A 144,179-nucleotide genomic window follows, 5' to 3' on the forward strand; every position below is an offset into this window, starting at 1 on the left:
TCAGCTATGCTCCAGTTCCTCCATATTGTGGCCAATCACATGCGAGGATATAGGATAATATCATTATGTGAAAAACAGAGAGGGTGAGATACGCGACAGTCAAGTGGAGCGTGCGTCTGTCCTCTCAGTAAGTGAGTGAGACAGTAGACAGGGGTGAGAAGGGCTGTGCAGGTGCATCGCAAAAACACATAAATATGCCTGACACCCATAAACGAAGCAGCATCTGGCTGCAGTATAAAGACTTTTTTTTTTGTCTCGGTCTCTGTCTTGTCTCGACTTTATCTTTGTCTTGACTCGGTCTGTCTTGGTCTTGTCTTGGTCTCGATGCCCTCTGGTCTTGGTATTGCCCTGGTCTTGGTTTAGGCGGTCTTGACTATAAGTCTAACAAACACACACAAAGAACAAAACAAAAACTCAGTCACAATTAAAAGCTAGTGATTAAAAATGTGTTTTCAGACGGATCAGATCCTAATTTGAAGAGACACTATTACAAAGTTTGGGAGCAGAAATTGCAAAGGCCTGGTCTCCACTGTTTTTTTAGCCTGCTTCAAGGGACAACTAGAAGCAACTTATCAGCTGACCTATTTGGAATAGTTTTAGTTAAAAGAGCAGAGAGGTCTGATGGAGCTAATCCATTTAGAGACTTAAAAACAAACAGTAAAATCTTAAAATCATTTCTACTGTACTGTAAAGTACTGGAAGCCACTGTAAATGAGCCAAGACTGGGGAAATATGGTCATGTTTACGAGTGCCTGTCAAGTGTCGGGCTGTAGCATTCTGAACAAGCTGAAGACGAGAGAGCAGAGCCTGGCTGATACCAAAATAAAGACTTTTACAGGAGTCAAGCCTGGATGAAATGAATGCATGAATTACTTTCTCGAAGTGGGCAGATGACAAAATGTTCTTAATTTTTGCAAAGGCCCTGAGCTGGAAGAAGCTGGCTTTTACAACAGAATTTATTTGTTTCTCAAATCAAAAATTGCTATTAAAGAACACTACCAGATTTTTTGCAATGGGAGTTCTAGACTTTTCCAGAGGCCCAAGGTCACCCTTATATGGTGGCCCTGAGAACCCAAAACATGGGAGGTGTGTTTTATCATGATTCATATAAAACTGATGACGGATTTTTAGGCTAATAGTTAGGCTAACAAACTTACCTCTCACCTTTTCTTTCCTCACAAAACTGATAGATCCTCCACTTCTTTTAAGAGTCTCCCAGCGCAATTCTTAGCATATTTTGGTTCCTGCAACTGGTCCGACGGGTTGTCTCCACAGAAACACTTTCCTTGTGCTTTTGGAAATATGTTTTTTCCTATTTCTGTTTTCGTTTTTCCTAGTTCCGTAGTCATTTTTCCTATTTCTGTTTAGTTTTTTCCTTTTTCCGTTGTCGTTTTTCCTATTTCTGTTGCATTTTGTGTGCTTTTGCAGCGTTTTTCTTATTGCTGGTGTTTTCTTAAATTGCAGTTCGTTTGGTCTTTCAGGGCCACCGTACCCTTAAAAGAAAAATAAGGGTTAGAAGGTCCAAATAGTACAATCTCAGTTTTTTGATCGTTTATATTCAAAAAATTGAAAGCAAACCATGAATTAATGTCATCAAAGAAGTCTAGCAAAACTTTTAGAGAGTCTGTAGAATTCTTTTAAGAGGAAAGTAGATTTGAGGATTATCGGCAGTGAAATAAGATTCCATCTTTCCTGAAAATAGAGCCCAATGGGAGCATGTAAAGAGAAAAGAGGACTAGGCCAAGGATAGATCCTTGAGGGACCCCACATGTAAGGGGTGTAGATGTGGATGAAAAGCCACCGAACCTGACAGAAAAACGTCTATCAGTTATATATATATATAATCACCAGCATTTTGTCAGGTACACAACTGCAACAAGATGTTGAACCTTGAATCAAATTGAGTACAGTAGCAGAAGACTGCACCAGGTCACACTCCTGACATCTCGGAACACGAAACTGAAGCTGCAGATCATGCAGGCTCACCAAAGTTGGGAAATAGAGGATGTGAACAATGTGGTTTGGTCTGATGATTTAGTTTCTGCTGTGACATTCAGACAGTAGCTTCAGAATTTGGTGTAAATGACATTAAAGCATGGATCCATGCTGCCGTGTATGAACGCTCTAGGCTGCTGGCGGTGGTGATGCAATGTGAGTGATATTTTCTTGGCACACTTTGTACTAGTGGTGGGCGGTTCGATCCAAATATCGATTGTATCGATACCAAGTCGGCATCGATATCGGATCAATACTAGCCTGGTGAGATTGATTCTTTACTTTAAGTTCCGCTCTTGTTTGCAGTGCTGTGGTTTGGGAAAAGACGAAACAGCCAGGTCGCCGGACTCGCCGCTCCTGTGTCAGCACAGAGCAGGCACACTTTACTCCCCCTCCTCCTCTTGTGTTTAGATGTTGCGCCATCATGTGTAGGAAGTGATGTAACAATTTTCCGTGGAAACCAAAATCATTGGCCCTTTGGCCAGATTTTTTTGTGATTAATATTCTATTGTATTTTTAGAACACTACGGTCCACTGTAGATACAGATTACGTCACATGAAAAAAGCATCAGCAGAACAGTAGAGAATACAAACCCAAAATGAAGGGGGACAAACAAAACAAGAGATAAACAAACAAGCAAAAAAACAAACAAAAACACAGCCATCCTTTGACTACGTGGGTCTTGCTGCATGCCACACTCTGTCATCCCTGAGAGTGCTTCGTCAGAATCCCAATGTCTGTGCCACTCTAAGTTCTAGTCTGATCCTTTTACTCTGAACAGATATGGATCCCACTTCAGGTGGAAGCTTTCCACTTTATTCAGAAGCCTGTATGAGAGTTGTTCTAGTGCAGCAAGTCTCCCTAGTTGAACATGCCATACAGAGACAGGTGGGGTGGAAGGGGCCTTCCACTGGGAGATAATGAGTTTACGCCCCAGCATCAATGCAGTCTGTACCCACTCAGCAGCCTTAGGCAGAGCATGTTTAAGGAGTGATGGGTCCCCCAAAACGAGTAGTCTTGGTGAAAAAGGAATATCCCATCGTATGGTTGATTTGATAAAGTCATGTATCTCAGTCCAAAAGATTTGGGTTTTAGGTCAGCTTCAAATCATATGGGTCAATGTGCCCACCCCAGTCTGACATCCCCAGCATTCAGGGGACTGTATGAGGTTTGCCCTGTACAGTCTGTGTGGCGACCAGTAAATCTGGTGTAGTAATTTGAATTGGATTAGTCTCGTTCTAAGTTCCCTGGACACCTTTTTACTATTCTGCAAAATTGTAGTCCATTCCTGATCTGTAAAAACCACACCAAGGTCAGCTTCCCAAGCTAATCGGAGGGCAGGTAGCCCTTTACTCGTGCCCTTAACAAGCATTGAGTAATATTTAGAGACTTCATGACTTCCCCCAAAGATTTTTTTGATGTAGCTGAGATATTCAATAATTGGAGGTGGTGAGGAGGAAGAACAAAAGGTTTTGAGCAATAAGTGCCGGAGCTGCAAGTATCTCCAAAACTGACTCTGTGGCACCTGAAACTGTGCTTTAAGGTCGTTGAAGGACTTGAGAATTCTCCCCTGATACAGGTCTCCAAGAACAAGTATCCCTCTCTGGACCCACAGTCTCCAGAAGAACGGAGACTTATTAATGCAGAGTTTGGGATTGAGCCATATGGAGGCCTTAGTATGAAGGTAGGAGTTAAAATTTAATAGCAAGGCCACCTTCTTCCAGACTGTCTACAGGAACGAAAGAATGGGGTGGGTTTGTATATCTGGTGAGAGCTTGGTGGTTAAAATGTGCATCGGAGGGAGTGGTGACCACAAAGTACTCTCAAGACTAAACCATGGGATTTTTAGCGGGAGTGTTTGTAGTAGGTAATTAAATTTTGGAGCACAATTCATTTTGATGATGTTAACTTTGCCCCAAAGGGTGAGAAACAAAGGGGACCATCTAATTATGTTGGTTCTGAACGTGTTCAATAGAGGTTCAAAATTAACCTGAACTATGTTAGATAACAAAGGGGGGAACGTAATGCCCAAGTATTTAATACCAGCTGAAATCCCCTGGCTGGAACAGGGTTTTGGGGCAGAAGGCTGTCACAGGGGGCGCTTCAGACTTTGACCAATTTACTCTATATCCTGATATATTAGAGAACCGGTTAATAATTCTTTAGAGAGCAGGTAGAGAGTGTTCTGGCTACAATATCAGGACCAGAGCATTGTCAGCATAGAGCATCAATTTGTGATTATTATTGTGGACCTGGATACCTGGAAAATTAGGGTCTCTACGTATTGTCGCTGCCAGAGGCTCTAAAGCTAGAACAAAAAGCAGAGGACTCTGTGGGCAGCCCTGTCTTGTACCTCTGTGGAGGTCGAAGGACTGTGATATAATACGGTTCATTAGTAGTAATGCTCTTAGATTGTTGTAGAGAAGTTTGATCCACCTTGTGAATTTTGAGCCATTACACAAAATAGGAAACACCACTCTACCCTGTCAAATGCTTTCTCTGCATCTAGGGAGAGGGCTATAGCTGGAGAAGAGTCCCCCGTAGGGGATTTATTCTGGGTTGCCCACATAATATCAATTAGGCATCTAATGTTATCGGCAGAGCTGCGAGTCCAAATAAAACCGACTTGGTCGGGGTGTATTAGGTAAGTCTTGACCTTATCTAATCTGGTTGCTAGTACCTTGGCCAGAATTTTGCAATCGCAATTGATCAAGCTGATGATCAAGCTGATTGATCAAGAAATCAAACCACGAAGCCCTATAATATTGAAACTAAACAGTTTGTACAAAGTATATCGTGTATAGTGTGTTAATTAACACTAGGGCAAAAAAAAAAGGTTGTGTTTAAATCCAAGCCCATGACTGTAAATAACTCCCTTAAGGTAAAGACAGAATGTAGTCCTGGGCTTTTTTTGGGTTGGTAAACTCACGTCTGCCCGCCGTCATTTTCAGCACCAGCACTGCTGGGAAAAGTGGGGAGAACTTCATTTTCCTTTCGTGCAGCAACCGTTTACAGGGATTAAATGCTGCTCGTTTGTCCATGACAAGTTTGGAGTAGTCGGGGAAGATCATGATGTGGTGGTTGTTCCAGCTCAGCTGCCCCAGCCTCGGCGCAGCTTCCACGATCCGTTCCCTGTCCTGGAACCGTAGAAATCAGGCGATGATGATCTTTGGGGGATGACTGTCAGTTTTGCGTCTCACTAGGCTGCGGTGTGCGCAGTCAATCTCCAGCCCGCCCAGGAAGTTGTAAGGAGTTGTGGAATTGTGTTGTGCACGAGTGTCAGAGCGTCCGAACCCTCACAGCCCTCGGGAAAGCCAGGAAAGTGCAGCATTTTTCTCTATCCTCTGTTTTCAAGATCATCTAATTTCTGTCGTAGAGCGTTTACCTCGTCACTAGTAGCAGGAGGATTTTCCTTTAGCACTCTGCTAGCATCCTCAAGGAAATCCAGGTGAGACTCGGCGTTGCTTATTCGAGTAGCCATATCCTCTAGCTTAGCCTCCACTGCCCTCGTAGCAATTTGGATAGAATTGAGTTTGCTCTCTTGTGTCTCGGTTGCAATGGACTTGCAATGTCCTTGGCCATTTGTTCAGTTGTAGCAGCCTGGATAGTATCCGACATTGAAGGTGAGGGCGGGCGCACATCATTAGCTTTCGCCGAGGTTTCCTTGCTAGCGCCTTCTTGCCGTTGAAGCGTAAGTTTTTGTTAGTGACTCTGCATTATGAGCTTTCACAAAGAGTCTTCAAGCTTCCCACAGCCCTGGGGTGATATTTTGTAAGTGTTGTGTAGCGCAATGTTCTAAGTCTAACGCAAATTAGCTGCCACTGCGACGGAGCTTCCCCATTCAAGCTGCCATCTTGACAGCCTACGTCACCGGACTCCCCCCTTTGGCCAGATTTAAAATCACACCTCAAATCAAAGTTAAGATTGTTTGAGTCTTCCCCCATTTTTCTCAGCAGTATCACTTTGCGTGGATCACAGTCTGTAATGAAGTTTCTTTTGAAAGTACCTTTTTTTTTTTCATCTTTTCTGTAATGCAACCAAGTCTATTGGTTATTCTGAGAAAAATAGTTTCGTTTCTGCTCATTGACCACAAACTAATCATGGATCTTATCGCCAAGGAGCTGCAGACTGTTTTTTGGTTTTTTGTAACTGGCAAATGTGATGAAGGCGTAGACAGAGCAGGTATAAATAACCTGCTCTCAGCCAGCACTTCACAACAACTTCAAGGACTTCTGCTTTTCAGCCAACGAACAACAAGTATGGAGATGATGATGTTTGTGCTGATGTCTGCTGTGGCCATGCTGATCAATCCATATGCTGCAAATCCTGTCAGTAACGACAACCTAAACCGTATCATTGACCTGACTAAGAAATACAACAGAGATCTGAATGAGGTAAGGGTTCATCGCATAAGCACAATTGTTTGAGTGACACTTAGCTTGAAATTTTTGTAACATTTTTTTGGTGCCCTAACTTGTTAAAACCTTTAAAAGGTGTTTGCAATGTTCAGTTACAAATACTTTTTTTCTATTAAATTCTATTAAATTTTTTGGTACCTTATCTAGACAAACGATTCAATATGTTAAAAGTGTTAGCTGACAAAGTAATTTTTTCTTGGCTCTTACAGAGGTTCTGTGTGGAGGATGTGTCTGACCTGGCTGACAGTGGATGTGGAGTGAGGAGACATTTTTTCATGTCTTTGAAACAATGTTCCTTTTAATTCATTCAGTTTTCTTGAATTGTTCTGCTGATTGGCAGTTTGAGTTGGTTATTTATTTATTTTGACAAACTGCAGAAAAAACATTAGCCAACTTGTATAATTGTAAATGCATGTGTTTTTAAAAGCTTATAAATCCGTCCTTGTGTTCCATACAGAATAACTTCTTCTGCAAAGTGAATGACATCCTACAAAAGCATGCCAAAAATGACAACGAGAAAGAAATTGTGAGAAACCTGGAAATATTCATTAAGAAATCAGATGTAAGTTATCTATTTTGACACATCTCTAACTTAAGAACAACAAATCTGTGTAGTCTGTGAAGGTTCTCAGTCATCCAGGTCATCATAGTCTAAGGAGCTTGGAAAGAAAAGCGTCAGTCTGTGTTGTAAATATTTAGAGACAATGTGCTATTCTCACTTTAGGTAGACAAATGCATCTGCAAAACTGAGCATATATACTGAACACAGATTCCTGTCTTTCAGATAAACTGCAAAGAAGTACTCAAGAAAGTACGGCCATCAGACAAAGAACAGCTACTACCTGATTTGCTGGGAAACCTCACCAAATGTATTCAGAGAAGAAATGTCATGGGAAACGTAACACAAGCTGCCTGAATACCTTCAAGATCATTGAACTGGCTAACGTGATAACTCTTTTAAGTGTATTTCAAAAGTCATGGGTTTTCATAATTTAAGATTTTTTTCATATTCTAGTTGTCAGACAAAGAACAGCTACTACCTGATTTGCTGGAAAACCTCACCAAATGTATTCTAAGGAGGTCTAATCCATTTGAAATGGATTCCACAGACAAGTCTTTTTCAGACTCATTTATTCATGACGGAAACTTGGATTCGTCCCGGTGAGTCTTTCCCTTTCTCAGAGCTCCTTCCTGTGAATTGTGCCTTTTTTAGCTCACCGAGACCTTCGGGCAGGGGTGGAGGACTGGCAGTGGTCTTTAGGAATAAATTCCGAGTACAGCACCTGCCTTCCCCTATGTTCCCTAGCTTTGAAGCTCAGCTGCTGGAACTTGCTGGTCCCCCCTTGACTCTCTGTGTTGTGATTTACCGTCCCCCAAAATATAATAAGACTTTCATTAACGACTTCGGTGACTTTTTAGCATCTCTTTATCTAAATTATGATCATGTTCTTATCACTGGTGATTTTAACATTCACATTTGTTGTAAAGATGATGTGTTTGCCAAGGATTTTCTAAACTTAGTTGACTCTTTTAATCTTATCCAGTGGGTTAATGCACCTACCCACCTTAAAGGACATACCCTTGATTTGATTTTTTCTTATGGACTGGACATTTGTATCAGGGACATCAGCAACATTGGAATCTCCGATCATTTCCCAGTCATCTTTGATGCTGAGTTATGCAAATTGGACCAGAACGTTGAGGGTCCTCGACGTCTTGTGCGCATAATATATCCTGGGACTGTGGCTGAATTTTCGGCTGCTTTCTCTAAATCTGTTGTCCCTGACTTTGATCATTCTACACCCTCTTCAGTTGATGATTTTGCTAACTCCTTTCTCTCTACCTGCTCCTCTTTACTGGACGTTGTGGCCCCTATGAAAGTAAAATGGCCTAGAAGCTGCTCTCAGCCGTGGCTAAATGACTCTTTATGCGCTTTACAACGCGTTTGCCGCCAAGCTGAGAGACGGTGGAAAAAAGATAGGCTCCAGGTGTCTTTTGATATCCTTCGCAGGACCTGCCTGGAATTTCAGAAATCTGCTAAGTTGGCTAAAGCGGCTTTTCTGTCGGGTGCCATTGCGGATAATAGTCACAACCCACGTATTTTATTTAAGACTTTTAACTCATTGATCAATCCTTGTCCTGAAATGCCTAGATTGGCTTCCTTAGCCCTTTGTTAAATTTTTTTAACTCATTTTACAGGCAGAATCTTATCTCTAAGAGTCTCAGACCCCCCTGTGATGAGTCAGGCCCCAGCATTACGATTCTCTATTAACCTCAATCAGTTTGATCCAATTTCGCTCCCTACTCTTAAGGGTATAAGATCACCTAAAAAACTCAAACGCTGCTCATGACATCCTACCATCTCGCATTATTAAAGATTGGTTTAACATTATTGGGCCCTGTATTTTATCATTAATTAACCTGTCACTGTTATCGGGTTGTGTTCCGGCTGCTATTAAACACGCTGTAGTGCAACCTATACTTAAAAAGAGCTCCCTTGATCAGAATGACCTCGCTAACTTTAGACCCATTTCCAAACTCCCGTTTCTGTCTAAAATCTTGGAGAAGATTGTTCATTCCCAACTTCAAACTTATTTGGATGCAAATAATATTGGGGAAAAATTTCAGTCGGGGTTTAAGCCACGCCATAGCACGGAAACTGCATTACTGAGAGTCTTTAATGATCTTCTCTCAATTGCTGACTCTGGGCGCCCTGTGGTGTTAATTTTGCTTGATTTGTCCTCTGCTTTTGACTTGGTGGACCATAATGTCCTTTTAATGAGGCTTGAGGATCTGGTGGGCATCACGGGCAGTGCCCTTAGCTGGTTTAAATCCTATCTCTCAGAAAGGTCCTTTTCTGTCACCACAGGTACCTACGCTTCCTCCATTGCCCCTGTTACCTCTGGTGTCCCCCAGGGGTCTGTGCTGGGTCCCATGCTGTTCTCTTTATACTTGTTACCCTTGGGCCGAATCTTTGATAAATACAATATTTCTTTCCACTTCTATGTGGATGACATTCAAATCTATTTTGAACTAGCTGAGGATGTCACGTCGTCATTGCAACACTTCTCCGATTGTATGAATGAAGTACTGAGCAATTCCCTCATTCTAAATGATAAGAAGACTGAAATTGTAATCTTTGATACTCCCTCCTCTCGGGCTGAACTTATTGGTATTTTTGGGCCCTTTGCTGACTCCCTTTCTGACACTGTGGGGAACCTGGGTGTTGTCTTGGACAGTTCCTTCAAGCTGGACAAACATGTGTCCTCTGTAGTTAAATCTGATTTCTATCAATTACGTCTAGTCTCTAAGGCCAAGCCCTACTTATAACGTAAGGACCTTGAGAAACTTATCCATGCATTTGTTACATCAAGATTAGATTACTGTAATTCCCTTTACACTGGTCTACATTCTGCCCTTGTTCACAAAGTGCAGCTCGTTCAAAATGCGGCTGCGCGTCTTTTAACTGGAACTGGCAGGTTTGAGTCTATTGCTCCAGTTCTTTCCGACCTCCACTGGCTCCCTATTAAATTTCGTATTGATTTTAAAATCTTATTGCTCACTTTTAAAATCATAAATAACACCGCGCCCAGCTATCTTACAGATCTCCTCAGCTTTTATACCCCCGGGAGAGCGCTTAGATCAGCAGGCCAAATGCTCCTGGTGCGACCTAGATCTCGGCTCAAGACCAGAGGTGACCGCACATTCGCCGCTGTCGCACCCTACCTCTGGAATAACCTCCCTCTAGCTATTCGGGCGTCTGATTCAATTCAATCTTTTAAATCTCGATTAAAAACGTATTTGTTTAGCCTTGCTTTCCCCGGCTCCTAGAGCCCGCATTTTTGGTGTACTGTAAGTTGTCTTTTTTGCTTTATTAATATTTATAATGTTTTAACCTTCAGCCTTTCGGGTTGTGCCTACTATGCCTGGTGTATTATTGGTTAGCTATGTCACCTGCCTGTTAGTATATTTTATTTGTATTTTGTGTTTTGTATTTGTATTTATTATTGCTCTAATTGTGAAGCACTTTGGCATACCTCTAGTTTTTTAAATGTGGTATATAAATAAAATTGTATTGTATTGTATTGTATTTGAAATGGATTCCACAGACAAGTCTTTTTCAGACTTTTACTTTTGTTTCAAGAAAATACCATGTTAGAGAGATATTTGAACTGTCTGATATGTGATCACTTGAATGTTTTTCATAATTCATAAAGTGTACGGGTTAGCCCATTTGTTTGCCAAGCATAAGTTTCCGATTCAATTCTGGCCAGAAATACAAATTCCTTTTTGGAATACAACAAAAAAGAACAAAGGTTGTGAAACTGGATATTTGTTTTAGCTTATAGTATAGTTTAGTAAGCTATTAGTATTTTCTTTTCTTTTTTATGCCTTTATCATCCTTTTAGACAAGTGACCTGTCCAAGATGTACCCTGCCTCTTGCCCTATGGCAGCTGGGATAGGCTCCAGCCACCCATGACCCTTAAGCTAAAGAGATGAATGGATATATTGTCATTAAAACGTTGAGCAGTTCAATCATATATTCAAATTGTTTATTACCCACATACTTAGGTCAATTCTAATACCTATTAAAGTGAAACTTATTTAGAGATCTAATAATGGGTAACTTTGACAGTTTTGTGTTCTATTTTGACAGGTTTGTGACATATGGTGGGTAGAAAATTGGTTATTTTTGAAGTATGGGTCGCTTTGATAGCACAAACAGTCCAAAGTTGTAGAATTCCATAATTGGTGAAATTTATAGCCTATATTTGCCAGTACAAACTGGTTTACAGTTATAGACAGTGTTGGGAAGGTTACTTTTAAAATGTATTCCATTACAGAATACAGAATACATGCCCCAAAATGTATTCTGTAACGTATTCCGTTACGTTACTCAATGACAGTAACGTATTCTGAATACTTTGGATTACTTAATATATTATCATGCTTTTTACAACAACGTGAATGTACTATTGCTGTGTGATTTATTACTATTACTGAAGGTCCGCGACTCCGAACTGTAGTAAAGGGACCTCTGACTAATACGGCGGGGTCCCTGTCGGCTCGTAGCCGAAAAATAGCTTTACTTTGTTGTGTGGGTCAACTTTTCTTGCGAGAGACAGAGAGAGGCGTTGAAAGACTGCTCCAACGGAACTTATTGTTTTCGGAGGAAAACACGAACACGGTGTACAGTCGAGTCTTAATAGCTTACTTACAACTGGGCTCGTCAGGCACTCTTCTTGGCTGAAGTGGTTATTATTATATTTACATGCTTCCAGCTCCCGTTTTTCCTCGATGACAACTCGTACTTTTCCACTCCCCTTTTTCTCCCTCCTCGCTCACAGACCCATAACGTGTATGGCAGTCCATTCTCCCTGCAACACGGACTACACTGCCCATGATGCTACATTCTTTAGAGCTGTGCTTGTAGCATTCTGCCTGTTAGCTTAGCACAACAACAACAACAACAACGAAAAGGCGCTCTCTCACCCAGGGAACTACACAGTCGCAGAGAGAGAGAGCGTCGCCCTGTAACCATGGCAACCGTAATGCTGCCGCCTGGAACAACAGAACGTAGCTGTCAAACAAAACCCAAACAGTCCTGACCCGCGACAAAATGAAACAGGAAAGTACTGCAGTGTAATCCATTTATTTCAACAAAGTAACTGTATTCTGAATACCACCTTTTTAAACGGTAACTTTAACGGAATACAGTTACTCATATTTTGTATTTTAAATACGTAACGGCGGTACATGTATTCCGTTACTCCCCAACACTGGTTATAGAAATGCTAACCTGAGCCATATACCTCTCAAACTAACTGTAAAAATGTCTGGGAAGAATTGCCCAGAAGGTAATGCAATACAAGTTTTGAATATCATAGAGAGGTCACAATTGTGTAAACTGACACATTGATTCAAGTAAGACATGAATAAATTAGGGTTGTCAATGTTAACGCATATCAATCCATCATCACAATTAACACGATTAAAGCAATTAACCCATCTGGAGCACAGAATGACTCAAGTAAAGCTCAAGTAATCTCAAAGTGGTTTATTCAACATGATAATGAGGGGGGGAAATGTAATGCAAACAAACATATACGTTCATTTTAGAGAAACAGTTCCTTTTCTGCTTATTGACCGCAACTTCATCATAAGCCTTATCTCACAGTCACCTCAGATTGCATTTGTAACCGACAAACATGCCAAAGACGTAGGCAAAGCAAGTATAAGTAATCTGATCTGAACCAACATCTCACAACAACCTGCCAACTGAGCAAAACAACCACTTTAAGGGCTTCTGCTTGAAAACATGTTTACTACTTTGTGGATTCTGTTATCAACTTTCTTCTGAAAGTACCACTTTTTTTCTCTACTGTCTATAGGTTGTTCTTTGGAGAAACATTGATTCTATTCATTGATCACAAATTAATTACACATTTCATCTTACTGTCTGCATTTGGATTTTTTTGTAACTGGTGAATGTGATGAAGGTATGGGCAAAGCAAATACAAATAATCTGCTCTCAGCCAAGACATCACAACAGCTTACAAGCTGAGCAACACAACAGAAACAAGGTCTTCAAGGCCAGTTTCTTGAAATTGTTTATGAGATGATGATGTTTATGCTGGTGTCTGCTGTGGTCGTGGCAATCCATCCTTGTACTGGAAATCCTGTCTATCATGACATTCTAAACATATCTTTGAACAATACAATGAAACTCTCACTAAAGTAAGGGCTCATCTTATAAGCACAAATGTTTTCTTGACTGTTAACTATTAACATTCATACACACAGTTTTTGGGGGGGTTGTTTTATATACTTTGTTCAAGCCTTCATTTTCAGTTCATATCTGTACTCCCTTTAAGCCAACATTCTTCTGATTGGCTGCCCATCCCTAAAAGAAGGTTTGAACTGCAGGTGGGTGGAAGTGCAATACTGGCAGTCAGAGCTGTGTACTTGAGATAACCATGACATCACACAGCAGCAAAAGTAAACATAAATAAATAAATAAAAATGGCAAACTGAGCATAATTTATATGTGATTTTTGCTGATAGTAAATGATGCTTAATACTTACCAGAATATAATCAAATATTTTAAAAAATAAGTACATTTAAGTTTAACCAATATAACAAATATGGAAGAAATGCAATGACGTGAGTTTGCAATTTAAGCTTAAATCCTATATTAAATCATGTATGTGGAAAGGTCAGATGGATAGAGAGAGGATGTTGAGGTGTGGCTGGATATTTGGTGATTAGATATTAATAATGTGATTGGATGTCTCTATGGGTGAGAAGAGATATAATTTCAGAAGATGTGTGAAAAGAGAGTATGTTGAGAAGATCTAGTTGCCATTTAAGCACGCTGTGATTATACTGCCTTTAAGCAGAGATTCAAGTAATGGTTAAGAGGACAGCAAGCATATCAGTGAGTTGAAGGACAGGCTGAAAGCGTGATAGTGTCACTGTTTTTTTTCTTTCCTCTTGTCATTTTTTTTCTTCCCTGGTTGATTTTACATTAAAGGCCGTATTTTAAACAGCATTCTGTTCTTTTACTGGGTTTGTCTTTATGTCAACTGGGACAGGTGCAATATTATAGTCTGGCAATGTGCAGTCCCCAAGGCTTAAAATAGGTGACAGGAAGGGAGTTCAGACAAGAAGTTCACTTAAATATAAACTAATTTATTAAACATGATCTAACCAAGACATTATCAGTGGAGGCAGTGAAGACGTCTAGCCTTTGAGGTAGTTACAGCTGGGCATGCCCCCTCACTTCTCAGGCTTCATCAGCTTTGCACTGCCTACTGGGTAAGATCAATAGGATCAGATGTTAACAATTTTTTTTAGCAGAAGGCCAATCCAGGCTTCCTGTGTTGGGGTGCTGTTCCCTGACGATCGACAAGCAGCAGACCACACCAGGTCGCACTGCTGGCACCTAAGGAAAGGAAACTGAGGCTACAAGTCACACAGTGCCACCAAAGTTAGAGACTGGAAAGTTTCAAAAATGTTGTGTGGTCTGATGACTTTATTTCTGCTACAACATTCACACAGGCAGGTTCGGAATTTGACATAAATAACATAAAAGCATGGACCCATCCTACATTGTATCAGCAGTCTAAGCTAGTGGTGGTGGTGGTGATGGCACAATGATAATTGACATCTTCTTGACACACTTTGGGTTCCTTTGTACCTACTGAGCATCATTAAACTGTAAAAGCCTTAGTACTGTTGCTGATCATGTCTATCCTTCTGATGACCACAGTGTACCCATTTTCTGATGGCTTCTGGTTGTATTTTCATAATGCTGAACTTTTGGCATGCCATCGTTTCTCATTCTGTCCTTTTAAGGGAACATATTAATTTCATTTTCAGCAGTTCTTGGTTATGGTCTAATTCTTGTTCTTTATCAGAGTAACTTTGCAGGATTCCCTCACACCAGAACATGGTGCAGACCCTGAGGTCATCCACTGTCTGAAATGGCTCCCTTTAAGCAGACTTTCTTCTGATTGGCTGCCCCTCCCAAAGCAGCTGGTTGAAGCTGCCGAACTCACAGTCACAGCAGTGTACCTAAAAAGTCTAGAGGTGTTAATTCAAAATAAGACCAAGACAACTTTCAACTGCACTTTAAAATGTGAAACTACATTTTTTAATTATTTACTTTTTTAATAGGAGGAACTATAATGAGTCTACATGTCATTTATTTGTGTGCACTAGCCGTGATGGGTCTTGAAGAAGCGTTGCAGAAGCGTTTAGAAGTTCAAATGATTGCTCAAATATTAATGATTCTGTAAATCATTCAGCCCACAGAACTTCTAAAGAACCCTCTTTTTTTAGTAGAATGCACTCAACTAATCGGGGCACCCCAGAAATACATTTGTGCAAATGCTGGTACCCTCTCTGAAAGAAACACGTTTCACCACTCTTTTCCCTCTTGCCTTACACAATTACCCATCACTCAGTGACTTGATGCAATGTGAGAGCTATGGGGAGGCTTGCCGTTGGTGGTGGTTGGGTCTCTTTGTGGCTTTCAGCTGTGTGTATGTGCGCTACTGAACCATGGCTCCCTCATTACTTAATTATAAAGAGACTCTTCTTTTCCAGTTCTTTTTATAGAACTGTTGAAATATTCCCAAAACTATGTGTAACCCATTTTTTCTTGAAGGACAGATCAGCTCTAATATTCATTTAACATTGTGTAAAGAGAATAAACAGAGGCAATACACTGCGTGATAACTTTCTTATAAGATATAAACTAACCCAACTAACCTTTAGTGGAATAAATACCATTTTTGATTAAGTACAAGACGCATAAGCACAAGTCCAGCAATCGCAGTGTTACATAAATAACAAAAAATGTTTGACAAAGTGCTGTGAGAAACCAGTTAAATTACTGCTTTCCATTATAAAGCAAAAAACAAGAAAAAAAACATTATGGGTGTATTTTAGTATTTTACTAGAAACAGAAAATGCTGCCAAGAATGCAATCCTTTCTACAGTATTTTACCATTTTAATGCGACACAGTATGTTGGGGTCAGAAGTTGACTTTTTTTTTATCTCTTACTATTATATACTTAAAATTACTAAATTTTGAAAGCATTATATTATTTAAATATTATTTCATGTTTTTGCAGGTCAAGAGGAGCCCAGTTTAAGTATTTATGTAAAGTAAGAAAAGGCTAAATTCACTCCACTGCATTCTGGACAATTCTGTTGGTGATTTATTCTCTTTTATGTTAAATGTTTTTGTAAAGTAGTGGATTTTTTTATATGGAGACTGCCCCTGGACCAAAAGGTAAAGTTTCAAATCCATGTGAGATGCAGAACTTGAGTAGGAAATTAGTATATTTTATCCACTGTAAACAACAGATCCACATTCAAGAGGTGTTGATTCGTAAGTATTAAATAACCAGGATTTGCTTTATGAGGTATATAATTGTCTTTAAAAATCCATGTATACATTGTTTAATATTAGGGCTATTTTTTGTAAACATGTGTGTATATATGTTAGAGCAAGCTTTAAAAATATTTTTGAATGTGTTTGATTTCATTTGCATTAATTCCCTTCAACAATCATTGTGTAATGTGTTCTATATTTTATGTTAGATTTGGATACTACAAACAAACTAACCAAATAAACTTAAAACATATGTAGCCACAGAGCTGAGGCTTGTATGTGGCCATTAGTTGTATGGTTTGTTTTTTAAGTTTATTTTTTATTTCATATTATCTCATGAAAAATGCCTTAAATTGGAAAAATGAATTAAATGTCTAGATATTTCTCTCTTTTTTTCCAATATATTGCCTTTTTCTAACCAACTCTGGTTATTAGTCTTAAGACTATTCATCTTTATTAATGGCTTATCTATTTACTTACTCTCTCTCCAGATTTATCATGTTTCTGTAGAAGCTTTACATAAATCTTTATTACAATATTTCATACTGTAAAAAAATCACAATAAAAAAGGTTCGGAAATATTGGAAAATCCATATTTTTAAGCAATCTGTGATACTGCTATTATATCGTCATCAAAGAATAAAATACGATTTTTAAGCCTATTGACTATTATTAGTTTGGGTTAAAGAAAACATTATCAGGACTACAAATTAAAAACTCCATGTGGGAATCATTGCAGGCATGCAAATAAGCTTGATTTAGCCTAAGGCAACATAACCTGTTATTCTGCTACGATACAAACCGGCTTTTTTCCTGGCAGATCTGATGGGATGTAGGAGATACCGTGCTGTCATTCAAAGAATCCTCTCTGCTTCATAGCGAACAATAGGACTTCTTTGTTCATTGACCAGGCTCGTGTAAACATAAAACTCTTTAAGTGTGCGACAACCATGCTGATTCTGGATCATTACTTGTCTTTAGAGGGGCTTGATGGATGTCGTTTTATGTTCTTCCCCTTCATCTGTACACACACAGACATACATGCTCAGCACTGCCTGCCTCTGCTGCTTCTTTATTGTGTTCCTGGTCGATTAGCCTCGGGGCTGTCTTCAGGGCCTGGGGCCGGTGGGAGCAGACAGGGGGAGGGCGGGTGGCTGCATCTGCTAGGGGACCTCCTTCAGGGGCCCCGCAGTGGCCTGGCTCAGTTTTCATGTCTGTCTTCAAAGGCACAGCCCTGTGGTGAGAAACAGAGAGAAGACAGTACATCGGCAGTGGCACTGCCATTGTTAGTTTCCCATGTGCCCTCTGTTAATACACAATATGTGGATGATGGAGCATGTCAACTCTGAGCTGCTTTTCACTTCTCTATCTATCTATGGCATGTATACTTTAATTGTGGCATGATTATCATTCATACACTGCAAATGATTCATTTTGGTTTCACAGTTATCAACTTTAAAATACACTTTTGCAGCATTTGAGAGGTTGTACATCTGAGGAATATTAATTAGCTGCATCATTAATCAAATAAATAGATAATGTAGTGCATGCTTCTACTCATTTCTTCTTTTTTATAGCTCTAGGTCAGTCACATACTATAGCTTCCCCCTAGCTTTATTTTTGCATTTACAGTACTCTGCTGGCTGGTATACGCTCCTCATGCCCCGCCTCCCGTCCTCCTGTTCATAGTGGACCCTCTTGGTGCTCCTGCTGTCACAGGTGTTTAGTGTCAAACTGTCCGTGGCCAGCAGGGACGCGCTTACCTTGACGTGATCAACCTTGAAATGAAAAGAACTAAATCCAGACAGTCAGGGTAACAGACATGTCAGCCATTAGGGATTTTTTCCTTCCTTCTCTCATATTTTTGCTCGTTCCTGACTTTTCACTCTTGCTCTTCCTCACTTTCGCTTTACATTATTTCTCTTTACATTCCTTTTTCATTTGCACATTGCCAACCTTCCTTTACTCTCTCTGCTGATTCCATTTTTTTCTTTTTACCTTATTTTCCTCTTACCGTTCATTTTATCCTAATTTCATTTTCTCTGAGTATGTTCTGTCTTTTGTTCCTCCATCTTCTCTTTCCTTAGTCTGTTTCTTAACTTATGCCTCCCACAAGTCCTTTTCTCCCGTTTCCTTTCCTTTGTCTTGCCACACTACAGCCACATGTGAGTGGAGTTATGGAGTTTGATTATGTTCAGAAGACCTTATTGTGATTATGCGTTCTTACACTCTAATCTGGGTTTGTGTGTAGCTCATCTTCTGACCAGCTAAGTGCTTTGTAGAGGAAAAAAAAATCACGCCACAGTGAATTATTTCTGGCTGGGTTAGTTTTATTTCTCTGGGCACTTTGATAATGGAGAGGATTTGAATAATGAATGGGGTATATAATACTGTTCTTCAGACCCGCTGAATGAATTTAGCAAGTGCATATAAGTGAGTTTCTGTGAGTGCCTCTAATATACACCCCTACATTTCTATTTCTATTTTTGGAGCTGGAACATGAATGTGCTCTTCTGTGAAAGAAATGAAATTGCTAGAAATGTTTTTTAATTTTTGCTATTTCTTTTTTTTTTTTTAATTGCTTCTCATCTGTCATCAGGCAGGAAGGATCTCTCGCCTGCAGCCTCCAGTGTTGCCATTTCTACACAGACTATTCAGACATGTTTCCACAACTGAATCGTATCTGCATACGATTGGCCTCAAGCACAGGGTGTTAGAGTCTAAATTTCTTTCTATCCTACATTTCTAATTTTCTCTGTGGAAGCAATGACAGTTTGCTGGTGCTTCAGAATATTTGTATTTTAAAGTCAAATTACTGATTTGAGTTCCTTTGGAACAAGAGACTACTATAATTACAGGAAGTGCTATAAGCAAGTTCATTTTAGTTTCAGCCTACCCTCTATAACTTTGTCTCCATTAATATTATTATTCCGTTATTTTGGAAACCTGTCAGCCATTCTCACAAACTGCCTGACCAGCAGTACAAAACATTCTCAAAAAAGAGAAAATAAAGGCAGCACTCTCACATCAGGCAGTGGAATTAAAAGATTATCCCCATTATTAATGATGTATTTTCTGTTTATTTATCTATTACTTTTATATGAAGTACAGTAAACACACACACACAACATGACTGCCATGTGTCTGTGGATTTACATCACTTCAGTGTCTTGTCTCTTTATGTGATTTCAGACTGACTCCATAATGTTGAGATAAGGTCTCTGTGGAGGACATTACATCTGTTGCAGGACTCTTATTGTTGTTGCTAAAAATACTGCAATGATACATGACTGTCAGTTGTGTCCCTAATGGAATGAATAAGAATCTAAATCTGAAGTGCCAAAAAACCTTTGCACAGTACTGCAGAAATGCAAATACTTTAATTTGCTTTATAACAAAAAATGGACTTTAGTATATTATACTATAAAATCTGTAGATTTTTCTTACCCTGTAAATAAACAATTAATTACAAAAGGACTTCAGAACTGCACTAATGCAATGAGTTATTTGAAAGAATGTAGCATTAGCGAAACAGAAAGAATGTGGATCCAACCATGGAAAAAGCGACAGAAACTGCAGAGAGCATCACCTGCTGTACCTTTAAAAGACATTCATCCATCATCTTGGCTTCCAGTTTCTAGAGAGTAACACAATCTCATTGTGTGCCTGTGAGCATGTGTATCCAGGTCTGTGCTGCACACAGGTGTGTGTATATTTCTGTGTGTGTGTGTGTGTGTGTGTAGCAGCGGTTTGGCTTCTGATGATAATAGAAGGTGACTAATAGAGTGCCCAGAGGTAGCTGTCTTCCCTCGCTCTGGTCACATTCTCATTTGTTGCTACTGGCATGGGATGAATTATTGAGTTTGGGGTGTCTTGGCTTTACCCTCCCTTCACATTCCCTTAGTGTGCTCCCACGGATGACAGCCACCCTGTGAGAGTGCGTATTTTAAAGCAAACTGAGAGACAAAGAGAGAGGGGGTACATATATGTGCACCTATTCTTGAGCAATTAAACAGAGCTTTCATCTTCATTCTGTCAAAAATAGTCAGACAGTTTGTACTTAAGTAGAAGTACATATACTAATGTTAGAAAAGTACTCAGGTAAAAGTTGAAGTTTCTACCACCTGTTTTTGTGCAAAGCTAACTGAACCTATTTATATTATATTAATGTAATAATTAATTTATATTAGTAGATGGAATTACAAACTTTATATGAGTCTAAATTTGGATTCTCGTAAATATATTCACTTAAACAATACAAACAAACAATCCATCCATCCTCATCCGCTTTATCCGAGGCCGGGTCGCCAGGGCAGCAGCCTAGGCTTAGGCAAACAAACAATAAAAACAATTATATATATATATATATATATATATATATATATATATATATATATATATATTCAACCAGATGTCATACAGATGTTTCATGAATTGCCCTGGCTGAGTTCCATCCTCTACACTGACAGTAAACTGTACTATATGCTGTCTTTATATTAGACAGTATACAGTTGGTATGAAGGTGGAATTCAGTCAATGAATCTAATCATCAACTTCAAACTCATCTCTGAGGCACTTAGAGTAACGTTTCTCTGAGCATTAACCCACAGCAGCTGTGCACCAGCCTCACGCTGTTCTTTACTTTAAATTCATCACAGTACAGCAAACTAACCTGTTTACCCTGCACTAACCTGCAGCGGATTTCCATCCAGTCTGCCTCAATTTGTTTTACAGCACGTTTCACAATATGAAAAAACATAACATAAAAACATACATCGGATTTAAAATCATGAGGACTTAATGCAGCCTTACCTTTGAACCTAACCTCTCTTCCTCTCCTGTCCTGTCTTTCTTATCTTTCTCCATCTCTGAGTGAAGTTAGCTCTTTTTCTTTTCCCTCCCTGTAAAATACAGCAGCTGGACTTTTAGCTAGCAACACACTGTGAGACAAACTACTAATGTTTGTTAAGCTGATGGAAACGTTGGATTTGAAATGACCTGCCGCTTAAAAAATGTTTGTATGTTTATGCTGGCTCCTCTTCCTAGGGCTGAAGTGCTGAAGATGCTGAAGTATCACGATAATGCAACTTATGTACACTTGCAGTTCTTCCGGTGCCAAAAAACAAAACGAAAACAACCTTTAACCCCTTTAACTATGGCACACGCACACGGCCTTGCACCTTTCATTCCGTGGTAACTAACACACAAACGGGACTGCCTGTCATGTGTTACTGTTTAGACTCAGATCAGTTTGATGTTTGAAGACCCACAGTGACGTGAACTAATAACTCCACTCAAATGTGTTAAACCAAAGTAACGAGCCTGTTTTGAATATGTAAGCAGTAGAAAGGACATATATTTGTTTAGAAATGTAGTGAGTAAAAGTAAAGAGCTGTCACAAAAATAAATACACAGGTAAAGTACAAAAACCTGAAAATTTTACTTAAGTACAGCCACCTCTGAAAATAGTCATCCCAGCATGAAAACATCTTCACTATATCTTCACAGAGCTCTGCTCCCTTTATCGCAGTGTTAGCCCTGTTTCTTTTTACCACTGTTATCATCATCATCATCATCATCATTATTATTACTAGTCTCAAGTCCTTCACCCGTCACTATTTTAGCTGTGAGTTTACACACACACACACACACACACACACACACACACACACACACACACACACACACACACACACATATATAGCCTTGCAGATGACGCATGAATTTGCCCCTGATCACGTCTCTGTTATTGCAAGAGAAAACGCAATATACCTTTCAGCTGCTGCTGAATAATTGAGGTGCCCTCAGTCGCCACATGTCGCTAACGCACAAGCCTTCAGCTCAACTTACCGCATAGGGACGACGTTATGATATCAATGCAGGTATTCCAAAAATGAATTATTCACACCGCCAAGCTCTTGTTTTATCTTCATTTTTATGCCACAGACGTGCCGGCCGTTAGAGAGAAATTTGGCTCTGGTCTTGAAAAGAGTTTCACGCTAATGGAGTATTTTTAATAACAATTAAAGTGAAATGTTTTCTTACAGGCCAATAAAATAACACTTAATTAAATGAAATTAACGTTTACAGGTCAAAAATCAACTGGGCGAGAATTTGCATTTTATTTTACCGTCTTCTCTCAAGTTCTTTTTGTTCCCCGTAAATTACACTGTGAGTATTCACTTCTCATCAACAAACCCCAAAACGTTTCCGTGTATTTGTAAATTGATCCGAAACTATTAACAAATGTATTTTATTTTAATTTAATTTAATAATACTATTGTTAAAACTAAAACAAACTGGTTGGGCCTATTTTTAAAAGCACTGGGATATTTTCCATATAGAAATATGACAACAACAACAACAACAACAACAACAACAACAACAACAATAATAATAATAATAATAATAATAATAATAATAATAATAATAATCGCTGGGTGCGATAGGCTATTCCGCGCTTCCCCCAAATAATTATATCAAAATATTAAAATATTTGTTTTAAACTACACAAAATATGTAAATAGCAAAAAATAAAATTAAATACTTACTTAGATAAACAGAAAAGAAAATCATAAAAACCATTCCCATCTTTCCTGCGTTAAACTGTGGTACAGCCAATGTCTCCCTAGAGTTCCCAGAGTTCCCAGTCAGGCTTCTACTTCCAACTCTTCCACATTACTTCGTTTTATACCAATATATAATTAATATTGCATCGTCATTACTTAATAATTTCAAAGCCCATGCACGGTGACATGAGGGCATCCATAATTAAAACCGTGCTAATTAGAGAAAGGGGCCATAAGTAGCGTGTAGAGGGCGCACACAGTCAGCGCTCTGCGGTGTGAACATCGCTGTAGAAACGGAGGCCCGTCTCTTTCTTTGGTCCTTGTCGGCTATCATATACAACGATACATATTTAATTCCAGCAGAGGTCTGGGGATTTATAAATAAAACAGTCTGGCGAGGTCCCATAAAAACAAACTGTTTACAATGAAGTTATGGCCCATTGGTTCGGCCTGCGATTTGTTCGTCACGGTAACGGCTCTGGCGCTGTAACTTCAAGAGTAAATGAATGCAGCTTCATAAGTCACAGAAATAAAGTCGCCCCAGTGGGATTTTAAAAAATAACTGATAATTTATTAAGTTTAAAATTCACACATGTTTTTTCCAAATGAAATCAAGAGTGAGAAAAAATAAATAGTTAGATCAGGTGATGGAGGCCTGTATACTGGATATATCTCACCAATATGATAAATATACAGCTCACCTGTAATGGTCCAAAACACGTTCACATCAAAATATTAAAATATAGCAGCAGCCAAAGCCACACGTCTGTGCCTCATATATATATAAGACGGTGTCATTTTCATTTCTAAATAATTAAAGATAGCCAGACTCACAGTGTCATATACCTTGTGAAAGAGTCACTGTTGCTTGTGCGTAAATTACCTTCACACAGTTCACGAAGAGAGCTGATTAGTTCGCAAAAAAGAAAAATACCGAGAAAAAATAGTGATTTAAAAAGGTGAACACACTGAGGACACATTCCACTGAAGTTTTCAAAAAGAAAAGAGGTGAAAAAGAAAGCGGTGAAAACGACATATAGTTCAGTGTATATGAGCCAGTGATGTGGAGGACAAACTCAGGTCTCAACCAATTATCTTACAAAATCGTATTTTTTCTTTTCTTCTCGAATTCCTGAAGACTCTGTCTGTCTCTTCAGATAACATCAGTTTAACATTTAAACAGCCCATAAATTCAGCCTCCATGAACTCCAAGTAATGGTTTATAAAAAGTGAGTTAATAATCCCTGAATGTGACAAATTGTCAGGGTGAATTTCCTAAAAATCCACATTTAGAGTGTGCAAGATACAAGACAAACAACATCAAAGTCATCCTCCTTACAGATCTATAACACATTTATCAGTCCCGTATTAATAACAAAATCGAAAAAGTGCAACAATGAAGAGTGCGTGACACGAAATGGGGATGAAGTAAAAGTCTTTCTGGGAGCAATCCAAAATGAGACACGTTGCAAAATCCCTGTTAGTTAGGTTACTTAGGCTATTATTAATCACTCGATCAAAAATGTAGTAGGCTATTTTATTCATGATCTGTGTAACTCAGTGCACCGCAGAGTATTTCATTCGTTTCTGTTTTTGCCGCTGGTTGCAAAACCACACTCGAACCACGTTCTTTTTCAGGTCCAGTTTTTCGGCGATCGCCGCAATTTTTTCCGAGGAGGGTCGGGGCTGAATGGCAAAGTACGCTTCCAAAGAGCGCTTCTCCGGCGCGGCGATGGACGTGCGCTTTCTTTTCCTCTCGTTCCCGTTGAAAAGGTCCGGCTTGCTGCTTTTCTCCCGGTAGGCAGCCTCGGCTTCCTCCAGCCAGGCCTGGAGAACCGGCTTGAGCGCGATCATGTTGTTGTGGGACAAGGTGAGGGACTCGAACCTGCAGATGGTGCTCTGGCTCAAAGACCCCACTCCTGGGATCTTGAGGTTGGCCAGAGCTGACCCGACGTCCGCCTGGGTCACCCCGAGTTTGATCCTCCTCTGTTTGAACCGCTCGGCGAAGGCTTCCAGCTCCCTGGGATCCGACTCTACGTCGTTGACACAAGCCATACCGCCGTGAACGGACAGGGAGTGAGGGTGGGCCATAGTGGCCATCGCCTGGTGCAGCTGCCCCATAGTCTGCAGGTGGTGATGAGGGTGCTGGTGGTGGTGCGCCGGCGTGGTCATCCCTGGAGGCTCTGGGGCACCCATCCCGGTCACAGCCAGGCTGGTGGAGAGGTGGTCCAGGAGGTCTCCGGCCTCCAGGGTCTGTCCGAGGTGGTGGTGGTGATGAGAGGCGATGGTGGAAGGAACGTGGGAGATGGGCACGGTAGTAGAGGAAGAAGATGAAGCTGAGGTGCAGGGGACACTGTTCATGGTATGGTAAGTCACGTCTGGTTTGAACGGGTGACTTTTGCCGTGAGAGACAATGCTGTCAGCAGCCGCCAGAGCCTCTGCCCGTGCCAGCAGGCTCTCATCAAAGCCTCCGAATATATTGCCCTGCAGCTGCAAGCAAGAGTGCGCATACTGGAGTCAGTGGGGAATTCTGTCAGGCAGCTCTCAGGATCTAAAAAACATTTTCCAAAGGCAAGCAGCGCCGAGGAGAGAAGAGAACCCTCCTCAAAGCGCAGGTCATAAAAATTAATATGAAAGCAAGAGCATTGCTTGAATAGACATGTGGATGAGATGGGGAGGATGGGGTTGGGAGGGGGAGGGGGGTACAGACAGAAGAGAGAGGGAGAGATAGCGGATAGAACAAAGTCCTGTCAAATCAACTTTACAGACATTTCCAGTGTGATATTTTCCCCTTTCTCTCACCCAGTATACTCCAGTCATTCTCCCCTGACCTGAACGTACCTGTGGGGCGGGCAGACAGACTCTGCGCATGCCCTCCGAGCCTGAGTGCAGGCCGGGATACTTGGGCTCGTGCAGAGCCGGGTGCATGGAGAAGTGCTGCTTGCCGTTCATGGTCATCATCATCCTCCCTGCAAGCACCTCGCTAGCAGTGTGGCCCCTGACATAAAAGTTGGGGCACGGACAGCTACACGGCTCCTTTGCTCTCCTTCACCAGACTGAACAGTTAACATCAGCAGCGCCTCCCGGCATTCCCCTCTCCCGCTTCCTCCCTCTCCCCTCCTCCTCTTTCAGTCTCCCTCCTCCCACCCACCCTCTCTTCTGCTCAACTTACAGGTTGCAGAATCGTGGACTCTGTGCGCAAGCGTCTAAGAATAAGCAAAACCAAAAAGCCCCACAATTCTTTAATTAAAAGGCTATTTATCGACGGCATCCTTGATATTTGGAGTCGTGTAATTTCCTTTCCCCTGAGATATAGATGTGTATTATCACACCGACATTTACAGCCTATGTTATTTCTATAAATCCAGTGTTAAGTTCATGCAGGATACCTCCGAGCTCCCCACCATTGCCAACGATGAGGTCATAGGTGACAAGCAGAGTGAAAGGCTTACAGCAGGCTGCAATGTAGCAATTATTATGCAGCACAAAGACCGTTTCAATCATTTCAGCACCGAGGACAGCGCAGCATTTTGAGTAGTAGTACTGAGTGTGTATTAAACCGTGGATGGATATGTTTGGATGACTTTATGGATGGATTTGGTCCTGCGTGCTCCAAACTGTATCTAAGGCCTGCTGGTTGACCGGTCGACCCAACGGCCTTGGCTTTGTCCCATCCACTGTGAACGCCAGTCCTCGGGCTGTTTCACGGTCTTCTCATGTGGCTGCCTGGATAAAACTCACGAAGCCGGCCTGGACGGTCCGAAAGAGGAGCCAGGTTGGCAGAGGCTCCCGATGACACAGCCTAGTCTATCCGATCCTGCTGCCTCTCTGGTTCCCCAGACTGTGAATAATTTAGCACCACCGTGGCAGGCATCCATTACCACACTGGCAGGTTCTTATACATTACACAGATTAAAACAGCCAAGGACTTCTCGACCCGGGCAAACTTTGACTTTCAGACTTGGTTGCGAAGAGCATGTGGCCTTAACTCATATTTGCGAGTGTTGCGTTCAAATAACTCAACACAGACTCATAGAAATACCTTTAATGATCTTCTCCTGGCGTAATTCAAACGCAGATATACGTCCTTTGAACGATAATTTGTTGTATATTCTAAAATATTAAACTAAATATTTTTTAGTTTCGAAAATTTAACTATAATCTTCTGCATCATTGACAGACTATCCGCACTGTATGTGAATACAGGCTTTCCACATAGCCTCTGGCTGAAGCGTGATGTCACAAAGCACGCCTCTCAGACTTTGAGAAACTTTTCACTTTCAGCAGAAGGAAACGCCCTCAAAGTTTCTTCCTTTTAAATGCATTAAAGAGATTGACCCCTGATTGGCTTTTTTGAGTCTGATCGCTCGTGCGATACTTTTAGTTACCCAACGTGTTATTTAAACTGAGTTGTGAACACGTGAGATCTCACCAGAAGATATCATTTTTCATCAGCGTGAGAATAAAAATCAGATACAAGAACCTGAATCTCCGCATTAGTCTGTAGAAAGCATGAAACCCCTGCTTGCTGTTACACTGCTGGGGTTATTCATAATTTAGTGGTCATTGTACTATGTCATCTTTGCACTCTTCATAGTTTGAAGATGCCCTGGCGTGTTTTATAAAGAGCTTTGTCATATTTGCAGCACCACCTCTCCAACGTGTCCCCACACCACGCCATCAGCACCGCCCATCCATCTGGCCAGGCTACATCTGGAGCTCAGTTCCACCAGACGATCTAAATACTGTCACAGCCTTCATTACACACCGTGATGAATAATTTCAGGAAAGAAACAATAAATAAATAAGCGCGCTACCAATCAGCAGCTTACTTTTGATGATATAATTAAATACACAAGCACAGTCAATTCTCCCAGTGCTTGTTCCTTCACCTCCCAGTAACCAGGTCAGAATGAAATCTGGAATGTTGAACTGTCAAGCCCTTCAAGTCCTTTCCCCTGGGACGAGCTGGAAGTTCTTGCATTAAGCTAAACAGATTCTGAGTGTTTTCACTTGACTTCCTAAAGTAAGAAATGGTCATGCATTATTCAGTGATATTTTAATATGTCGCAGCTGCTCTGTGGTGTCTTCACTCAGATGCGTTGGGATTTGCTTGGGAACGTATCAAAGTGGACGCCCATGACCATAACGGCTTGTCTTATTGGCTAATTATTAAGCCATAAATCAGCTTTGACCCTACTTTTATGTAACTCGATCTCCTTTACAAATGTTCTTTTTAATATTATCCTTCATTGTGTAATATTACAAAAATAAAAATGCAAAAGTTGTTTTCATGTGTTCTGGAAATTTATGAAAAAAAATCCCATTTACTTATTCACATTATCATTATCACATAGCGACGCTGGGGCGCTGACCCATCTTACTTTAATTAATGTTCTTTAGGATGCTTCTCAAACTTGACTGTTCCTTAAATGAATCACTTTACTCTGAGGTCGCACAGTTAATTATCTGTTAGAATCAAACTACTTTTGCAATTAATAACTTGAAGTAATCGTTTTCCGTATGATTTCAGTTTTTCATGTTATTTTGGAGGAATTTTTTGGCCCGCTCGATTTTACAGTGCTGCTTCAGTTCATTGAGGGTTGTCGTTTGTTTATGCATGACTGTACAGTTGAGCTGACATCTGGACTTTGACTGGGCCGTTGCAGAATCTCACTTCTTTTTTTCCTCAGCTGTTGTGCAAAGCTTTATCTGTTGGGCAGATGGCTTCACATTTTACTCTAGAATACTTTGGGATACAGAGAAGTGACTGCAAAGTGCACAGACAGTTGGTATGCTGTTAATATGTTGTGCTTAATTTTTTGCATTATGGGCACACACTCCACTTTTGTTTCCCCTGGTCAGAGGACTTTTTCCCCCCAGAAATCTTGTGGTTTGTTCAGATCCAATTTCTTGCAAACCTAAGCCATGCTGCCATCTTCTTTTCAGAGAGAAGAGGCTTTCCCCTGGCAACCCTTCCAAACAAGCCACACTTGTTCAGTATTATTATTTAACATGCTGACTGAGGCCAGTAGAGTCGGAGATGTAGCTCGTGTTTTTTGCAGCTTCTCTGTGTATTTCAGTCTGACCTTGGGATAAACTTGCTGGGACCTCCACTCCTGAGATTAGCAGCTATCTTGAATATTTTCCACTTGTGAATAATCATGTTGATGGCATGATGGACTTCAAAATACTTGGAAATAACCCCATAACACTTCCCAGACTAGCATGGTGGCACGCACTGTTGCATTACAGGAAGAAGGTCGGGAGTTCGACCCCACAATCTGCCTGGGGCATCCCTGTTTGTTTGGGTTCTCTTCTGGCTTCCTCCCACAGTCCAAAGACATGCAGTGGAGATAGGTTAACTGATGATTCTAAATAGCTCATCGGTGTGAATTATTGTCCATGTTTCTGTTAGCCCTGTGTCAGGCTGATGACCTGTCCAGGTTGCAGCCTGCCTCTCACCCTATGATAGCCGGGATAGGCTCGAGCTCTCCCACCCCCAATAAAAAGAGCTAAAATTTTGACCCAATAACACTTGGATAAATGTGAATACACACGTAGAGTAGAATTTCAAAGTAGGTTCTACCATAAGTAAATTCAGTGTTATAAGGGGTTTAAGTGTCATTTGTGATATGCTTTTCTGACACTTGTACGTCATCAGTGCCTTCACCCCGAACTTTAAGCATAAATTGCAAAAAATGCCAGATGTAGCAAAACAAAATTGTCAGGTTTGATAAACACACCATTTAAAAAAAGGTTAATGCACTCATGCATCAAAGTACTTAAAGTATAAGGAAAAAAATCTAATGGCTTTCAGTAATTCCACTGTTTAGTCATAACATTTGATGTGTTTTAAGCACAGGTATAATCTTTAATGCTATAGCCTAATTGTAAGTACTAATACTGCAGTGTGAATTATTTAATTACCGAGCACATGCAAGAAGAATGAGACCACACAAGAGAATAGGTTCATATTTTCTGGAATGCTTTTGCCTGGAAATCCCCCCCTTGCCAATGCTGACATGTTTTCATTTTCTTTACCTTTTCTTTTCCCTCCCAGATCCAATTTATATTTATGTATGTTTTCTGTTTTTTTCCCCCCCCTCTTTTTTTTTTTTTTTATGGCCTTATAAGCACCCAATTCCTCCATCTTTATTGGCAAAAGCAAACATGCTAGTAAATTAGAAATCCATTTTTACAAACAAAATACATGAAGAAAATACATCCACATCCTGCAAATATAAACAGTAACAAATCCAAAACTATTATCCAATAAACACTTTACATTTTTTACACCATTGTGTGATAGTACAAAAAGTGGGAGACCTTCTCTGAATCCTCACTCACACAAAGCAAGAACCTCGCCAGTATAGGTTTATCCCTTCAACCTGCCAGTGACCTCATTAAATTTAAAAAACAAAACAAAAACATCACATGAGAAAATCATAATGAAGTACAAAGGGAAAAGCAACAGCCTCTCCTCTCACACACACATCATTCTGACGCTAATGCCGGAAGTAAAAACATCAGCTTTGGGACAATGAGGTCGCTGGCAGGAGGCGTCTGAGTATCAGTCAACAGTCAGATATGCAATCCACACAAGAGCACTACCAACATTGTAGGTGGGAGGAAGATCTGCACCCTTTTAGATGTGGTGCCAGCGTGCATTAGGGAGCAAAGAAAACCAATTGTAATCACTGACTGAATGAATATATATATATATATATGTATGTATGTATGTATGTATATATATATATATATATATATATATATATATATATATATATATATATATATATATATATATATATATATATATATATATATATATATATATGCGCACATTTCTACACGCATGTCTTGTGTAAAGTCTGCACAGTAATAAGTTAAAGTCTTTCTTCTCCTATGGTGCTTCATTCAAACTGGATATGATCAGTTTAGCTGAGTTACAAATAGCATAAATCAAACAAAACGTCATTAAGCTGCATGTAAATGCATCTGGTGGAAGGGACAGGACTAATTCTTTAACCAAATACATTTGTATGTGAGTTTTAATGGTTTTTGATTCCTCCCACCTTGAGGATTCTAAAATACAGTATATGGGGGGGGAAAAAAAAGGCAAAACAGAAAATAAAAATATTTATCATGAACTCACACACTGTGGTTTTACTCACAGAGTGGCTTCGGAGCACAGTTTGACAATATTCAGATAGAGGCAAAGCTGCACTTAAGCTAAATCAATGTTGTTACGGGCATGACTCAGTGTCTTTCAGAGTGTTTTCCACAGCTCGGAGCAGCTCTTATATTTCGTAAACAGACAAACAAACAAAAACCTACTTAAATGACAAGTTTAGTCAAATAACAATATGAACTGGTTGAAAACTGAAAATACAAAATTCTTGCGACTAAAGCAGAGATACTAAGCTCTCCTGCTCAACATTTTCTACCTGACACAACCTCATCAGTCGTTAACCCCCCCCCCCAAAAAAGGGGGAAAAAACAAAACAAAAAAATATTAAACTTAGAAAGAAAAAAAAAAAAAGATCAGTAATTTCTCTTTCAAGCATTTACAAAATTTACAAAAGTAAATCACGTCCTGTAAAAACTCAGCAATCCGCTGACTGTGTAAGGCAAAGAAATTATTTATATATTCTTTTTTTTTTTTCCTTTTTAAGCATTACATTCAAACACCTGTCTATGGATCTCACATTTTTGAAATGGGTGATCTGATCTTTGTCCCGTCAGGGCCTCTGAATGACCAAGTGACAGAAGAAAACAAGTGAAAATGTTACGCACTCTTAGCAGATGAACATTACAACATGTGTTTGGGTGTGTATTTACACAGAGTGGCACTGGACAACTGAGTGAGCAACAAAATACAAGTGTGTGGGGGCGATTTTTTCCCGAACATGACTACATGACTGTATATGAAGTGCATGGAAGTTTGTAAACATTGATTGTGTTTTTTTTATTGCACTGGTATCCTATTGTACCTGCACTGGCTGTATGGCCACGGTGCAGCATCTCTATGGGTCTGTCTGTTTATTAGGAACACCAACATGCATGTGCACTGGCAAATATTCATACCAGCACACATTTAGGGAAAAAGAAAGATGCAATCCTTTAACACGTTGGGCTTTACCACATCAAAACTATGAGCGAAGTGAAAGCTGTACCATACTTTGCCAATATCGGTACGGCACAGTGCATTTATGCAGTGTGGAAAAAGAATAAATAAATTTCTCTGTGGTAGCGGCAGAGAACGTTCTGTTGGTGATGGAATGGCTGTCCCTGAACGGAGGACAAGATTCTACAAAAACTGGTGAGAAAAAGAGCTTAAATACAGTATGTATAAAAATACCTATTCACAGTCGACACAAATGTTGTGCATTACTGATATTGTCCATCTGGTAAGCACACAGAAACTTACATAAGTTTTTCTAGCTATAAGAACAACTAAACATGTATCTTTCTCAGCAAAAGTGAGATGTTTTAAACAACTGTTTAGTTGAGGGATACAAAAAACTGTTGACCATCTACACTTCTTTTCATGTACAATAAAGTAAAGACGTTTTTTTCTTTTACTTTGATTAGAGTCTAAAATTACTTTGAAAATACTGGAAAGGGAAAAAAAAAAATGCGAGTTCCTTTACATCAATTTTAATCTGCGTGGGAGTGGGAGTAGGGGACCACTGATTCTGACGGAGAGCAGTTAATGATAATGACGAATGTCATTATCGCCTCCAAGATCGACTCTCGTACTCATCGTCTTCATCGTCATCCTCTTCCTCCTCCTCTTCTTCCTCGTCCTCCCCAGGTAAATACGAGCTAGCTTCCTTCTGTAGAAATAAATACCATGTTAGCATTTATATTTATGCTTTTTCTGGAAACTTTAAGTCAGCTTTCCTCCTGGCAACATGCATGTTTAGAACACAGCAAACAGAAAGTGATTCAAAGTGTAGCAGAGGGAAATTATTTAGTCTGATATTAGCTATTTTTAATAATATTGTAACAAATAAAAAATGTTAGGTAACTGTTTAAAGAAAAAAAAAAAAAACAATCCAAAAATATACTGGAATATCAGATTTTAAAATCACCAAATATTGGTACTGATCTTAAAAATCCTATAGTGGTCAGACTGCCTGCTTCTGATATTTCTTATGCTTTAGATTTAGACATCCTCCATTCTATTGGTTAGCCATCGGTGAATCCACTATGACAGGTGACCTGCTGATCAGTCTCAGGAAATTAATCCTAATCTCTGCCAGTCAAACTAGTCTGTAGACCTGTCCAGAAATCTGTCTGTTTCAGCTCCTGTGATAAAACGTGATGAGCATGAAGTGGCTATAAGTAGATCTGCAGTCAGAGGAAATCTGACCACAAATCTCTACCTGTGCACAGACACATTTTCAGAATGGCAACCGTACCTTTAAAAACAAAAGTTACATATAAGAAATGGCACAACCTCAAAGGAGGAAACAAACCCCTTAAATAAATACAGCATAAGGATTTCACCTGACAGTAATGCAGTTTTACTCATGGGGCTAAGATGCTCTTAGTACTGAGAGGCTAGCACTCCTTTTCCTTTGGGAGCTGCTGTTAAAAATTAACAAGCAGCAGAAAGAAATAACCAAGTAAAATTTTGTGAATGTAACTAAAACTTCAAAAGTTTCCCCAACTCAGATTTTCAAGTTGTGTCGTACACAACGCCCTTTCCTTAATTTGTTTTAGTTACTGGGAAAACATGAAGCTGTGTGTGTATTTGTCATACCGCACTGTCCTCATCTTTAGCCTCCTCTTCCTCGGGCTCCGTTGTAACAGAGGGCGTCTTGGGCTTGTACCAGGAAATCTGCAGAACACGACCTTTGAACTTAGCTCCCTGGTTTGCTGCCTAGAACACCAAAGAGAGGTACAGCTCTTTTAGATGCTATACTGGAGTATTTTAATTATTTTAATGTATTAATTTATTCTATTATTATTAGAAGAGGATTAGAGGAAAAGCAGCAAGATTAAGAGAACATGTAGCCCATACACATTTGGAGCCATGTGACTTACATTCTCTGCTTCACTCCGTGTCTTAAAGGTCATGACGACACTGTTGGCGTCTTGGTCACGGAGATCCTCGATTTCACCAAATTTCTAGGTTTAAAAATATCAGTTGGCCAATCAGGATATACTTATACACATCAAAACATTTATGACTTATCACAGGGAAAATGATTCACTTAACATATCTAAAAGATATAAGAGGGAATAAAGTGGTATTTATTACTACAGTTTTTATTACTTAGCAATAACATCGTGCTGTATTACTGGAGGGAGAGATCCTGCCATATTCTTACCACAAAGTGCGGCATTAGCTCTTCTTTTTCCTCCTGAGTGACCCCTAAAATAGCCAGGGCTCTGGGTCTGTGATCAACCACCATACGGTTCACAGCCCCGCCGCGCGCCATCATTTCCCGGTTTCGACTCCGGCCACGGCCCACGTGCATCGCACCAGGATCTGGGCCCAGCTTTCCTCGGCCGCGACCTCGACCTGCTGGAGGCCAGATCAAACCCAAACGTGTTGCCTAAAGGAGGACAGAAAGGGCGGTTGACTGGACGCTGTTTGATTTCAGTACACAATTACACACCACTGTGTGTCTAATTTATATATTGAATAACTTTAAAAAAAAAAAAAAAGTTTATGGAAAAATACAAAAACAACAACAAAAAGGAGCAGGCCATCACAACCCTTCAGAGCTGAAACATTTTCTACAAACCCTTACTCTCTCACTTTCTGCCCTTTACCACTAGTTGTCACTCCTCCATTTTTAAAAACATCTCCTTCCTTCTCAGACACTCCACAAGCTCACAACCACTCTCCCTTTAATTGTCATCCTGCGATTTTCTTACAAGGACCAGTGTCTCAAACTTTAATGAGGCGCAGCTCCATCAGTGTAGGACGTGTGTCTTATTTGGCTTCGTTAGCAGATGTTCCTCTGGGCTTGCTTAAGTGGCTGCAGTTTAATGTGCAGAAGGCGGGCCGAGTTTAGATGGATGGGGGATGCATATCCATTTTTAAACAACTAGCCAATTTAAGACCCTGGGGTTAAAGGAAAAAAAAATGCAAAGCAGGTTGTTGCTAACAAAAGCTATGTTGTTGTTAGCCTGATCTTAAGCCACAGCCGTCTGCGTGCACAGCAAATTTAGAGGATAAAGAAGAAGAAAACACTGTGTGTAACACCAAAAAATACAAATAAATAACTGTATGGGCTGCATGACCTAACCTGAAACCTAATTAATGACTTTTGGCAGAATCACTGGGAAGATGTGTTATTTATGTGTCATTGCTCACTTAACCAGGAAACCACGCTAACTTACAAGAGACCTGATCCAGAATGAATGCAACAAAGATGAGGTTAAATGCAAGTTATAGAACATGAAATATAATGTACAAATACTCCAAACAAAACTGCAATACTAATTACCTCAAGAAAAGCCACCAATTCAGTAGATAAGTGTGTGTAAGTCTACCTCCTTACACTTTGATGGAGTGTAGTAATAAAATGCTGTTTAATCTGATGTGTCAAAACCCCGAGGGGACTACAAAGCAAGCATCTGGAGGAGTGCGTCTGGCAACTACTGGAGCCGACTAAGATAACAGTACAGAGATAAACTGAAAATTTACCATAAAACTCTTTTTTTTTTTTTTTTTATTACTGAATACAATTCAAGTTTATTTATATAAGGCCAGTTCACAAAAACAGTCGCCTCAAGGCAATTATGCTGCAAGGTAAAGACCTTGTGACGATAGTGTGCAAACCACAACAGTCGGTCCCCTATGAGTAGCGATTGGGGTAAGCGGGAAAGAGAAACTCCCTTTTAACAGGAAGGAAGCAATAGGTCATTTACATCTTGTGTAGGTGTCTTGTGGTATCACCAAGACGTTCGCATCAGATTCATTAGGACTCTTACGAAGCTTTGAGCTGAGCGAATAACACTAAACACAGCGGATCTGGAGCTTGTGCAGAAACTGCAGGATCAGGTTCCAGTTATCACAGTCAAATAAAACAAACAGAACATAGATGGTTTAAAAAAAAAAAAAAAAAAAAAAACCTTTCTGCCTGACACGTCTGACAGAACACAAATAAACTAATGAATTTAATATATTATTTGATTTATTTTAATCGGTGGACAGATACCATCTCTTTCCACCCCTTGCAGAACAGGCTGCGACTATAATCTCATCTGCACACTTCCTCTAAGGCATTTCTTGGTATCACATCCTCTAATTCAGTTCTCAACCAAAGTGTTGATGATGCAAGATGCTGTCAATGATTAACTTTGTGTCTGTTTCTATCCATGTGTATTTTCTGTGCGTGTGTGTGAGAATGTGTGTGTGTGTGTGTGTGTGTGTGTGTGTGTGTGAGAGAGAGAATGTGTGTGTGTGTGTGTGAGAATGTGTGTGTGTGAGTGTGAGTGAGAATGTGTGTGTGTGAGTGAGAGAGAGAGTGAGAGTGAGAGAGAGAGAGAGAGAGAGAGAGAGAGAGAGAGACACAGACAGACAGACAGACAGAGTATTACCTCCACCTGTAGCTGCCCCAGTTTTCTTTTGAGGTCTGTTGTATCCTCTCCAGAGCTCATCTTCTTGTGAAAGTCCAGCTCAGCATCTAGCAGCTCCTTGTGGGCCTGATCACATGTCATAGAAAAGAAATTTGTTTACTTAATCCAGAGAAGCAATTAAATACACAAATATCAACTTGTGTTTACAAATAAAGGAGGGGGGGGGTGGAGCGTGCTTGTTGGTCTAACAAGGTCAATCAAGACAAAACTGTGTGAATCGAAATTGTGATTAAAAACCAAACCCCCCCCCCCCCAAAAAAAAAACCCAATATTCAAACAGATCCTCTACTTCGGTCCTGTACAGAACCAACATTGACTTTTTGATCTTTTTTTCAATTTTTGCAAACCTAAGATTAGTGTAAGAACCGTTTCTTTCAATATGGATTAAAAGATAAGCATTCCTTGGAATTTCCAGGAAAAATAACAACCCCCCCCCCCCAAAAGAACCATTTTTTTCATTGCATTCAGACTAAAAAGGACCCAATCCCAGGTATAGGAACTCATGCAGCTGAAATTTGAAAAGGGCCTAGGACTAGGACACAACTACATGCAAAGAGGAGAAAACGAATGTGAAAACAGCAAAGATTTGTTGAGGCTGAGCGGTTATTGGTTATTCACTTGGTATATAGGACAGCCTGTGTGCACATATCCTGTATATACGTAAATGTCTATACCTTGTGGCCAAGTAGTTTTAGAGCCTATAGAGAATGTTTTTTGACACATTTTGGTTTAACATCAGTGGAATCCTACGCACTCTCACCCCCCCCCCCTTGATGCGGTCAGCACACTCGAGGCAAGCTGTCTAACCCTAAAAAGAAGAAAGAAATGTACTCCCCCTCTCCTTTACCAGTGGCTCAGAGATATTATATAGTTCTTAAACTTAGAAAACACACAGCAAATATTTTTAAGATATTATAAATTGAGATCTGGAGGGTCTTTCTTTCTACTGCTTAATAAAGACCCCATAAATACATTAATCCACCAGCATCTAAGGTTTAGAGTACACAAAATGTATATAAAAAAATTTAAACTCATAAACATCTACCTACTCAATGTATGCAGTTTTATTCTTCATATAAAAATGTTTTTTTATGTGAAGAAACGCCTTTTTAAAAAGGACCTGTGAAGTGTGAAAAAAAGGCAAATAAACAACTCTACCAATGTGTGATATAATTTTCGGCCTAAATTTCCCGCCCCTACTCTCAGTTACGTACAAAGACAAAAAGGAAGCCAAACTTACATCAGTCTTGGTTTTGGGCTGGCTGTGGTTAGTTTTGGCGCTTGAGACCTGGGAGGCAAGGTTCATTTCATTCTGGAGCTGGGTGATCTTTTCCGTTAGTTCTTTCAGCGTTTTCATGATGTTGGCCCTCTCTTCAGGTTTCATGCCTCGGTTTTTCTCCAGCCGACTTATCAGCGCCTGGAAGGGCAGGAAAAATGGTATCAGAAAGAACGTTGACAGTACACTGGAGAAAAAGAGGAAGGATTACAGATAAGAATAGTTTCAATGTTAAATGTCTTACTTTCTGACACTCAATCTGTTTCTCTAACATCTCCTGTTTCTTCTTTCTCATGTCTTGCTGGAGTTTTAGTGCCTCCTAAAGGAGGGGAAAAAGAAAAAGGGAATCAAAAACATTCAAAACCCCCCAAACAGTTTTCTCTCTCAGTGGTAGTAGCCTTCTTAGCTGTGGCTCCTGAGAGAAGGAAATGGCTTAGCTCTGCTATTCTTTTAATGGTCAAAATGCGTAACCAAGTTAAGCAACGTGCCTGCTTTTTCTTGAGAGCTTCATGTGCTTCCAGTGCTTTTCCCGTTTTCCCAAGGCTCTTTGAGGAAGACTTGGCGGCTGTGGAAGTGTAGTGTCCCTTCAGGGTGTTCGTAGTAGCAGGCACCACCTAAGGAGAAAGGTGGAGGGGCAAAAAAAGGAAAATTAATATATAATTAATTTCTTTACAAATACAATTTTAGCTAACAAACACACATAAATCACTGTGAAAATGTTGTAACACACGTGCCATCATAATATTATACTTTTGTATATTATATAATATCCACTTTGCCTGATATTGTCTGCAAGATAAACTTAAAACATACAGCAGCCGTGTCCGTGTTTGGATTCAGGTTGTCCGACTTGGCATTTGTCGTGGCCCCAGCTGTTGCAGACAGATGATGCTTGGGTACAGTCTTGTTCAACACATAAGCAGCTGGATTGTGCTGCTTGATCCCCTGCAGATAAAACGAGTGAGGGTAAATCAATGGATATTTTAAAAATATATATAAAATTGTCATCAAAGGATTCTCAATGTCTCCGCTGTTAATACCAACTTTATGCATGTTGCTGTGCTGCAGCCCCTGGTTGGGCACTGACCCGGCAACCTGGCTCCCTGAGCTCTGCTCCTGCTGCTGAAGGCCTGTGGCATTAGCACCAAGCTCGCGGTGCCAGTACACGCGGATAAAGCGGTTGTTAAGGACCGCTTCTGTGCTGGATATGGCTCGTCTGGCTTCTTCATTCTTTGTGTACTGGATCAATGCTGCCTCTGGGTCTCCGCCAAACACAACCTGGATTGAGAGTGCACGTGCAAGTCCGTAAATGTTTTGAATTCATTCTCCTGCAGGCCTAATGTCTATGAACTTTGTGGGGAGCACTCATTAAAAAAAGCAAAACAACAACAACAACCAAAACTGGATGCATTTTACCTGTATATTGACGATGGTTCCAAACTTGCTGAAGTGCTCGTTGAGTTTGGTGATGTTGTTGAGCTCGCGCGGGATCCTGCGCACCTCCAACTTTGTGTTCACATAAAAAGTCCTCTTGGGAAAAGCACCCTTATGCTGGTTGTTGAAGCTTGGCCTAAAAAGAACATTTCAGTGCTAACATCACTAATTTGGTAGTTTTGTTTTCATAAAAAAAAAAAATAAATGAAGGAAAAAAGCAGATGAGTTAATCAAAATTTAGCGATGATTGATGATCTGGGATTCAAGTTTTGGCCATATTATGGTTTTATTTAAAGAAGACTACTTCCAACCTACAACCTGTATGACAGTTTAAATGTACTCCAAGTAGAGGTAATGCAAAGAAATCCTCATGACTGGGATGCTTGTATCTACCTGCTTACAACTGAGACAACACTTGCTGCTGACCTCCTGAGCAGTAATAAGTAATGGGGTGAGGCACCAACTTGATTACATTTCAGCTGGCTACCGTACTCCAATTTCTTCACATAAAACAAAACACTGTGCAGAATAAATGACATCCTAAATCAAATATGTAGATTTTTTTTCTTTAATCTCTTACTTTTCCATCCAGGGTTTTTTAGGTGCTGGCCCTTCAGCTGTACTGGGTCCCATGGTCCTCTTCCTGCTGTCCTGCTCTGTGTTGAAACGGGACACGTTACTTCCAGGAGTGCTGGGTGCAGTAGCTGGCTCTGTCTGGATCACTATGTTGGCAGCTAGAAGATACGCAAGAAGTCAAATCAGTCTGAGAAGGTCAATTTCCCAGGATCAGGTTGAATTTAAAAAAAAAAAAAAAAAAAAACCCTGTAAATGAGGTTGTTACCTCTGGAGCCTTGACCTTCACTGGAGGTGAGGCCAATGAGGTTGGAGCGTTGAGTCTGCACCCGGGGAATAAACTGACGATATGGGTTACGTCCTGCTACAGTCAGGCCTGGAGATTCTGGGTTGTAGCCTTCTGCATCGTAGTTGTCTAATGTGTAAAAGTGAACAGACGCACATACCGTTAGGGGGGAATATGAAAACATTTAAAAATATGAAAAAGTGAATACAAGCAAACATATTAATAAAAAAAGAATCTTTGACTTTAAATGTAACCACTGAATAGGTAGCAACCTGTGACATGAGTTTAACATGTAGTCCAGGATAAAATTTATAAACAAAACCTACAAAATGCGAGAAATAAAAATTACAGTTATTGTAAGTGCGCAAAATAACCCAGCAAGAAACAAACAAAGATAAAAATTAACAACCAAGATGATGCTTTTCATTCTTATCTACATTTGTGACACACAAGTGCAAAATTATCAGAAAGAGGCCCTTCACGGCAGTTGTGGTAACAGATCACAAACCCAAAGTTTGCAAATACCAAATAGACCAATTTCTTTTTAGTTCTTTAAAGTCTTTTAAAGAGTCTGTAACTGAAACCCTCATGTGCATAATCATAGCAGGAAGCACTCAACTAAATGAGTCATGACAAAATTTCCCAGAGATGCTTGGTTTTTTTGTTTTTAGGTTAATACACAGCGCTACCTTCTGGTCCACAACTGTTACTGCAGGCTCAAGAAACACATGCCAATTGTGCACATAAACACACACGGCATACAACAACTACTTTACAGTGACAGGAAACAGAAACAGAACCAAAAAGTGTTTTGTTTTAAATAACCCTTACCATCTTAGTTATTTTAGATATTTAGTAAACTAACCTTTATCATACTGTAACTATTAAAGCACACAGAAATGAGAAGTAAAAAATAACAACTCAACAACATAAACACACTAAAAGGAACACCCAAATAAAAAGCAACACAGCAAAATCTCTTCCAAATGCACAGTCCCAATCTGAAAAGCAAAAGCAGCCCTGCTTACATTCAGACTGGACATATTGGGGACGAAGAGACACAGATGAGGTCGAGGAAGGAGGTGGAGGAGGAGGAGGAAGTGTAGGAGGTCGGCCCACACCAGGCGGTCCGACGGGAGGAGAAGAAGTGATTGCAGATTGGTGGTTGGGGGTATCAATCCCACTGGTTGCTATCAGTGGGGGTCCTGAGGGAGACACAAGCCCAAGCTGATGTCTCAGGTACAAAAGGTCATTATAGTTAACTACAACTAAAAGCTAAAACTAGATGTGAAAGAAAATAAATTAGTCAATTAAATGAAAACTAAAAACTAGATTAAACAAAACAGAAAGTTAAAACCAACTAAAATTATTTTGTGAACTGGGAAAATTAAAATGAAATAAAATGGAGTCAATATTACAACAAAAACTAAATGTGACGATAAAACTAATAAATGAGAAAAATCAACTCTGGAAACTAAATGAAACTCAACTGAAATCAAAACCAAAAAAATCAAAATGAAATAAAAATTACCAAAAAAAAAAAAAAAAAAAAAAAAAGGAAATGACAAAATGCAAATTTGCAATGACTCTATAGTATATTACATGTATAGTATTAAAGAAGTATTTCAGTGAAAATCTGACTGCTTTAATATAAAAGCAGATGCACCAGGAAACTGCGGCGTCTTCTCGATAGATTTGCTTAAACTTTATGACACACTATCCATTTATCAAGTGGAAGATAGAAATCTCATAACTTTAACAGCCTTAAAAAGTAGCTGAAACAATAAAAGCCTATCAGGTCAAATGTTTCAGTCATCACCCCCCATGTTTGAAATATATATTTAAAAAAAAAAAAAAAAAAAAGGCAAAATATTTTTTTTTTTTTATGTACTGTTTATGATCAATGGGCAGCTATCTACTGTGTAGCACGTCTACTCTAAACGTATGTAGATACATAAGATTTTTGCGCTTTGGATTTAAATACATCTTTTTAAATCATCATGATGATTTGCAAAAACAAAACACAGCCAGTGTGAAACTGATCGGCAATAGTGCAACTCAAAGGCAGGAAGATTGCACAGGTTGATTTCTTCCCTTGAGAAATTCAACAAAAACTCTTTACAACTGAGCACGTTGTCAAGTCGGGCAAGTGTTTTCACTCACTCACACATATACATACATATAATATTGAAGACAGCTGCTTTTCTACACACCAGAGTGGTGACATCTCATTCCAATTAGGGCTGGGCCATATTATACCGTTCACGGTAATACCGGTATAATGTTAGGCAACGATATGAAAATGAAATATCGCGATAGAATATGAGTAAAACGCGCATGCGCAGTGCCTTTGTTTTCATACGCACATGGCCGATTGTTGAGTGAAACAGATGAACCAGAATTGGTTTGTAAAAATGGTGCAACTTCAGTGATGTGGAACTGGTTTGGTGTTTGTCCGTCAGATACACGACAAAGCACATTTTTTTGCAGAACATGCAAGCGGTTGTCGGACTAAGATGCCCTTAAATCTGGGAGTAATCTGGGTCCTAAACTCCGTATACTTCAGGTCAAACGAACACTGCAGCATCACTAAGAGTTAAAAACTGTCTAAATTCTTTCATCTTTAATAAAACGATCAGCATTGCTGCTTTACCAGGTGTAACTATGAAGTTTAACTTCCAGGCATCCATGAAAACAAAATGCATTACATTTAACGGAGTTAGAAGCTAGCAGGAAGCTAGCGGAAGTTAGCTCGCTAGTTTCGCTAGTTACCTAAGCATGATATTGCATGTTCTGACTGAGAGATTTCTGAAAAAAATCAAACGTACAGCTCTGCTATCACTTCCAACATAAATGAAGACAGGAAACTAAACAGCAGTGACGTTTGTAGGGTTACTGAAGTTGGGCTAGCTGGTATATAATTATGTGCTACGTGATCGCTAGCGACACAGCTATGTTAGCATAACATAAACAGTGAAGCTGGAGGACGAACATTAACACTTTTCCACTTATAAAAGTTAACGTGAAGGTTCTTCATGGTTAGAGACAAATGCAATCGCATGGCAGTATGCTGTAAAAGGACCAATCTTCAGTCAGGAGAACAACTGAGATAATCCATCCACAATACGAGGTTAGTCATTAATATACTGCAACAACATGGGAATAGAGCCGCTGCCAGAGAATTCAACATTAATGAATCAATGGTACAGAAGTGGAGGAAGCAAGAAGAATGAGTTTAATAAAGTTTGATTTATCTGACTGCTTTGTTTCGCTTAATGTGCCTTATAATCCCGTGCACCTTATGGTCCGAAAAATGCATACTGCACACTGCAGTTTAATGTTGCAAAGCACCTCTTTTTAACTTCAGTGAATATTATACATGGTTATGCTCAGGATATGTCAGCCCATTTCTACTGGAAATGCCTTTTGGTTAAACTTTCAGCAAGGAATTTGCATTTGCACTGTTACATTTTTATAAAGCTTTAATGTACATAAAAACCAGCTTCTTGTTTAAGTGAAAATAAATGATAGGTTGTCTTTTTGCGCTAGTAATGTTGTGGAGTTGTATTTTGTCTCGCATCAATTATATCGTCGGTTATATCGTTATCGCAAATTTTCAAATATATATCGTGATAAATATTTTTGGCCATATCGCCCTGCTCTAATTCCAATATACCGTTCATTTGAATCTTTACATATTTAAAACCTCTGGTGTCGTCAAATCAGCCATCAGAGTAAGGAGTACAGTGTCACATTACTGAGGCCACGATGTCTTACATGTGACCTGCTACACTTTCAACACATCGCCATCGTGTGTGAATGGGTGGATGACTGGATATGTAAAGCGCTTTGGGGTCCTTAGGGACTAGTAAAGCGCTATATAAATACAGGCCATTTACCATTTATTTACCATATTAGTTAGCTGGATTTTGTTGTGAGTGGGGACAAAATTGTTTCTAAATGAAAACGATTTATGATTTAATCCTACTTCTATTATATTAAAGAGATGTTTGTTAGCTCTCAAACATTGGGGAAACTCATGCAAAAATATCTTCATAAATCAATGATACTACAGGCCAAAGGAAAGGTATGTATATTGTGACCAGACTGAAAAAGGCCAGTGGAAGAACAACGCGTCTCACACAAAACCAAATGTTTGAGAGAGGAACACGGTTCTTCTGGCTTCACTATTTTGTAGATGCAAATTGTAAAACTTCGCAATATGATGAAGCACAAACTTATGGATTAGAGGAGCATTAATACTCACCTGTCATAGGGAAAACACCTGGTGGTGGTGGCTGGCCATAGGGTGGCATAGAAGGCATCCTGAGGTTGGGAGGTGGTTCAGTGATGGGGGGCATGGGCAGCCCGGCGGGTGGCAGAATCGGTGGGGGTGGGAATGGAATAATATTTGGTAGATTGACATCGTCGACTATGAGGGGGTCACTGCCGTGATCATAGAGACAATGGTCACCACGGACACAAAATCCTTTTTCTGTGTGAGGGAGAGAAGCGATTATTCATAAATATCGTACACAACATGGAGTTTATATAAACTGCTGCTTTACAGTCACAAAACACACATGCACACACACACATTAATAAAGCCAAACAAACAAAAAGACACCACACACAATAACATAAAAAATTCATGGGAATTAAACAAAATGAATAAACATCTAAGTTTAAAGCAGCCAAGTCACACAGTTCATGTATTTACACCAAAGCCTCATTAAGGAACTGGGTCCCAAGTGGCTGTGTTTGAGCACGGTGACAGAAAGCAATGTACTTCAGGGACAGTGGGTAAGTTTAAACTCTCCTGAGCCTCAGTGTAGAGGGGAGTGAGAGGGAACCAGCTTGCTTTTCTACCTTTCACTGGGGACAAGAGGATGAGTGCTAAGCAGTGGTCATTAGTGAAGAGACCAAACAAGGCACAGAAGCCTCAGGGGAAGAAAAAGGTAGTGTTTAAACTAGAGACTTGAGCAAACTGTACAACAGCCGTCATAAACTTAACATTTCCTTTAAATCTCATCAAAAAGCTCCAGTGTTATTCTGATCCCCTTTGAAATGCACAGAAAACATCTCCCTAATGCTACTGGGCTGTAGCAGATAAAAGGCTCTCAGATGGAAAAATAAAAAATAAAATAAAAGACACGCAGACACACGAAATGACAGAAAGAAGGAATCAAAGGAATTGAGAACAGGATGATTAACTCTGCTCCTACCATCGTAATCCCTGCAGCGCTGTTTGAGTGAAGCAGCCTTGCTGAAAGGTTTGCAAACACCATCTTGCCTCGTTCCGTAGTAGCTAGACCAGCTGTCTGTAGTGCTGTCGGGCAAGTGAGCCAGTGTTGCTACCGGTACACCCCCAGCTCCTGAAGACGAGGAAGAAGAGGAAAAGGGATGCAGAGGTGTGTGTAAGGGCAGGAGAGGTGGCGGGTGCTGCTGCTGCTGCTGCTGCTGAGAGCCAGATGTGGTGGAAGAGTTGTATCCGTCAGTGTCCTTCCTTTCTGCCTCAAACTTTGACTTGAAGTCTGTTGAAAACAAGTAAATCACATAAATCATTGTGTACTGTATCATAGCTGACTTTTAAAAGCACTACATTAAATGATAGATTACAAAAAGAGGGAAACTTGTAATGACAAAGATGAGCAGATTAACCTTGGTGGTAAGAAGACCAATCCCAACCCATGTTGTTGAACCCCCAGTGATAGGACTGCAAAGCTGTCCACATTCTCCCTTCCTTTCTACCAACTCCCAGCAACACTGTCCAACAATCCGACAGGAATAAAAACGAGAGTCGGCTACATCCGTAATTTCTACAAGTCTTCTCATCTAAAGCGCCTCACACCAGCATGTCTCCAACAGCACGTCACCGTCACTAATGCACCGTTTAGCAGTGCTGACGAGAGATTCAGGAGCTTCTTCGCGCCTCAATCTTTGTTCCCCTGTGCTGTTGTTGTTATTGGTTGTGGGAGGGGGGACTTTCTCACCTCTGCCTCCTCTGTGCTCCCTATCCCTGCTCTTTCCACGACTGCCGCTCCTGCTGCGGCTCCTGCTGTAGCTTCTCCCGCGGGGGCTGCCCCTGCGCCGCTCATGGCGCTCCCGGTGGGAGTCGCTGCCGCTTTTCCCGTGCCGATCAAAGTCACGGCGCTTGCGCTCGTCTCGCCTCCTCTCATCGCGGTTCCTGTGTGGATGATGAGAAGTTAGAGGCGTTGCTGATTTTAAATGTATAAATCACACAGGAATACTTCACAGGTTTTCAGACACGAGTGTGGGTCTTCTTATAACAAATGAAGATGCAAGGATCATTTCTTTCTGTGTGTCTTTAACATAACATGAACCCTGAAATAATGATCTTTGTTTGAGAGAAGTACGCTTTTATCTGAAACAAGTTATTAGGGAAAGGCTTAATTACCTTTGTTTTATGTGTGCACAATCCCATTAAGTCCCCAAATGGGCTGTTTGTGTTAAAACTATTGGGAAGTGCTTAGTTTCATTAACAGAAGCTTTTCACAGCAGAAGCTCAAGAAAGTAAAATAAAGTAAAAAAATTAATTAATAACAACTTAATTTCTAAAAATATGCAGAAAATATACCCTACATATTAAAGACGTAACTCTTTTCAAATTACGTTAATTATCGTATATCAGTGAATGAACTCTCCCATCTGCACCCAACACTAGATATGCCACAGCCAAGGGACACATTAGTGGACACGAGGGCCTAATCAAGCCAAAAGCAGGACTTGGAGGGCTGGAAATATAGCTGCTTGGTAAGATCGCTATACAACTACACAACATCAATATGTACTAAACAGTTCAACAAGTGTGTCCTACCTGCAAATGTTTTAGCTGCTTATAAAGACAAAGTTAAATGCAAGCCATATACCTGGATTCATTGAAGTCAGAGCGATTTCTCAGAGGACTTCTCCTTCGCCTGTTCTCTTCCTCGGGTGTTTCAGCCTTGAGGGGGAAAAAACAAAATAAACAAAACAAAAAACATCAGCTATAATATAACTTTAAAACTTAGGCTACGTCCACAAATACATGGGTATTTTTAAAAACGTAGCTTTTTCAATGTGTTTGGGCCTTTCTTTCACACGCGTTTCTTCCAGAAGAATGGCGAGATAATTTTCACAGGTCGAGGATTTCACTTTGGCTCTTTGTGAGCTACTTCTGCATTTACATGTGGACGGAGATAATTTTAGAAAACTGCACGTGTGGACGAGATATTTTTTAATTTTTTTTAAATGAAAATGAGAAATCTCAGTTTACAAAACTACCCATGTACGTGTGGACGTAGCCTTAATAAACAAAAAAGCATTCAAAATAAGTGATTTTATCAAAAGCTTTGATTTCAAATTGAAATGCCCATTCCAACAAAACCACTCAACCAGTTTAAAAAAAAAAAAAAAAATTGTGTGTGTGTGTGTGCGCGCACTCATTTTCAAAAGGCGAGCTATTCAATTTCAGGGTGTACCTCAACAACTTCAGCCTTGATTGCAGGCAGTTTAATCTCCTCTTTGGGAGTTTCCTTGGCAGCAGGATTTCCCAGGTAGTTCTTGGTCGTCAAACATTCAAAAAGCTTATCAACAAATCCCACCGTCTCTGCAAGGACAAAATTAATCACGAGAACACATTAAAAACTGCATGCAGTTTTCAGTCTTGTGAAAAAGGGCCAAAAGTCTAAAAGCATAACACACACATAAAAAATAACACATATGAACACTGCATCCATGACATGTGGGAAAGCTACCTGATTAAAAAAATGTAACATTAAAAAATTCTAAAGTGATCCAGGAGACATATGTAATAACCATCAACATGTTTTCCAACTAAATTAAACCCCTAAACTAATTTTAATAGTGTAGAGCTAAAAATAAAGAGACTGAATCAGGACACATCACACTGGATACAGAGTCACTATCAAACGATGCAACACTCCCTCTGGTGGCCACATGTGGGGTCCACAAATGGCATCCACGAGGAAGATAGCATTGCTGATGTTCCACTTCAAATTTAAGACTCTATACATTTCATTGTATTCTGCCTGCCTCACTATATTTATACAGGTGATATTTCATTAACATGGCCTGTTACAGAATGCAGGCTACATCAGTGTGACTGTTAATGGGTAATACATATGAGTTCTGGGGGCTGAAAAGCAGTTTGTGTTGCAGGTAATGGCTAACATTATCAGTTTAATTGAAGCCAAGACGACACATCAATTGGATCAAATGCTTCTGATCAACTTATTTCCATATTGGTCATTTTCTAGCCTCAATCAAGTTTTTTAACATTGTTAAGACAAAGAGCCTGTTTTACTATATCAAACAAGTTGCATAATTTCAATATTATTTATGATAACCACATGTATTCCATGTTTGAGCTACTTAAACTATATAGTACAGTCTTGGTGGCATATGAGGGGAAAAAAGAAAACTAAATCCCCTCTGCAGGGGTACTGCATTTTTTGTATGCAGGGAAAAAACTTCTGATCTGTCTAAACTTAGCAACTAATTTTTAATAATCAGTTTAGTCACTGACCTCGACAATGCCACCAGGTCTGATTCCCAAAGGATTTGTGACCTAACTGCAAAGCCTCTATTGTCTGACATGTGCAAGGGGAGTACGAATAAATCCCTTGTTAGCTTAATGATGGAACAAAAGTTTTTCCTCCACCTTAACCAGGAAGAGCTACAAAATGTCAAAATTGCCTGCTGACACATTAGCAGAAAAGCTTTATATAAATAAAATAAAATGTATACCTTTTTGTAGGAAGACATCAAGCTGATCAGCACAAAGTGCTTTCAGTTCCTTCTCTGGTTTGTCCTTCTTCACAAGAGCAACTACATAGTTGGCTAATGCAGAGGGGTCAGCATCACATCTGCAGATTAAAATGTATATATTAAAACATATCTATCTATCTATACACACACACACTCATTCATATATCTAATAAGAAAAAACTGTTAAAACTGAGAGAAATGTTTTAGTTGAACCAACTGAAATATAATGCATATCAAATTCATTTACATATCTATGTATGCAAAGCGTAAAATTCAAAGGGGGACAGATCATTGCCACAAAACTTAAACAATCCACCAAATGCATAAAGTAAAAGAAAGGTTATTATTCTTATAGGAAGGAAAGGAGTACAGGTTTCCATGGTAGCATTTCTTAACATTGGTAATATAGCTTAAAATTTAATTATGATTAGGGCTGCCACAAACGATTATTTTGATAGTCAACTAGTCACTGATTATTTTTGCGATTAGTCCACTAATCAGATCATCATCCATTGGAGGTAAAACGTACAGCTTATTGCACCAGCAGCATCTGCTCTTATATAACTATCATTAGCTTACAGCTTTAACTGTTTAAGGTATGTGCTAACTAAAAATAAAGACAAGATGATAGTTTATTAAATTTTAATGAAATTTGCAGATTGTTTCGGTGAAGTTTAATAAACTCCTTGCTATCTAAAATATAACAGGACACCGGAGTAAATTCTCGAGCATCTCACACTTCTGATGATCAGCTGTCGGCTTGACGTTTATTCAGCTGTGTAAAAACTATAACTTTAATCTCAGCCAAACCGATTTACTCAGGAACAAATAAAATACTAAAAAAAGCCAAACAATTACATTTTTAAGTTATCTAAGTGACTCATATATCATGTTTAACCTGAGTAGCGAAAGACAGCGGTGGGTTTGAAAAAGATTTGCCGGGAGTCCGGTGTTCTCACGGCTCTAGTTAGCCTAGCCCCCGGCTAGCTATCGAGCTAGTGGGTAACAGACGTCTCCGAAAACGTCGGAGCGCTTTTGAAAATATGCGGTGTCTTGATAAACTGAGCAGATATTTGAGGTTTACACAGCTACATTCTCGCCTGAAAATAGGTTAAATGTTTATTTTGTGACCCAGAAAGAATAATAAGAGCAATATTAAAACTAACTAGCTGCCACCATTGTTGGAAGCTGCGCTATGAATTCTGGGACGCTGCTTCTTCTTCTTCGGGGTTTAACGGCAGCTGGTATCCTTGTACATGCAGTGCTGCCATCTTCTGTTTCAGTCCGTTATTACACTCTTAAATCCTGCTACTTATTCCTGCGTTTTTCAGGATCTTACAAAGCTTCAAACGACGCGTCGACTATTAAATCAGTCGTCGACGATTTTGATAGTCGACGTAATCGTGACTAGTCGACTAATCGTGGCAGCCCTAATTATGATTACAACTAAGTTTGATGACCATTCTTTGAAAACTCTGCACATTCTTTGAAAACTCTGATGTGCTACAATGCATGCAATGTAGGGGGTTTTGAGCATGTGAAAGAAATGACATAGGGCAGTGACTATGTCTGAAGTGTCGTTGTGGTTTGGCTTTTTACACAAGCGTTGCAATTCACTGTGTTACAGCTGGTCACTCTGGTCACCCTTTCTGTGGGCATAAAAAAAATGCTCAGATGTTCCTGCAAAGTAAGCTAAATGTCAAGACAAAATGAGGGACATGTCAAGGTGTGTCTGTCTAACTTACTGCTAGCTTTTCAAATAAAATAAAATAAAAAAAAGCTCAGTGTTATCTACACTGTTTTTAACCTTTGCTTACCCAGGAAAATGTGACTCTTGAGATTAAAAATATCTTTTACATGAGTGTCCTGGCCAAGACAGACAGCTGCAAAATCAACTAAGTTCCATAAACTAGTAACACACAAATGAATGCAGAAAATAATACATAAATTAAGTACAGGAAAACAAAAGTGATACAAAATAAAATACAAAAACAACAAAATATGTAAGCTTCAGAGCCCATAAAGCGTAAAACACGATCATTATCGTCTTATGCTCACTGGTATACAGTTTTGCTGCAGTTTGCATCATGTGCTCACAATAGTTATTAGCCATCAAACCCATTTTATTCTTTTAAACTGAGCCAATGGTTGAGTTTGTTTGACATGTTTGAAACATTACAGTCTCCTAGGGAAAAGATGTATGCATCTTAACTAGATGGCTTCTTCTGCAGTTACGACCGCTGTCTTCTTAAGAGTAATTTGTATTTATGCAAACTGACAGGATGAATTTGTTATACTTCACTGCAAAATGCAAGTAAAAGTCTGTGGCTGGTTTTCAGTATCAAAGTTATCAGACATATAGCACTGGACCAATGCATTATGAAGCTCAATAAATCAATTAACAGCAGAGTAATCTTTGCAGTTTGAGCACGAATGCCTTTTTTAAATTTAATATAAAGCCTGGTAAAACGATTTCAGTGCGTTTACCTGCACTTTTTCAAAATAATTTACGAGTTTAAAAGTTCCACTTACACAACATTTGCTTTTTTAAACTTAAAAAATAGAAATCAAGCTAAAAGATCTCCGAGACTGTCAGCTATGGAACTACTGGAACCTGGACTTGCGTGAAGTGTTTCCAGCTGCGCGTCATGTAGCTGGAGTCGAGTGTTTTAACCGATGCATGAAACTATACATTTTTAGACATAAGTTGTAACGGCCACCGTTTTCTTTGTGAGGATTTATTACACAGCCTGTTCTAACGTTTGAGTCTAAAGGTTTATTTTTTAAACACCTGGTGGCTCTTTTTTTTTTACTTCCCATCCTTAAATAATCTGCTCTTTCACGTGATTCAGTTTATTTTGAAAAGTCTCAACAGGATCTTGAGTTTTATTGTGAAAGGTTTATGTGGAACATAAACAACCACAACGCATAAAAACAGGCGCTTGTCCATCCATAGTGTGGTTATATAAAATATAAGAGAAAAAGAGAACTTTAAGAAATTAATACAGCCACTACAGTGACCATCAAAACGATGAAAATATATTGCCGTAAACAATTTATTTTGCGACACCACGAAACAAAGGATAGCGTAAAATGAAACGATAGACGTTTTTATAACATCATCCGATATATATCGTTATATCGAACAGCCCTAAGTTCAAGCAACAAGCTGCTAGTAGTTAATTAACTGCTGACTCACTAAAGCTACAGTCAAATTTGACCCTTAACTACAGGATCATTGACCATGGAAATTCCCAATGATTAATAATTACCAACAATATAAATGTAATAACAATGTGAATGAAACTATGCCTACTTGAACTCCAGCCTTTAGTTAAAGCAGCTTAAATACGCCTCACTTTGGCTCTGCAAGGACTTTTTCTCCCCTATGCAAAAAACTCCTTATTTTTAGAGGATGAACCTCGGACACACAACGATAATATTGTGGAGTTACTCCATTAGTTGATTAAACAGTGACTGTGTGTTGTCCCAACAGCACAAAAAAGAGAGGGAGGGGGTAACTTAAATCCTTTAATGCACTCCATTACCCATTTGAGCTCGTCAACATATTTAAAAGAATTTTAGGATCTCGCGTTAGCAAAACAGACAAAGCGTAACGCTTACAAAGCATGTGTTACTATGGAAACTCCAAAGGCAAAGTATTTGTGTGCATTTAACTATGAAATATGTCGAGCTAATAGCTACAGTTTTAATTAGTAACTTTTCCCAGAGATACAACAGCTGTTTTAGGCAAGAGGGGCTACACGTTGAAGGCTAGGAGCTTGCTACAGAACTGTGATAAAGTTACACTACCGTGCGCCAACTGCGTTCTTAACTACCATAGTGTCAGAATCAAGAATTCGCAGTGCATCAAACGCAAGCAAACTCGCTAAATCATGCACAATCATTACTAATGAAAAGTAAAAGTGCCTCTCTGTGCTTCGAAAGGCTAACAAGCGATGGTTAGCTACTCGTGCAAGAATCTGCCATTGATGCCAGGCTAACCCAGCGGCTAGCAGGCTAAAGCAGCTACGTAGCATGCACGCTAAATGTCATTTCATTTCAATACTCACATCGGCTCCAGGAGCTTTGCCAGCCACGATTTCAAGGCTTCAACATTTTCTATGATCATTGTGAGAAGGACTACAATACTGTCTACAAAAAGAAAGAGCGTTTTGACAACCCTACTTTCATCGTCTATAAATTTATAAGCTTTAAGGCCTTCTGTCTCTCTTCACAGGCAGGTCGTACAAAATATTTTACGGCATGGCAACATGGTCAAATTGTCGTAACGCAAGCACGACGGCGGATGTTTATTATGCATTTAAACAAACAAACAAACAAACAAAAAGCCGCACATATGAGGGCTTGTATTTGTTTATCAAAGTAATTAAGATTAATAAATCTTAGCTATTCTAATTAATGTGCAAATACAACAGATAGGTTAAGATACGTCTGAAAAGTCAGATGGACTACATTTCCCAGAAAACCAAGCGAACGGTGTCATCAGCCAGGCACCGGTGGCGTGGGTTTCTCTTGTCAAACTAGACACTATTTCTTCTTTTTGAACAGTATAACTAATTACTTGCAGTTTTAGACAAAATGACGGTAGGTCCAATCTTTTAATTACTCGCAGTATGAAATGGTTGATGCTAGTTTTTTGTAAAAAAGAAAATTTCTGCCTTAGAGCATTAATTCAATGTGGCTGTTAGCAAAGTTAGCTAACATGAGCTGTTGAGACAATTACAGAAATAAAAAAAGTCTGACTCTGTTAAGCTGGATATTGCGGCTGTTATTGTTATGACATTCAGTTTGTGATTATTTGCTCGACGGTACATTTCAGGAGCGGAAAGGAACAGCAAAGCTGGACTTCCTGAGAAAGATTGAATTGGAAATCCAGGAGAAATGGGAGAGGGAGAGAACATTTGAGCAAGATGCACCGACAACAGTCGGGGAAAGTACAAAGTGAGTATCTTTTCAGTTTTCAAGAACAACTACGTGATCAGTTTTCTGAACAGTTTTACAGTATTTCTCAAATTGTTCCAGATAGAGAATATGCAACTGTAAGCCCATATATAAAGAAAGATTTCCAAAGATTTGCAGCACACTGGAATGTGAAAGTAGTTTCTGTAGAACTTCCTTGTAGAACTAAATATATTGTAATAGGTATGTAGTACATTTTTGTTGCTGAATCATGTTGTCTGATGTTGTTTCATAGTTCACACTACAATATTGGGAAAACCTGTTGGGTTGCAGCTAAATTGTTTGTTTGTTTTTTACCTTACCTTTTTTTTTTTTTACCTTCTAGTAAAAACAAGTACCTGGTCACCTTTCCCTATCCTTACATGAATGGCCGTTTGCACCTTGGCCATACATTCAGTTTTTCAAAATGTGAGGTAAGTTTAAAGGCAGACATCGACCTGAGTCACCACCTGTTGCAAATAAGTTAAGATTGAGAAATTTGATATGTGGTCTCTTACCGATTGTTGTTCATTTGTCTTCCTGCAGTTTGCTGTTGGTTACCAGTCTCTTAAGGGAAAGAAATGCCTCTTTCCATTCGGGTTGCACTGTACAGGAATGCCGATCAAAGTAAGTAATGTTGGGTTTGTTTTTTTATTCAGAAACTTTTCATAAGATTTCTAGGTGTCTATAATCTGACATAATCTTATCACTTTTCATCATATAAACATGCAATTACAGTTTGTTCTTATTGTCCCAAAATCAACTTTTAACATAACTGTTTTATGCTACTATCTATCTGTCATAATCCATCTCTCTTAAACAGATCTTTGTGTTTTTTCTGATATTTTTAATCAATAATTGTATCCATCAGGCCTGTGCAGACAAGCTGAAGAGAGAGATGGAGTTGTATGGAAACCCTCCACAGTTTCCAGAGGAGGAGGAAGAAGAGAAACAACAGCAAACAACATCTGATGAAATCATTATCAAGGACAAAGCAAAGGGCAAAAAGGTTAGGATCACAGGGCAGAAATGCTATTTTCAAAATGAATTTATTATACTTATGCTATTATGACAAAAGCTTGAGCTGTTTTTTTAAGGCCTTTATTACCCAGGACAGAATTTGCAGAGTTAAGATGAAAGCAGTACCATAAAATTTGGTTTGAAGGTGTAAAAAATTAGTCTGTTATCTAAGTAGTGTATGGCTTCATTTTTTCAGATAAAAGAAAGTTTGTTAACATTCTGCAATCTCTTTCTTGTTTCTTTGCCAGAGTAAAGCAATGGCCAAATCTGGATCCACCGCTTTCCAGTGGGACATCATGAGGTCTCTGGGCTTAACTGACCAGGAGATTGTCAAGTTTGCTGATGCTGAACACTGGCTGGATTACTTCCCTCCTTTGGCTGTCAAAGATCTCAAAGGGATGGGAGTCAAGGTGGCTTTCTCTGTTTGTTTGTTTTATCTGTCTGTGGTTTGATTAAAATTATTTTTAAGACTAAACTGCACATACCTTTTAAACATTCATGCAGTTTCATGTGGCAAAACATTGTAATTTTTAAATAAGAGACACAAAAAGTACAGTGACATTGATGCATCCATGTTTTCATGGCTAAAGGAAGGCACTGAATTTATTCAGTTGTGCTGACATGCTGTTATGTCATTACCTCATAGGTGGACTGGAGGCGTTCATTCATCACCACAGACGTGAACCCCTTCTACGACTCCTTTGTCAGGTGGCAGTTTGTTACTCTAAAAGAGAGGAAAAAGATCAAATTTGGTAAAAGGTGAGATGCTTTCAGGTTTTCTTGTCGTCTACCACAAGGTTTGGTTTTTTTTATGATATAGGGAAAAAATCATCATAGTTTATATATGACTGGTTTTTTTCAAGTGGCTTTCTTTCCCAATTCTGTTTAATTTGATGTCTTCCTTTTAGTCTTCTTTGAGTCTATTCTGAGTCTGTATATTCTGTTTATATTATTGAGTCTATATCGTGACTATTCTGAACTCCCCTGCAGGTATACTATCTACTGTCCCAAGGATGGACAGCCATGCATGGACCATGACAGACAGACAGGAGAGGTAGACGTCCTCAGCTTGACAGAAAAAATTATTTATTCTGAAACTGTAGTATTGTTTAAGATTAGGTACACCTCACTAGTGTCAGGGTTGGCCCCATCCATATTGACATGATAGCATCACATAGTTGCTGCAGATTTGTCAGAACAAGAACTAGCAGGAGTGGGGCCCCATGTGGTCTTCTGCTTCGTAGTTTCGATATGTTGTGCATCCAGAGATGTCCTTCTGTCTGTAACAAGGGCTTATTTCAGTTGTTGTTGCTTTCCTATCAGGTCGAAGCAGTTTTCTACTTTTTGGATCATTCTGTCTTTAGAGATGGTTGTGTCATAAAAACCAAGTAGACTAATAACAGCAGCAACAACAATGCCACATTCAAAGTGACTTAATACCTAATAAAGTGACAATGTTGAGGTGTATTTAACCACAGATTTACTGCAGGAAATGCTTAAAAATGTTTGTTTTACTTATTTTACCACAAAACTTTCTTACAATTTAAATTGTAGTGATTGAGGAACTTTTATTTATCAAATTTTCTTCCTTAACATTTGTGCTTCACTTATAGGGAGTTGGACCTCAGGAATACACCCTGATCAAGATGAAGGTCGTTGAACCCTACACAGCAAAATTCAAATCCAAGGTCTTTTATAGCAGGTAACAAATACTTAATGCTGTACTTCCACAAAAAAGAAAACAAAACTTTCTTGGAGATGACAGGTTTACAAAGAAAGACTGATTTAATCCCCTTGAATATAACTGCCATCCTTTTTAAATCCTGTCACTAAGCCTTAGTTTCGGTACTTCCCACAGCGGTATGAAAGGCAAAAACATCTTCCTGGTGGCTGCTACACTTAGACCAGAGACCATGTTTGGTCAGACCAACTGCTGGGTGAGACCTGACATGAAGTATGTTGCTTTTGAGACAACCAGTGGGGACGTCTTCATCTCCACCAGAAGGGCTGCCAGGAATATGTCTTTCCAGGGCTTCACCAAGGAAAATGGAGTGGTGCCAGTAATAATGGAAGTACTGGGACAGGTACTACTTTTTTCATGTGCTGCTTCCAGCTACAGCAAATAAGTTCAGATCATTTAGATGGATTTATTTAATTTCAGTGGAATAAAAAATAAAATGCTATCTAATATTAAACCAGCAGTTCGTGTATCTAATTCAGTGGCCTTTTTTCTTTTTTTTGGTCTTTGTAGGATATCCTCGGCTGTGCCCTGAGTGCTCCTCTGACCTCCTATAACATCATCTATGCTCTCCCTATGCTCACCATCAAGGAGGATAAAGGTATGAGCCAAAACGCTAGGATTAGATTTGTAGCTTAAATTTCAGTACATTTTTGTTTTTGAGAAATTGTGCCTTTTCTTTTGAGGCAGAAATTTCTCACATTTAAGCATCATAGTTGTAGATGGACGCTGTTGCTGATTGCACTCAAAACAGCAGGAATATTCCTGAGGAGTGGCACCCTCCTCTCTTATGTACTTGGCAATCACAAGTAGGGCTGTTCGATATAACGATATATATCGGATGATGTTATAAAAACGTCTATGTTTCATTTTACGCTATCGTTTGTTTCGTGGTGTCGCAAAATAAACTGTTTACTGTAATATTTTTTCATCGTTTTGATGGTCACTGTAGTGACTATATTAATTTCTTAAAGTTCTCTCTTTCTCTTATATTTAATATAAACACACTACAGACGGACAAGCGCCTCTTTTTATGCGTTGTGGTTAGCAACAAGGATGGTAACACCATCGCGTGTCCGCTTGTTTATGTTCCACATAAACCTTTCACAATAAAGCTCAAGATCCTGTTGAGACTTTTCAAAATAAACTGAATCACGTGAAAGAGCAGATTATTTAAGGATGAGAAGTAAAAAAGAGCCGCCAGGTGCTAAAAAAAATAAACCTTTAGACTCAAACGTTAGAACAGGCTTTTCCCCGCAGCACGCTGTGTAATAAATGCTCACAAAGAAAACGGCGGCATTTACAACTTATGTCTAAAAATGTATAGTTTCATGCATCGGTTAAAACACTCGACTCCAGCTACATGACGCGCAGCTGGAAACACTTCACGCAAGTCGAGCTGCCCGAGATTCACAGAATTTACAGAAAATGTTACATTTTTGTGATTTATATCGTTATCGACGATAGAATTCTTATATCGGGATATGAGATTTTGGTCATATCGCACAGCCCTAATCACAAGTAGTTCTAAATAGTTCAGTTTTTCCACCTCTTGCTGTCTTCTGCACAGAATCTGACTGAAATTTGATTTATCCTCATTTATAACACTGTCTTATTTTGCTTGAGCTATATAGAAAAATTCTTGGGACTCAAAATAGCAGGACAAGGTCAAGGTAGAATTCAGAAGCATTGTTTGCAATGTCAAAGGATGGATGCTATAAGTTCTTGTTTCCCTCCAGCGCATAACATTTGCAATCATTTAAAATCGACTTATTGCAGAGTGTTTCTATTCTGTTAGAAGTCAGACTTCTCTATTTTTCTTGTCTGTGTTGCTCCAGGGTAGTAGTTTGTCTCTTTGTACTCATGTGTCCTATTGATGAATCTCTGTAGAGTTAGTAATAATTGGAATTTCTCAATGACTAAGTTGATATGTCACAATTTTAATAATAAATGCCCCCTGTGTCATCATGTTTCTGAGGGTTATGAAGGGTAAGGGAAAAGAATAAAAAACTGCATTATCATTTTATAGATTTTATGCATTGTTGTGTCTTTCCTGTCTGTCTTAGGTACTGGGGTTGTTACCAGTGTACCATCTGATGCTCCTGATGACATTGCTGCTCTCAGGGACATCAAGAAAAAACAGGTGACGATATAAACCTACGAAAAGGTCTTGAGCCATCCTGCATTTCTTTGTATTTTTCAAAGTTTTTCTTTGGATATTGACTTCTTTTGCACTCATTTTTTAATCCAGTCTTTTTGTCTGATCTGATCAAAGCGGAAAAAGGCACCTAACTCGAGGGATGAATAGTTTTGTGTCTACACATGACAGTCAACATATCGAAGAACTTTGTTACTTCAGGCATTTTTGATACTAGCAGCTTGTCAAAAAAACGAGTTTCTCGTGTTCTGAAAACACAAAAAATGCTAATGATTGAACAGTTTCACAGTCATAAAATATTATTTTTGTACCAACAAGGTGATTTACAATAAGCTTTTAGAGGAAAACATATCTGGACATGATGTGCAGTATGTTCTGAAATTAGCTTTTTGAGGAATCTGGACAAGTGGAGAACACAACAAGGAGTGGCAGTCCTAAAAATTATCTATAGCAGTTGAACATGATTTAAAAGTCATTTCTTTAAGAAATGTGAAAAACTACAGCAAAAACCTGACACAGGAAAGGTGGCTTTCAAGATTTTTAAAGAAAACAGGGAGAAAAGGCTGAGGTATGCCAAATTACACCACATGATGGAATCAGTGGCAGCAGGTCTTAGGAAGTGATTCATCCAAATTGGAATTTTGGTGTCAGGAGACAAATACAACAGAGAGTATGAATAGCTGTAAATCTGTAAAACACGGTGGAGGCTCTGTCATGCATTCCAGCCAGTGATGTTGGTGATCTTGTTAAAACTGATGGAATGATGAATACAAAAAGTATCATGACATTTTAATTCACCAAAAAAACAAACAAACAAACAAAAAAACCCAGAAAGGTTTTTTTCTGTGGTAATGTCGTCATGTTTTAGGATGACCATGATCCCAGACACATTTCAGTAAATTAATCATGAATAAAACCAAGTGGAACACCATCAGTCAAGTGATGGACTCCCCAGAGCCCGGAGCTCAACATTATTGAAACTGTGGGATCCAAAGAAGAGCTTTGAATGTCCTCCAAGAAGCCTGGAGAACTATTTGCAAAGGCTACTTAAAGAAACGACAAGAAAATTTGCCTAAGAGAGTTCAAGTTGCATTGAATAGCTCATTAGAATTGTGCAGACTCTGTTTTTGCCTTATCTGCTGTATTTCCATTTATGTGTACAGATGTATCAATAAATCACTACACTTATTTACCATTTCCATATCAGAATCAAAAGAAATATAAAGGTTCTGATACCATCCAGCAATAAGTTCAAGTGCGTAATATTTTAATTTGATGTTAGTTTTGTGGGCAAAATGTAGTCATTTCTTCTCACATCCTTTTTGTTGATGTCACTGTTCTTTCTTGGACTTGGAATAAAAGGCGCTGCGGGAGAAGTATGGAATTGAGGACAAGATGGTTCTGCCTTTTGAGCCGGTAAGCTGAACTAGTAAAGTCCATTCATTTTACTTATGCTGCACAAAATTCATGCATTCAGTGTCACCATGCAAAGTCATTGTGCTTTTATTTGTGTGCAGATCCCTATCATTGAGATTCCAGGATATGGCAACCTGTCTGCTCCTCTGGTGTGTGATGAGCTGAAGATTCAGAGCCAGAATGACAAGGAGAAACTGGCTGAAGCCAAGGAGAAGGTTTATCTGAAGGGATTTTATGAAGGGGTGAGTGCCATTAGCATTCAAAGCATCTATGTTAGTTAACAAAATGTGGTCTGTCTGCAAAAGCCCTGCAGGTATACGTTTTAGGTTTGAAGCTTGTATTGTTTATCTCCCAGGCACAAATCAAGTAGTTCGAAGCTTAAGGCTAGCCTAAATCATTCATCAACTGTCTGTGGATTTTTAGGTACCCTCAGGTAGTTTTCTTCTGTTTACCATCGTTAAACACTGAAGCAAGAAGAAGTTCTGTAACCATTTGTGAGGCATAGCTCATTTGCTGGTAAATCTTGTAAATAGTTCAAACAGTGCATCAGTGTGTTTGACTTTCTGCTAATAATCTTCTGTCCTAGATCATGCTTGTGGAAGGCTACAAGGGCCAGAAGGTCCAGGATGTCAAGAAGCCCATCCAGAAGATGATGGTTGAAAGGGTAAAAAAATTATTTGCAGAGTCACAAAAAGTTATTGTTTATTTATTTCTGTATTATTATTATTATTGACTCTATTTTCATGTATTCCAGGGAGAAGCCATGATCTACATGGAGCCAGAAAAGCAGGTCATGTCACGTTCAGCTGACGAGTGTGTGGTGGCTCTTTGTGACCAGTGGTGAGTGCTGCTGGAACTGTAAAATAAAGTTATAATTGTTGGTGTTTGATACTTTGAATTACAAAGTGACAAAAAGTTAACAGCTGGTTAAGTTTAAACTAGTTTCAGTCATTCTGGTCATGAAACTCTTGTAATTTTAACTTTTTAAAAACATTTTTAGTGTTTACTGTCTTCAATAAGCCTTATGCAAATATTATTTGTTTATCCCACAGGTATTTGGATTATGGGGATGCTGAGTGGAAGCAGCAGGCCAACGAAGCCCTGAAGTCATTGGAAACGTAAGATCTCTGATGCAATTGATTTGCATTATATATCAAATTTGTCTTTTCTAGTGTTTTTGTGGGGGATCTTGTAAAGGTTCAGAACACCAATTTATTATTTGCCTATAAGCTTTATGCTGGAAATAAAATGTTTCAGTCCAAAGTCTTGTCTAATTCATGTTTTGTTTTGTTTTTATGTTTCATTTTGCAACACCATACAGATTTTGTGAGGAGACCAGAAGAAACTTTGAGGCAACATTGGACTGGCTGCAGGAGCATGCCTGCTCACGTACCTATGGTCTTGGTAGGTGGTTTCTGTGTGTGTGTGTGTGTGTGTGTGTGTGTGTGTGTGTGTGTGTGTGTGTTCAGTAAATATTTATACGGTAACTAACCATCACTCTTATTTATCTTTAGCTTTTCTGGCACTTTTAAGATCATGATTGTCTAATTGGAAACAGTTTTTTTTATATAAAGATTTGGACTTGTATTTGAGCGATGCTCTTGGTCTATAGATGGAGACAAAGGACTAATGATTGGACACCTAGCAACACTCCATCTCTGATGGTTTTTATAAGAATAGATGCAGACTGAAGGCCAGCTGGCATTCAGCGCAGGACACTGCAGTACAGTCTAGGCTAGCTGTAAACTGTTCCTCACTGTATAAATCTCTCCACATGTTTTAAGAATAAAAAACACAAAGTCTATCCAGTCATTTTACCAGACAATTAGCCTGTAAGACGTTTAACATTGTCACCAACCTGAGTTTAGCTGATCTCAGGCTGCTTAAATAGTTGATCTTTTGTAAATTCTTCTAAACAGGGATTCCAAAATCCTAAAAATCTAATCTGTGGAAAAAAGTGTCAAACTATTTGTGTGAAAGCACAAGTTACTTTGGTGTCTGGTTTGATTTGGTTTATTTGACAACAGAGTTACATTTCGGCTTGTGTACAGAAGATCACACAGTAAAGCCAAGACTTTGTTCTACATTTCCTCAATATTTGGCACCAGTGTGTACAGTTTGACAAGAAAACATTGTTTTAAAACAGATGAGATGTCGGTTGTCATAAAATGAATAATTTTGGTTTTCTTTCTCCTTCGTGTGTGTGTGTGTGTGTGTGTGTGTGTGTGTGTACACATCCCCTGGTTACCATAGGAACGCGGCTGCCTTGGGACGAGCAGTGGCTGATTGAGTCCCTGTCAGACTCCACCATCTACATGGCTTACTACACCGTAGCCCACCTTCTGCAGGGAGGTGTGCTTAACGGCCAAGGAGAGTCACCACTGGGAATCAAGTATGGATGCATCACATGCATGTGCACACAAATATGCAGAAATCAGTAATTCCAAATCATTGTTCATTTAAGTCTCGTCCCTTCTTTTGCACTAAAATAAATGTCAAATTAAAATGAAGCATGTACAGTCAGCTATTGAATTATATAAAATGCACACAGTCACACCAAGCATTCAATTTCTTCTTTTCACCTCACTTGAACACAATAAGTCTCTGTTTCTAGCCTCATTTATGTCTTTTCTCTTTTTTTCTCTACCACAGGCCAGAGCAGATGACTAGAGAGGTGTGGGACTTCATCTTCTTTAAGACTTCTCCGTTCCCTAAGACCAACATCCCTAAAGAGCATCTGCAGAGGCTTAGAAGGGAGTTTGAGTACTGGTACCCCGTGGATGTCCGTGTATCTGGCAAAGATCTGGTGCCCAACCATTTGTCATATTACCTGTACAACCATGTGGCCATGTGGCCCAAAGACAAGTAAGTTTGCCCACTGGACTGACCAGAACAAAAAAAGAGGACAGGAATGAGGGGCGACAAACAAAATTTCGAACCTCCAGCTATCAGCTTTGAATGACACTCTTATCATGCTACAAAAATGATGTTCTCTAGTCTAATTGTGACATTTTTTTCACATCCACTTAGCTGATATTCCATAAAAATGTGATTGACAGTTAAATGAATATTTTTGGCAAGTGTGCCCAACACAACAAGCATCTCTAAAGAGCTCTAATTAACACATTATATCCCATTAGTTTAATACATGCAAAAGTAAGTGTGTAAAAACATTTCAGCAGTTCACGACTGGTACACTGGTCTAATTCTTGGCTTAGATGAGTAACTTTTTGGAGTTTCTAGTGGTTGCCATGGAAACAGTCCTTTTGAGTCTGTTTTATACCCTTATTTGATGTCACTCTTGGCTCGGACTCACTGGATTTGATCTTATTTTGCCGTAGTTTCCGTAACTCTTTCTGTATTTATGTACATAAGTTAAAATAAGTTTTGGGTTTTTTTTTTTTTTTACATTATGTTACGGTGACACTACAGTAAGGTGAGATGACAATAATTCAGATTCAGTAATAGAATATTTATAATTATGTCAGGTACTATATGCCTTTTTTAAGGTTTTGGTAATGTTGCATTATCAGAATGTGATAATACTGTGCTTTTTACCATTTAAGATGTAAATCAATAATCACAATACAGTGTAATGTTATCAGTGTCATAATGATGTTTTTTAACATACTGCCAATCTTCCTTTTGTTTTGCTGAATTTTTTTTTTTTTTTTTTTTAATAAACTGAGCTCAGCTTTGCATTTGGGTAAACTTCCCTATGATAATGGGAATAAATGATGAAAATAACAAGATAACACTAAAAAAAATATTTTTTTTCTCTGTCTCTTTTTTTTCTTTTTTACAGCGGGAAGTGGCCACAAGCAGTGCGAGCTAATGGACATCTGCTCCTCAACTCTGAAAAGGTATGTGAAGTATTAAGCTGTATGTATTACTTTAAAATCATTTAATTTGCTATTAGGTTATAACCCTGTAAGTTTAGGACCCTGTACCATGCCCCAAGTCTAACATACCCCATATATAAACAAACAAGGATATTTTGTTGCCATGATACCAGGTCTCTCTTGGAAATGAGATTTTTAATCTCAATGAGATTTTTTTTTTACCTGGATAAATGAAGGACTAATAAAAAAATATCTTTCTGTTATTGCAGTTTAGTCAGTTTAGTCAAGCAGGTCACATGAAGCAGTTTATCATCTCACTAAAATAACACAGGGTTTCCCAATCTAGCTAAGTGCTTGTTGTCATGAAAGGATTGGCCTTGAGAGCCTCTGACCACTCTACCTTGACCACTAATGCTCATCATAGAAATACAAAGATATTAGATACAATAGAAAAATTTTAGACTCTGCTACTCTCTACGCACAGAGGTCCCCCCCGTTAGAACTGCCTTCACAGTCCAGGAAAGCTAGGGCTAAAGTTACCTGGTTAACATGAAATCTCGCTTTCTTTCTGGTTTCATTTGATGGGATCTTTTGTGTTCCTTGACTGACCGACAGATTTTAAACATAACAGCCAAACATTTCTCAAATAAGCTTTAAGTTCTGAATGGTTTTAGGAATGCCATTTTCTGTTTTTGCTGCTGATTGTATTTTGTAGTTGGGTTCTTTTGTGGTTTTAAACACAGAAAGACTGTGTGGGTGGGCAGACCTGAAAGATTGCGGCTGCTAACATCTGTTTCTTTTATCGACCAGATGTCCAAATCAACTGGAAATTTCCTCACTCTCAGCCAAGCCATTGACAAGTTTTCAGCAGACGGTATAATCAGTTTCTTCTTGATTTATCTCTCCTTCTGTCTTTTTTATTTCTTTCCCTCTTCATAGTTTTCTTCTCAATGGCGCTTTCATCTTACCATGAAACCTGGGAGAAAACACTTCAGGTGTACATTTGGAACAGATTTCAACTGTGTTTTCCCAGTGCATGGGCTGTTATGGATGATTATATTGTTAACATCTCTTATCCCCTGGTGATGGTGTTTAGAAAATGAACCCATTTTGATAAGATAGATGAGGTTTTGATGTTGAGTATTATGAGTTGTTGTATTTGTCAGGTCAGTCAGTCCACTGTAAGTAAGACATTTCTGTATAATTATGTAATATGCACACTTTAAAATAGAGAATGCATGATGTTCTCAATATCAGTGTGTGTTCTAAGATGAGAAGCTTTTAATTAGTGTTCAACATTTTGTTTTGTTGTTGCAAAAGAATTGCCTCTATCATTCATGTATTATGTATTTACAGATGTATTATATTCAAGGAATGCGGTTTCAAAAGATAAAAAGCAAATAAAATATTTAGAAGAATATAAGAGGAAGATAAATTGTGTTTTTAGAAATGGCTGGAAAGTGAGAACATTACAACTTATATGTTTGGTATAATGTTGATTATCCACAGGGAATTGAAGACTTGTGTTTTTCCTCTCTATATGTTTACTTTTTTCCTTTATGTTAGCGATGGATAGATGGATAATTTCCACCTTCTTTTTTTTTTTTTAATATATCTTCAGTGAGCTGAAGAATAGATGGATAGTTCATGCTTCTATAGAAGATATCCTGCTGTGGGAGGAAACAGCTTCATGGTCTGCCAGCAGATAGACACATAAAGTTGTTCCTGTCTTAAAGCTAGGAGGGATGTCTGCTGAATAACTGACGTTTTCTCAAGCTTTGGAATTTTCCACAGAGCCTCTGTACTTCACCTTTTGTTGAACTATTTTGCAGAATAGAAAAAAAGTGCTGTGTTCATTGTATATCCTGAATAGAGGATTCAGATAATTGGATATTAAACTGGAGCAAATTACAAAGGCAGTTGCATTTGTGAGAGTGACCGTATATCAGTTTTACATCTATTATATTGTACCTGTACATTCTGCTGTTTTAACACATGTTCTCATTTCCATTCTCAGGTATGCGTCTGGCTCTAGCGGATGCTGGAGACACAGTGGAGGATGCTAACTTTGTAGAGACCATGGCTGATGCTGGCATCCTGCGCCTCTACACCTGGGTGGAATGGGTGAAGGAGATGATTGCCAACCAGAACAACCTGAGGACGGGACCTGCAGACACCTTTAATGATCGGGTTTTTTCCAGGTAGTCTGAGGATTTAAAAGTGTCTGGAATGAAAAGGATTTACAAGTTCTGAAATTTATTGAATTTCAGCCTTGATAAAGCAAAAGAATCCACAGCTATGTCTGCATTAATAAATGTAAGGCGAAAGCCTGATTGTGGTTAAATGTTTTGAAAGTACATTTTTAAAAAATAATTTTCTTTCCTGTTTAGTGAGATGAATTCAGGCATCCTGAAGACAGAGCAGCACTATGAGAGGATGATGTACAAGGAGGCTTTGAAAAGTGGCTTTTTCGAATTTCAGGTAAATTAAATTGATAAAATTCCACCTCTGAGAGTCCTTAATAATTTGATGAGATCATATAAGAGACAATGTAGCATGATTTCAAGTACCCATAATCTACAACAGTAGTAGAGCATTTAGATTCCAGATACTGCGGTCATCGTTAAATCAGTAGAAGAGACTGACTCGAGTTTCGCTGATGAACCTTGTGTTGTTTTATTGTGTGTATTTAGGCAGCCAAAGATAAGTATCGGGAGCTGGCCATCGAAGGCATGCACAGAGACCTTGTCTTCCAGTTCATAGAAAGGCAAACTCTGCTGCTGGCCCCCATCTGCCCGCACCTTTGTGAATACACTTGGGGTCTGCTTGGCAAGGTAAGAAACACATGGATTTAGCGTCGTATTCCTGTTTTCAGGCTCTGAGTTGGCTCTGTGCTCTGACTTGACTCATATCTAACTTCTCCTTTCTGTCCTTAGTTCTTATCTGTCTTGTATATTTTAGAGTAAAACAGGAATACAGTCAAAAGAAACATTTTAACATCCAGTGTTTGTTTGTATTCATGAGTAGAATTGGGATCAAGGAGCTGAAAGCTACAGCTTTAGGTAGACCTCTGGGTAGCTCTGGGCCCGCTGCTTATTACCTGTGTGAAATGGTTACTGACTTTCTCACTGTTGATGTACATATCCACCGGGAGCATATCTTCGCACTATGGATCTTTTTCTCACTGCAGCATGAAGCAAATGCACACACAGGTGCACACTTCAAATAGCACAGGGAGACAAATATATTTTTAACACTCAAATTTATGAATATGAAGGAGTGCAGCTGTGATGGAAATGGGTTTTTGGCTGTCGCTAGGCAACAAAAAAAGCCCCAACACCAGTATGTTCTCCAGTCATGTGTTCACTACCACTAACTAAAGAGCTAAGAGGCACTCGGTACACAGAGAACTTACACATGCCACTGTTATGATACCATTGTGACCTCTGGTTGTGTAGTTATGATAACACTAAAGTTTGTGTAGCAGTCACCAAAACCAATGCTACCCAAATGCTTCACAGAAACACAGAGTAAGAGAACAAACTAGGAGAAAATTTAAAAAGAAATTACTAATCAATTTAGCATAGGCCGTGCAAGATTTAACTGCAATTTCAAAATTGGAATAAGATACAGTGTGATTCCAATTGTAATGAATAACTTCAAATTAACATACAAATCTAAAAGTAAAAAGAAAACGATGGAGTTAAAAATGTCAAAAGAAATCAAATCTATACTAAAATGTATATTTTATAGAAAGCCTTACATATGAGCTTTTTTTTTTTTCTTTTTCCAGAAAGCTTTTTTTTTTTTTTTTTTTTTTTAAATAAATGATTAATAAGAAAACACTAATGAGGCAAGCCAGATTTCCTGGGCAGGGCTAACAGCAAACACTTGATTGCCTTTTTGTCTTTAAACTTGAGGAGGGAACAATTAACAGGTTTCTACTTGAGGATCTGAGGCTGTGTACTACTTGGTATGAGAACAGCAGTCCCAGCAGATATTCTGGAGCTGGGCCCAGCCATGAAAGTTTTTAAAAGTTTACACTGCTCACTAAGTGACTGTTTTTTCTTCTCTATTTCTGCTTGACAGACTGGCTCTCTGATGAAGGCATCATGGCCTGTGGCTGGGCCCGTGGACGAGGTTCTGATTCGTTCCTCTCAATATTTGATGGAAACTGCTCACGACCTTCGTCTTCGCCTCAAAGCCTACATGCTTCCGCCTAAAAGCAAGGTAAGATATGAAGTTGTCTGTACACTTTGCCTTCGTGGATATGCTGTAACTTTTGAGTTGCAACATAAAACAGACTGATGTAACTCTACAGCAGCATCCTATATCCTTTCTGATACACTTGCGAGCTTATGTCTGTGTTCACAGCAGGAAAGCCAGTCTATTGTTTGTTAACAGTTCCGCACTTCAATAAGTGGCTGTAGGCAGCTTAGAGAAAAGCAAAACAAGTATTGACAACATCTAAGACAGGCAATATCTCAGGTTTCCAGGCCCCCGTTATTGATTTACTGGAAATGCTTTGTTGCCATTGAGGTAGGATTGGAAAGATGATGGGAAAAGAGAAGAAAAAGGAGAAAGGAAAAGGTTTTTTTTTTTTCTTTTTCTTTTTTAAATATAGTTATTTTTTCATACCATAAGCGTTCTCAGCAGCAACATCTATGTTGTTAGCATGTGAGTTCTAAATCTGCCCAGAAAAGGGGATTTGTGAGTATGTACAAAAAATTAAAAATATAATAAAACCAAAAAGTAATAAAACCAAAAAAAATAAATAAATTTGGTAACCTGGCCAGGGTATACTCCACCTCTCACCTTATGATGGCTGGGATAGGCTCCAGGCCCCCTAAACCCCACCCCCACGTAGAAAATATGGAATATTTTATCAAGTAACATACAGTAAAATCATTTCCCACAGCCGCATATATCCAGTATTTTCCCATTATAGAATAATACCTGTGCAACTTTTTACATACTGTGACAATATAATATGAAGGTACATTTGTGAAAACAAACATACAGTGCAATTGTCAGCTGTCATGTAATACAAGTTCACAGATCATTATGTCTGCTAAAGAACAAACACACACACACACACACACACAACGGCTTTTTTCCTTGAATAATCCAAACCCTGTTGGAATCTGATTGAGGCTACCTTGTTTTGTGGACCTGATGTATAAATAAACAAGATGAATGTGAAAGGCTTCTTATAAACACAAACATTAATCCTGTTTTCCTTCCAACAGAAAGGTGACTCCAAGCCTCCAGCCAAGCCCTCCCACTGCACCATCTACGTGGCCAAAAGCTACCCTCCATGGCAGCACAGTGCCTTATCCCTGCTCGGCAAGCACTACAAGGTAGGGAACGAACACACAAAGCCCAACATTATTCACAGCATTAGGTTTGAAGATTTATTGTTTGCTGAAGAACTGCAGGTCTGCCTAGTGGTGCAATAATATGCTTATTTCTGTAAATCAGTAATTTCAGAATTAAATGATTATGTAATTGAATTCTTTCAGTTTCTCTGTGTCTTCCTATCGATGCTCCTGTTTGTTTAAGTTTATTAATTGTTTCTTTTTTTCTTTTTCTGTTCCTGTTTGTATGTCTAGACCAACAACGGGGTCCTTCCGGACAACAAAGTGATAGCGAGTGAACTAGGCGCTCTGCCAGAACTGAAGAAATACATGAAGAGAGTCATGCCTTTTGTAGCCATGATCAAGGTAAAAATATTGAAAGGCCAACATTAATGTTTCACTATGAAGATGTACACAGCCCACTCTCCACCAATGATCATAAACCATTTTGTCATCTTTACACATAGATGGAATTTTCCAGAGATGTTTTTTCACTTGTGATTTCCTTTTTAATAAGTCTCTTACACAACAGCCAACCCATAAGTTGACTGTTTTTTCACACTGATCAACTTCTGATTGGTGGAAAGTCTTCCCTGATAATTTGTTGGGAAGATTGGAGTTGAAAAGCTATTTTCTTTTTTTTTTTTTCTTTTTTTTTTAGTGCTTTGTGTTAAACAATAACAAAACTGTAGACAATACAATGAAAAATTTGAACAAGTGTTACACTGACATTACAGAGAAATTTCAGGAATACTTGTTCTGCACAGTTTAACGTGTTTATTGATTGAAAAGAACACAAAACACTTTTGATGGGCTGTGTCAACCACTTTCCATTTATTTGCAGCGTCCACAAAAATTCTGTTCACTGTCTCGGCCGCAGGTCTGCATGTCTTAATTTACAATTTTCATCCCCACCTTTCATGTTACAAAAACGTTTCTAAAAGCAGTAGCCACCAGATGATGCAAATATCACAAATAACATTATGCCTGCAGTTGCTGTTTCTGTTATATAAATCTACATATTCACTCAAGATCAAGTGGTGCTAATAAATGATCAGAAGCATTGTTGCTTATTAAAATTTTAGAAGCCACATCTCTTGTGCTCTGGGCTTTGTTCAGGTTTCGCTCTTTCACTGCAGTGATCAAAAAGAATGAAGCTAATAAATAGTCATGATGAGCTTTGTATTCATCCACGGTCTGTCTCTCAAGCTGGTCTTGTATCTTTCATGTTGATTTATCTCCCTGCGTTATTTGTTTGTTTTTAACTTTTTTGGCTCATAAACATTTGTTTCTTGATAATCTTGTGGTGGTGGCATCAACATAGCAATGAACTTTGTGTGCGCGCTGTATTATAAACGAAAGCACGATTGCCTCAGTAATGAGATGAATTTTTATATTTCCAAATATCTCAGCTTCTGTGTAAAATTATACCAAGGAAATCCTCTGCACTTCCTCAATGGAGTTATTATTCATTGCCTTGTTGATCATTCGCGATGATAGCTCTGATTCTTATCATGTACGATGGGATCTTCTTTTTTTCTTTAGGAGAACCTGGAGAAGAATGGACCCAGAGTTTTGGATTTGGAGCTGGAATTTGATGAGCGAGCAGTTCTCATGGAGAACCTGGTCTACTTGACTAATTCTTTGGAGGTAAGCTTTATGATCCAACCTTTACCCCACGTTGTTGGTGTCTAAAATTTGTTGGACAACAACTGTGCAGCAAAGTGTGCAGAACTTTGGTTCAGTGTGTCTTCACATAAATGTCAAACTCGCACAGAGATGCTTTAAAGCTGAGTTTTACTCCCTTTGCAGAAGTAAGTTGAGGAAATCCTGAGCTCAGTTCTCTGCAGAAAATCCCCTTAATACCACTGTCTGCACAAAAGCTTAGCCTAGGCGGGGAAAAAGGGGGGGGAAAAAAGCCCAAAGTCCCCAGGATACTTCTGCAAAACCAGCAGATTTAACCACAGAAAAGGAAAATTGCACTTAATGTACATCAAAGCAAAAGCTCGGCTTAAATTCTCATGTTTCTGATAGATCATAGCTAAAGATAAGTTGATGACAAGGAAGACATAATGAAATGAAATACGCTGTATCATGTAGGACTAAAAAAGCGTGATACATTACCTTACTCACAAACCAACTCTAAGAAGTGGGTTAACTGGTGTGGCTTGTAGATCATAGGACAGATGAGGAGAGAAGCACTTTGTCTGTTGCCATTTGTGGTCTTCTTTAAAGACCCAAGTACAAACTAGTCTCCCATTACTGTAGCATGGTTAGTATGCCCAGCATTTGCCAGTGTGCATACCAAACGCACCTGTAAACATACTCCCTGTGGACTACACTGCTGAGCTGATTATCTTTTTTCCCCTCCATCGTTTCTCTTTGACAGTTGGAGCAGATTGACATCTTGTTTGCTTCTGAGGCTGATGACAAAGTGAAGGAGGACTGTTGCCCAGGGAAACCGTTCAGTGTTTTCAGATCAGAGGTAAATACTTTTCAATGCTTATTAGCTTTGGCCAGACTTGCGTGTTAGAGGATCACTTTTAGCTTTTTTTCCTCACTAACACGTTTGTCCACAGTTTTCATATGTTCTTTATGGCTGTGCTCATTTTACTGACCTATTTCATTTTGTGCAGCAGCCAGTGATGAACAAAGAAATTTATTTTATTTATACTCATATCAAAAAGCCAGTTTTGCATTTTTCTTTTCTCCTCGTTTTTTAATCCCCGTAGCCTGGAGTTTCTGTGTCCTTGGTCAACCCTCAGCCGTGCAATGGCATGTTTTCTACAAAGGTTGACATCCGACAGGGGGACAGCAGAGACAGCATCGTCCGCAGGCTAGCCAAGGTCAACAGACTCATTAAAGGTTAGTAAGACAAAAATAAATAAAGCCAAAATGACTTTTAGTGACTAAATCAAGAGGATAAAAGTATTTGCTCAGTTTAGTTGAAAGCATTTGGGTTCAATTAACCAACATCATGCGATGTTCAACACACATTTGTCTTATATCTTTCTTCTATCTTTCTGACCCATCTTTTCTACTCTTCCCCAGCCTGTTGTAATCATATAGGAGTGGGGAAGGTTTGAGTGACAGAGTGAATTGACTGGGCCAGTGTGATGGGTATGAAACCATACCTCAGGTTTTAAATGTCCCCAGGTACACAGTGGCCTTAACATTTGTGAAAAGTTTAGAATAACATGACTGAATAACTGAGCTAGAAGGGCCTTTATCACAGGGGGTTAAATAAACAGTGGGGAAAATAATTTCTTGGTCCCCTGCTGAATTTGTAAGTTTACTCACTTACAAAGAAATAAACAATCTCTAATTTTATGAAAATTTCATTTTAATAAAGAGAGACAATACCAACCCAAGCTTTACATAAATTACATAAAAGTGATAAATTGATTTGCATGTCATTGTGTGAAATAAGTATTTGATCTCCAAGCCAAACATGATTTAGTACTTAGTGGAGAAACCCTTGTTTGTAAGCACAGCGGTAAGATGTTTCTTGTAGTTGGTCACGAGGTTTGCACACATCTCAGGAGGGAGTTTGGCCCACTCCTCTTTACAGAAAGTCTCTAAATCATTTAGGTTTCTTGGATGGTGCTTGGTAACTTGAATCTTCAGCAGCTCACTCCATAGATTTACTATAGGACTGAGATCTGAAGGCTGGTTAGGTCACATGACCTTAATGTGCTTCTTCATTAGCCACTCCTTAGTTGCCTTGGTGGTATGTTTTGGGTCACTGTCATGCTGGAAGACCCAGCGTGGGGGAAGGAGGTTTGCATCCAAGATTTTACAGTTCATGACCTCATGTGCCTTCTGGAGCACGGGGACTTTGCAGGCGCAGCAAGATTTCAATCCATTACGGCGTAGTGTGTTGCCAATGGTATTCTTGGTGACTGTGGTCCCAACTTCCTTCATATCATTAACAACTTTGCTGAGCAAAGTAGCATTGGGATGATCCACCACCTCGCTCTCTTTCTTTCACTCTCTTTCAGCTATTTAGACAGCCTCAGTGTCTCTGCACAAAGACACTTACTGTAGAGCGTTCATTTACCTTCGCTTCAGTCATCTTTAATTCCAAGCTAATTTATGTGAGCTCTCTGATGACAGCTGACAGCCATATCATGCCGTTAAAACTGTGGCAAATATCTCTGCCAGTGTGTTGCTAACACAACAACCACCAGCCATCCTTCATCAAATTTGTGCGAACCGCTTGAGAAAGCTTTCCGCTGTGATTGCACCACCAGGCACTCTGCCTTTTGAGAGGTTCTGCTTCTGCTGTTTCCATATTGTCTTTTATGTTTGGCTTTAGTTTTGTGTTATGCTTTCAGATTTGAAAAGAAAAACTGAATAATGTTGGCTTAGAACAGTTCAATATATGACCCAATTTTCTTTGTAGCCTGTTTTCTTTCACTTCTCTGTTCTCTGCCTGTAATGTCTCATCTCAATTTTTTTTTCTGTGTATCTCAGTGAAGTCTCTCTTTCTTTTCATTTTTCCATCCTGCTTCTTCTTTTATATTCTCCAATTTCCCCAATCTCAAGCATAGCTTTCTGTTTCTGTACTGGTTTATCTATCCCACCTCCAGTACTTCTGCATTTCTCAGTTGTTTTGTTTCCCATGTTTCTTGTCTGTTTTGCCTCACCTCTGTCTCCTTCCACTTTCACTCCACCAGATCTGTCCAGAGTCAAGTTGATGAGGTATGAGGACCCTTTGCTCGGCCCTCGCCGGCTGCCTGTCCTGGGACAGGAGGAACAAGGCAAACTGCTCATCTCCAACAAATCTGTGTTCAACATCAATCTGGAGGAGAAGAAGGTCACTCTGGCTGACAACAGCCTAACTGTAGACATTGGCGACACGCTGGTTTATCTGGTTCATTAGAATAACATTGAACACACACACACACACACACACACACACACACACACACACACACACACACACACAGAGGTGAGAGGGCATGTTCAGTAGTTGTTGAGCTTTGTTGAAGATTCAAATGCATCAAGAAATGTTACAGCAAAACAACTCATTTTGATTTAAAGCATCAGGGCAGCAACTCAAAGCTGTATCTGTTTTATAATTGATATTTCTGTTTGTAAACTGATGAGTGTGACATCAGGAAATTCTGAAACTTGCTGGACCTAAAATGATGGCTTCTGTCTTCTTTTCTTTAAAACAAATTCTATATTTGTAGTACATCCACATCTGCCTCTGGGCTATCCCTCTGGTACAGTTTTCTCCTTAAGAAGTCAGTATTGCAAAACAGTTATAACAAAATACTGCAAACTTATCCTAAAAGTTTTGACCTTTTTTGTCATGGTTGCAATCAAGGACAGCACTAGAATTTGTCATCTGTTTTGCAGGACTCAGGAACTCAGTCAGCGGTGTCCATATTAAAATCGTCTGTAGAGTTTATTCTCGTCACAGAAAACCACTGTTTTGATGTATGTTTATGTTGTGAGACTGCTCCTGCATCCTCCAGAATGCCTGATGGTTTCATACAGAGGGTAACGTGCCTTGTGTTGTTTTATACATCCAAGGTGAGGCGCATCGTTCCCTTATGTTTGTCAGCCTGTCAGACAGCATTCCTGTTTTCTAGCTGTGGATGGTGCTTGTCTGGCTTTTCCAGATGAATAATAAAACCTATGAAACATTAAACCTCTGTGGTGTTTGTCTCCCTCTAACCCCTATGCTGGCAGTTGCGCAATGAAACAAAATATGTTTACTTAAGATTTATACTTAAGGGCATGTTTGAGATCTCTGTGCTTTTCACACCTCTGTTAGCTTCTACTCCATCACATCTCACAGGGAGCTAAAGTGTTAGTGTTAGTCAAGTGTTAAAATTAAGATTCATGAGTTAAATCTAGATGTCTATAGTGAAAGGTTAGAGGTCATTTGAGGAGTAAAGCAGCCTGGATCCAACTACTGTACAGCCAATATCTCTTCTGTTAATTCACCAAATCTTTGTTCTAAAACAAAATATAAACACACTGTGCATGAGGTTACTCTACCTCTTTATCAGAATCAACCAACAATCTTGCAGCTGAAAAATTGAGTCTGAGAGTCTCATGTTAAAATGTCAAACGTGCAATATTTGGGGAAAAAAAATCTTTTTTACAGCCTGATGGAAATAGATTTGATTGACAGGTCTCCCAGCACACCATCCAAGGTGTTTGTCAGGCCTGAAAACTGCTCTCACTGCATTTGTGCTTTTGGTCCCTTTTGGAACATTTTTAATGGAATTAACCTCCACAGGCTGCTCATATTTAATGCTTTCACAATATAGTCCAGAGCTTTTTAAAGTGAAAATGGTGAGAAAATTCAATTGGAATTCAATATTTATCACCATTATAATAATTTAACTCTATGCTCGCTGATTGCAAAAATCCTCACAACTATCAATAATGAACAAAAATTGCTTATTGCGAGTAAATCTGTGCACTCAACGCAGTAACAGGACATCTTGCATGTGTGGAACTTGTAAATACATTTCCCACTCTAATATTATGACCTCCCTCAACCACTCTGTTGAGTTCTGCTCTCAGTAAGCTCAGAAGAAAATGACTGTAATTTGTTTCCTTTTAGATTATTCTGTAATGCTTCTGGTGTTTGTTGATGCAAAGGTAATATAATATAATCACATTTATTTTCTAGTCTTCCAGACCACTCAAAGAGCTTTTAACTATAAGTCACACTTTAACTATACATTCATGCAGCACTTTATTCTTTACACTTAAAAAAATGTGTCCACCTTACATCCATGGCCTTTTTAGATACACCAGTTATTTTAGCCATGTTCTCTTAGAAAGGCTTTTACAGAATGACTTAATCAGGGATGACAGTGAAAATAATCATGAGAAAATGATGCATTGCTTTAATCCTGTGGACTTCAAATTAAACAGTATAATGTTTTAGTAATTTACTATGTTCCCCTTCACTTTTCTCTTCGGGTGTACTTCTGTGTGAACCGTCTTGGCGTCCAAACCATCATTAGTTTCACTACATGTCTCTCCACCACGTACAAAGTGCTGCTTGCTTCCCTCTTTCGCTTTTCGTTACCTGCTGTCAGACGTGAAATATGTCAGTCTAAATATAAAGGTCAATAAGAGAACACAGGAAATGAACACATTGCCTCTAAACATAAACCACAAGTAATTCATTGTATCTCTCACTTCCCAGCACTCCACTCTATAGACTTGTATTTCTACCTTAAGGGTAAGCGTAACATTTACTGTAAGTGGTTTTAAATTCATCAGTCACAGGTCAAACAAAAGAATAGGTTTGCTCTCTTGTTTGAGCTTATTCTTAACTTCCACCATTTATCAAACAATAAAATAATTCCTGCTTACGGCATTTCCCTCATTTTCTCAGTTTGTTTTTGGTAGGTTTCAGTTCTTTCTGCAAGATTTGAGGTCTTCTGACCTGCTGGCGTGTTCGTATTAAGTGCGCGCTTGCATCCACATTATTTTATTCCAGACATTCATGTTCATGCACCCTGATGTGTATCTGCCAAGTCTGCATTTGCTGTATTAGCAGGGTGCACGGCAAAGTCTCAGACGGAAGAAAACTACAAGACTTATCTCTGTCACACAGCTTTTGGCCGAGCCATCTGACTGCTGGTTTATCTGCTCTGATGCACACCCTCTCACTGGGAAAGTGCCACTCCGCCCCCTCCTCCACCTCCTCATTCCTGCTGACTCCCTGCTCGCTGTCCTCTCTCGCCTCGTCGTCTTACCCCTGTCTGGATGCCAGTAGCTGCTAGTCATGGAGGATGCAACAGTCACACACGAGTAAGTGTTTGCTTTTGTTTTTTTGTCCCCACCACTACACATTGTTGTCAGCGCTGAACACAATAGAATTACAGCCAACAGCTCTTTTATCTTACCCAACTTAATAATGCTGCTGTGTTTATTCTCTTCTGCCTCTATGATAAATCATAATAAAAAAAGAAACAGAAGCTTTTGAATCTGTTGTTACTGCAGCTCCTGCATTTGCACTTCTTGGATTAAAATGCCAAGCTCAATGTGATGTTTGCTTTTAATGCAGAAAAACACGAGGCCAGGTTGCTGATTTGAAATTGTTTCTCTTGCACTTGAGTAACAGTTGACATTTAGATGATGGTGAACCCATCTAACAATATATTTATTCAAAATTTAATTTCAGTGCAGAACCGTTAGTAAACATACCTTTAACATCAGCATTACAAGACGAAGAAGGGGAAAAGGTGGGGGTGTTCACCGCACCTTCAACATCTGTATTACAAGAGGACGAAGGGGAAAAGGTGGGGGTGTTCACCGCACCTTCAACATCTGTATTACAAGAGGAAGAAGGGGAAAAGGTGGGGGTGTTCACTGCACCTTCAACATCTGTATTACAAGAGGAAGAAGGGGAAGAAGTGGGGGTGCTCACCACAGACTCAGCAATAGCATTTCAAGAGAAGGAAGTGGGGCGGGTCACCACAGGAAGTGAAGATAATTGGGGGTCAAACAAAGCCCCTGCTGCGTTGGAACCAGTAGTGACGCAGCCCGGCCTTGGCATCACCAAAACCACCATCACCACCATCACTCAGACTGGAGGGGACTGGAGCACTGGCCTGCTTGATGTCTGCAGAGACAAGACAACATGTAATGTAGACACACAGCCAGATACTGTATTCCTATGTAAGCCCAGGCCTCTCATCCACAAGACAGTAAGCAAATGTGACATTTCCTTTTAACCCTAAATAATTTAGATTACTTTATAAACACAATAATATTAAAAAAAAAAACATAAATATTGATTATTCTAAATAATAATGCCGAATGAAGGCCATAACAGGTTCAACTCATATTAGATTTTTGTCTAGCTTTTGGTAAAAAAAAAAACCTGATACACAAAAACAGCAACTCAGCTCATAAAAATATGGAGCAATCTAAAAGTAATGGCCATGCTGTCCAAAGAGACCATTAAAAGGGAGACGCTATAAGGTCACAGAACTTGATGGTCACACCTCATATAAGAGCTCTTCTTTAACAGCAGCTCCTCCACCTTTTGAACTTTAACTTCTTGAACTGTAAGACCATCCTTGGGTTGCTATGGTAATATAAGCTAAAAATAAAGGCCTGATCGACATAATTCCCAGCCCTCTGCCCCACTGCAATAAACTTACACTTTCTGCATTAACTCATTTGAGGAGGCTCTCCAGAGGTATGCTGTTGCCCTTCTACATAGACCTCCCTTAATGACATGCTTTCAGTTGGACAGAGGGCTGGGAATTATGGTGACCAAGCCTTTATTTTCTGTTTTTATTCCCATAGCAACAGACGTTTAATGCAGTATAGGGTGGTACATTGCCCTGCATGAAAATATATATATATTTTTTTAATATCGTGGCTGTAAATGGTCTGTAATACATAAAATATTTCACAGAGGTCACTTTGACACCCTCAGAGATCCTAAGGGGCTTTACTGTTTCACGTTGCATTATTCCAGCTCAGATCATCACTCAGCCTCTGCTGCTGATGGTGCAGTCTCGTTGGAACTAGGTGACCATTCACCAGCTATCCAGAACTCCATTCAGCTAAACCATCAGATGTACCATAGCATACAATATGAAAAAAAAAGGTTTGAAACTTAGTCTTAGTTTAGAGCCAAGTGCAAATAATTTCAAATAGCAGCAGTTTCAGATATCCATTTACTACCTTTTTCTTCTTCCAGCGGTGCTTTGCATTCTGCGTTATGTCAATATATTGAGATATAGTTAATACTATAATTATAATATTAATATTAATGAATATTACCCATTTATTTTATAGTTCAGTTGCATCATTTCAGTTTGAACAAACTTTTAATAACTCATCTCTTGCAAAAACAATTTAGTATTTAAGCATTTTTTATCACAAGATTATTTATTTTCAGCACAACTGCTTTAAGTAGCTTTTCTTTTAATTAAGATTGCGTAGATTTTTCTAAACTGAAAATGATTGGGAATATTTTGCTTTTCACTTAACTTGTTTCTACAAAATGAAGAGCCAATACATCATCATTGTCTCTTTCTAAATGTACTTTTGGATCTGACAGAGACATATACGAAGGATTTTGTCTGGCGTAAACAAACACTCATGTACCCACATGATGTGCTGCGTTGTGCTCGCAGGTATTCTCGGGGCTCTCGTGCCGTGCTGTTTAGACCTGAGTTTAGCTCACCAATACGGGGAGTGTCTGTGCATGCCTCTACTACCAGGATCCACTTTTGCCATTCGAGTTGGGATCAGAGAGCGCTACAAGATACGGGTGAGTGTGTGTCTATGTGTGTGCAGGTATACAGTATGCTGTACTGTTGTGAGAGCGTCCTTGAAGACAGAGGAAGGCAAATTTGTCAAAATGGACCCTGTTCATAACACCATAAAGTTTTCAATGAAACAGAAACTGCACCACCGCACTCAGTTTTTAGTGCTGTGACGTTTCAGCCATTTTTAAAACTCCAACTCTAGTAAATGGAAAATTGACCCTTGTGCTGCTTCTTTCTAAGTGGTTATCAGTAAAATATTCATGTTATTTGTGTAAATGAAGTTCTGTGTTTGCATTTTTCATCTTATCGTGTACCCATCCTGCTCCCACTACATTGTTGTTGTGTGTGTGTGCTTCTGTATGTGTTTGCATGTAGACATGCACTCATCTGTCCTGCATGCTTATCCACAGGGAAGTGTGTGTGAGGACTGGACTACAGTGTATTGCTGTTACCCTCTGGCTGTATGTCAGATGATAAGAGAAATGAAGTGGAGGATGAAGACTCAGACATATCATGTGTCTACTACACTCGAATGCTCCTAAAGAAACAGCAAATGAGATTTTTTTTTTTCTTCTTTTTTTCAATTTATCATAAATGTGTGAAGAGCAGCAGAGATTACTGGTATGAACAATAGGATGAATCATTACTCTGAGGTTTGAACTTGCCCCTGAGGGCTTCTTGAATAATAAAAAACAAGCCTGTGATACAAATTCTTAAAAGTGATAGAACCTCTTGTCAAAATATGCAGTTTTACTTTTTAATTTTTTTTATATATGTAAGGGAATTTTACTGTTTACTGGTGTTGGTGCTAAGTACCAGCCCTGCACAGGTTGGCACATAACAGGCTGATTTTTTTTTTTTTTTTTTGATAATGTAATGTTTCCTCATGCGGCCATTCTGTTAGTGCATAATCATGCCTGTCTAAACTGAAAGATGATTTTATCCAAGATTAATATAATGTTTGTAATCAATACATTCATTGACTATAGTAATATATTCTTACATGTAACCAGTCTAGACTTTTAAACATTGTTCCAGTGGTTGTTCTACTCACAACAAAGCTTAACACTGTCTGCTATGTTTTGTACCTTTTGCAATTTCTTGATGTTTTAAACCTTATTGCTGGGCAATAATGAGATGAAAGCACAAACTCCATATAAAAGATATGTTTGAACATGAAGTCACCCCCTGGTGAGTGCAGAAAAATTGTGAAGCTTCAAACTGAGTGGTTTTTTTTTTATGCTTTTACTGTCTGGGTGTTTTGAAACCAGATATGACTGATGGTTGATGTAAGTATGTAAAATGCAATTTTACTGCATTTTTTAAAGAAGAAAAGTCACAGTATAACTTAAAAAAAGATGAAAGGGTGTTATATATAGATCAATAGAATGACAAAAAGCAGACTTGCTGGTTATCAGTAGTGTCCACTGATCCAGTGGGAGTGAGTGGTACAACCAGGATGTAAAAGCTCACTAATCTGAACATAAGGAGTTGTGAAAGTATTCACCAAAGTCTCGCAGGAACACTGGACCATTGCTCGGACAAAGAAATAATTACTTTCAATAACAGAGGTGTGATGGAATTAAAGCATGATCATTTCCACATCAGATGAAACACAATGCAATAAAGCTGGGCAATGCTCTGCAGATGATAAAAACAGTATCATACAAGACAACCATCATGTTTTATCAAACCTGAACACCTAATCAAATGTAACACCCAGACCTCTGAGGGAGGGGAACCCTCAGGATCAGATGGGTCAAGGATTGTCATTCACTATGGGAACCTAACTGTTTGTCTGTTTGTTTGCATATTTAGTGGCATAGAGTTAGGTGGCTCTGACTAAGAACCTTAAGAATACTGCAAGCTTACTGACCAGCAACTTGCCATTTAAAAAGTAAAGCTCGCCTTGCTTTGTCCTCCTTTTTGAAATGTTTATTTGCATTTCAGAGCAAAACCCCCATCAGCAACCCATCAGGAGTTGCCCCCTGCTTCATTCATAGTTTTCACATGACATCAAAGCTACTGGGACACCACGACATTAATGTGACAAATTAATACTACTGGAATTTTCTGGCCCTACAGTGTAAGTGTCAAAATAAACAAAACATTAGATCTTGTTCTTTACCTCCCACATGGAGCCTTTATTTACCCATCCAGATCGAAAAAACATGTAGCTGTCTGTACTTTGAAACCTTTCTTTGTCTCAGCAGTGTAAGGTGAGTGATTCTTTTCAAGATACACTTAGATGTCACTGAACTGGAGCTCTGAGAGAGACATCCCACTTTCAGGGATTTAAATAAAGCTGCCGGGCAAAATATGGATCACAAGCGCCAAAATTCCTAGTTTCTCTTGATATCTTAATATTTCCTCCATGGATAGATGGTACAAGTATTCTTGGCTTGATACAGGCAAAAAAAGCCCCCAAAAACACTTTTGTCCCGCAGTACTACCAACTGTCCACTATTGGCCAGCATGATGGAGTAATGTTTTGCCCTCCAGGGTAGCGAGCACTACATTGGCTTTAATTTTTTACCATATCCATTTTTCATATACAGTCTATGTAGGAGAGCAGTCTAATTCTCACTCAATACATTTATAGACATATATTTAATATATGAATATATTTAAAGTTCAATTCTTTGTAATATAATGCTTTGAAGTCATGTGTTTCAAGCTTCTTGTTTTTAAACACATTCCGAACCAATTTATTATTCTGTATTACTTCAACTGCTTGATTGCACCTCTAAATTTAAAGCCAAATTCAAATCACTGACACTGAACCACATATATATTAAATACTGGCTGCAGTCGGGTTGTCATTTATAAAAATAGGATACAACAGGAGGCACGATGTCTTTCCAAAAGCAATGTTCCTCGTGTTTTGGATATTAGATGTAGCTCACTGATAACAGTTCATTATTTTTTAGCTTGAAGGTTGTTATAAATTAAGTAACTGTGAAATCTCGTATGTGATATGTGTGACTCACCCGGTTAATTGTGTCTAGAATGCCAAAGGTCACCAGACCCATTTATGTGATCAGTCCCCCTGAGATGTGAAGGAAAGATGAAGTGAGGAAACATAATGCTTCCCAGACCTTGAGGCACAAACTGTGCAATGAGCAGAGGACCCTATCTGCAAATCTCATTTTAATGTCCCATTTAAAACTAAATCCAAGTAAAGCCAGGGAAGAACAGAAAGCTGTAAGCCAATTAAGTCTGACCCAAGGAGTCATTTGGTTACTTAAGTAAACATAATTGCTTTGAAGAGTTTGAAAAATATATTTCTGTGTACAGGATGAAACAAGTGTGTGAGTCCAATTGATAAACACAGCCAACTGCCTCATTAACTGACATACTGACTACTGACTACTGACTGAATAATACCACTGAGTAGTCCTGCTTACAGTCAGTTGTTGAAGTATATCATGAATATCTTGGTCCTCATGTGTAACGCAATGTAAAGCGAAACCAAAGACACGAACTCAAACAGACATTTCAAAAAACACATTTCACTTTAGAGAACAAGTCTAGACAAAATGTCTCTTTTGTGATCATTTGTGTTTGGACTATCCTATTTGACAGTTTAAAATAATATCCTGCTTCTAAACTGCTTTATGCAGCGTCCTGGAGTGAAATTTAAAAGAAAAAGAGTTTTCAGAAGTCATAATTCTTTGAAACTTGCTTCTGCAGTATGAACATATACCAAGAATTACATCACAGTATTAATAAATGTCGTTTGTTGAAATATTCCTTTATGATTCTAGTATTTCATTGGGTTGCATTTTAAAAGTTCTTTTAGCTCAGCCAGGTTTCAAACTGAGTAAAATCACCTGGAAGTATCTAAAGTTATTGAAAACTGGTCAAATTATTTAAAAGAACAGATTCAAATGCTTTGTTTCTTAACCTCCCTGAGCTTGGTTTTGCTTAAGGTTTCTTCCTGTTATAAAGGAGTTTTTCTGTCCCACTGTTGCAAAGTGCTTGCTCATAGGGGGTTTTCTCTGTATTATTGTACCGTCTTTACCTTGCAATATAAAACACCTTGAGGTGACTGTTGTTGTGATTTGGCGCTATAAAAATGAAACTGAACTGAACTGAATTAAATTGCTCAAAATAAATAATGCCATTCATACACATACACAATGTTCTTTTAATTCTCAACATCAACTTCAGGTTCTGTCCAGTCACAAAGAGGAAAAGTGCAATGTTGTTGCTTTTGTGGTTTTCTTGTATCCTTTTCCTTATAGTTGGGCTCCGTCTGGGGATGTTGTGTTTTCTGTTCCGTAGTTGTGAAATGTTGATATTTTTCGCACCTCTGGGCCGCTAATGGAATGTGATTTCCATATTGTTGTTATTCTTTTATCCATGTATTCCTCGATTCCTCCTCTGGCATTCAATCATATTATTAATCTAGTCTGATTGCAGTGGCTCCCTGAACCTGAAATGCCAACCAGAAAGAAGGGATATGAAAATTTATTTATCCGCCACACAGATGGGTCCTCAAAGGGCAAATTTGTTAAGGCTTTCCGATGTGGTCTCCCACCTGGCAGCAGCCTCGAAGGAAATAGGAGAATAGAGAAACTGATTTGCTTTCTAAAGGGAGCGATGTGAATATTAAAATGTAATCATATATTACACAAAGTCCAATTCCCATTTCAATAAGTTAATTTGCTGAATGTAAATACATTTTCTTATATCACTGCTATTCTTAAGCAGCCACGTCTTTCTTTTTGGATTGTATTTTGTGCATTTTTAATGTTTTCCCAATCCTTCTCCTTAACCAACACTTAATTAATCACTATTAGACTAAGAGTGGAATAGTGCCTGTTACATAGAAGATTTGCACATTCATTTTAAAGCAGGAACAAATAGATTAAACACAATGATGTGCAAGCATTTTCTGCCAATAATTGCTGCATATAAAACAAAACAAAACATTGCTTTGCATTTTGCTGGGGTTACCTGCCAGTGTGCATCCTACTGTGGACACTGATTTCACATTCTACACAGACGACCATAAAAACAGCTTGAACCTTGCTTCTGTGTACCCAAGCACATCAAAGAAACAAAAGAAAACAGATGAACGCTGGCAACAAAGCTTACAAAGTCCCATTTGAAAATAATAAAATAAATAAAACCATTTCAGCCTAAAATATATCATTCTGCTGCAGACGCAGACTCTGGTGCCATCCCTGTTTCTAAACAATACCAAGTCTGTACTATAATTGATAACACCCACATTGTTAGTAGCTCTGTTGTTTTTTTGTTTTGTTTTTTATTACAACTGCACCATAAAATCGTTGCCACCTTAGTACAGTCTTACTTGCTTTATGTCTGGATTACATGCAGAGATTGATAAATCCTCCCACGGATTCGCTGCTCAGTACCTATTGGTGAACTGGAACTGCCTCGAGCCAACTTGCAATGAAGCACTACTGTAATTTCCTTACATACTTGTGTAGTAGCAGTGCTGCTAATATTTCTTCTGTTGTGCCAGATTTACTCAGCTGAGCTAGTGCATTTTCTTAGAGTCCTTTAAATGTAATAAACTTTTGATAAACTTTATTATTTTGTCAGCCCCATTTGTATCAGTGAAAGGATAAATGGGGCTCACTATACTTTCATTTGAAATAACCATAAAGGACAATCAGCACCTGAGTAAAACAATTGCAAGAGAAATTGAACAAAATGACCTTCACAAAATGAAAGGTTTACTGCCGGACTGTATGATCTGACTGCATTCTTTTCAGTTAGGTGCACATAATAAAATGGCAACTCACCGTATAATGAATTACTTAGTGTTGTTTTATGGAGCAGGCCACAAAATGTCAAGTGGTATCAATTAAACGTTACAGGCTTACAGTTAAACCTCAAATACATCTTTAACCCATGACTAGATCAACGAGCACAGCCTTGCCTTACGTCATCTCTACCAGATACACCTCCAGGTCTGAGCCATTAGGGGACAGTGTTGCCCCAGATCACGGTGCATCTGTCTGCTTGTGATTCCTGCAGCTTCTCAGTGGGGTGAAATCAGTCTTTAGTGCTGATTTGGGGTCACAGTTGGGATTTCCAGAGCAGTAGTAGAGGTCAAGATTTGGAACAGTGGAGCTCTATCTAAGTCAGCAGTCAGACAGGAACCATAAAATATATCTCTGCTGATGCTCTTTCCTGCTGTTTCAGCATGAAGACGACTATCCCTACAGATGCATCAGGTGCAGAGCACAGGCTGTTATTGACAACAGCCCCTCAGGGAGTTGTGTTTGTGTGCGTGTGTGGGTGGATGTGGAAATGTCTGTGTGATATATGCAGGTGTATCATTAATGTGCTCTTAATGAACTGTTACAGAAACGCCACCATTATACTGACACGTAAAATACAAAATGTGCTCCCAAAAACAAGAAGCTAAGGGTGGCGTGTTTGGGCTTTCATAAACCACATATCTGACATACATTACCATACACTTCACCTCCCCTTTTGCTTCTTCTTTTCTCAAATGATCAAGCTTTTCTCTTCCATCTCGCACATTTTTACGTTACCATTTTCACACCAGCTAAATCCAGTGCCCCTTTCTGTCAGTAAGCTCAGTCTTCTTCCCTTCATCCTATAATTTCTCCCTTATTGTTAATGTTTTTTCTGTTTCTTACTCCTACTGGTGTGTATCCGGGAAAAAAAGAGAAAGAAAGAGGTGTGGTGAGACCTGCTTAGCAGGAGCAGCCATCCCCCTGGTGATGCTTCTATCCAGGACAACAAATACTACCTGGGGTTTACATAACACACACATACACGCACTTCCTCATACCCTGTCTTTATATCACTTTCTCTGTGATACCCTTTTGCTCATCTTTGTCCTTCATCTGTCTCCCTGTGTTTTTCATTCTTTCTCTCGCACGTTACCATTGTGGAAACGGGAGGCACGGGGAGGTGGAGGGCATTCAGCTGCTGTTCAGCCTAAAGCTAAAAGCTTTGGCATGTTTTGGGTTGTATATTTTTTATGTATTGACTCAGAATTTAGGTTTAAAAATGCCAATGAAATTTTTTTATTTTCAATTGTATCAAATGTGTTTCATTTGACTTAATAAAACAGCAACAAAACATTACAATACTGAAGATTTTCTTGCTTTTTCAATATTTGTCCCTCAGCAGGAAATTGTGACAAAAAGCCAAAAGTTTCTGGACAAAGATAATCTGTCTGTGAAGGTTCTCAGTCATCCGGGTCATCTTTGTCTAAAGAGCTTGGAAAGAAAAGCGTCTGGACTTCTTGCTTGAAGATGTTTCGCTTCTCATCCAAGAAGTTTCTTCAGTTCTAAGGTCACATGGTGGAGAGTCCCAAATTTAACCCCCCTGGGAGTAACCCCCCAAAGAGGGACAAAAGGACCCCCTGATGATCCTCTACCTAATAACATGAGCCAAGGTGTGAAAGCGGGTGTGGGTCACAATCAGCCAGGGTTTCGGGTACGCTCATTGTGAAACCTGGCCCCACCCTATCATGTGATTTCCTGAGGTCAGATGGCCCAGGATGTGAGTGGGCGTTAAGGCGTCTGGGAAGGGATCTCAAAACTGGATTATAGATGGCAGACAGTTGGTGTTGTAAACCCCCGCCTCTGTTCAAAGATGGTCGCTCACAGTGGACCTCGCTCAAATGGCTTCTTTCACTCCTCTTTCAAACCATCTGTCCTCTCTGTCCAAAATGTGGACATTGGCATCCTCGAAGGAGTGACCTTTGTCCTTTAGATGCAGATAGACCGCCGAGTCTTGTCCCTTGGAGGTGGCTCTTCTATGTTGTGCCATGCGCTTGTGAAGTGGATGTTTGATCTCTCCAACTTAACAATGTGGTGTATGCTGTACAGTGTAGCGAGGAATGCCCAGACCTTTGCATTAGAGAGACCAAACAGCCACTCCAACACAGCTGATTCAAATGGCTAAATTACCTCCTCACCAAGTTCTCCAGAGGCCTGGTAATGAACTAATCATGTGATTCAGGTGTGTTGACCCCAGGTGATATCTAAGACCTACAGGACCCTTGAGGCCTGGAGGTTTTAGATATCACCCACCCCTGATCTAACAGGTAAACTGGATTATGCAACAAAGCAGTGATGCCACGCACAGCAGCAAATTTACAACAGAATGGCTGAAAAAGAAAACAATCAAGGTTTTGCAATGACCCAGGAAATGCCATGGTTCTTGGTCAGTGTTTTGTGTTTTTTGGACTTTTTCAACATTATAAGGTCATTGTTTTGTTTTTTTGTTTTTTTTATCGCAAGGAGTGATTTATGTTTCCTAGCCTCTGCTGGTATATGTCTTGATGCATGCTCAACCATCCAGGTAAGGAAATCACCAAAAAGCTGATTCTTTACGTAACGTTTTCAGTGGGAGAAATGTTATGTTACTCATCCAAGCGACTCCTTCAGTCTGACTGAAGAATCAACTTTTTTGGGACTCTGTTGGTATAATTTAGTCTCCTTGTGCTTATGAGTTTTCTGTTATATTATGTATCTCTAGGGTAATGTAAATTAATTTAGGTAGAAAAGACTACAGTACTCCCTCACTGTAAAAAAATGTCTGTAAAAATTACAGTAAATAACTGTGAAATGGAAATGGTAAATGACCATTAAATCAAAACTAGTAAATTACTGTAATATGTATGTTAAATTTCTGTTAATAGACAAATGGTAAATTGATTTTATTTTTACACTGCTAATATATTGAAAAAACAAATTTTGAGTGATACGGCACATTGTCTTTCAAAACAACAGGAGAAATCTGTAACATTATTTATAATTAATCACCCTACAATTTACATAATTCTGTATGAATGACAATGTTTCCTGCTTTTTTTCATTTGAATTTACAACTGTATATTAGCCCTTTAAGACCTACTATAGAACCAAGTCTGCCAGAGCTATTATATTTTTACATGCTGTAGTGCCATTTTTGGGAGCATATCAAGTTGCTATACATCAATGCAACCATTATAGCCCAAATTTTAATAATATGTATGCATTAAGTGCATAGTAATTACATAAATTGCAAAAAAGTGCAATAAACTACAAAAATAAATCGTTTTTGTTTTTTTAACATATATTTCTAGTTAGAGAAATTTAAGGGGCTTATCCCTCAAAACTGTAAATACAAAAAAGTTGCACAAAATAGTTTCCCACCACAGGAAATTTATTTTGAGTGTCTTCATAGTTTTATTTTTGAAATACACCAATTTTTATATACTGCAGGAAAAACGAAGATAAATATTATAGTGCAAATTTGCAAAAAAACAGCATATGCATCGAAACAAACTATTTCCAGCAGTGCAATTTGAGTTCTAAGCATCCCAGAAACAACAAAGAAAGTCATAAAGTCAAACATAACTTTTAAAAACACCAGTATAGGCTTATGAGGCCCTGATGGTAAAAAAAAAACTACATTTCCATGAAAATGACGTCACAGTTTTTGCAAAGCTATATGTGGAAGGAAACCAGGACCTATAAGCTGATGGCATAAGATGTAAGTAAAACTCCTCCGGTTTCATATGCAAAAAAATTTATTGCGCTAGCTTACACGGTTGCAGTTCTACAGGGATTTACGGAAAACGGAGTGTGCCTGCTCCGACCGGTTTTAAAGGGTTAATCACTCAAAACATATCGTACTTTAACTTTAACAAAATGTCAAAACAGTGTTAGAATTATTGAGAAAATTATGATGAAAATAAATGTGAATATTAACAAGCTCAGATTGTCTGATAAAACACTATAGCTTAATAGTAAATACAATCAGTTACTAAAATTAGTATTTGTATTTGCTTTCAGGCTAAAAGAAAAGAAAGCTAATCTACACTGTGCATCTGAATAACAAATGCAAGTCCTCAAACACGTTTGATCCAAAACCTGTTCCAGTTCCTACGACACCATCAGAGACTTGAAAGCCCTCTACTGTCAAGTCTGGTTAAAAAGAAACTTTGTGAAACCACTGGAAGTATCAATTGTTTCAAATTTGATTTGACTGTGTATTATGTACATTTTTGTTTTTGGTTGTATTAAGTTTAATATTAAATCAATGTTTCTATTGTTTTTTTTATTATTGTTTCTAGCAAATTATAACAAAAAGTCAATGAATGTAAATTTTATGCCAATCAGCCGTATTATGTTTCAGTGCAGCTGCCAGTAATTGAATACAAATAAGAACTTTTGAATGAAAAAAATCATGTATCATATTATACAGCTCTTCTTTGCTTTTTCAATAGGAGACGATAATCAAGCTTATTAAAACATTTATTTTGACAAGTTTTAACAGGTTTTTTTATTGTGCAAAAAACAACAGTTCACTGTGAATGTTACATTTATTAGCAAAGTATACCATTATGTATTCTGCATTATTACTATATTTTCCAGAGTAAAATTCTGGCAACCACAGCTGCCAGTAATTTACAGTAATACTGAACTTTTTTTTTTTTTAATATAATAGCATATTATTTTTATATAGTTTCACTGTATTTAACGATGCAAGTCCATAATCAGGTTAATGGAGTATGTGTTGTTTTCATTAATTCATTAATTTTGTGTTTTGAGTCTGGGTCTATGTTTCTGTGTTTATTATGTTTCCTGTTTTATTTTGATAGTCCTTGTATTATGTCTTTTTTGTTCACGTTTGCTTCCCCTGTCTCGTTATATTGATTTGTTCCAACTGTATTCCCCTGCTGTCTCCACTCACTCACCAATCACTTGTCTGTGTATTTATTGTTTCAGTTTCATCAGCTCATTTGTTCAGTGTTTCCTAGCTCCTTGAGTCTCCTAATGTTTGCTTAATTCAATTCCGGTGATTTGACATTGTTAGTTTCCTTTGTATGTCATGATCTGTTTGTGTACCTGGACATTCAGCCAAATAAACATCTCACCTTTTGCTAAGATCCTGTCTCCATGCATCTGTATTTGAGTCCTCTTTTGCTAAACCCAAGGAAAAGTCCAGATTTCATGCAAATACTGTGGTAGGAGAGCACTGCAAAATCGAGTTCCTTGCAAGGCATAATGAACTGAAGAAATATTGAAGAAAGAAGGAAAAAGAAAAAAGAAAGGAGCCAAAATTCCTCCATAATGATATGAGAGACTGATAAAGTCAGAAAAGGATTACTTCAAATTATTGCTTCTACTTTTATTAGGTCCTGATATATAAAACCTTAGAACTCAAAGAGGATATATTTTCTTCTATGACTGAATATGTACTGCTGATGCATTTATCAATTTATCATTTGCTTGGCAAGAAAAGGGAGGATCCTTTTTTTTTCATGAAATAAGCTATGCATCATTCGAGGTCATTAAACAGTGATGGTTGCCAGAACTTCATCCAGCATTAATTAAAATAAACAAATATGGCCATGTTTACAGTTTTACCATGGATCATACTGAATTACATGGCTGAATTTGTTTTAAAAAAAAAGGCTTCGAAAGCATTAAAACATGTGATAATGAATCTAGCAACAACAAAATACGTTGTGTACTGTGGTGAATGTATTGGTCATATGGCACGTCACCTAGAAGCTAGAAGAAATGTGGACATAAATCATTTTTATATAACTAAGCTAGGGCAGAAAAATCTAACTTCAAAGTTAAATTTCAATTAGATGTACAGTATGTGTCAACTTCAAACACGGTCTGATGTGACCACATCTTGTGTGTGAGCTGAAGCAACATGAGGCAAGGGATTGAACTCAAAGGAGTTCAAAAAGATTGTGAGGTTTCTTGCAGGGGAAAAAAGTTTTCTAACTATGGAATAAGTTCCTCTTTCCAAAAAACAAACAGACAAGAAAAAAGGAAATAAAACATGATATTAAACAGGATCATGGCAAAAAAATAGTCAAAAATAGTATAAAAAGCTATCACCGGAATCGTACACCAATCAAAACTGGAACTGTCACGTTTAAAGATTTGAATGTACAAAAATAGCAGAGTGGCAAATGGCAGGAATATCTATGGCCTCCTAGCACATCTGTGGGAACTGAATGCCTGTGTTTTTAGTCAGAAAGGCATCTCTGATGAATGTCAAGAATGTCATCTATTCTCATTTGAGCACCCTGGAGAAGGGGCTCTTGCATGAATCTATCTATTGTGTCAGGGTGGTGATTTACATACGGCACTTATGTCTCTTTCTCTCTCTCTCTTTTCGTCAAAGTGTTTCCAGTGTTTTCATATCCACTGTGGAGCTACAATATATAAACTGAAGTGCTCACAATGCACTGCTCCCTCCACAGTTCCTTTGGTAAAAGCATATTTTTTTATGTGAACATCGATTATAAAGTGCTTTCTTTTACTGCTACTGGTCACCTTCTGAATTCCTCCCTGCTGATTTAGAGGGTCCATACTGTGTTGGGAGCACTATTTTCCCCCCCCTTTTTTTTAACAGCTAACAGAAAACCGTAGGGGATAGCCCTTCCATTTGAAAGTGTCATGATGGCTCCTTTCTTGTGCCAACTTCAAAGTAAATGTTTAGGTCATTCCTTCAGTTTGCCAGAAGGACATTTTGCCATTTCACTTGACAGCTACAAGTTACAGACTTTCAACAGAGGCCCTTGCATGCAGGTGTTACTTCACCCTTGGTTGACCTGTAACCTGTGAATTAAACTTGCTTCCAGCCTTTATGCTAAGCTGAGGTAATTCGGGGCACCAGTATAAATACGCTATGCACAGATGTTAGATTCATGTGAAAATCAGAGTTAAGAAAATATACTTTTTTTTTCAACTAGTCTTTTAAACAAACCAAGATTTTGTGTATTATAGTAAGATATGTAGTTAATTACTTTTTAATTCCATCGTAGCAGTGCATCAACATAATTCACCAGCCTCTTCACATGTCAGTAATATTACACAGAAATAATTTCTTCTTATAAAATAAAAATGGCAAATAGGAATTTTAAGGAAAGTGATTTAGCAAGTTTAGCAAATATTTTTGGTGCTTAAAAATATAATTTTTAATATAGTGGGAGAGATTATAAGTAATGAAGAATTAATTGGGAAATTTGAAATTTATGGGACAACTTCTACCTTATTATTAACATATGTTTTGTGTTAGTCTTAAAAAGGAAAAAAAAACTATTGCATTAATACTGCACTATATAGTGATATATAGCATCATTTCCTAACATTACTGTATAAGTATTCTGAAGTATAGCTATTTATATGGAACAGTACTTCTTATTGATACATAAATGTATGTACAGTGAGATGAGGAGGAAAAATGCTTTTAAAAAACAATTTTTTTTTTCTTTGTGTGTCCCGTTTGGATCTTTAGCCATCAGAATTGTTGTCTTAAGGCCAAGAAAGATGCCAAGCGGATTTATTTTACCAAGTGGATCATCATGGCCTTGCCATATTGGTCCATTTGATTGACCTTTATTATAATTATGAATTTATTTTATTTTCAGTTGCTACAAACGGGACAGGACAGGGAGAAAGAATGAAAGAAAGAGAGGGAGAGAAAGAAAACCAAAGGGGAGAAGAGACGGTGAGAAGGGGGGGGAAGAAAGAAAACAAAACAAAAAAAAAACAAAAAAAAACATCTGGGTCACCTGTATGGAGAAAAAAAACAGAAGAGAAAGCAAACAACAAAGAGCAACATAGTAAAAAAAAACAAAAAAACGGCACCATCACAATAAACTAGCTAGCAGTAGATATCAGTAGATACTAAATAATAAACGATATTGTGCAGCACGCAAGATAGACAGCGCACAATGTGCTTTGAGGCAGCAGCCAAGAAAGGTGTAGTCCGCGTCTGTGAATACCCGTGTGTACACCTGTGTGCATAACTGTGTGGATCAGCATGCTTGCATTCCAAAGGTTTCTCCTTGTAACGATCTGCTAGGGAGTGTGGGGAGCCACAGCCCCGTCCTCCAGGGTATGAAGCAGGTATGGAGGAGATCAAAACTCCAGACATCCAGAGGCCCCCAGAACACAAGAGACCAAGGAAGACCAACCAAAAAACAAATTTTAAAAGAAAAGAGGAAGAGAAAAAATCTGGATACCCATGAGGTATTTCAGAGAAAGGAAAAGAAATGAATGAATACTGCATCTGTAACCAAGAACAGCTTAAAATGACACCCACCGGTAGCACTTTAACAATAATTTATGTATTAATTTTTTATGTAGTACACTAAGTGCAAAAATTCCTTTTGACCAGATAGCTGTCACAGTTTGTTTTTACAGATGTATGAAGTAAGCTTTTTTTATTCCCTTATACTTGCCTGCTGTACACTAAATGCTGGTAAATGTGACACAGGAGGGTAGAAAGCAAGCAGCTTCAACAGACTGATGCATCAAATAAACTCTTGGACCTGTATCCATAGTAACTATTGTCAGTGTACAATGGTAGAAGACCACTTGTTGGAAAAGGTCAAGTGTGCTGCATTCAATTTGATAAACGAAGGTGTTTCAATAGCAATGCCATTGTGTACGTATGCTACGTCCTACGCTATGTAAGGGGGCATCTTACTTACTAGCATGGTGCTTATGGGATTCGGTGTGTTAAACTTCTACGCTGTGTGTTCTATTTGAAAAGCCCATGAATCCCTGAAATTCTTGTGAGTTTTTCTATCATTGATTTCTCTGATAAAACACTAATGATTCATAATGTGAATATGTGTGGGTTTCATGCTTAACTCTGTTTCACTCTGGGCTACGCTATGTATTTATATACCCTCGGCCTGGGTAATATTTAATCCATTAACTACCTCATGATGTAGTCTTTTGAAGTTTCCTGATGTTTTTCTCTTGTCTATAATTCACTTGCATGAAACACATAGATGAGTCTCCGCTCTGCCGTTTTGTCTTTTATCTTGCCATACAAATGGACCTTATACTATGTGATCTATAAATGCTCACTCGATAATATATGTAGCTGTGCCTAATAGCTGACATAACAGGCTTGTGGCTTGTGTTGCATAATGTTTTTATCTCTATTACACACACACTTCCACAGTCCTGCCATTGATGTGGGTGTTCTTTCATCTACTGGCACCTCAGAAGTGTGTGTGTGTGTCTGTGTGTCTGTGTGTGATTACTACATGTCAAAAGGCTGCAGTGCAGAAAATGTGTAGGTGTGTGCTGTGAAGCCAGTTGCAGTGGTCCAGAGAGGAAAAAAGAGTGAGTGTGAATGAAGTCTTGGGGATTCTTCTCTATCCTGCAACCTTTATGCACTTCTTTCCTGCATCTTCCCCCCCTTATTCCTCCTATGCTTGTGATCACAGGGGATCTTGACCCATTTCTCATCGTAACTTCCCCAGCTGCAGATCATTAATGATTTAACTATAAACCCTCTGATTCATATTTGCAACTTTTGACATAATAATTATCAGGAAGAGAAGGAATTTATATACAGCCAACAACACATGTTGTGTTTTAGCTAATACGCACATAAGCACTGGGTTTATCATTTCTATTGTTATGGATCAGGGCTTACACTAGCAATTTAACACTGAGAGCATCTGTGTTGCGTTCTAACTGTAATGTTTCACCGTGTGTTTTGCGAAGTGGCTCTCGATTTTATTTTTACCAAAGTCCTGTTAAGCAGCGCAAAGCAAATCAGGAAGGGAGGAAGTCAGACAGAGAGAGAATCCAGTCTTTGCAATAAAAGACCCTGTGCAGAGTGAATGAATCAGTTTCTCAAACCCCCCTGGTGTAATTTGAAGCCATGCAATAGCAGAACAAAGTGCAGTTGGACATGAAATGTCAAAGACTCACACCCAGTATATTCCCAGAGTTAGAGTTTTGGTCTACCATTGGTGGTAATTTGCCTGGGTTGGCATAAGAAACAATGAGTAGCAACCAGACTGGATAAGAAGCCTACTCACACTTTTATAATTCCCTCATTAAAGTATCAGAAGACACAAGATATTTTTTTTTTATTTAAACTGAGCCCGACTAATTATTTTACTTTGTTTTTATTATGGTTTCTATCAGAAATCAGTCGGAGGGTTGAATATGTGAACCAGAAAAATTCCATACCAGATCATAAGGTCCTGGATGGAAGCTGATGATACACTGCGGTGACCTATTCTAATGAAGAAAAGTAGCTGTGGTAGTTTCTGTTTATGGCTCACTTAAGTTGAAGCCAATTTTCTATTAGTCACTTAAAGAACAGTAAAATTAATGAGGTGAAGTCAAACTTGACAAAGGCTGTGTTTATATGCACACGATAATAGGATTATTAGAGCAAGGTACAACTCCAATTACGTTGTTTATCCGGACTGACTGATTAATATTCCCTTTTCCATGCTACAGCCTGCACTTAATGTTTGAATGTGGTTTCTTCCTGCAACACTAAAATGTCAGTGTCATTCCTTTATTCAACCCAACAACCTAATGTTTCACTCACTGTGCCACACTCTCCCCTCGTCACAACATCCATGAACGATGGTGTATTTAACTGTAGTTTATGTACTGTGGAATATAAACAGAGATGTCTTTCAGAAAAGACTTCCCCATAGCAACTCTTACAGAATGTTGGTTTGTAGCCCTGAGAGTATTAATAAAAGATGAAACATAGTAAAGGACAGAGTGAATGCTGCAGGCCCTGATAGTATCATCCCCAAAGTTCTGAGGACCTGTGCTTGCCAGCTGTCTGTGATCCTGAGTCACAATTACAGCCTGAAGTAATCTGAAGCAGAGAAGGCACTGGCACTGTGGAAATATCCGTTTTAGTTTCCATAGCGAAGAAGCTGACAACATTAGAGCTTAATCAGTATCGACCGGTTGCTCTCATATTGGATGTGATGAAGGTACTGAAGTGACGGCATGTAGAAACATCTCTAAACACCTTCTATATTGCACATAGACCAAATCGGGGAGTGGATGATGCAATCATCTACATGGTACAGAGAGTGTAGCCACAGCTAGATGCTAATGGCTACAGAGTGCCCTTCTTAGAGGGCATTTAATACTTTCGAGATGTTGCTATGGGAAATGTCAGTGAACACAACCATCTTGTGGATTACTGACTATCTGATAGAGAGGCTGCAAGATATGAGACTGGGCGGTGCTCTGTCACGTGAGACTGCAGCTAATGCCACCTGCAGGAATACTCTGATAATCCTGCAATGGATGTATGTTGGAGTGATGGGCAAGTGAGGAGCACTAGTGGTCTGCTGGGGGAGCAGCATTGGAGCTGGTGACACCAACAGACTGAATAAACTGATCAGAAACACTGGCTCTGGGATTGGCTACCCTTGGCTACACACTTTTAAACCTGTGGTGAAGACTTCAAGCACCCTGAGGCAGCTGTTCAATTTAACACAGAAAATTCTGTTTTGCTTTGCTAATTTAGAACTATCTTATATTATTATTATTATTATTATTATTATTATTAATAATAATAATAATAATAATAATAATAATAATAATAATAGGATTATTATTATTATTATTATTATTATTATTGATAATAATAGGATTATTATTATTATTATTATTATTATTAATAATAATAATAATAATAATAATCCTATTATTATTATTATTGTTATGATGGCATGTAACAAGATAATTGATGAAATATGGGATAAAAAGTATTTCTTAGTTTTCTTGGCTTGATATACATTTTTATATTATCATCATCAGTAATAAAATAACAATAACATATTTTCTAAAGTGTAGGTAAAAAGTCAAATCAAAGCCACAAAGCCAACACTGATGGATATCGTAATTGTCAATAGTCAGCATTTATCTAGCCCATTTTTCCACTTTTTATCCATACTTACTTTGTATTTTTTTTGTTCTAATGCGGATTTTGTGGATATTCAGGGAGGATATTCATACAGTGTTCGGATTCACTGCATCTTTAAGGATTTAGTAAAGAATTGCTGTGAGAAAAAAAAAAACACTGCACCCAGCCTGTGTAATGTTTTTTGGAATAAGGTGCTTGTTTGTTTATTTGAATTTCCTCAGAGACCAAGTGTAACATTAGTCAATCAGCTTCACTGTCCAAATATAAAAATGATTAATTAGCAGCAAATAAAATGCCTATGCGCGTTTATCTATACACAAAGTACATAGATAATTGACAAATGCGCTAGATTTCAGTAACACTGGAAGTTTAAAAAGACATCAAAACAACATCTAGCTCTCTGGAGCTCATTAAGACACACACTCAGACTTCCTAATATCAGAAGTTCTTTTGTGACAGGTGTGTGTGCAAACAGCATACATACTTTTGGGTGTGTGTGTGTATTTGCGTATCAGATTGCAGTACCTAATTGATTTTCTTCTTCTTTCCTTTCAAAGATGTTCTTTTTCCAAACACCAGAGGTAGAGACTGTTTTACTGCACAAGCATTAATCTGCACCACTTTGAAATGTCCTTCAGTAACATTAAACCTCTGTCTAATATTTGAACAGGGGAGAAGTCTGACGTGTCGATAGAATCACAATGTACAAAACTTTGTCAAAGAAAGGATCTCTCAAACACAAACCGAATACAGAATATGTGAATGAATTACACCTGCCTAGCGGCTCAAGTAAAAACATGCTGATCTGTGTAGGGTTACGTTTTTCTCCTCACCACCTACATATACCCCTAAGCTGATTAATCCTTGGAAAGATAAGGTATGTGTCTCGGTTTGAGTGAGCTACAGCAAGGAAGAGAGGGAAAGAGCTGAATGATGAAAGCATGGTTTTCATCATTCAGCATTATAGCAGGATAGTAGCATGTACCGGTGAATGGATTACCTTATCACAGACCTTGGGATGAGTATGTGTTTGCTTGTCGCAGTTGTCACTTGAGATATGACCTTAAAACTTCCTTTCCAGGTTGTTGGGTTTGTATAAGCTTCTCTTATTTACCTGTCCACATCTTCCACTTGTAACCCTCCCTCAACCAAAATACCTTTAAATATATTGAAAATATATACGGTGTTCTGTGATAGTCTTATTTAACAAAATCAGAGTGATTTTATTAAATAAGACTTATGGGGATTTGGGTGTTCCCATAGACACAAGAGGGTAGTTCCAAGTGGAAGCTGTTCACGGTGAGGCCTGTCTTTTTATCCAGAGACTCTGGTTGGACATTATGCTTTAAAGTACTACACCAACATCACTGAAAGAAATTCTGCCATGGTTTGGAGGTCTAGGACCCAGAGTTTTGAATTTTGGGGATGTTTAGGGTTTTTCTAGTTTTATATTTTTGATTATCTTTTTTTGTTTTCTTTCTCTTTTATGGGTCTTTTTGGCTCTGGTTTTGTACTTGGAGCTTCATACCTGTTTTTCCAAATCTAGCCTGTCTGTGATTGTATCCTCAGTTGTGTCCCTGTGTCTGTCTGGTCTCACTGTGCTGTCTCTCCATGGTCCCTTTTTCATTCTGTCAATTTAGTAATATCTGGTCCTGGTCCCAGTGCTGGTTACTTCCTGTCTTATTTTGATAGTCTTTAATCCTGTGTGCATTATGGTCAGTTTTGCTTCCCCTGTGGCATTAAACAGATTCTGCAAATAAAAGCCATATTTAACTTTATTTGCTGTCTAACAAGTCTGGCATCCTCTTCCTACCTGCTACACAGCTAGTCCACGAAAAATTTTAACTCCCAACCATGACAAAGCCTCCAGTATCTTCTATAGATGGCTTTATAGATTTTTAGTCCAGTTCTTTGATAATCTGGCATACCTCAGCATTTTTGTCTCCATTTCCCTTCTGTGAGAATGACTTCTTGACAGCCACCCTTCCACTGAGACCGGTTCTGATGAGCCTTCAGTGAACAGTTAGATCAACTGCAGATCCAGGTGCGTCGCCCAGGTCCTGTGTCAGATCTTTGGTGGAATCTTTCCTAATTCTTAAGGACATGACTTTCAGAAACTGTTTATCTGTTGTTAAGACCCTTCAATTTCTTTCTTTTTGTCATCCACTTGCTCGGTTTTCCCCAATTCTTTAAACACTTAGAGCCCCCGAGAGCAGCCAGTTGGCTTTTCTACCTTTAAAACCTACCTTTAAAACCCGCCTACCAGCCAAATGGCTTTTAGCTAGGCTTTAGCTTCAGCCAAGTGGAAGGTAAATTGGCTAGTCATTCATATGTAAATTAGGTTGTTACCTGAGAATTCTGGAGGGGAGTGGGTGTGTGTGAATGATTGCTAATTTCTAACTGCCAACTGCCTCTTTGTTTGTCGGGGGAGGGGGGGGCTGCTAAAAGCTGTGAACTTCCTTTTGTGTTCGTCTTGATGCATTCTCAATCATCCAGGGAAATAAATCTCCAAAAGTCACCAACTTGGAGTGTTTCAGTTTGCCATTTTAGGGAGAAATCAACAGACATGGGTGTATGTCCTTTGTTGCTGAGATTTATTGATAAAAACAGTACAAAAAACCGACCATTTGTACACATATTTACAAATAATAATAAAAAGTGAGTGAGTACATTTCAACATTTTCAGCAATCACTCACAATCCTGGCACTGCCATGGTATCTGTAGTCTGCATTTCCAGTGTGTGGGGATCATTTGTCACCAACTGCATCACGTGCTACAACCCTGGTCTACATATCACCGTTGATGAACAGCTTTTCCCATCAAAGACTCGGTGCTGTTTCCTGCAGTATATTGCAAGTAAACCTGACAAGTTTGGGATCAAGTTTTGGGTGGCTTGCGACCTAAAATCCAAGTACATTTGCAATGTTTTCCCATATCTTGGCAAGGACCCCAATCGTCCCAGTGGGGAGAGACTTTCTGAAAATGTAGTAATGAGGCTGATGGAACCATTCCTAGACAAGGGCAGAAATGTTACCACGGACGGAGATGCTGCACACCATGCCAATATCTAACAAGTTTTCAGCTAATAGCTCTCTGGGTATCACCTTGTTGATGAAAAAAAAGCAAACCAAAAAACCCAACTATTTTGCACCTGTTAAACTCTGTTGACTTTGGCAATATTCGTAGATTCAATTAAAGAAATTAACTATAACAGGGTGCTAGTAATTAAGTGGCAAAAGATGCAATTTAAAATTGGTTCCTCGCTAAATTGTCTGTTTTGTGCAGACACAACACTGGTTCATTCCTTGAGTTTGGTGTCCTTTTTAAAAAATGTTTGAACTATTCAAAAACGAAAATAAAACAAAACAAAAATCCTTCCTCTAAAAGTGGTCAAGTACATGGACTGGTACAAAGTGAGTGAAAAAGCAGCCAATGTCCAAAGGAAAACTTTGAAGGACCATCAGAAGGCCTCTTCAAGGTCAAATGACAAGAAAAAATTAAAGAAAGTCTGGCCCCTTGGAAGCAAAATATAAAGATATGTAGATTATGTTTAGGTTCAGTTCTGTAATCGCTCATCTGGCTGCTTCACTTGGTGTTCAGTTGTCAGGGCGTTCTTTACATTTCTTTCACTTTCCCACACTCTCAAACTCAATTCTGACATCATTGCTTTAATCCAATCATCATCTCCGATCATCACCTTCTTCAGGCCAATCATCCTCCATTCTGCTTACTTTAAATATCAATACTCTTCTCCCAGTCTCCATTTTAGACTCTCATTCATACAACCATCCTCTGTCCATCTCTGCCTCAACCTGGTCTCTCAAAGTCCCGCCCAAGCCTCCATTTTTATCTTCACCACCTCCAGCTGTGAAATGGAGATATGTGAGCTAAACACAAAGTACAGGAAGCAGCAGTAAACCCAAACTGAGAATTTAATTATGATTAGTCTAAAAATGCAGAAACAAATGGGGACCTGAATAACAGTATTGAAATGCCAGGAAATACTGAAACACAGGGATACACAGAACCAGGGCTCAAAGTCATGAGGGACGAGACAGCCAGAGACAATATTCAGGGTAAGAAGAGGAGAGACGCAGGGGCGGTGCAAAGCTAGAAACTCTAGGCATAATGAAGTCAGGGAAATAAAATGTAACACAAGACAGAGAATAACAGTTACCAGAATAAAACGGGATGATACAAGCAATCGGGGAACAAGGGTTAACTTGACAAAGGGGAGGACAGAATTACTAGACAGATGAAAATAGAAAGGCAAAGGACAAAAACACAGTTGAGACTGAAACAAAAAAGAACACAAAAGGGAACCAACTAAAGCAAATATCATTAGTAATTAAAACTAACAAGAAAAGCCTCAACAAACGATGTAAAAAAGAAAGATCAGGGCAAACAGTGTAGATCCAACCATCTGTCATGTGGCACTGCAACTTAAACATGTACGTCCATTTCACATCTGGAGAGGCCATGCGTGACATCCACATGTTGGACCAGTGGGTCTATAACACGCTTCGAGTTGATATCAGGTTGGACCCAAATAACTAGGCTATTAAATAAAAAAGAAGAAATTATACAAAATGTGAAATAAACAAAACTTGAAAATGAAAGACATAACAATCGAAATAATTAAATAATAACTAAATACAGGCTAACCAAGGAATACAGAAACTCAAGCCCAAGGATAACTTAAAATGCAGGACTTCAATAAACAGGCAAAATACAAACAGGCTACAGGAACGGTAACAATAAATAATAAAGAAGCTGACAACCCTATTCACCAGAGAGACAAGGAATAAAAGTAAAACATAAACCATTCTCACAATCTAAAAAGAAACATCAACTCACAGCATCTCAAAACGCAGAAACTGTGAAACCAGCATCCAGACCCCAGAAATTCCTATAATTTCTGCTCTACTATGTTGGGTCATCAGAGTCTAATCACCAAATAGCACAGCTGAATTCTGTATCATAATAAATCAGTCTCAGTTCTTCCAAATTATCTCTCCTTTTTGAAATGTGGGTGACACAAAACATTTTGATTGGGTACTTTTGTACCTCTATCAGATAATCTATTGGAAAGTTCAGAGCTACAGTACATGCATGAAAATAACTAGTTTATAAAAACATTTCGTAGCTGGCACAGTTTACCACAGCAAAGTAAAAAAAGTGGAATTTTGACCTGATGGGAATAGCAATCATAATGTGATGATAGTCCATATTGTGGAGATGTCCCTGGGAAACATTTCATCGTAATCTATCAAGATTATTATTTTTTCCTTCTTGACCAGAGGGGTGGACTTTCTAACCAATCACCATCCACAGCAAAATGCTGCAGGGATGATCTACAAAAAAATAAAAAAGACTACAAACCTGGCAGTAATTTCCTAGGAGTTCAGTTAAATTTCAGCAAATATTCTTTAATGAGGCTCAGTACTATCTTTCAGCATCTTGGGACTGACCTGGATTAATCTCCCTTGACACTTCATATTCTGAAGTGAAGTGAATGAGGATGTTGAAAATTCAGGCCCCGTCTACCGTCTATATGTCCGTGGCCTACTTGCAATGTTTTTTTTAATTTATTTATTCTTTTTATAGCTCTATATAGTTCCTAACTGCAATGACGCATTTCATTTTGCGTGGTTTGTCCCATTGCAATATGGCATGCACTGGAGTTATGTTTGTGCTTTAGTGCTTTTTGTCAATAAGGAAAAACTTCTGAAGAAATTATATGACTTGTCCTGATTTGCTACACCTCAGCAATCTTGGAACACTGCAACAAATATTACAGATAATGTGAGACAACTGAGGCCCTGATCTCCCCATGTGAGGCGTCTAATCAAAACATAGTCTGCAGAGTGTGAACAAGTATGGGAGACTATAAATAAACCAGAACCAAACTGCCTGTCTTTCTTCAAACGCAGCTCCGGCTGGGATCGCGCAAGCGTGTCCAATCTAGAGTGCCTAGACGATGCGAACATCTTTTGAGGATGACATGTCAGTCAAACGTACAGGAAAACAATGAAAAGCGATGAGGCATGGAGGAGATCGACTGGTTGAGGTGTCAGTCAGTGCACAAAGGATACACAGGGAGAGGATACAAGCATGCAAACAAACATATGACAATTTGTATATTTGTATATTGTACTCAGAAATTGCATAATATAAAGGATCACAATGATTTAAATACAGTTACCCAACCAAGACGCTGAACTCCTCTGTGTTCTATCCTTTGGAATCTATGAAAAGCATGCACAGGAAGAACACTACTTTTTAAGGAAAAGGAGAAGAGTGGGTTGGAAAGGGGACAGGTAGAGAGGAGCATGTAAAAAGGTGATTTAGACAGAAAATCAAAGACATGCAAGAAGCAAACACTCTTCAAGAGAGATTGACTGTATGTAAGAGATTGTTGCCACAATGAGGAAGAGGGAGGAAGGTACACAGTGGCAACAGGGATTCAATTACAGAGTATTGTTCTGACTCCCACTCCCTGAGACACCGGCAAACATCACTCTGTCAGTGTCAACAGCAGGATGGGAGGAGTGTGCGCGTGTGTGTGTAGTCAGTATGTGCATATGTATGAATACATTGTACCTTAGTTACATCTATGTGCCATCTCAGCATGAACGAAACGCTCTGGCGGTAACAGCCTTTGTGGTCGAGGTGAGCCTGGCCCGAGGCAAGCCCTCCAGATAACTGGCAAAGATATGACAGGCTCCATCTCCAAGCTAACACCCACATCACTCATTCTTTCATTAGTACACTGAGAGCTCTGCAAGGATTGAGAGAAACAAAGAAAAGGACAGAAAAGTGACAAGGGAGACCAATAGAAAAGACTGAAATTAAAAAAAAAAAAGCTGCAATAAAAATAGCAAGGAAGGAAGCAGGCAGAAGCAAAACCAGACAAATACTTATGTAAAGAAAGAAACTGCTAATGCACCAAACTCTCAGGGTTACTCTGACTGTCTGAAGAGGAGAATAATTTGACCCTGTCATTCAGTGGAACAATTTGCAAAAAAATAAAAGTCGGGTGAAGAACAGAAAGTCAAAGGAAACTTTATTGTCAATGCTACAAGATGTACATTACATACGCTAGATCGAAATGCCACTTCCCCCTGATGTAGAACAAGAATGAATCAAAAATAAAACTAAGCAAAATAGAGAGCTATAAAATTATGTGATACCAATATGGAAATAAGAGTACAGTACACAAGCTCAAAAGATTTATTTAACTATTATATACAATTATTGTTATTGATATATACAGCCAATATTATAACATATTAAATCCCTAAAAACTGGTTGCAGTGTCCGTACAGCCGATGCAGTAATATTCTTTATGTAAAGTGAAGTGGCTGTTGTGAGTGTGTGCGTGTGAGTCTTCTTGAGAATGGGGAGCTGGTAGAGAGGAAAGGGAGTTCAATATCCTGACAGCCTGTTGGATAAAGCTGTTTCTCAGTCTGCTGGAGGAGTCATGGAGGCTCCAGGACCTTCTCCCTGAAGGCAGGGGACTGGAAAAGTTGTATGAAAGGTGGCTGGACTGGCACACAATACTGATAGCTTGGCAGGCTTGGTGCGTGTTATAAAGGTCCAGGAGGGAGGAGAGCGAGGCACCAGTGATTTCTCTTGCTGTATTTACTATGCGCTGCAGGGTTCTGTGGTTGGCGGCAAAGGAGTTTCCAAATCACCCAGTGAGGCAGCTGGTCAGTATGCTTTCAGCAGTGCCTCGGTTGAAGGAGCACATGATGGGTAACTGGGGCCCTCGCTCTTCTCAGTTTGCAGGAGTAGTAGAAGCATGCTTTGCATTCTTGGCCAGTGATGCAGTGCTGTGTGTCCAGGAGAGGAGTGTGATGTGCACACCCAAAGATTTGGTGCTCTCCACAGCAGAACCACCGATCGTGAGCGAGGGAATGCTGGGTGCACTCTGAAATCACTGATAATCTCCACATTTAAGGAGAAATTGTTGTCACTGTACCGCATGGCCAGTTGATTCACCTTGCTTCTATATGTGTCTCACTATTGCTCTTAAGTTGACCACAAAAGTTGTCTAATCTGCAAATTTATTAAAGATATTATTGTTGTAGTGTGGAGTGCAATCATGGGTCAGCAGAGTGAAGACCAGGGGACGAAGCACACATACTTGAGTGCTTAGTCCCCTTAGCAACAGTACTCAGCATAATGGTGCTTGATGTTGTTGCTGACCAGAACTTCTTGTGGTGTCTCACTGAGGAAGTCTAGCAGCCAGTTAAAGAGAGAGGTGTACAGGTCCAGCTGGTCCAGTTTGTGTATAAGCTTCATCGGGATCAGTGTATTAAATGCTGAGCTAAAATCTATGAACAGCAGTCCAACATAGGATGTTTCATGTCTAGGGCAAGGGATGAGGAGGACAGAAGAAGAGTATTGACCAGTTAGCCTGATATGAAAACTAAAATGGTCCGGGGACAGAGGAAGGAGGGCTCATATGTGTGGCATGACCAGGACTTCATGATGATGAGAGTCAGTGTTTACCTAAGCAGTCTTTAAGATGTGATCAGGTATTGTTGCCGGACCAGCTTTTCTGTACATGTCTATATACTGTATATTTATAGCCAGTCCACATGTATAAACTGTATATAAAATAACAAGTAATCGATCTCTTATTTATTCCATGATTTATTCAAACGTCTTTGAAGTCTGCACCTTATATATAAACATGCTATATGTGCTGTTCTTGTCTGTGCCATGTTACTATTGTCAGTAAAGCCTGTTGTCTATTTTGTTACCTACATTGAGAACAAATAAAGAGCTGGAACCCAATTACTTAATAAGCTCGTCAACAAAGCTGATTCTGCGATTGTACTCTCCAGTTTCCTCTGTTTCCCACGCACCATCACAACTTGAAGTTATCTCATAATTATGATAAAAACAAGAGTCTTGACTTGTGAGAATCCACTTCTTTAATTCCAATACTATAAGGTAGCCGAAGTCTAACTTACACCAGTATTTCTTACATGGCAATAGTAGATCTTTGATGTTGTGTATGGTTATGATGCAGTGTTGCATGGGTCAAGACTGAAACACTGATAATAAACCAGATAAAATGTAATTGCTCACATTTTGTGATTAGCCACATGGTGACTGCATGAAACGATTCCGCAATATTGCCGTTGTCAGCTGCTCAAACATGCTGCACCAAGTACAGAGCACCGTGAAATTCAATTAGATATACGATTAAGGTAAAGAAATCTGTTGGGAGACAGCTGGCATGGAATAGGTTTGTTCTCTTTTTTTATGTTGTACCACTTTCTCCAGGTGTTGCATAAAATATCCAATCAGCCCTTTCCACCCATACTTGGGCTAAAATCAGCCACATTTGACTCCAGATGTACAACTGCAAACACACTCACTGATATGGCCGGCCTTGCAAGACTGCACTGCTGCACTTTCCATGACAAATGTAGCTGAACTGAGAGAATGTGGCACCAAAGGGTTTCAGGTCTATTTTCCATTGGAGACAACCATGTCAGAAATATGGATTTTGCTCTGCTGCTGCAAGATATGTTAGACTAATGCTTCTATGGCTTGCCCTATTCTGTTATATATTACAATGAAATCACCTTTCCCCTCAATGTGGCAAAGTAATGGTGAACTGAGAGAGATATACACAAAAGGTGGGCAAAGAATAAGAAATTTATTTGATGAGAGGTCAGTTAAATAAACAAAGTGGAGAAAGATGTTGATATTAAAATGTCAGAGGGTGTGCTGGCTGACAAAAAAAAAATTGCTGAGATGAATCATTTAATTAAATTTGTTATACTTAACATACATGGGGATCTGCATCCTGTGATGACCACTTCCTTCTTGGATGCGACGGCACAACAAGGTCATTCAAACAGGCAGTTAAAATCAATAACTTCAAATAGTACCTTTCAAACAGTCTGTCCTTGAGCACTCTTATCTTCTCTCTTCCTCCTTGAACATGATCTTTCATCCCTGTAGCAGTTACCCTGATTAGCCCTTTAGAAAGAAATTATTATAACTGCATCTTTCTGTAAGGGTAAAGTATGGTTATATCTTTTCTTGAGTGTTTGTTAAATAAAGTATTATACTTACTTGTGCTTGTTCACTTATTGACTGTTATTTTTTATAAATGTTGACAGAAAATAGAGACATGAAATTGCAAATCTCAGCTCATAAAGCTGCCAAAACATCGTACAGAGTAAATAAAAACAATATATAAAGTGAGTTTTAAAAAATGAAGTGAAACAACTGCCTCTAAAACAAATAAAAAAAAAAAACATCTCTTGACTTAACTTTGGCTTCCTCAAAGTTGTATCTTTGTGCACCCCTTGACAGTTTCCAGCCAGTCTGTTATTTTTAGATTGTTCCCCAGGAGACACGTCTGCACGACTTACAGTTGCACAACTATGAGAGCCAACATCAACTTCTGTCAGACTGATCTGACTTTGTGTTGAAGATCATCACCGGTGATGAGAGCTAGGTCTCAGGCTATGATTCAGAGACCAAAGAGAAATTTTCAGTTAAAGAGTCCACAGTTACCAGGTCTGACTGCGATGCCTCAGGTCAGGACTAAAACCAGATTAACTGCTCAGGGATGGATTGAAACAGTAACTCAGGCTGGGAATTTGACTCCATTCACAGCCACTTATGTGTTGTGATATTACAGATGTCTATTATTAAAAAAAAAAAACTAAAAAAAAAACCACATTCACAGCCACTTATGTGTTGTGATATTACAGATGTCTATTATTAAAAAAAAAAAACTAAAAAAAAAAACAGTCCTATGGGATGTTGATTTTGTCTATTTTGGGAAAATGAATGACACACAATATATGAGTGGTGGGTGGTAAAGACAGACAATTGTGCTTTAGGTAGTTTTTATTGTTTTCCTTGACTGGCCTGGTCTCTGACTGACATTTCAGCATTTAGCTCCATCATTCTCTTTTAAAAATAAATGATTTTCTCTCTCTCACTTCCAACATTTCTTTGAGCACTCATTACACCAGGGACTTGTCCAACACTATGTGTTGAGAAGAGAGAGATAAGCTTTGTGTACACATGCATGTGCGTCTCTGGGGTGTGATGGAGTTGAGCCTGATCGGTGCATTCTGAGGCACCCGTCTACTCTTTCCTGCTTTTATATTATCTGCTTAAGTGCTCGGCAGGCCAAAATGACCCTCAGGCCCCTGGGCAATGTCCATGTGCTCCTGATGTCCTATCACCTGCACTGAAAACAAATTTCATGCTTTCTTTGATTAAAACCCACCCTCATTGCCACATTTGGCACTGGCCAAAAAGTCAAGTCTTAAAGTCACTTAAGGAGTTTTAGTGTTCATTGCACGAGTGTAAGTGGTCAGGGAAATGGATTTTTCTGGGTTATCCCTGTATTTGTTGAGATTTCAATATCCAGTGAGAAACTGAATATGGTCAGATATGATGGAACCTTTTGGAGCTCGTCTTAGGTGTGGCAATATTTGTTTTGTCTACTTTTAGGGTCTTGAGGAGAGTCGAGCTGCTTTTTGAAAGTTGACATGCGCATTGTGTTTTGTTATCTGGAGAGTAGACTTCAGATGGGGTGTGGGAAATTGTGTGAGATTATGACTTCTCAATGGGGATGTTGATATCTGGTGTAACACAAATAATAGTGTAAGTCCCTTGATATGAAGTAATTTCCATAATGTATGTATTTGTATGAATTTATATGCTGTTCACCTTTCTGAAGAAAACCTGCTCTTGCCATAATTTTTATGCTGCCATGTCCTTGTTCAGAGGGGGTTTTGTTATATTGTCTCTGCCTGGCAAAATAAACCATGTTCAGGTGACTGCTGTTCTGATTTTGCACAGTATAAATAAGGTGGAATTGACAATTGAATTGAATTGAAAATCTAAATATAAGCTATGAGTACATATTCAATTTCATTAGGAACTGCTTTTGTGAAGACATAAACACATTTAATACCTTTGGGTTTCATTCTGCATGCACTATTCTGCATGCAGTGCTTTAAATGCAGTTGTTTCATTGATGGGATTATCATTCTCAGGGTTTGTATCAGAGCTGTACAGTACATAAAATCTGGTGGCATGGCAAGGTGATACAAGGGAACTATTTGTTTCAGCAAGTAAGGTCATGAACATGACAATTATAGTGCAGGAAGCTCTTTGTGAATAATGACATCCATCACCTTTGGTCTCACTCTCATATATGGAAACATATCTTTGAAAACATCGGAATAGTTTGGCTGAAATAAACATCAAAGAAGAGTTTTCCCCAATGCAGATGACAAATTTGCCTAACACACGATCATCGGTGTGATTCTGGGAGAAGAAACAAATCCCTTTGATGTTCTGTCATGAAGGGCATCTGGTGTAGTCTGGTGACCTCTTATAAACAAGGGAGCAACTAAAACTTGCAAACTAGCTTAATCAAACTGACCAGTGATATATCTATATGTGTGTGAATTTGCATTACTGGCTACAATATGCTAATGAAATGATTGATAATCACATAGATGTATCAGATTATTGACTGATAAATGTTTATACAAAGTTGTGTAAGCATCATGATAGTGTATTTGTGCCAAACCTTTCAGTCAGTGAAGACGAGTAAAATGAAATATGACACAGCTTGGTGAGCTAGCTTCTGACAAACAGAAAAGAGAAAAGTGTGTGGAGTACATGTTGTTGTCTTCCGCTTCACATATAATTATAAAATTAAGGTGCTGTTTACTTACTACAATCAGGTAGATGCATCTTTGTAAACAAAAGGAAAAAAATCACAAATCACAGTGGAAAACTTCACAAATAACTGGAAAGTAGAGTTCCTGAAAAAGCGCATTTGGTGTTCAGCAATCAAAGCAGCAGTGTTAGCAAGGCCATCTGACATCTGAAGACATTTGGCTGTCTGTCCCCTGCCATCGCCACAAATTAGTGCAATGTCTCACAGACAGTAAAGAACTAAGGAAATTTAAAAATAAAGAGAAAAAAGACTGCTCATCACTTGAAATCATGTGTAGTCTGTAGTTATTAGATAATTACTCTCTGTGCCAAGTGCCATTAATTAAAAGATACTAGAAGCAAAAAGATGAGAAAGTGTTATTTGTCATGCAGGATGTTGACTGTTTTCTGCCTCCCTGACTGGAGGTCTGTACCTCCTGGGCTTGTTTTGGCAGGAATAACAAAGTATGTCCATTAGAACTGCGCTGATGCAGATTTCTCTTGCTGTGTGTGTCATGTGAGAAACAACAGCTTTGACCAAGGTCCTGACCAGATTTTTACCCATTTTTCTTTAGAAATGTATGTGAGAAGAGCCTGAAGAACTTATCTTTTAGCTGAGTCAGATACTTAAAGAAAGACTGGAGAAAAACAGCAGTCACAGCACAGGTACAAGATTTTACACAAGATATTTCTTTGTCAAGGGCAGACTTGGGAAAAACCCAGGAAAAACCATCAGAAGATGGGTATGCTGTGGTCATAGGTGTGGACATGTCACCAACAAGGTTGCAACAATGTTGCCGACATGTCCATGACATGGGGTTTAAACAATGCTCACTTGGTACTGTGTCATGGGATTCCCCATGTTATTACCCAACAACCAGCAGGCTGAACCACTGATACAAGGCAGGCTTAATACTGCAAAGATCATGCTTTCATATTGTTTATGCCAAATTCTGACCCTGCCGTCTTAATGTAGTAGCAGATTTAAACTATTTAGAGCAGGCAACATTTTTCTAGTCCTCCACTGTCTAATTTTGTTGAAGCTTTTGTTAGCTGATAGCAGTGGTACCCAGTGTGGTCTTCTGCTATTGTAGGCTGCATTTGATTCAAGCTCACTGGATAGATTCTCTTTTTTCCGATCATTCTTTGTAACCCTAGAGATTGTCGTGTCGGCAAATCCCAGTAGATCAACAACTTTTCGCTAACCCATCTGGCACCAACAATCATGCCATGTTCAGAGTCATTAAAATCACCTTTCTTCCAAATTCTGATGCTCAGTTTGAACCCCAGCAGGCCATTTTGATCATGTTTACATGCCTAAATGCATTGAGTTGCTTGAATGTGATTGGCTAATTAGATATTTGCAGTTTGACAGGTGTACTCAATAAAGTGTACAGTGAGTGCACATAGGTGTGTGGTGTATAGGAACCCCATTTCAAATGTTGTCAACTCACTAAATGGGTGTTCTTAGTTATCAGTCTCATGCATATTGTCTTTAAGCCGCTTCCACTGCCTTCTAGCGCATAGTTGTCACTTGACTGGTGCTGCCAGTATGTAATAGTAGCTTCATGTGTCTTTCATGGCTCATCTGTTTCAGCTACTTTTTTAAAGCACTGCTTACTTTTTCTTTAATGGGCTGTTTGATTAGTTTTAGCCACCCTAATTACTCGGTCAGGTTAGGTGCTTTTTAAGGGTATGAGGTCGGAGTTAACTGCTAACATCTAAGTTCAGCGACACAGACTCTTACAAACTGTACTCTGCTGATTCTGTAGGGTAACATCATCCACGAACATGTACAAATATGGAAAGGAGAAGGACTAGAGGTATTGACACAAGCCACAATGATTTGTTCAGCATTATGCTGCAGAGGATTGGCACAGCTACACAGCAGAGAACCTGGAACCTCGACAGACTGTTTCTGTACAGCTACTATATTATTTATTACTTTTAGGTTTAGATACTCATCTTTTTTTCTTTAGCAGTGTATCACAGAATTCTGTTGAGCTCCATAAATATGAATACTGCCTTCCCAGTCCTGCTCCTGAGGGACAGGATGTTGGCAGAGATGCTAAAGGCACACTAATGGTATGATCTGTCAACGTAAAAGAAAAAAAGAGAGGATGTGAGGACGAATAAATCAAAACGTGCACAAAAACGGATCAAAACCCAAGAAGAAGTTTTAAGAACAGCAGCAATTTGTTGTCATGCAGGGATATTTTGTGGACTTGCTGGAAAAAATAATATACATGTGTAAATATGCACAATAATATCAAGATAATGTCGAGAGAATCAGGATGGGACATTATTAAATCATTTTTCTTTCACATGTAGCACACAGCAAGCGGTAGTCGAATTCAGACATGCTCTCGCTGCTGGAATTGAACATGTGGGAGGCAGGATTCTCACATTTGCACAAACTAACATCATTGAACAACATTGTTTGTACTAGGCAGCTGACAGGCTAAATACCATTTAGTATTAAATCTGTCTGATGTGCACATTAGCCATCTCTCCTGCAGTTCCATCAGATGATCAGGGGTGGGTCTAGAGAAATTTTCTTAGGGTGGCGTGAGGGTGGTAAAGAAATCAAATGGGGTGGCAAAATCAAAGCCTTTCCCCCCCCAAATACATATGCAGGTGGTTACATATGATTAAAATGATTCAAATGCAGTAAGTATACACGTTTTTCATATAAATATAGTCTATAACTTAATTATTGTCTGTACTCCACATAATTACACACTTTAGTTACATAAAACATGTGAGTTGTGATGTTATGTACTGTATAGCCTGTATAATAAATAAATATGTAGCCCAATAAGTATAAAATCCAGAAACCTACACAACATGGGGTGGTTTATTTACAACGACAAGTCTAACTTAAGTTTCACACTGTTTTTTGTTAGAAAACAATCAAATTGTTACATGCTTAAATTACACAAAATGTCAGAAATCTGCACTGTCATGAACAAAAATTTAAACCTAATTTTCCATGATTTGTTGGATTAACCCACTGAGGTCTGAAATACAACCGTTTGTATTTCACCCTCAGATTGTTTCATTTTATTTTTTCCTCCTTGGCTTGTTTGGTATCATTCTTTTCAGCTCAACTGAATTCAGTTGTTTTTTTCACTGACATACTGCATTAGTACTACTATTACTATTAATAGTACTATTACTGATCTGAAATCACACAAAGAACTTAAAATCCTTTTTACTGTAAAAAACAAAACAGACATGTTGAGTAAATTTTTATAACTTGAAATGCAAATATAAATTGTACATTTTGTAAACATATACAACTATTTATCTAAAAATGCAGCCAATACACCTGCCGTTTTTTTTTTCATTTTGTACAACCATTTAAAAATATTACTGAAACTAAAATGAGAGAACAATCCGGTGTTGCAATAAGATGCCCCACAAATGACGTGTGGCAGTTAAAAAAAAAAAAGTTTGTCCACCAAAAGACAGAGGAGAACAGCACAGGGATAAACCTGCAGGCCTGACAAGAGGAGGTGTATCACTCCGCTGGTTTTCTACGCAGTGACAGTGTTTACATTGCAATGTGCCTCTGTGACATTCATTAGTGCCCTCACTGACACACAAAACAAAACGACTACACAACAGAACAGCTACACAAGACAACACAACACACTAAGTATACACTCCACAGTAAACGTCACAAATCTCCCACACTTAAAAACTCTCTCTCTCTCTCACACACACACACTCGCTCGCTCTGTCTCGTCACTCCCAAAACTTTTCCCTCTTCCTGAACAACCAAATCCCACATGTTTACTTTTTTTCTAATTGGTCGACATGGTGCATTTTTCCACCGATAGGAAAGAGGTGGCTTTTTTTGCTTTCTTTACTGTTTTCGCGCTGTCCTTAGAAAAAGCTTAAAACAGGACAGTATTTAGAAAAAAGCGGGGCTTATTTATATTATCATAACTCTGGATTTACTGGCCTGTAATTAAAATTTAAAAACTTTGAAGTCCGAACTTTCAGTGTGGGTTGAAATAGAGACTCAGCGTGGCTGCAGCTTGTTGCTATGTCAAATTCAAATTCAAATTCAAATTTTATTTGTCACGTACACAGTCATACACAGTACGATATGTAGTGAAATGCTTGGACAACTGCTCGTGACCTAAAGAGAACAAAAAAGGAAAAGGCTATGAATAAGATAGGAAATAAATATGAAAAATTAAAAAGGGTAAATTTAACTAGGAAGGAATAAAATATAAATTAAGGTTAAAAATGAAATAACTGTACAACACAAATTAGAATGAAGGGTAAATTTAACTGGGAAGAATAAGATAAAGATAAATATATAAATTAAAGTTGAAAATAAAATAACTGTACAACAAAATAGAGATGGCACGATACCACTTTTTTATGTCCGATACCGATATCATAAATTTGGATATCTGCCGATACCGATATGAATCCGATATAGTGTTTTTTAATCAACAAAACTGTTTTTTAAAATATCTTGCTGCATTTTGCAAGTCTGCAAGTTCATACTCAAGTTTAAAACAACAACTACACTAAAGCTATTCTGTTATACCTGTATACAAAAAAAATATTTCATAGTTCAGCAATACTGATCAATCTAATAAACTTAGACCTACACCATCCTCCCTATTCTGGTATTTTAAAGAGTACTTAGCGTAAATATTAAGCAACCTAACTAATAGGGTTCCAACTCCCAGCAACAACAAAAATAAATAAATAAAAAATAGGGAACCACCCCTCACGTGCCACCTCATGATGCTTAATCGACGTAATCAACCTTAATTTGATGCAGTGTGAAAAAAAATGCACAGAAATCAATTATTTTTCAAGAAATATTAAATAGATTCAACATCTTTCTTCAACAAAATTGCAGACTGCACAGATGGTACCTTCCCAAAGGAAAAAGTACTATAGCTTACTAGGGTATATATATTAGACTTAATAGTCACTATATACAGTAATTGACTTCTATTCATTTTACATCAAATTAAAACTTTGGGTGTCAGATAATTATTTATTAAAAGCTAGACATTTTAAATGAGAATAAGAAAGAAAAGTATGTCTTTGTGCCCCCTTTTCCCAGTTAATGCCCTATCGGCCCCCCTGGCTAAACTTTGCTAGATCCGCCCCTGCACAGTTACCAGCGTCAGCTACGTAGAAAAAGATCCTCGAGTAGAAAGTAATATTAAATAAATTCTAACAACAGCTGATCAAGCTTAAACGTGCTGCTGTTGTTCAGCCGCTGGTTTCCTCTTTCTGGTGCAAAGTGGGCCAAAAACAAAGACGGACTCGCGACAGAAAAGCCGATCAGCTGATCATTTAAGCAGTTTCACGATTGAAGTAGCAGCCGGAGAGCGAGAGGCAGTCGCTCGTTAAGCTTAACGCAGGAATGCTTTACAAACATTCAGAGATGGACTTACACACTTGCTTTACTTCTCTCGGGGATAACTTTGTCGGAGATGAAATGCCAGGTTGCTAGCGAAGCTCCACATGCTATCCAGACCACAGGTCCGGCATGCCACAGCCGCTCTATCACGTGATGCATACTGCTCCGACATGCTAACGTTCTGAGGTGAGTTATGGCGTGTTGCAAGTTTTGTGAGGTGCTTTCGTGATATTTAATGGATCGGATTACATTTTTTATTTTTCTCCGATATCCGATCCAGTCATTTAGGTCAGTATCGGACCGATACCGATACGTAATATCGGATCGGTCCATCTCTACAACAAAATACACAATACACAATATAGAACTATATAAGAATGTATGAAGAAATCTAAATATAAATAAATATATACACAATAACAGCAGCTGTACAAGTATTAACCGGAAATGAAGAATATAGTGACCAGTGTTGTGCAAAACCAAAGTCCAGAAAGTCCAGTGTGTGTGTAAGAACCATATGTGTGGGTCAGTACTGTGTGGTGGTGTGATTGAGAGACCGTATCGCCTGCGGGAAGAAGCTCCTCCTCAGTCTCTCTGTGTTGGTCTTCAGGGAGCGGAATCGCTTTCCTGACCTCAACAGAGAGAACAGTCTGTTGTTGGGATGGCTGAGGTCCTTCACGATCTTCCTGGCCTTGGTCCAGCACCGCCTGCTGTAGATTGAGTGCAGGTCAGGGAGCTCGGAGCGGATGGTGCGCTCAGCTGACCGCACAACCCTCTGTAGAGCTCGTCTGTCCTGCATGGTGCTGTTCCCGAACCAGGTTAAGATGTTTCCCGCCAGGATGCTCTCTATGGTGCACGAGTAAAAGTTCCTGAGCACCTTGGAGGGCAGTTGGAAGTCTCTCAAGCGTCTGAGGTGGTAGAGACGCTGTCGGGCCTTTCACCACGGTGTTGATGTGACAGGACCATGACAGGTCCTGCGTGATGTGAACTCCGAGGTATTTGAAGCTGTCCACTCTCTCCACTGGGCACTCGTTGATGACGGGGGTCTGGTAGTTCCTCTCCTGCTTAGTGCTGAAGTCCACTATCAGCTCCTTTGTCTTACTGACGTTTAGAAGGAGGTTGTTCCTCTGGCACCAGTTCTCCAGATTCCTAATCTCCTTCAGGTAGGCCGTCTCGTTGTTATCAGAGATCAGGCCCACCACGACGGTGTCGTCAGCAAACTTGATGATGGTGGTGGAGCTGGTAGTGGCCACACAGTCATATGTGTACAAAGAGTACAGCAGGGGGCTCAGAACACACCCCTGGGGGGCTCCAGTGCTGAGAGTGGTGGAGGCTGAGACATGTCCGCCCATCCTTACTGCCTGTGGTCTGCCAGTTAGGAAGTTGGAGATCCACTGACACATAGATGAGCTGAGTCCCAGATGCTCCAGCTTGGTGGTGAGTGTGGCGGGAATTATGGTATTAAATGCAGAGCTGTAGTCTATGAAGAGCATTTTAACATAATTCCCCCTTCTAGTGTCCAAGTGAGTGAGTGATGTGTGGAGGAGATGAGAGATGGCATCGTCTGTGGAACGATTTGGACGGTAAGCGAACTGTAGTGGGTCCAGTGTGTCTGGTAGTGAAGAAATGATGAAGTCTCTGACCAGGCGTTCAAAGCACTTCATCACTACTGAGGTGAGGGCTACAGGGCGATAGTCATTGAGAGAAGCAGGGTGGGGTTTCTTCGGGACAGGAACAATGATGGACTCTTTGAAGCATGTGGGGATCACCGACTGAGATAAAGAGATGTTGAATATCTCAGTGAACACAGGAGCTAGCTGGTATGCGCAGTCTCTTAGGATACGACCTGGGATGCCGTCTGGTCCTGCTGCTTTCCTGGTGTTCACTCTCTTGAAGGCTCTCCTTACTTCATGCTCGGAGATGACGAGCACGTTTCCGGTGCTGGCAGTATCTTCCTGTCTGCAGCCGTTAGCGCCGCTAACACTAGCATTGTTGGAGACCTTAGCTCAGGCATGGGCGAACTACGGCCCGGGGGCCACGTGCGGCCCGTTAAACGTTTTGATTTTTAACCTTGTTAATGTTTTATTTCCCCTGCAATTCTGATGTTTCCTCACTAGATGGCGCACTCTAGATATATTGGCTTTGTTGAGGTGAAGCGGCGTAGGCCTATTACTCCACGTTTGCACTTTACCCTGTGACCTACCGCCCCTCTATGAAGATGAGCGGACCCAAGAAAAGGAAAGTGGACAGAGAATGTCGAGTGTTCAAAAAGGAGTGGACAACTAAATATTTTTTCACTGTACACCGATCATCTGCTGTTTGCCTGATATGCCAAGAAACTGTGGCGGTTTTTAAAGAGTATAATATTAGCCGTCACTTTGCCACAAAGCACACAAATTATGCTAGCAAGCTCTCAACAAAAGAACGGGAAGCTGCTGCTGAGAAGTTGGCAGCTAATTTGAAGGCTCAGCAAAGTTTTTTTCACCGTCAAACTGCCATTCAAGAATCAAGTACCAAGGCCAGTTTTATGTTTTCATTCAAAATAGCAAAGGCCAGCAAACCACTGTCAGAGGGCGAGTTTTTAAAAGAATGTATGGTAGAGACAGCAGGTATTTTGTGCCCGGAGACCAAAGACAAATTTGAGAAAATCAGTTTATCACGGCGGACAGTGACTCGCCGTGTAGAACTAATAGATGAAGATATCACCAGCATATTAAACAAAAAGGCGAAGTCATTCACTTTTTATTCTGTAGCACTGGATGAAAGCAATGATGTCAAAGACACTGCTCAGCTCCTCATTTTTATCCGAGGAATCAACGAAACCTTTGAAATAACGGAGGAGTTTTTGACAATGGAGTCTCTGAAAGGACAAACACGGGGAGAGGACTTGTTTGAACGGGTGTCTGCTGCCATCGAAAACATGAAGCTTCCCTGGAGTAAGCTTGTTAACGTCACCACAGATGGATCTCCAAATTTAACGGGAAAAAACGTTGGCCTGCTGAGGAGAATCCAGAATAAAGTGAAAGATGAAAACCCTGACCAGGATGTGATTTTCCTCCACTGCATCCTCCACCAGGAATCTCTATGTAAATCGGTGTTACAGCTGAATCATGTTGTGAATCCTGTGGTGAAACTTGTCAATTTCATACGCACACGGGGACTTCAGCACCGTCAGTTCATTGCGTTCCTGGAGGAAACTGATGCGGATCACCAGGACCTGCTTTATCACTCCCGTGTCCGCTGGTTGAGTTTGGGCAAAGTGTTTCAACGAGTGTGGGAGCTCAAAGAGGAGATTGGCATGTTTTTGGAGCGGCAGGGGAAGACTGATGAATTTCCTGAGCTGAGCAACAAGAGCTGGATGTGTGACTTCGCGTTTGCTACGGACATATTTTCACACTTGAATGAGCTCAACGTGAAACTGCAGGGGAAGGAGCAGTTTGTGCATGACATGCACACAAACGTGAAAGCCTTCAAATCCAAGCTGGCTTTATTCTCCAGGCAGATTTTGAACAAGTCATTCACTCATTTTCCTACACTAGCCACGCTGAAAGAGGCCGGAGCAAAAGTAAAGAAATACAGTGAGTCACTGGATGCACTGCACGGAGAATTCTGCCGTTGGTTTTTGGATTTCGATAAAATTGACAAGTCACTTCAATTGGTGGCCTTTCCTCTGTCACAAGACCCCGAAACAGCTCCAGAGGAGCTTCAGCTCGAACTCATCGACCTTCAGTCCGACCCTGCCTTAAAAGAGAAATTCAGCTCTCTGAAACTAAATGACTTCTATGCTTCACTCAATGATGCCGTGTTTCCAAATCTAAGGCGAAAAGCGCAGATGATGTTGGCTTTGTTCGGCTCTACCTTCGTGTGTGAACAGACATTCAGCGTCATGAACATCAACAAAGCCAGCCACAGATCCAAGTTAACAGACCTACACCTCAGATCAATCCTGAGAATCGCCACAACAAAACTAACTCCAGACTTTGATGCGCTGGCTAAAAAAGGAGACCAACAACACTGCTCCCATTAAAATGTGTGTGTCTCCGTGATACGCACGTTGTTAAAATGAACAGTGCGCGCAGATCAAATATAACGCTTCACAGACTGACTTGCTGCAACTGTTTCGAACTTGCACTGGTCGTTGTTGACTTTTGGCACCGGGGAAACAAATTGAATAAAAGGAACAGGACAAGTACATCTGCATCTCCTACCGTTTTTGGAAAAAAAAAAAAAAAAAAGTTAGGAGGAGAGTGATGTGATATCCTGAAGGATAACAGAACTTTCAGTGCTTTAAAATAAAATGTTCATTTATTTGATTTTCAGTGTTTAAAGGCTCATTTCGAAGTCAGAGATTTTATTGTAATGCTTTTCTTCATTTAAAAAAAATGAAATTAAAGCACATGTTTTCTCCATATCCCAAGATGTGTATTTTTCCCCCAATGAGGTGATGTTTTCAAAGCATGCCATCTATCTACTCCTGTTCCGGCCCATTTGTCAAATGTTAGAACTCAATGTGGCCCACGAATCAAAAAGTTTGCCCACCCCTGCCTTAGCTGCAGCCTCGAAGCGAGCATAGAAAGTGTTCAGCTCGTCTGCCAGAGTCACGGCCGCGTTCGTCATACCGGTTGTTGGTGCTTTATAGTCCGTTATTGTCCTTAGTCCCCGCCACAGGCTCCTAGAGTCACTCTGTTGGAGTTGTGACTCTAGTTTCCTCCCGTAGCGCTGCTTCGCCTCTTTCACCGCCCTCCGCACGTTATATGACGCGGCTTTGTACGGGTCCATGTCCCCTGTCTTGAGTCCCGTGTTGTAGGCAGCGGTGCGGGATCTCAGAGCGTCGCGGATGGTTTTATCCACCCACGGCTTCTGGTTGGGAAACGTTGTGATAGTCTTTGTCTCCACGGTATCATCCGCTAGTTTCCCGATGAATCCCACAACCGCTTCCGTAAACACGTTGACGTCATCGTCGGAGCTGTTTCTGAACATGCCCCAGTCTGCGTCATCGAGTCAGCTGAAAATAGTCATGTGACTTGGAGGTGCAGCCTGTCGGTGGACCACAGAGGGTTAATAACACTCACCTTCCTTCCATTTCCAGAGTGTAACATCCAACCACCTGTGTAAAAAGCAAAATTCCCAAGGTGTTGTTCAAAATGTGCTCTGACACAGTCATAAGCATGGCTTGCTACTGAAAACAAGAAAAAAGACGGTCATGCTATGGGCTGAACCATTTGTTAATGGTGCAGGGGGAACACTATCCAATATATTCAGTTTTAGCATTTATATTCACTGTTGCAAAGATCATGAAGTCTTTGTCACAATCCATACTGTCACCAGTGTTGGTGAAAAAAGTGATCAGTTACTAATTACTGATTACTTCCGCAAAAAAGTAATACTTATTTTCAAAAGTAATTAATTACTTAGTTACTTAGTTACTTTTTAAAAACACGATTTACAACCTGAATAGGTGATAAAGCAATAGATCTTTCAGCCCAATTCTACTTTTTCTGCATAATCCATCATACAAAATGTAATCAAATGGAAAAGTCTCTTTTTAAAACTTGTTTTATTAGTTTTAATCTTTTAACTTTATGCATCAAGCAAACATTAAATTATATGCAACATTCACTCACCAGAAGAAATTTGTTTAACATTTAAACCTATTTTCTACACATTCCAGCACATAAAATAAAAGATTTTTTTGTGTTTACACTCAGTCTTTCAAATAAATGCAAGTAAAACACAGCAGAAAATAAATAAAGTCAAAGACTAGCAGTCCTGTTGCTCTATTTTCAACTGTAAAGCAGGAGTGGGGCAGGCGGAGGTTTGCCCTGGTGCAGGTGTGCCGCAGCTGTCAGTTGAAGAATCTGCGAGTTTGTCTGTGAATTTCCCATTACGTCGTAGCGTACTGTCGGTACTTGCTTGGAAGCTAAGGGGTTCTAAACTTAGACTAAAGAAGTTTTTTTCCCACGCACAACGGACGCTAATGTTTTTGTCACTTTTTATGGAATCAAACTTAAAGTAAGGTCAGTACTTCCACGCTTTAAACGCTGCACGCTCATACTCTCTCCCGCACTCGATATATGATCCATTCTTGATCTGCACACAGCTGTTGTCACGAACGTGGCACTCGCTTACATCATTGTCATGAGACACTCTCGCAAAAAAATCATGGTTTTAGTAACGCAGTAACGCAGCGTGCTTACGGGAAAGTAACAGTAATCTAATTACCGTTTTTGCAATAGTAATAAAGTTTTACTTACTTACTTAGTAATCCCTTACTTTACTCCTTACTTGAAAAAAGTAATCGGATTACAGTAATGCGTTACTGCCCATCTCTGACTGTCACACACAGGAAGTAAAACACAAACACAGTGAAAATTATGTTTAATATGAAGGTTTCCATAAAAGTATGTCTTCTGCTACTTTTTCCTGCCAAAAGAAAAGCAGAGCAAAGCAAAACAACAAAGTAAATGCAGCTGTTTCCTGCTACAATAGACAAATGCTGTGTTTTCCTTTTTATTTCCAGACACCAGTCTACCTGCTCCGCCATGATGTGCTAAAAATTGAATGCCAGTAATTGACAGAATCAATATATTCTCATTAATTCAAATAACTTTATCTGGTTAGGGTGATATTAATGTCTGCCATGATTAGAGCATTGTCTCAGTCTGCTGAGAGTGGCTGTCAATGCAGTTTTAGAGACATAAATATCCTCAACTGCTGAGCAGGTGTGCCAAACCCTGTATATTGTTTTGTGAAAATTGAAGTGATCCAAGATTACCTGATATTTCCATGTTGTTCCATCAGCCATCCTTTACTGCTTCTTTATTAGCTGTTCCCTTCCTCATTTCTCCCTCACCCTTCCCTCCTCCCGTCCTTATATATTCTGTCATTGTGGCTTTGTGTCATGCTCTATATGCACTCGGTCGTCGTGCAGACAGCCGTGTGCAATTAAAGCTGCTTGTGCAGGAGAGTTGTATGTGTAATGCTTAGCCTTGGTTCAGGAAGACTCTGCTTTGTAAAAGAATACTCATGGTATCAAATAAATCTGTTAGCTAAGTCAGAGGAAGGCAGAGTGGCTGTGTGTTACCGAGAGTTAAAAAGAGGTGGAATACGTTGGGGGAGGAAGGGAGGAAAGAGAGAGACCGGGGGGACGTGACAGTGTGACAGACAAATCAGGCTTAGAGGGAGGAGAAGAGAGGAAGATCAGGGACTGAAGGGAGAGGGGGAGCAGAGATGGAGGTCAATGCGGGGGAGGAAGTGTGGAGCGGAAAAGAGTTAGGAGACGATGTCATCCGCCAGGGTGCTACATGAGTGTGTTCAGCTCAGCGCTGTCAAAATTCATCAGTGGCCTGGAAAGATGATAAACAGCAGCATTTTGTAATCAGCTTCAAGAAATGTAAGCAGACAGGTGTCAATTTTAACATATATTCTTAGTAGTATAAGCATTTGTTTTTAAATCTTAAGAAATTTTGACTCTTTTGGCTCTTGGTAGGCTTGTCATTACTTACTATTTAATATTGGCTATTTAACCTAGCGGTGTGGAGGGGGTGGAGCCTATTATAGCTGATATGAGGGTATACTCTCCCTGGGTCAAAGCTCCACGGGGTCAAAGAGAATTATGTATAATAATTACATCATAATTACTTATAACGGAGCTTGAAGGATTTTAGAATGCATACTCTGCATTATGTTTTTCATATATTATTAACTGGAAATAACATTACAATACAACTTAATCTAAAAAAGAAGAAGTTAATAACTGAACGCCAGCCCACCCTTTCATTGACAGAGTTTAAGAGGCTTGGAGTTTTGTTGGGAGTGAGTAGGATTGACATGATGAGGAGAGGAACAGGCCGACTGCTTTGGGAAAAAAATAAAGTTAGAGTGGTAAGTTGGAGATGTTTTGGTTATGTGCCCAGAAGGGATCGTGAATATAGAGGACAAAGGATGTTGAATATGAAGAGAGGGAGACCCCAGAGAAGATTCATGGATGCAGTTAGAGAGGTTATGCAGCAAGTGAATATACTAGGGTCAGATAATATGCTATGATGACCCCTAAGGAGATGAAGAAGAAATAGAAGGAGAAGAAGGATTTTCACAAAGTTTTCCAGAAGGAAAGAAGCCAGGATTTTGATTTTAGAAGCAGGATCCAATCAAGACTTACTGAATTACTGAATGTCTATTAAAACTGAGTTTGAGCTTTATATAAGTTATTTGACAGAATTCATTTTTTTCAGTGTAAGTGACATTAATATGCAAGTGAAATAAATGCCGTACATATATTTTGTGAATTCGAGACTGTTAAAGACTGCTTTGATGCCAAAGTCGCTGACAGAATTGCAATATGATGCCTGAAGCATAAACATTTGCTCAAAGGCCATTGGTGACTAAATCAATTCATTTGTCGTGGAAAAATGACCAAATGCACACAAGCACGTGCAAATGGATACGCACGAGGTAAAAACTGCATCATGGCTGTTCTCAAACTCCCTTGTTAGCATGTCTTAGCATGTTTTGTCAGTTTTCTACAAAACGAAGATCACGACTCCTCTGATATGTTTATTTCTTTCACATTCATATTGACTGTTTTCAAATTTACACTGCACTGTCTTCAGGTTTCATTGCTTGGTGTTCTAGTCTCTGAGGTCCTTGTACATTTTCTTGTTACTATTAGAAGCAGAACTACTACATGTATGTCAGCAGCAGCATTGTTTGCTCTGTTAAGCAGTAGCTTTTGATTGCAGATGCACCAATTTGTTTTTGGCATGTCAAAATTGTTATTTTCCAGTGGTTGTATTGTTGTGGGACTCTGAATTATTTCATTCAAATGTTCTTTTGTGCATGTGTATTTGCGTTTGTTTGGCAATGTTTCTCTTGTTTTGTGCTTATCATACAGGATTCAGGAGGAGATGGACAGGCTAAGTAGACCAGACTGTGCAGGCAGACAACAGAGCCAGCCATGATGTTAAGCTGCTTTTTGTTATGCAGAAAAAAAAGATAGATAGCAGAACACACATACGGGAACACACACACAGATTGAGAGAGAGAGCACAAGTGAGAGAGACACAGAGTACAAAAAGCAGTAAACTGCTTGCGTCACTGCTCGCTCTGCAAACCAGTCAAGCATCCTGGTTCAGGGCTTCAGCAGCGCTTCTCTATTGCTGCCTCTCTGCTGTACCGATCAAGCATAGAATTTTATGCTATATATCATACATAATATAACATTAGACAATGCATGGCCGTCTATCCTGCTCCATTAAGTAACTGAGTTTACCTTGGTGTACTTTTTTATTGTTGGCTATTTTGCAGTGGGCTTTGGAAAAGTTTTTGTGGAGGTTTTAATTTCTAACATCTGTAGCTATAATATTCAACAGTGACAGCTATAATAAATATGAGGAGAGGAATATTTTGACATTTCTCTGGCCTTATCCTATGTGCCTATTTTATAAATGTACAGTGATATCCCTCTAAAGGTCACCATTAGATTTGCTGCGTCATACAGGAGTCACCAGAATCTAGGTGCTCGTGTGGCATAGAAGAGTATTCAGATTACATTTTCTTCTCAGTCGCTGTGAGATCCATGATCACATTTTGCCTTTTTTTCCTCAGAAGAAAACTAATCCAAAATTTTACCACTCACCAATATTTTCAAGGAGTAGAAGAAGAGAGTGAATTTCATGAGTTTTATGTCAGTGAACTCACACAGAGAGAAGTAATATCTGAACAAAGGGGCATGCACAGAGAGCACTATGAGTTCTGCCTATAGGAATATGGAAATCTATGACAGGTTGAAGCACCGAGTTAGAGTGAATACACCGAGTGCAGAGTCACAGCCACAGGCTGTCTACGCCATTATTAGTCCAATTATCATGCTGGATGGGAAAGGGGGAAGAGAGATTGGGGAAGACAGCAAAGATGAAAAACAAATGTGACACCTCGGGGAATTCATTTGCAAAAATTGCATAATCATAACTACATTTCCAGAACTTTGCAGACTTGTTATGGTACATTATGCACAACAATAGGAAGAGAAATGTAAAAAGGTATGAGGAGTTCATGACTAAGTTAATTATTTTCTGACATTTAATTTCCCATTCATTGTGCAACGCTTCCTTGTACATGGATCTCTTCATCAGGAGCCAGTTGCACCATGTGCTCACTTAACTTAACCTACTGCACCTACTCTGGAGGCATGGTAACAGGTTTTGTAATGAAAACATGGTACATTTGATGGGTTCTTATTTAATTAAACTAACACAGAAAACATCAAATTCCTATAAGCATTAATTAAAAACTGAACAGCATTTTCTTTTTAAAGATGTGAGGAGTTGCAGTTGCGTTTATGTCTATATATGAGCATTTGAGACTTAAAAATGTAAGCCTGAAAAAAAGAGTCTCTTTCAGTCATGAATCTGATTTTAGAAATCATTTTACACACAGCTTTAGTGATGGGTTAATAAACAGTGGATGCAGCCAATCCGTGTGTGTCACTTGTGTAAAAATATCTCAAAAATACACTTCAACACATGGGTGTGAGCTTATTCACCACCTGCCATGCCTGCCGTGATGGAAACTGGAAACTGATGAGACATACTAAAAAAAAGTTATTTTAGAATTTGCACAACACATTTTTTTTTAAAGTTTCCTGATAATGTATAACACGGTTCTGGTTTTTCAAAGCCTCCATTTGGTGGTGCACAGCCTCGTTTTAATTCTTAGCTTTTTGTGAAGCCATTGTGTTTATATTGGATTAATAATTGTCTGTTTACTTGATTTCACTCCAAAGTAAATTCCCTCTACTCAAGTGACATCTGCCATGGCCATCTCTCTCTTTGCTGTACAGCCAGATCCTCTTGAAATGAAGGGCTGCTCCAAAGTAGTGACAAGTATTAGATGGAGCCTGATGCAGTCACATGCTGCCTCAATTTCCTTTGCTCCTTTAGTTATTTTTGGAACCAAGGGAATAAACAACAAAACTCTTGTATCTCTGCACAGCATGCATCTATCTATCTATCTATCTATCTATCTATCTATCTATCTATCTATCTATCTATCTATAAATAATGGGGGGGGAAAGAAAGTGTATTACAGTTTTTCTCAGTTGCTTTGGTGATTTTCTCACATAACTATTAACATTTCCACAGCAGTTAGTGTATTTCGCAAAACAATTGGTGCAAACTGCAAAACCTACTGGATAACCTGCAAAAGCAGGTCACTTGCTCAAAATCGATAATCCATTCTTCAAAAGCAAGTATTTATGTCAATGAAACTGCCATTGTCATCAAAATGAGAAGTCTTGACATCATCTTGATGAACAAGATAGTCAAATGGCTTTGTCATGTTTCCATTATGACAGTTCACAGTATTCTCTCAGTGTTTTCCAACGCAAAAAAAGGTCAGAATTCGGTGACACTACCTGAAAATGCTCAAGACAGCACTATACACTTTTTGTACAGCCGTGTATAGTAAAATTACAGTAATGTACACTAAACATGAGATATTATGAGATGTTGGATTACTGTCCAATACTATGCATACCTGTTCTCCCTACGAAATGTTTGAATGATTGAATTCACAGTGATTCTTCCAAGATTTGGTTGCACCCTCCGACCAGCATCATCCATTGTGAGGCCGTGATTGACAACATGGTCAACAAGTGTTGCCCTAATTTCATTATGGATCTGCCTATGTATTTGACGTCTTCTCTCCTCCCCCCCCGCGCATCCTCACCCCTCTTCCACGATGCTGACCTACACACTATGTCCTGCTCGATTCATATATGCTTTCCAATTAAGGGTTCATGGGATTGATCGATGAGTGACTGTGAACAAGTGGCTTGTCATTGGTTACAACTAATACTTCACACACCTCCTTGTCAGTGAAAGCTGAAGTTGAAGAAATTGTTCAATTTCGGCGTCATTTCCAGGAAAAAATAATGATAAAAAAAGTTATAACATTTGCTAGACAGCATTTGAAAACGAATTCACCAATTTTGTATGTGATGCCTCAAGCAATGAAATAAAGACTATTAGTTTTATTGGGAATGACTATTCAGCATCCAAAAGTATAGTTCATTTTGACTGACATGACATAAGCAAATGATAATGCTGTCGACGCCAGATAATTGTATGAAAGCAAGTGATACATGTCCAAGAGCATTTGCAATTTGTTCAGAGGAAGGAGACATTGCTACTATGATGTGCAAAAACGACTAAATGTTTGGAGGTTGCACTAATGGTTTTGAGAATTTTTATTCTGATCTGAGAAAAGCACCAAGATGACTGAGAAAAACTGTATTTACTATGTAGATGGTTTAAAATCAAGTGATCTCAGTCAGTTTGAATTCATTCAGTCTCCGGTGTCCTTGTCATATTCTGCAGATTATATACAACTTCAACTTCAATCACAATGTCTGCCTTTCTATGGGATGTACCAACAACATTATGTCCAGGTTGTCTTGTGGGCTTTGGTATGAGGTCATTCTATATGACTTTACCAGATAAGTTTGTCTATTCTGTCTCATCATGATTTGGAAAAAGTCACCTATGCCAAAGTCACCTATTACAGTTTCTTAGACCTTGGTCTCCCCCGCAAATGGTGCAGAATACAAGCAAAAGACTACTCATTGGTACTAGAAAATAGAAGCACATCACTCGTATCCTGGCTTCTCTGCACTCAACTCAATATTCTCAATATTTTACTAATTGTTTTTAAGGCTCTTAACAGGCAGGTTCTAATATATACCACCAACCCCATTTGTTTACATTCTGCCTCCAGTCTCTCAGCTCCACTGGGAAAGTTACATGCCCCAAGGTCACGCATCAAATCAAAAGTTCCCTCCATGTTCCCTCAGTGCTGCCTCCATCTCTGCTTTTAAGTCTAGGCTCAACACTCACCGTTATTCCCTGTCCTTTCCAGCCCACTAATCTCCCATTTGTTGTTATGTCTGTAACTCTGCTTCTCCTTCGCTGTTCTCTGGTTGTTGCTGTCAGTATACTGGTGAAGGTCTCTTAATCTGTGTCTTATGTATTTATCTATAATATTTTCATGGATATCTGTCTATCTGTCTGTGTCTGTCTGGTCTGTCTTATCAGTCAATGTAAGGTTTCTGTCACAGCTGCACTAAATCAACAGTGTTGCTAATAACCAAAATAATTTTGTTCATGTTTCTGTAATGTTAACTATATTAGCATTTGCAGTCACTTTAATCAAAATGATATTTTTAATACTGACATGTAATTATTGTCATTCATTAATTTTCAAATTTACTGCTTTACAAGCTGAAAAAAGCAGTAAAGCACATTAACATTTTTGATCAAGATGCCAAATTACAGTTATTTATTTGTATTCCTGAACAGAATAATTAGTTGGTTTTTTGTGGTTGAGTGTGATGCTTGAATAATTTCTCATTTCTCAGAGAAGTCCGGTGTGCCAAAACATCAATTTAATTATTAAGTTTTTGACAGATTTGTAAAATATTTGTGTTTTCTGTAAATGAGTTATTGTCACGGTCTCGCTGGCAGACCGTGGGGATGTGGGGAAAGGAGGACCCAAAATGCAGGACTCTACAGTGCAACAGTGTTTATTTACAGTGGTGACAATCCGAACAACAATAAATCCCCCCGTGCGATCCCAACTCCCGTTCCGTGTCTTCTCCTTTATCCCGTGCTCCGTGCTCTGTCTCCGTTCCCTGTGTACTCTCCGTGTGCTGCCTCCTGGTTGCCACAATTCCTCCTGAGGAAACACGCATACCAAAGGCAGCCGTGAGTACAAAACCTAACAGTAGACTTGCACTAACCTTGCACAATACACTTAAGACTGACGGGAAGTCACTCAACGATCCAGCGTCGAGGAGCTCTCAGCCACACTGTTTTGAAGCTCCTCTGACGAGGCTTGATCGGCGCCAGGTGTGTGTGGATTCCTGGGTGGGACCAGTCAGCTGGCAGGGCCATACCCACCAGGCCTAAAAGTGCCTGCCACGACCGCACCCTCACATACACAAGCACACACCCCTAAACACCTGACAGTACACCAACACGGAAAAACAGGACAGCAGACACAACCATGATAACAACAACCACAATAATGATAATAATAATAATAATAATAATAATAATAACTACAATAGTAGTCCACACTGCTCACGGACCCCGAATCCCTGGAACTGGGTCCGTGACAGTACCCCCCCTCTAAGGGTCGGCACCCGACGACCCAAAAACAAAAACAAAAACCACAGTACAACCAACCCCGGGCGGGCGGCGGGGGGGTCCCGGACGGAGGGCCCCAAAACCCCAGTTCAAATGTCCAACCACTGCCATGGTGGGAACAACAGTTCTTGCGGCCGACCCAGTGGACCGCAAGCAGGCAAAACTCGCTACGGGTCAGGCAGTGGTGGGAAAACAGTTCGGGCGGCCTACCTCCAACCCCATGATGAAAGCGGAACGCTTCAGGCGGCCTGCCACGGATCCGGTGGCGGCGGCGCTGCTCCTCCGGCGGCCTGCCACGGGTCCGGTGGCGGCGGAACGGTTCTGGTGGCCTGCCACGGGTCCGGTGGCGGCGGCGCTGCTCCTCCGGCGGCCTGCCACGGGTCCGGTGGCGGCGGAACGGTTCTGGTGGCCTGCCACAGGTCCGATGGCAACGTCGCTGCTCTGGTGAGCAACAGCGAGGCGTGGCACATGGTCTATGATGCGCCGGTCGCTGACGTGGACGCACTGGACGTGGAGGTCCCTCCGGTTCGCTGACCTCCGGCTGAGCGGGTCCCTCCTCGGCTGGCAGCGAGAGCCCCTCCGCGGCTGGCAGCGAGAGCCCCTCCGCGGCTGGCAGCGCTGGTTGTTCCTTCCGCTTGCCGAGCTCCTCTGCTGGTGGCTCGCCGAGCTCCTCCGGCTCGGGCATGCTGAGCTCCACAGCTGGCGACGCGGGCTCCTCCCGCTCGCTGAGCTCCCGCTCGGGCATGCTGAGCTCCTCCGGCTCGCTGAGCTGCTCCTGCTCGGGCATGCTGAGCTCCTCCGGCTCGCTGAGCTGCTCCTGCTCGGGCATGCTGAGCTCCTCCGGCTCGCTGAGCTCCACAGCTGGCGATGCGGGCTCCTCCCGCTCGCTGAGCTCCTGCTCGGGCATGCTGAGCTGCTCCTGCTCGCTGAGCTGCTCCTGCTCGCTGAGCTGCTCCTGCTCGCTGAGCTCCTCCGGCTCGCTGAGCTCCTCCGGCTCGCTGAGCTCCACAGCTGGCGACGCGGGCTCCTCCCGCTCGCTGAGCCGCTCCTCCGGCTGCGACGCGGGTATAGATGGTCGTTGATCCGGAGGTGAAGATGGCGATGCGGAAGCTGCAGGTGGCGAAGATGACGGTCGAGCGGGTGATGTGGATGGTGAAGTCGAGAGTTCTGCAGTCGCTGCAGTCTGATGGGACGCTGGTGGAGAAGTAGCTGCAAAGGGCGGAGGTGATAATGGTGCGGCAGCTACTCGTGGTAGACTGGACAGCGATGTAGAAACAACAGGCGGGTGACATAATGGCAGGGTAGTTCCAGCAGGCATATCAGCCTCCAACTGAGGATGAAGACGAGAGGCTGACTGGACTGGCTGTGCTACGGCTACAGGCTGGGCAGCTGGCTGTGCTACGGCTACAGGCTGGGCAGCTGGCTGTGCTACGGCTACAGGCTGGGCAGCTGGCTGTGCTACGGCTACAGGCTGGGCAGCTGGCTGTGCTACGAGGTTAGCTTTCACACAGTCCCGTGAATAAACAGATGAGGTGAATGAAGATGAATTGTCCATATGACTCACCACAGCCGGCTGTTGGAAAGTTTTAGAGTCTGACTGCGGTGAGGCACGCCGGCGGCGCAAGCGTCGCTTCTTTAACGATGCCGGGGCCAGCGTATCAGGCTGAGGTTCCACCAGCCGGCCGGACAGGAGAGCAGCTGTGTGATTTTGAGCTGCCGGTCCTTGGTCTGCTGACTCAGCAGGTGCCGCAGAGGTGAGTGGAGATGTGGTGAGGTGCAGAGGGCGTGTGAAACGTTTCCCCCGCAATGGAGGGTCCAACAAGCGACGGCGGGGAGGCTATCAGCCTATGAAAAAAGAAATAGGCAGCAAGGGCTCCCAGGGAGGTTGCCATATCCTCCACGCCCGGACAGCCCAAACCAAACAGCTCAAAACAGGAACTTTCCCTCAGCGTGGTTATAATCGAAATTAGTCTCTTAATGTCCAAAAAGCTCACAGATGAGGTGATTGATGATAAGAAGGAATCAAAAAATACGACCTGCATGTGTCTCTGATGTGGATCCGCCGCCTGGATAATGCTCCGACAGTATTTCCAGAGCTGGGCGAGCAATTCCTCCTGTGAGACGGTCCTTGAGTCCGCTGGGCCCATAATGGCTGGATCGTTCTGTCACGGTCTCACTGGCAGACCGTGGGGATGTGGGGAAAGGAGGACCCAAAATGCAGGACTCTACAGTGCAACAGTGTTTATTTACAGTGGTGACAATCCGAACAACAATAAATCCCCCCGTGTGATCCCAACTCCCGTTCCGTGTCTTCTCCTTTATCCCGTGCTCCGTGCTCTGTCTCCGTTCCCTGTGTACTCTCCGTGTGCTGCCTCCTGGTCGCCACAATTCCTCCTGAGGAAACACGCATACCAAAGGCAGCCGTGAGTACAAAACCTAACAGTAGACTTGCACTAACCTTGCACAATACACTTAAGACTGACGGGAAGTCACTCAACGATCCAGCGTCGAGGAGCTCTCAGCCACACTGTTTTGAAGCTCCTCTGACGAGGCTTGATCGGCGCCAGGTGTGTGTGGATTCCTGGGTGGGACCGGTCAGCTGGCAGGGCCACACCCACCAGGCCTAAAAGTGCCTGCCACGACCGCACCCTCACATACACAAGCACACACCCCTAAACACCTGACAGTACACCAACACGGAAAAACAGGACAGCAGACACAACCATAATAACAACAACCACAATAATGATAATAATAATAATAATAATAATAATAATAATAATAATAATAACTACAATAGTAGTCCACACTGCTCACGGACCCCGAATCCCTGGAACTGGGTCCGTGACAGTTATTCCTAAGCACCGTATTTCCTACTACTATGTACCACATTTTGTTCAGTAAAAAGGTGTCTTGAATCGTGCTTTATGATAAATTTTGCTTACATACTTAACTTAGTTACTTAGGACTTTAGCTAGACAACCTGAAAAGGTCCCACTGGGCTGGTTCTGTCAGCCAAGGCTGATTTATCAGTGACACATAATTCTATTGGTGGATTCTTAGCCTTCACATCAATAGGTTTGCTTAAGAAAAACAACTTGTAACAATTACTCAAAATACTTCTGTATTTTTAGCCATGCTAGCGACAGTGTTCTGTCAGATGGATTGCTTGCTGTTACGTTGTTGCATCATTTGAGTGAGTTCATGCAGGTTAAGTAAAAAAGCCAGTATTTTATATTAATATTAAAAATAAAATAAAATAAAAAGTGCAAAATTAATCACAGCCCCATCTGTGCTTTTAACATTAACACACTAAACTGAGATGGTGACAAATAAATAGTGATGATTTATAATAAATCTTTGTTCGCAGCACTTCTCTCTTTAAGTATAGTGTAAAAGGCGTCTAAATATATTTGAACTTTTGTACTTTAATTCTTTCCCTCTTCCACTTGAACTAACTTGTCTTGCGAGACTAACTTGTCTTGCTTGTGGGCACCACCTCAAGCCACCTTCAATTATTTTCTGGACAATGTAATCAAATAGGCCTTGCAGCAAAATACAAAGCATAGTACGAGTGGAATGCTTATTCTTGGCCATGATTTCCCTGCCGCTGTCCTGAATCTCATTGTGGCTGGGATTGCAGTTGGCAGAGACAGCCATGCATCATTTCTGAGACTTTTTTTTTTCTTCCTGAAGATGAAATTAGAGTGGGGTGGAGAGGTCACAGAAGGAGGCCTTTGAAACATCCCAGACATGCGTTTCTGCATGTGCATAAGCTTTTATGAAAGCTGCACACACCATCATCACCAGCGAACAGCTAATTAGAACGAGATAGAAAATCAGTCCCAGTGAAATATTAAATATTAATTTCAGTGTTACTTGCCACATTTATCATTTGATAGACACTGTAATTAAGATAATGAAGTTTAAATGCATAAGTAGTTCTATTTAAAGCATTGCTGCTGTGGAAGAGATTTTTTTTAAATAGCATCTTAATTAAATTAAGTGTTAAAGGTTTATGCGTTGTCATCAAGTCTTTTTGTAACCTTGGACCACTAGCTCTCATGTGTTTAAAAAAAAATGTGATTCTTATAATATACACTTGCCTTTATTACTGTTAGGCTAAAAATTGTGGTGTGAAGTTATCAACCAGGGTTTTTTCCTGATGTACTCAATGACATTCATCAAAAAAAAATGAAGAAAACAAGAAGTTGCTCACACAGTAATTTTGTCATGGTCCTGCGGCCATGACTCAGTGACTTTGTGTTTGTGTTCCTTATTGTTATTATTCTCTTTATTATTCTTGGGCTGTTTTGGGATGGTTTGTGTTTTGGGATTTTAGATACTGGGTTTTGGGTTTGTGCTCCCTCTATTGGTCCCTGGTGTTAGTGTTCCCCTGTCTCGTCAGGTTAATCAGGTCCAGCTGTGTCTCCCACCTGTGTGTGATTTCCCAGTGTCTCTCTGTGTACTTATAGTGTGTGTTTGCCTCTGTTCCTCGTCGCGTCGTCTGTGTTCATACCCGGTGAATTTCCCTGCGTGCTCTCCCTGCTGTTCTCCCTTCATGTTCAGGTTTGCCACTCCTTTGTGTAGTTTCTCCCAGTTTAGTTCGTCCTTAGTTCTGTTTGCCATCTCCACTTTATGTTCAGTATTGTCAATAAATCACCCTTCACATCTGAAATTGTGCTGCGTTTGAGTCCTCCTTCCACTCTTCACACGGCTGCTGCCCCGAGCCGTGACAAATTTTAGTTATACTATTTCATGTGTCTAGACAACATGTTATATCATCTGCAAATCGCAAATGTGATCTCTTTCTACAGTGAACATATGATAATTGTATTCCATTCAGTTAACACAGAAGAAACTGTCCCAGTCTATTGTCTGGGGTTCATTTTTTCTTTCTTTTTGTCTGTAACCTTCAGGAAAGATGTGACATTAGTGTGTTGGGAAATGTCTGAAGATAAATACAGTCTTTCAAATTCATCTGTAGCTTCATCACTCCTCCTTTATCTCTTCTTGGGTACCACCCTCATAGTCCCATCCATCTCTAATTTCAGCCTTTCAATTCTTTAAATTTCTGTCTTTTTCTCTTCCTCCTCCAATGCTCCTGCCTGTTAGTCTGCTAAGGGCAGAGCAGTAGAGTTAAAATGTGAGGTTGGTACTGAAACGGGTAGATAAAGAGAGCGAGGCTGTAGAATATAAGTGGTTTCATTAAAAATGGCAAAGCGCCTGTCCTTTTTTTTCATAGTTATATACTCCTTAAATGTCACTAATTCCACCTTGCCCTAACCATTTGCCTTCACGATCACGACCAGGGTGGAGAAATTCTATTGTTGCTTGAAAATAGGCAGCTCGTGTGAGAGTCAGTCAATAACATCCCCCTTGGGAGGGTGTCAGAAAAAGAAAAAATAATGAGTATGTCTCCTGTGAGTGAGTTTTTCACCTCTCTCTCTCTCTCTTTTTTTTTTTTCCATTTTATTGTTGCACTTACATCTGGAGAGACAAAGATGAGGAAACTTTGAGGGTATACAAAAAAGGGTTGCAAGGACATATGCTGCCCTCAGGCCCTGAAAGTGAGACTTGTCTAGTAAAACACACCAAGTTCCTTTGAGTGCGCTTGGATTCTTTGGGTTTGGGGGTGTGGATAATCAAACTTAGCCCACACACGATAACTTAAATACAAAGTGTCTATGATTGATGTAGCATAAGGTAAGATGTGGTATAGCTGCGCAGGGTTTGAGGCATAAACAACTGAGACGAGGCCATTAAATGTACACGGGGTGTAACAGACCAGAATTAGATTAAAAGATCTGCAGAGGAACAACATGCATTCATCTTAATAATTACTGATTTGTTGGTGCAATACAAGTTATAGTTGTAGTTCTAATTTACAAATCCAAATTTAGTACATAGATGTTGCATCAGGCCATCTGGGTGGCTGGTCCTCTATTTGGATTTCAATTGAAGCTTCTTTTATTCACCTGAGTCAAAGGGCATTATCACCAGTACAGTAAAAACAAAACTGTTATTTCCCAGTTTTGATCACTGTCTTTAGAGCACTAAAATGAATTAGGTGATTTATAGATAGACACCATGCATTGCACCTGAGTGATGAAGCTCATACTGAATATTGTATTGGGGGAGCTTTAATGGGGATAATAGAATATACATGAACTGTTAATGTGGAGACACAGAGATACGCATTTACAGTGGCAATCATTTAAACCGAAAGCAGCAAGAATCCTGGCACATTAAATGATTCCTTCATTGCGATGCACCCAAAACAATTTCTCGCCTGAGTAGGCATACTTGCTTGTTCTGCAGTCTGATTAAGCTGACTCTCGGTCACGGAAGAGACAAGGGAGGCTCTCTGTGTGATCTGAATGCTCTCACCCCCTACTTTAAGACCATCCATTCCCTCTCGATTTAATAACAGTCATCTGTAAGGATAATTGTGAGATTGATCTCGACATGCATGGAGTAAATGAGATCCATTTGTTAGATTAGTGTTTGTTCTGTAAAATCGCTTCTTGAAGATGCAGGGAAAAAGTTGTCACTGCCGTCAGCAGTTTCAAACTTTGAATAAGAAAATTGTGTAAACAGAGCAATTCAAATAGCTATCGGTATATTCCAGATCCATTGTTTACATAGGATTTACACAGGTTTTTGGAAAATAGATGCACATACTCACTGACACACAGATACACACAAGGTCCCACAGAGGGGATGCAGAATTTTCTTTTAGTACATCCCCATTAAAAATTGTGGCTGAAATCTTAAATTACTCTTTATATTTGTGGATAAAGCTTAAATGAATGCTGATCACACTCAGTTAGTCCTAATAATAGTCTGATGGGCCAATTCTGGAAAAGATGAAGAACACAATTAGAGATATGAGTGACCCCTTTATATGATGGGATCATTTGAAAAACAGAAAAACATTGCTTATCAAAGGCATTAGAGAGGCATCAAATATCAGTCTTGTACATAGTGTAAAATTCAGTTTCTCCTGGAAAGCAGTGTATTCCTTTGCTCATATCAAAGACCCTCTTAGAAAGGCTTAAACTTGAGAAAGTGTGTGGCTCCGTTTGGTGGACAGTGTAACATAATGTACTGTTTTGGATTTGATTTAATATCTATTAAAAGGAAAACTTCCACAGCACTGCTTAATTGGGCAAGTTGTGAACATTTTTTAGGGCTCTGTGCTGTTCTGTGAAAAACTAACTCAACCCATGGTTCAGTAGCTTGTAGAACAATCTTTAGTGGCAATAACCTGAAGCAATCTTTTTCTGTATGACCTCATCACTCTGCCACATCGTTGTAGAGGAATTCTGGCCCTCTATTCTTTACAATGTTGTTTGAATTCACTGAAATCTGCAGACATTTGTTTATTCACAACTCTAAGGTCTCACTAATGCTTATCAATCTTGTTGATTAAATGCAGTTTAATTGGGTTGAGGTCTGCACCTTCCCTGGGCCTTTTTCAGCCATTCTATTATAGATGTTTTGTTAATAATGGGGTCATCGTACTGTCACATGACTCTGGCTATTGGACAGATGGCATCACATATGACTCTGGAACATAAACTGAAGAGTTCATGGTTGACTCGATGACCTCAAGGTTCCCAGGTCCTATGGCAGTACTTGACAGTTGGTATGAGGTATTTGTGCTGATATACTGTGCAGTGGATTATGGCCAAACATTCCCACTTTGCTCTGGTTTGCAAAAGGACATTATACCAGAAGTCTTGTGGTTTGTTCAGATGCAACTTTGCAAACCTAAGTTATGTTGCCATGTTCTTTTTAAAGAAAAGGGACTGTAGAGTTTGTGATGTAGTTCATTGATTGTGACATTGTTTTATCATACACTCAAAAAAGATGTATGTTCATACTTGCAGATGACCAATTAATCAAGTTCATTTGTTTAGCAGCAGGGTTAGCTTTCACTGGACTTCACAGAGTTCTATGAAAACTTTTTTCCACTATACTATACTATAACTAACTACTATAACTATAGGTATAAATAAAGCAAAACATTTGAATCCCATATTACTTTATCAATAAAATGTTCATATAAAAAATCATTGTGGTCATTTTTCTGTACCATTTGAACTTACTCATGCTTGACGTTTGTCCAGAAAAGGCACAGAGGAGTGCTCTAAGTTAGCGGTCCCCAACCCCTGGGCCATGGACTGGTACCGGTCCGTGTCCCATGAGTCGCTTGGTACCAGGCCACGAGTGTTGAGGCTCGCATGTGAAATTTATGGTTTTCAGAGTTTTTATCGTTATTTTTTAAATCATTTTTATCGTTAACTCGGTTTCCCTGGGTTTTTTCCTGTGTGTTATGAAAACAAATCTGTTTTTTTGGTACCGGTACTGGGTTTTATTTTGTTGTATTTATCCGCGACACTTTAAAGACCGGTCAGTGAAAATATTGTTGGATATAAACCGGTCCGTTGTGCAAAAAAGGTTGGGGACCGCTGCTCTAAGTTCATGTCTGTAAATCACAATGTTGAAGCCTAAACCAATGTTTAGTAATATTTATTTCATGTCTGCATTGAAGTAACCTTCAATTTTTTGTGAAGGACTAACATTTGGGATATTTGATATTTCCATCCATCCATCTTCATCCGCTTTATCCGAGGCCGGGTCGCGGGGGCAGCAGCCTAAGCTGATATTTCTGTATCCAAAATCTTCTGGAATGTCTGTGAAGTCTTAACTCATGGAGCAAAGGTGATTTTGAGGTTGTGGTGATTCTGGGCACATCATGCCAGAATTCCCTCAATTTGCAGACATGGATAACAGATATAATGGGAAAGTTCTTATAATCCTATTGCATAAATTAGAACACTAGTGTTTCACTTCCAGGGCACTTCAGATTAGACTTTCAGGGATGAGCCACTCAATTTGTTAATAATGTGAAGACACATTACAAAAGTAATATGTTATTTCAGTCAGATGCCACTTGAAGCTCGCTAATTATAGAGATATTTTGATAAGGCTAAATGTTTTCTTTATGACAGCAACAGACATCAAATGCCATGTTTACTTTCCACCACAGATACTCTCGGCTCCTGTCCAATGACAGGCTGCAGCTACAACTATCTAACAACTCCCACATGTACCCATACTCACTGCCTTACTCTCTCTTTCTCTCCATTTTGCACACAAACACACAGAGCAACACGCAGGCTCCAAATGCTTTCTATTTTTGTGATCATAATTATTTGATGACAGGGCTTCTGGTTTCGCAACCACCCTTTTGTACACTCGATCTATCTGTGAATAATTTAGCACTGAGAGCTAGAAAGGTGGGTCCCTTAAAACAGCAGGTACAGGCAAACTCTGGAAGCAGGACACAGAGAGAGAGCATTGCCATCCTATCTTTGTCATCCGCCCACTCCTTACTTACAGCTCTTTAGTCCGGCTGCTGTGCTTCCATCGAGCTGTATATTAATCCAAGTTTGAATTTATCCATCCTTACAAACAACCCTTCAGCACAGCAGGCTCCACGCTGTCCAGCTAGAAGAAGGTAAGGAGCTCATTGGATGGAGTGACCCCCTTTCTGCATCCACTCTTCAATCAGCCATCATGGAGGAACTCCAGAGAAAACTGAATCAGCGCTACGAAGACACCAAACCAAGAAAGGTGAGTTCTTATGACACCACTTTATTTTGAAATTATAGGTTTCACCGTTATAAATGTTTCAGAGGAAAAGACTTGTTAAGGTCGTTTCAATTATCAAGCCTCCTCTTTCTCTCTTTTTTCTAAACAATTGCAAAACTATTAGCAGGTGATTCTAAGCACATAGTTAAAGAGTTCTCTGTTTGCAGCTCATGTTGTGAAGCTGCAAATAGAGAATGACACAGGACTGTTGATGTGTGTATTAACATTCTGCAAATATTTGCACACATGGTCAGATACCATATTTTTCTGCTTATGAACCTACCTATATTCTATTTATTTATATAGCCCCACTCACAGCAACAATCACCTCAATGTGCTTTGTACTATAAGATAAAAGAAACTCTACAGTTACTTATTAATCACTCATTAGTTACTAATTAATGTTTTTGGTGTGACAAGCAACAACAAGCAGTGGAATCAAAGATGTTACCTTCCACTCCAAACTACAGGTGAGGTTCAAGCTGGCATCATCCTACAGTGGCCGAGTGCTGAAGCACGTGTACGAGGACGGTCAAGAGCTGGACAGCCCCGAGGAGAAATACCCTCACAGCTTTATCCACCGCAAAATCCCTCCCAGCCACCTCGAGATGGAGCAGCTCTGCGGATTTGAGGACACTCATGGAGACCAACAGAGTGGGTTTTTACTTTATATGCATGGTTGCCCTTAGGATTATTTGTTTGGGCAGTACTGCATGTAAACTGGGAGCAGGCAAGGCAAGCAAGGTGTAGTAGTTTGCATAAAGTGATCTTTTTTTCCCCATTAAAGTAAAAACATGCACAGTTAATCCAGTAGCATGAATCCAGTAGCATAAAATGAATTTAAAGCCCATTTTGATGTTGGTGACCGAGATGATTATTTGACTGCCTAATCAATGTATTTAAAGGTACTGTGTGTAAAATTTCCCCACTAGATGTCAGTAGTTTCAGTCAGCTGAATTCTCTTTTCTTACCCTCCCAGTTCAAATGCATAGTCCTAACTATAGCGGCTGCTGTAGTGCAGAATTCTCTGGCTGCTGTTCATCTGTAGTGATCGTAAGGTGTCAGTGTTACCTCACCTGCAAATATGCCAGGTTTCCACTTCTATTTGTGCTGGAGGAGGCTGTAAAACTTTATGAAAGGTGTACAATACAAGTAGATGAAGCTCATTTCTGTCTCATGACAGTGATACTGAAGTGAGTTGTTGAGAATATCCTGAACGTTTATGTCGGTTAGCATTGTTGGTTTTGCTGCTATTAGCTGGCGTTAGTAAAACTCTTTTTGAAGTGGAGCTAACAATGTGGGACTCAAACACTTAACAAATAAACTTATGATCTGAGAATGTAATCACACTATTTATCAGAGGAAAAGTGTGATTATTTTTAGGACACTTAAGTTTAAGATTAGCTGGTATAATGGGAGTTTATAACCAGCTAACTAAATGGACTGATTCTTATATAGCGGTTTTCAAAGTGCTCTATACAACATGCCTCATTCACCCAATCACACAAGCACTTTATCTATACGTAGTGCTTTCTAAGTACATTCACACTCCGATGGATGCTTCAGAGAGCAAGTTGGGGTTAGTATCTTGCCCAAGTATACTTAACATGCAGACTGGAGGAGCCAGGGATTGAACCACCAACCTTCCGATCAGTAGGTGACCAGCTCTACCTCCTGAGCTACAGCCACCCCCTAACTTTGCTGATTAGTCAGCTGTTAGTCATCTGTTTCTTGCTTGATGATCTTGAAGCTTTATGCAGATCAACTGTACACTTCTCTAAGTAGTTTTTATGGTCATTGATTAAATGAAGTATCTTCATCTTTGATTGTACTTTACATCAATTTAGATATTCTAAATTTATAAATTGTATTGTCCTATTTCCATCTGTCTCAGTCTGTGGCTGAGAGAGTTGTGAATTCTGCATGGTCTACTGGTTGCCATCTACATCAGAGGGCAAAAGAATTGCAACAGATGGCAACAAATGCATTATTTGTCACAGCCGATTGCTGTATTATCACAAATAGATTGGGGAAATCAGATAGCAATCTGAACCCATCTTATTGCCACTTTATCACCATTTTATCACTGTTTTGATGCAACAGAGTTGGTTTGAAGAGGGCAACTGACTAGAGTGGCCTCAAGCCTCGTCTCCCTCTTCAAAGCGACCATTTCAAAGGCAGAGCGATTGCAAGTTGATTGGACACGGTCGCAATATTTTAAGTGTTCCACAACTTATCCACACCCAATAAGAAAAACAGCTCTAAGGAAATGGACTCTACCACTTTGGATGTCTTTTGCTGGTCCACACTCCCACCAGCCACTTTGGATACCACTGTTTATAGGCTTGGTTTCAGTAGTTGGCTCTATGTGATCACTGCACATCGATGTGTTAGAAATAGAGCACATGCTGTTGCTACAGATGAAAACTGCACTTGAGTCTGTAATACTGTATACAAGTTCTCACTCTAGCCTGACAACATGCTTTATTCTGTACCCAGGTGTCTATCCTCCAACAGGGCTCATAGCCCAGAGAATAAATGTATATAGAGGAATGGGCAGCTACAAACCTGCAGTTGGCCAGACTGAGGAAGGAGAGGGAGACAGCAAGGTAAAAATCCAGAATTTGATATTATATTTTAGTTGAGTTATTGTAGGTTTTTCACTAACAGTGCCAATTATATATGTCTGTTTTTCTCAAAATTTTAAACACATTGTTTTCAGACTACATTAATTTAAAGAACTCTATGTTTGGGCATGAATTGTGAGGCTAGGAATGTGCTTTATGCATAGGTCTAGGCTGAGGTGTCAGATTTCATGAAAGGTGCTTCATTTGTAACATAAGAAGATGTCATGAGAAAAAAAAGAAAGATTCTTTCAGCTGCTCCTTTTGCAAGGGGTTGCATATTTGATTTGCACAGATTTTTTAATGCCGGATGCCCTTTCTGACGAAAGCCTCCCAGGCATTCGTGTCTTCTCCCTGATCCTGAGCTGGGAAACTTTTGTGAATTAAGCAAACGTGTTAACTGCTGAACTACAGATTATTTTCCAACTTACAAATAAATCATATATGACGGTCAAGATCAATGCTTTACTCGCATATACAAGTAAAACATTCACTTTTGACTCACTGACTTGTTGCATCTTACAGCATATGGTAAATAAGATAGTTATTCATCAGCGTCACATTTTTGAGCTAGAGAATACCAGAGAAAAGGCTTTGACCCCATCTTTGATCGTTCTAAGTTTGTGTTTTACACTTGCTTAATGAGTGCCCCCCCTTGAGTTGAAGGACAGCCAGAAAAAAGTTGAGGGGGTTGAGTGTGTCAAAGTACTTTCAGGACTGTACACATGTGTAAAAAACGTTAAAAAACATTGCTTGTTCCTGCAATAATCTACATAAGGACCTGAAATTTGGGTCTAAGTCCGTTTAAAGGGTTGAGAAAACACAGAAGTCAGTGTGACTGCTTTTAATCTTATGGACTACTGAAAGTCGTGAAACTGCAACTGTTTGGTTTTCACATTAATCTGGGTGCACTCCATGCTATGGCATGACAAGTTTTCAGTCAATGGCTCTATGGGAATCACATTGTTGGTGCAGAAATGCTATGAAACTTTGTTAGTTTTGTTTAAAAAGAGATGGTAACTATGCATGTTTTTTTGTACTAGCACATCAGTTATCTGTGATGTGTAGATACAACACCACTTAATCTCTTAAGCAGCATGCTCTTTTTAATGAATTAATATAAGTGTTTAGTGTCTTTTTATTTTCACTGCTGTCTGTGCACTGCAAACTGGTGTTTACTGGTTTTATCATGTCATTAGCAACAAATGTGAACAATTTTGTAGCATTTTTTAAATGCAATGGCATCTGTGCTGCATGTTTTCTGCCACCCATCATTGCTGTTATGACACACTGCAGTTAAAATGTGTTTATATGCAAACTGTATATAATTGTTCGAGGTTTTGCCAAAAAAAAGATTAATTTAGTAAATACGTTTTGGACACTGTCCATTTGGTTCTGATAATTCAGATTTTGTAAATTCTGAAAGATTCTAATTCCCTTGTCAGTTTAAATGAGCTGGAACCAAAACAGTCAGTCGCTATTAAGAGTTTCATGAACGATTTAGTTAACTTTTATTCTCAAAAAAACATACTGGCAACGAAATTGAGTCATTAGCATCTCAATGATGCTTTATGGAAAGCATAAAGTGTCATTGTTTCTCTCTGCATATAAAATGAAAGCACTGATATACAGACACCTAGGGTTACAGTGGAACAGTGTGTACATAAAAAAGAGGCTGGCCAGTATCAGCTGTACCAGGTGATATTCAGATTGGTCCAGATTGGTATATGAAACAGTATACAATGCACAAACAAATACTTTGGGTTCGTAAAAGTTTTCTCATCACATTGTTTTGCAATAACCATCCCTGTCTACAGCATGTACTGTATATCACAGCACATCACAGCTGACCAAATATCAAGGGTTGTCTCCATGGGCAGTTCGTAGCTACTTTGTGGCATATACTGTAGAGCAGTGGTCCCTAACCCCCGGGCCTCGGACCGGTACCGGTCCGTGAGTCGTTTGGTACCGGGCCGCGAGAGAAATGTATGTTTTTCAGGGTTTTTATCAGTTTTCAGCGTTATTTTGTTATTGTTTTTATCGTTAACTCAGTTTTCCCAGGCCTTTTCACGTGTGTTATGAATAAATCTTCTTTTTTTCTGTACTGGTACTAGTTTTATTTTGTTGTATTTATCCGCGACACCTTAAAGGCCGGTCCGTGAAAATATTGTCGGGCATAAACCGGTCCGTGGTGCAAAAAACTTACATGCATCAGTTGATTTAGAATAATACATTT

At 39.5% G+C, this 144,179-nt stretch overlaps 5 protein-coding genes and 2 pseudogenes across 8 annotated transcripts in view; 4 read left to right on the top strand and 3 right to left on the bottom strand.

The window, feature by feature from the left end:
• Positions 1 to 23,437: 23,437 nt before the first annotated feature.
• pou4f3 (POU class 4 homeobox 3) lies at positions 23,438 to 25,953 on the bottom strand. The gene is made up of 2 exons (XM_085289483.1): positions 25,732 to 25,953; positions 23,438 to 25,380 (listed from the first exon to the last, which is right to left on the bottom strand). The coding sequence occupies exons 1-2, from the start codon at positions 25,852 to 25,854 to the stop codon at positions 24,448 to 24,450; spliced, it is 1,056 nt and encodes a 351-aa protein (XP_085145609.1). The 5' UTR covers positions 25,855 to 25,953; the 3' UTR covers positions 23,438 to 24,447.
• A 6,584-nt stretch (positions 25,954 to 32,537) lies between these two features.
• On the bottom strand, positions 32,538 to 53,107 carry rbm27 (RNA binding motif protein 27). 2 transcript variants are annotated; one of them, XM_085289485.1, is made up of 21 exons: positions 52,931 to 53,107; positions 48,837 to 48,955; positions 47,549 to 47,676; positions 46,958 to 47,031; positions 46,061 to 46,254; positions 45,293 to 45,601; positions 44,335 to 44,562; positions 41,096 to 41,272; positions 40,050 to 40,196; positions 39,789 to 39,942; positions 39,191 to 39,344; positions 38,819 to 39,052; positions 38,588 to 38,719; positions 38,263 to 38,388; positions 38,019 to 38,093; positions 37,739 to 37,915; positions 36,460 to 36,564; positions 34,236 to 34,463; positions 33,949 to 34,032; positions 33,665 to 33,784; positions 32,538 to 32,732 (listed from the first exon to the last, which is right to left on the bottom strand). In XM_085289485.1, exons 1-21 carry the CDS (start codon positions 52,987 to 52,989, stop codon positions 32,628 to 32,630), a joined length of 3,129 nt encoding a protein of 1,042 aa, XP_085145611.1. In that variant the 5' UTR covers positions 52,990 to 53,107; the 3' UTR covers positions 32,538 to 32,627. The 2 variants fall into 2 exon arrangements, with proteins under 2 accessions (XP_085145611.1, XP_085145612.1); XM_085289486.1 differs by lacking the exon at positions 41,096 to 41,272.
• Positions 53,108 to 53,329: 222 nt separating this feature from the next.
• lars1b (leucyl-tRNA synthetase 1b) lies at positions 53,330 to 75,012 on the top strand. The gene is made up of 32 exons (XM_085289487.1): positions 53,330 to 53,465; positions 53,701 to 53,822; positions 54,166 to 54,253; positions 54,366 to 54,446; positions 54,691 to 54,828; positions 55,088 to 55,249; positions 55,486 to 55,598; positions 55,830 to 55,893; positions 56,453 to 56,541; positions 56,698 to 56,923; positions 57,091 to 57,178; positions 58,644 to 58,720; positions 60,098 to 60,151; positions 60,253 to 60,393; positions 60,738 to 60,815; positions 60,906 to 60,991; positions 61,204 to 61,269; positions 61,473 to 61,555; positions 62,405 to 62,543; positions 62,804 to 63,016; positions 63,957 to 64,014; positions 64,804 to 64,867; positions 66,011 to 66,194; positions 66,384 to 66,474; positions 66,687 to 66,827; positions 68,083 to 68,223; positions 69,243 to 69,353; positions 69,606 to 69,716; positions 70,896 to 71,000; positions 71,740 to 71,835; positions 72,083 to 72,215; positions 74,030 to 75,012. The coding sequence occupies exons 1-32, from the start codon at positions 53,460 to 53,462 to the stop codon at positions 74,233 to 74,235; spliced, it is 3,555 nt and encodes a 1,184-aa protein (XP_085145613.1). The 5' UTR covers positions 53,330 to 53,459; the 3' UTR covers positions 74,236 to 75,012.
• Positions 75,013 to 76,925: 1,913 nt separating this feature from the next.
• plac8l1 (PLAC8 like 1) lies at positions 76,926 to 83,743 on the top strand. 2 transcript variants are annotated; one of them, XM_085289488.1, is made up of 4 exons: positions 76,926 to 77,144; positions 77,518 to 78,014; positions 79,490 to 79,626; positions 80,035 to 83,743. In XM_085289488.1, exons 1-4 carry the CDS (start codon positions 77,119 to 77,121, stop codon positions 80,164 to 80,166), a joined length of 792 nt encoding a protein of 263 aa, XP_085145614.1. In that variant the 5' UTR covers positions 76,926 to 77,118; the 3' UTR covers positions 80,167 to 83,743. The 2 variants fall into 2 exon arrangements, with proteins under 2 accessions (XP_085145614.1, XP_085145615.1); XM_085289489.1 differs by having other exon boundaries at positions 76,948 to 77,144; positions 77,518 to 77,978.
• Positions 83,744 to 118,045: 34,302 nt separating this feature from the next.
• On the top strand, positions 118,046 to 119,479 carry LOC146565993 (general transcription factor II-I repeat domain-containing protein 2 pseudogene; annotated as a pseudogene).
• Positions 119,480 to 128,983: 9,504 nt separating this feature from the next.
• LOC146565994 (uncharacterized) lies at positions 128,984 to 131,548 on the bottom strand (annotated as a pseudogene). Its single transcript, XR_014894021.1, has 2 exons — positions 129,273 to 131,548; positions 128,984 to 129,183 (listed from the first exon to the last, which is right to left on the bottom strand). The product of XR_014894021.1 is annotated as an uncharacterized LOC146565994 (transcript).
• A 7,291-nt stretch (positions 131,549 to 138,839) lies between these two features.
• grxcr2 (glutaredoxin and cysteine rich domain containing 2) overlaps positions 138,840 to 144,179 on the top strand; it is a 15,331-nt gene continuing 9,991 nt past the window's right edge. Inside the window, exons 1-3 of the mRNA XM_085289490.1 lie at positions 138,840 to 139,301; positions 139,790 to 139,973; positions 141,819 to 141,928. Coding sequence (XP_085145616.1) covers positions 139,245 to 139,301; positions 139,790 to 139,973; positions 141,819 to 141,928 — 351 coding nt within the window. The 5' untranslated portion in view covers positions 138,840 to 139,244. The remainder of the gene's footprint in view (positions 139,302 to 139,789; positions 139,974 to 141,818; positions 141,929 to 144,179) is intronic.

Source organism: Mchenga conophoros, linkage group LG10 (genome assembly GCF_057382185.1).
Source record: "Mchenga conophoros isolate Kocher_MC1m ecotype Shallow Benthic linkage group LG10, M_conophoros_male_GT1.1, whole genome shotgun sequence".
Taxonomy (NCBI): Eukaryota; Metazoa; Chordata; class Actinopteri; order Cichliformes; family Cichlidae; genus Mchenga; species Mchenga conophoros.

Excerpts from the sequence above, each read along its gene's own strand:
- rbm27 (XM_085289485.1), bottom strand. The coding sequence starts at position 52,989 with ATGATCATAGAAAATGTTGAAGCCTTGAAATCGTGGCTGGCAAAGCTC. Across the intron at positions 48,956-52,930 it reads GCAAAGCTCCTGGAGCCGAT|ATGTGATGCTGACCCCTCTG; the intron begins GTGAGTATTGAA and ends TTTAATCTGCAG. Across the intron at positions 36,565-37,738 it reads AGCCCAAAACCAAGACTGAT|GCCCACAAGGAGCTGCTAGA; the intron begins GTAAGTTTGGCT and ends ACATGTGATCAG.
- pou4f3 (XM_085289483.1), bottom strand. The coding sequence starts at position 25,854 with ATGATGATGACCATGAACGGCAAGCAGCACTTCTCCATGCACCCGGCT. Across the intron at positions 25,381-25,731 it reads TCTGTCTGCCCGCCCCACAG|CTGCAGGGCAATATATTCGG; the intron begins GTACGTTCAGGT and ends TCTTGCTTGCAG.
- lars1b (XM_085289487.1), top strand. Across the intron at positions 54,254-54,365 it reads TCAGTTTTTCAAAATGTGAG|TTTGCTGTTGGTTACCAGTC; the intron begins GTAAGTTTAAAG and ends GTCTTCCTGCAG. Across the intron at positions 60,816-60,905 it reads AGAAGATGATGGTTGAAAGG|GGAGAAGCCATGATCTACAT; the intron begins GTAAAAAAATTA and ends CATGTATTCCAG.
- plac8l1 (XM_085289488.1), top strand. The coding sequence starts at position 77,119 with ATGGAGGATGCAACAGTCACACACGA. Across the intron at positions 77,145-77,517 it reads GATGCAACAGTCACACACGA|TGCAGAACCGTTAGTAAACA; the intron begins GTAAGTGTTTGC and ends ATTTAATTTCAG. Across the intron at positions 78,015-79,489 it reads GCCAGATACTGTATTCCTAT|GTATTCTCGGGGCTCTCGTG; the intron begins GTAAGCCCAGGC and ends TTGTGCTCGCAG.